The following is a 138,978-nucleotide window of genomic DNA, read 5'->3' on the forward strand; positions in this document are numbered from 1 at the left end:
TTTCAAAGAGAAGTTCCTGCCTTTATTGGCAGACACCTGTCCCTCAAACCAGGACAGTGTCCCAGGCTCAGCCCCAGGGATCCATCCCAGAATCAATGCCCAGGTGGGTGGTTGGGGGATCCTGCAGGAGGGACACCCCAGGTGTGCCAGGATCAGCCCCACCCCTTGGGCACAGCAGGAGCAGCTGCTCCTCCAGGCTCAGAACCTGGATTTGCAAACAGGACAGGGAATTTGGGGCAGCATTCCCAGGGCAGTTTGTGACCCAGGCACTCTGCAGTGGGAGAGAAGCTGAGAGAAGGGGCCCTTGCAGGCACTCCCAGATTATTCTCTCTTTAATCACTTCCATCCTTTCTAACTGAGTTCTCCAGCAGAGCTGGAAACAATCAGAGTGACCAGTCAGAGAGAGGGGAGGGAGGAGAAGCTTCCCTGAAGACAGTGGGGTTTCAGTGAAGCAATGCAGAGAGCTCTGAACAGAGCAGCCATTGGGGGTTTATTACCATATTATATCACCGTGCAGATCCTGCCAAATTAGCTGGGCAGAAAATGAAGCTCTTGGAGCATTAAAGTGCCTGGGATGAGGTGGGGAGCAGCACATCCTCTCATGGTATGTGCAGCAGGTTCCAGCTTCCTTTCCCCTGGCCTCCCTCTGAGCAGGAATGCTGCATCCTTCCAATAAATTCTCTGTTGTCCTTGGCTCTAGAAGATGATCTTCCTGATCTCAGCTCAGCTTGACAGATGGTTTGTGTTTGCACCACCCCCAGCTGAAGGCATCTGATAACCACTGAGACACCTTCCTGTGGCTTCACCTGGACCAGCCAGTGACAGGGAAGCACAAATAATAAACATGGACCTGGCTAAAGGAAATGTGTTTGAGTGTCTTCTGAGGTGCCTCAGAACCAGGTCAGTGCTGTGGCTCTGAGTGTGGAGGGGAAATAAATCCATGCACAGTTAACTTCAAAAAAAAAAAAATAAAGAAACAAAACAGTTAAAATAAATTTCTTTCTGTCCTCCCTGCTGTGCTCTGGGCTGGTTTGGGAGCTGCCAGGACAAAGCCCTGCCTGTGGGAACAAAGAGCAGGCAGAGCCAGGGATCCCCCACATCTGTGGGCACAGTCCCTTCCTGGCACAGGAGCCCTGCACAGCTGCCCAGGCCCTGATCCAAGGCTCAGGACATGGCTCTGTGCTCCCTACAGGAAATTTTGGATCAAGCCAGCTTCACCTCAGAGCTCCAGCACTCCTGGGAATGCCCAGGACACCCTGAGGAGCTGCCTGACATCTCAGGTAAATTCATTTCCCCTTTGTTATTGAAATACTCTGTGAAGTGAAATACCAAATGAAATAAATTCTGCTTTATTGGGGAGGCTGTAGCAAACAAATCTGGGTTTTTTTACAGGGATGGCTCATTACAATCCTTGCAGCCCTGCCAGGCTGAAGAATGCTTTCCTTGTAAAAGCAGTTGGATTAAACCACAGGTGAGCAAAAAGAGCAGCAGCTCCTATCAAATATCTGTACCCAGTGAGCAGACACTGCCCTCAGGCAAACCCCTGTTATCCTGTAGCAGATCTGCCTTGCCTGGAACAGAACTTTCCTGTTTTACTTCAGTCTTGTCAGAAAATATCAACTCATTTTCCTCATTTTTTTTTTTTTTTTCCTCTCCAGTTCACTTTCCCCTGTAGCCACCCCTGGTTGATCCTCTGGGTGGCCTCAGGGCAAACAGCAGGAAAAACCAATCCTCAGAAAGAAAATAAAAATTACATTTTCCCTTCCAGTGCTACCAAAGTGGTTCTGGCTGCAGCCAGGGCTTTGAGACAGAACAAATTCCTCCAAGGGGGAAATTGGGCACAAACTTTATTTCTACAGAAAACTGGGAATGGGGACCAAGGGGACAGCAAAACACAGACAAGAACAACACCAGCAAACACCACCAGAGAGGATTTGGAAGGATGGAGCTGCTCTGCCCTCCCCACACCTGCATTTGCACTCTGCTGCAGTTTTTTTGGGAGGATAATTGATAAAAGATTCGTGTTAACCATAGAAGTTTTGGAGTTTGTGTAAACCAGAATACTTAGGGGGAAAAAAATCACCCATGGACCTAGACAAAGGGAAATATATAATTAAACCCACTCTGTTTAAATCCCCCTGTTATGAATATTGTGTATACCAGGTTGTAAAAAGGTTTTCCACAGCCTGAAAGGTTTTTGCAGAATCAGATTTCCTGCCTTTGTGTGATCAATTGCAACCTGAAAGAGTTTGCAAAATCAGATTTCCTGCCTTTGTGTGATCAATTGCAGCCTATCTGTTAAGACCAGAATTCCCACTTTTCCTATTTTTTATCTACCAGACCAGATGGTTCCATGACCAATTCTCCCAAGAGCTGTCCCACAGTTTGGAAGTTTCTTTGCCCACCACTGCTTACCTTGCAGAATTACTCCAACAAAACAATAACAATTATTGATTACTACAAGGAAAACCAGACTATAAAAAGGGAGCTGCACACCAAGTGACCCCTCACGTTTCTGTCTATATAAAATAAACCAATCTGAATTTTGCTGAATATCAAGACTCTCACTTCCAAGAGGGTTTAACCATGGGCTGGGATGAGGATGGAGCACAGGGAGGGGACAGTGCTGCAGTGTCACACCCAAGCCTTGAGCTGCTGGCCCCTGGCACAGCACAGAGCAGCTCTGGGGTGGCAGCAGTGTCCCCCCTTGTAGAGGGCCAGGCTGCAGGGCTGGAAACACAGCAGGAGCTGCAGGCGCCTGGCCAGGCTGCAGTAGATGGCCATGGCCACCACCAGCAGTGGGGACATGATGACAAAGCCCAGGATGATGAGGGCAGAGGAGCTGTTGTCATCCAAGATGCTCTTGCAGTAGCGGGCGGAGGAGTGCAGCACCTGTGGGGAGGGGGAGGCAGAAGCAGGGTGGTTAAATCAGGAAATTCCCAAAGCCCCTCACCTGGTGGTGACAGCAGCCAAAATACCTCAAAGTATTTCGTTTTGAGAGGAATTTTGGATACGTCTTTACAAAACAACTGTGGATCTGCTGGTACATCAATCAAGCACGGAGAGATAAAAACAACAATGGGATGGATTCCACTGACTGAGGAATGGAAAAAAGGATATTTGCCTTTACAAACAAACTGCAGGTTTGGTGGTGAGTGAAATTGGATATTGGAAGGTGAAAGAAGCAATGGGGAAAATATGAATTCTGTAAGAATTAAAAATTTAAAGAGAAGGTTGGACATTAGAGGGGAATCTCAGGTGTTTGGGCAGTCTGTGCCTGTCTGTGCCCATGGGGACAGAGAGAGGGAAATTGGGATAAAAAGGGAGGAGAGTCCTCCAAAAATTGGAGAGACCCCAGGGGAATGGCCCATGGCCTCTCCCTTTATTGCAATAAAGCAAAAGGACTCCTCTGTCTCTTTTATGGACACAAACCTCTGGTGTTTGTGGATTAATTTTCCTGACAATTTCCAATGTTTTCATTGAAAAAGGCATCTCTTCCCTCTCTCAGAGCTGACAAAATTCAGGCACACTCTGTGACTGATACCACATCTTAATCAAGCTCTCAATTATCCCAGCACCCCTGTGAGACAAGAGCACACTGATCCTGGAGCAGGAAATTCTCATCTTTATTAAACTATCCTATAGCATTTGATGGGCACAAACCAAATCAAAAATCCTCCTGGTGCCACAACAAAAAAATAAACAAAAATACAGAAATCTGTTCAATTCTGCAGACAGGCTTTGGTCATTTCATGGCTCTCCAGACCTCTTTGTGCTCTGCTCTCTGTGCACACTCATTCCTGCCTGAAAAAAAAAAAACCCATTTGCAAAGAAAGCCTCTCTGGGCTGGCTGAGTGGTGTTTAAAGCTCTCCTTTCATGCTGGCAGCAGCAGAGCTGAGCCCTCATTTGCTCTAACAAATCCTGCAGACAGCCCCCACATCCCCAGATTTTATTCTTCTTCCCTTTCAGCAGTGAAAGGAACACAACCCATCATCCAAAAAACCAACAATAAATCCATCTAATGGAGCTGCAGTGCAGAAATCAGCCTCTGGCTGCTGGGGAGGCACTGAAAAACCAAAATTGTGGCTGTGCTGAAGCCACAATCCCTGGCTGTGATTGCATTCTGTTTAAAAGACTCCTCAGAGCTTCCAGCAGCACAGGGGCTTTCACTCCTGGTCCACTTGGCTGCACTCAAAAACATTTTACATCTCCTCAAAGCCTTTGAGTGTGCAGAGAACTCGAGGTTTTCCAAGGTGAGGGAAGCTGGAAGGGGCAGTTCTGGGAGGGTTTTATTCCCATTTTCAGCTCAGTTTGCAGCCCCTGTTTCTGACTTATGAAACAGCCACATTGAGCTGGTCTGACAGCCCATGCCTGCAAGGAAAACAGGTTAGTGCTTTTTCACAAAAAAATGGTCCCAAAAATGCTTTAAGGGGTACAGCAAGAGGAGATTCGTAAATAAGGAAATAATGCAATGCAGAGGCAGCAAACAGAGCCTGGGTGGGCCAAGGAGGCTCATTTTTGGTGTGAGGAATGCACATTTTGGGAACAGGAATGCTAGATTGGCATGAGAAGGGGATTATATATTCTGTCAGATTTTACTAATCCTATATCATTAAGCAGAGCTTAAATTTACTTGAACAGAAAGAGCCCAGGCAGGACTGTGAGCTCTGGAGGTTGGCAGCTCTCAGTGTCAGAAACCCCAGGGAAGAATATTGTGAAATTAAAATGCAAACAGCAATCCCACGAGGGCAGGGAGTGTGTTCACCTCACCTGGCACCTCTGCTTGGCACCTGCATGGGCATTGCCCAATTCCCCACCATACCTGTTCTCGTCACAGGGGGGAAAAAAATAAAAATAAATTTAAAAAACTGGGGGAGTGTTGCCTGGCCTCTGGAGGGGCTCAGAGAAACCCTCAGGTGTGGCACTGGAGGAGTGGCACTTACCTGGGAGTGGCACTGGAAGCCAAAGTAAACCACCACGATGGTGGGAAGCAGCACGAGGGTGAAAATAACAATCATGAGGAGCAGGTGGAGGAGGAAGAGGAGGCAGTTGATGGTGGCCAGCAGCAGGGCCCAGGCCAGGCAGCAGCAGGGGCTGCGGGGCTCCCGGGGCAGCAGCTGCTGCTCCATCTCATAGGGGGGCAGCCCTGACAGCATCCCAGACTTTTCTGGCAGGATTCCTGCTCCAAACTCCTCAGGCTCCTGGCCAGACATCCCTCAAGAAGGAGCTCTGATCCAAAAGGGTTTTGGTCTGGCAGACCTGGGCAGGGATTTGTAAAGGTTTCTTCTGCTCGTGGTCAGGAGCTCTCAAGCAGAGATCATGGTGGGGCCAGTAAGGAAAAAGCTCTCTGGGGCCACCAGAAGCTGCTCAGAACAGTTTGCTGGTGCTTTTCCAGCAGTGTCCCAGCCTCAGTCCCAAATGAGATCAGCTGGAAGCTTGGCAGTAGTTTTTATTTTGGTGTAGAATCCAGAGTCCTACTGAATCTGCTGTTGGCTTTTTCCCCAGGATTATGATGCCAAGAGGTCCCAGAGGGTTGCTGTGGTAGCTGTGATGAGCTGCTCAGGGGGGGCTTTAGGATCCCCTTCCACCTCTGAGATCAGCTGGGTGTTCAGGATATCAGGCTCAGGTGTTCAGGATGTCAGGTTTAGGTGCTCAGGATGTCAGGTTTAGATGATCAGGATGTCAGGCTGAGATATTCAGGATATCAGGCTCAGATATTCAGGATATCAGGCTCAGATATTCAGGATATCAGGCTCAGGTGTTCAGGATGTCAGGTTCAGATATTCAGGATCAGGATGCCAGGTTCAGATATTCAGGATGTCAGGTTCAGATATTCAGGATATCAGGCTCAGGTGTTCAGGATGTCAGGCTCAGGTATTCAGGATCAGGATGCCAGGTTCAGATATTCAGGATGTCAGGTTCAGTTATTCAGGATATCAGGCTCAGGTGTTCAGGATGCCAGGCTCAGGTGCTCAGGATGTCAGGTTTAGATGATCAGGATGTCAGGCTGAGATATTCAGGATATCAGACCCAGATATTCAGGATATCAGGCTCAGGTGCTCAGGATGTCAGGTTTAGGTGTTCAGGATATCAGGCTCAGATATTCAGGATGCCAGGCTCAAGTGCTCAGGATATCAGGCTCAGGTGCTCAGGATATCAGGCTCAGGTGCTCAGGATGTCAGGTTTAGGTGTTCAGGATATCAGGCTCAGATATTCAGGATATCAGGCTCAGGTGCTCAGGATGTCAGGTTTAGGTGTTCAGGATATCAGGCTCAGGTGCTCAGGATATCAGGCTCAGGTGCTCAGGATGTCAGGTTTAGGTGTTCAGGATATCAGGCTCAGATATTCAGGATGCCAGGCTCAGGTGTTCAGGATGCCAGGCTCAGATATTCAGGATGCCAGGCTCAGATGTTCAGGATGCCAGGTTTGGGTGTTGAGGATGTCAGCCTCTGGCACCCACAGGCAGCACCTTCTCTTCAAATCACCTTTCCACACTCTTCACCCTGCAGCCAATTCCTCAGGTCCCCATCCAGTGAGGTGAGCAGTGAAGATAAAGGCAGGAGCTGCTTGCCAGTGCTGGGGCAGAGTGTGGCAGTGTCACTGCTCCCAGAGCCAGCAGTGTGTCCCTTCTGAGGCAGCTCAGCTCTGCAAGGCTCTGTTGTGTTTACAGAGCAGCCTCAGAGCTGCTCTCTGTGCTGGCCAATCCTTCACATCTGTCTCCTCATGGATGGGATTTAACACTCAGCACTCGAGCTCCAACCACCCATCCCCAGGTCAAGATGGTCCCTCTTCAACTTTAATTATTCTGCCTCTGATTCATTTTCTAAAATTCCTCTCTAGATTAAAAAAAACCCCTAAAAAACCAACCTTAGAGAAATTGGTAATAATCACTGCAGTCCTCAGAAATCATCTGTCCCCTGCAGTCATCTGTTATTGTTTGCAGAACATATTGATACTCTCGTAGAGGAGGCACAGCAATTATCAACTATTTCATCATAAGATCAATATTATTTAAGAATTTCAGTGACATCCCCGTGCCTGTGTAGCCTCCAAGATACAGTGGCAGTAATAAGGGAGAGATATTAAAAAACACAGAGAGGAACAAGCTCCAAAGCAGACAGCAGAGTGTGACAAGTCCATTTCCATCATGTTCCTTCCCTGCACTCTTGGGCTAGATGGCTCCCAAGGGAGTTTGCAGGGCAGCAGTCTCCACTCAGGCTGCAAAATGTGAAATCTCTGCTCAAATCTGTCCAGACATCCCAGGGGAAATAACTGCTGCATCCATCCTGTTTTCAGTGCTGCACAGGCCAGAGACAGTGTTAATAATAAAGGCTGAGGCTGTGCAGGAAACCATAAATGTGACAAGTGGCAGGGAGCTCTGGGAGTCCCAGTGTTTACTCTGCCTGTCTAAATTCTGTACGGTTTTAAAGACACAATGTTTTTCTAGCTTGATTTATGCCTTTGAGTCACATAAACAGAACCCAACCCAAAGCTATAGGAAGAGGGACCAATTTTAGGCTTAAATCATGGAAAGATGGACTTGGTGCTGGGCAAGTAAAAATCCTACAGCTGCTTTTAGCATCTGCTGGTGATGGCACAGGGGTGTGGTGAAAAACAATTTAAGCATTCATAAAAGTGCCATAAATTCTAAGAAGTTTTGCTAAATCCAGTGAAACTTCCCAAAGTTCTTTTGCTATAATGAAAATGTATTTTTGACCTTTTCAGGGAGGTGTAAAAATCGTGTTCTGTGCATTTATTTTCTACACATTCTACTGGTTCTTGTAATAACCAAGTGAACTTTGTGTCAGACAAACCTCAGTGGTATGAAGACAGATTCCTCTCTAGTTCTGTGAAATTTCCACATTCTGAACAAGGACTTTCCCAGAACTGGGGAGATCTTGATGATGAACAGGAGAATCATTGCTTTGAGATGCTGAAACTGGTGATGATTAAAGAACATCAGAAAAATCCATCAGTTCTCTGAAGGTGCTGCTCCCAAGGAATCATTTTCTGGCAGCACCATCTTGTGGTTTGCTGCAGTTCATAAATTCTCAATTTATGTCTCCCATTCTCTAATCCTAACCTTTAGAGGATGCTGTAAGACTTGTTATCCACTATGGAATCCTTCCAGACTCTGAAAACACCACCAGATCTTCTCACATCACTGTTTGGAGCACAAAGTCTGCTCCAAACCTTTCACTCTGCACACTCCCAGCAGCCCAGCTCCTTTTTCCAGGGAATTTTGGCTGCAGCTCCGTGGTACACCCCCAGCACACCGTGTGTGGCTGCTCCCAGCTGAGCTGTGGGTTTGGGATGGTTTGGGTCACACTTTCTGGAGGAGATGAGGACTGGGATCAGGTAAAGGTTCTTCACCCAGAGGGTGAAGGTTTCTGGTGACCACAGAGCTGAGGAAATGGCTGGAGCTGGGCCAGGGGAGGTTTAGGTTGGATTTTGGGAAAGGTTCATCCCTCACAGGGTGCTGGGCACAGCCCCAAAAGCTCCAGGAGGGTTTGGACACCACTCCCAGGGATGCACGGGATGGGATTTTGGGGTGTCTGTGCAGGGACAGGAGCTGGGATCCTGTGGGTCCTTTCCAACTCGGGATTTTCCATGATTCCATGGCTGGGGCAGAGGATTCCCAGCATGCAGAAAAACCACTGAGCTGCGGGAGAGGAGCTGGGGCAGGCAGAAAGGCGGGGAAAAGGGAAAATGTAAAAGGGAAAAGGGGAAAAGGGCCGGGGAAGGACCGGGAAAAGGGTTGAGGAAGGACTGGAGGAAGGGCAAGGGGAGGATCGGGAGAAGAACTGGAGGAAGGGCCGGGAAGGATCGGGGGAAAAATCGGGGGAAGAAAAGGAAGGACCCGGGAAAGGATCAGAGAAAGAACCAGGGGAAGAACCGGACGAAGAACCGGACGAAGAACTGGGGGAAGAAAAGGAAGGATCCAGGGAAGGATCAGAGGAAGAACCGGGGGAAGAAAAGGAAGGATCCAGGGAAGGATCAGAGGAAGAACCGGGGCAAGAGAAGGAAGGATCCAGGGAAGGATCAGAGCAAGAACCAGGGGAAGAAAAGGAAGGATCCGGGGAAGGATCAGAGGAAGAACCGGGGGAAGAGAAGGAAGGATCCGGGGAAGGATCAGAGCAAGAACCAGGGGAAGAACCGGGCCAAGGACCGAAGTAAGAACCGGGGGAAGGGCCAGGGGAAGAACCGGAGAAAGGACGGGGGCAAAGGCTGGAGGAAGGACCGGAGGAAGGACTAAAGGAAGGACCAGGGAGGCTCGGGGGAAGGATTAGAGGAATAACCTGGGGAAGAACCGGAGGAAGGACCAGGAGAAGAACCAGGAAGGCTCAGGGGAAGGAACAGAGGAAGAACCAGGGGAAGGACCGGAGGAAGAACCGGAGGAAAGACCAGGAAGGCTCGGGGGAAGGATCAGAAGAAGGTCCGAAGGAAGCACCGGGAAGTTCAGGGGCAAGACCGGAGGAAGCAGCGGGGGAAGGACGGGGACAGGACCGGAGGAGGCAGAAGGGGCAGGATTGCAGGAAGCACCGGGAAGCTCAGGGGCAGGACCGGAGGAGGCAGAAGGGGCAGGATTGCAGGAAGCACCGGGAAGCTCAGGGGCAGGACCGGAGGAGGCGGCCGCAGCCCGGAGCCGCCCCGGAAGGCGCCGTGCGGTGCCGTGCCGTGTGGTGCTCTGCCGTGCCGTGCCGTGCCGTGCCGTGCCGTGCCGTGCCGTGCCGTGCCGTGCCGCAGCCATGGTGGTGCTGAGCGCGGCGCGCTGGGTGCGCAGCCGGCTCTCGGATCGCTTCTGGAGGGTGCAGGAGGTGCTCAAGTACGCTCGGGTGAGTGCTGGTCACCCCCGGGACACCCCTGGTCACCCCCGGGACACCCCTGGCCACCCCCGGGACACCCCTGGTCACCCTCGGGTCACCCCTGGTCACCCCCGGGTCACTCTGTCCCCGCAGCCCCGGCACTGCCCTGCCTGGTGCGCTGCAGGGTCCCCAAGCCGGGGATGCTCCCGGATCCCTGCATGTGCCCCGGGCCCTCCATCCCTGGATGTGCCCCAGCTCCCGGATCCCTGCATGTGCCCCGGGCCCTCCATCCCTGGATGTGCCCCAGCTCCCGGATCCCTGCATGTGCCCCGGGCCCTCCATCCCTGGAGGTTCCCCAGCTCCTGGACGCCTGGATGTGTCCCGGACTCCCCCATCCCTGGATGTGCCTCAACTCCCGGATCCCTGAGGGTTCCCCATCTCCTGGATCCCTGGATGTTCCCCAGCTCCCAGATCCGTGGATGTGCCCCGGGTTCCCAGATCCCTGGAGATTCCCCAGTTCCTGGATCCCTGGATGTTTCCCAATTCCTGGATCCCTGGATGTTCCCCAGCTCCTGGATCCCTGGATGTTTCCCAATTCCTGGATCCCTGAATGTTCCCCAGCTCCTGGATCCCTGGAGGTTCCCCAGCTCCTGGATCCCTGGATCTTTCCCAGTTCCTGGATCCCTGGATGTTTCCCAATTCCTGGATCCCTGGGGGTTCCCCAGCTCCTGGATCCCTGGATGTTTCCCAATTCCTGGATCCCTGGAGGTTCCCCAGCTCCTGGATCCCTGGATGTTTCCCAATTCCTGGATCCCTGGATGTTTCCCAATTCCTGGATCCCTGGAGGTTCCCCAGCTCCTGGATCCCTGGATGTTTCCCAGTTCCTGGATCCCTGGATGTTCCCCAGCTCCTGGATCCCTGGATGCTCCCCAGGAACCTCTGCTGATCGTGTTTCCTTCTTGCTTTTTCTTTTTCTTTCTTGACCTTGTTCTCAAGTGCATTTTGAAATAGGATTTCTGCTGAAGTTCGAGCTCCTGTGCATGGCTAGGGAAGAATCTTTCTCAAGGGCATCCTAGGTTGTACATATTGCTGGAATACTGAGATAGAAAAAGTTGAAAGAAGTGAGAATATTTTGGTTTTGTAGCACCTAAGCTGCCCCACAGTGCCAGTTATTTCTGGATGCTTTTTCCTCTGGTGTGTTAGGTGGATATCAGAAAACAACAACAAAAAAAATCCCGTTTTTTTGTTGTTTTTTTGGGGTTTTTTCAGCATTTTCGTGGCAGGAAGAACCGCTGCTACAAGCTGGCAGTGAAGAGTGTCCGCAGGGCTTTTGTGAGATCCACCAAGGCCAGGAGGGAGAAGAAGAGATTCCTCAGAGCAGTAAGGAGCAAAATGTTGGGTGGAAACATCAAAATGGGAGCAAGGCAGAAGTGAAACAGCTGCTTTGCTTACTGGGGGGGTTGAAAAGTGGGTGAAAAGTAGGAAAAAGTGGGTGAGAAGTGGGTTAAAAAGTGGGAAAAAGTTGGTGAGAATTGGGTTAAAAAGTGGGAAAAAGTGGGTGAGAAGTGGGTTGAAAAGTAGGAAAAAGTGGGTGAGAAGTGGGTTGAAAAGTGGGTTGAAAAGTAGGAAAAAGTGGGTGAGAAGTGGGTTAAAAAGTGGGTGAAAAGTGGGTGAGAAGTAGGTTGAAAAGTGGGAAAAAGTTGGTGAGAATTGGGTTAAAAAGTGGGAAAAAGTGGGTAAGAAGTGGGTTGAAAAGTGGGTGAAAAGTAGGAAAAAGTGGGTGAGAAGTAGGTTAAAAAGTGGGAAAAAGTGGGTGAGAAGTGGGTTGAAAAGTGGGTGAAAAGTGGGGAAAAGTGGGTGAGAAGTGGGTTGAAAAGTGGGTTGAAAAGTAGGAAAAAGTGCGTGAGAAGTGGGGAAAAGTGGGTCAAAAGTAGGTTGAAAAGTGGGTGAAAAGTAGGAAAAAGTGTGTGAAAAATAGGACTTTAGGGCAGCATTTTCCTGGCTCATTTTCCCATGGTCCATTCCATCTCAGGATATTCCATGATCCTATGAAAATGTTATATTTAGCAAGTGTGAACAGACCAGCGTGGCAAAATCTTTGCTTTTTAAAGTATTTTGTTGTGCAGTATATTAATTTTTGCACCTTCAGCTCTGGATCACAAGGATTGAAGCAGCTTCCCTTGAACATGGTTTGAAGTACCCAGCCTTCATCAGCAACCTGCTCAAGGTGAGGATGTGGCTGGGAGGATAATTAGTTACTAATTAGAGTGATGAAAGGCCTTCTGCTTGTGAAAGCAGCTTTGTCCAATTCAGGGACTCAATTCTGCCCTAAATTTATGGATTATTCCCTTTTAATCATGGTGAATATTGTGGTTCTACTTCGTGTTCTGTTCCCAAAACTTAGGAATGAGATTTAGAAAATGCTTTTTTGAGGGGATTCAGTGATAGCTGCTTTTCCTTTTACTACAAGAAATTTAAAAATACAAAGCTTGGATTAGCAAAAAGCCCAAAAACCTAAGAAATCCTTATTATTTTCACTATAAGTGTAATTTGGTGAAGGTGGAGAGTGCAGAGATTTGGTGCCATTGTCCCTTGTTTTTAAAACACGCTGGAAATTTATTTCAATTTGTTGATTTAATTTGTTCAAGCTGAAACAGATACCATGGATTCAGAGATTTTTCTTCAGTTCTTGGTTTCTACCAGAAAAATATTTAGAGAAAGTCAATTAATAATTTTTATATGGTGTGTTAATGAGACATCCATGACCAGGGAGTGTCTGTGAGTCTTTAACAGCTCCAAATTACACAGGGGAAAAAAAAAAAAAGTTAATCTGCTTTAAGACCTCAGGTCTTAAGAGTATTTAATGACACTTAATGAAGAGTGTTTACATAAACAGTGAAGAATGTTCATTATATTTAATAAAAAGAGATTAAACATAGCAGTGTTATTCCTAAAAATCCTTAACCAGTATTTTTTTTTTTTTGCATTTAGTCCCAGGTGGAGCTGAACAGGAAAGTTTTGGCTGATTTGGCTATTTATGAACCAAAGACATTCAAATCCTTGGCAGCTTTAGCCCAGAGGAGGAGGCAGGAAGGATTCCTGGCTGCCCTGGGAGATGGAAAAGAGCCAGAGGGAATATTTTCACGAATTGTGCATCACAATTATTGATCTCAAAGTTTGGGGGATGTGTTTTAAAATCAGGGGTTGGATTGGGAGGCAAACCTGCCTTGGGAGTGCTGCTGAAATGGAAATTGTGGTGTGGGTGTGAAGTTTCTCCTTGTTGGATTTTTAATTTTTTTTTCCCCTGTGTTGTTGTCGTTGAAAGCTGTGAAATTAAAAGTACATTTCAAGGTTAGCAGTCAGCCATAAATAAAGGCTTAATAAAGGTGTTTTTTTGGTAATTGTTACTAGAAAAAAAAAAACCAATTTGTGTGGTGAATTCTGCTGGGGTGGGGAGGAGATGCTGAGCCTCACACATTGACTCTGTTAAAAACACATAGTTTGTACTTTTAAGGACAATAAAGACATTTTTATTGCTAACTGCTATGAGGAAACAATTTGTGTTAATTTTGGCACTTTATTGGGAAAATGCAGGATGTCAACCCTCACATAGTCCCTCTGTTAAGGACACACATAAAAACTTAATAAATGCAATTTTTTATATAATTTATGTGGAGAAACAAATTTTTGTGGTGAGTTCTGTGTGAAGGACATTCATAGCCTGAAATTGATAATAAATTTATTTTTGTTGATAACTGCTAAGGGGGAAACCATTTGTCTGGTGAAATTCTAGCCAGGTTGGGTTTAATATATAAATTATAAATGAGAAAGTCTTGATATTCAGCAAAATTTAGATTGGTTTATTTTATATAGACAGAGCAATCCTCTAGGTCCATGTTCTTTTCTTATTTTAAGCATTCTAGTTTATACAAACTCCAAAACTTCTATGATTAACACGGATCATTTATCAATTATCACAACCCCAAGTTAAGCACGCACATTATTTTTACGGAGTTAATGAATAATTTAAGTGGGTAAATTCTGCGTTCCGCCCCCCTCACGCAGAGATGGGGAGCGGTACCTCAGCCCTCAGACACGAACGTGGGTGAGCCCCAAATTAGAACACACATAGTTTGTTTTTTTACGGATTTAATTAATATATTTAACAGGTTAAACTCAGCGAGAGATGGGGAGGGGTATGTCAGCCTCAGACACGAACGTCGCTGGGCCCCAAATTAGAACACACATAGTCTGTTCCCAAGTTAAGCACACACAGAGTCTGGTTTTTTACGGATTTAACGAATATATTTAACAGATTAAACTCGGCGTTCCGCCCCACTCACACCGAGATGGGGAGGGGTATGTCAGCCCTCAGACACGAATGTCGGTAAGCCCCAAATAAGAACATACATAGTTTGTTTTTTTACGGATTTAATGAATATATTTAACAGGTTAAACTCGGCGTTCCGCCCCCCTCACGCCGTGTCCCAGGTCAGCCCCGCTCTGAGGGCGCCGCGGCCCCGCCCTGTGCGCATTCCCGGCCGATGCGTCACCGCGCGCGCGGCCCGGGTGGCGTCCTACGTCACGTCCTCTCAGCCAATCAGCGGGCGCGCCCCGGCCGCTCTCCACCAATCAGCGGCGGGCGGATGCGGTGTAGGGGGGAAGGAGAAGGAGCGCGCAGCCAGCGAGGCGGCGGCACAAAATGGCGGCGGCGGCGGGAGGCGGCGGCCCCGCGGGCCCTCAGGCGGCCGGCGCGGCTCCCGCTCCGGTACCGGGTCCCGGCGCGGTGCTGATCGGTGACCGGCTCTACTCGGGCGTGCTGATTACCTTAGAGAACTGCCTGCTGCCCGAGCACACGCTGCGCTTCACGCCGTCCATGAGCAGCGGCCTGGACCCCGACACCGAGACCGAGCTGCGCGTCACGGGCTGCGAGCTGATCCAGGCGGCCGGGATCCTGCTGCGGCTGCCGCAGGTGGGGACTCAGCGGGGTTTAACCGCGGTTTAACCGGGATTTTTCTTTGTGCTGGCCCGGTCACGGGCTCGGGGCTCGTTCCGCCCCCGCGCCAGGATCGGCGATTTTGCCAAGGCGGATTTGTCAGGGCCGGGTTTTGTTTCCTGGAGAAACAACCAAACAAAAACAACCTCGTTGCTCTCTGAGCGTAAAAGTTTCCACGCTAACGAGGTTTAACATATGCAAAGTTTCTACGCTAGCGAGGTTTAACATATGCAAAGTTTCCACGCTAACGAGGTTTAACATATGCAAATCGTGGCGCTATTAGATTTCCCCTCCCCTTTCTTATTTTTTTTTTTTCTGGCCTACTTTCATAACTTTCCATTTTATTTCGTTCTTTTTTGTTTTTCCTTTTATTTTCTATAGTTTAATCAACTGGGTACGTATTTTCGCATTTTTTATGTAAAAGAAAAATTATGTCAAATAAAATTAATTGAAAAGAAAAATTATGTAAAAGAAAAGAAAATTTGCTGCCTGTATTTGACTTGTGGCAGTATTTAAAGTATTGATAATTTAATTACTTAATTAGCAATTCCAGTTTTTTTAGATACCATCGAACTTCCTCCCATGCTTAATTAATCTTCTGGGTCTTAAATCTATTAAAATTTCTTTTTGGAATTAGTAGTTTTATTCATGCCTGTTTTGATTTTCTCTATTTTTTTAGGTGGCTATGGCTACAGGACAGGTGCTATTCCAGAGGTTTTTTTATACCAAGTCTTTTGTGAAGCATTCCATGGAGGTAAGAAGGCATTAAATGACATTTGTTGCCATTTTTATCCTCTGATCACTCTTGTGATCAGTGTTAGGAACTAGTTTAAAGATCACAGTTATAAAGAGGTGCTATTTAATAATGATTTTAATCAGATATTTTGAATTTTTTTGTTTTACCAATTTATTTTTTTCCTTGTTATCTTTCCTTAAGCTGTTGGAGGAGCTCAATTCTTGAAGTGGAGCTGATGTATTATATAAAATAATGGATTTTGTGGTTGTTTTTCAGCATGTATCCATGGCCTGTGTCCATCTGGCATCCAAAATTGAGGAGGCTCCCAGACGGATTCGGGACGTGATCAACGTGTTCCATCGCCTCAGACACCTGAGGGAGAAAAAGTGAGCTGCAAATTCAGAATAATCTCAATTATCTGTTGATAATAATCTCAATTATCCGTTATATTTTAATTTTTAAACTTCACAACAGCATCATTCCCTGTTTCATAAATCAGGAAATGTTTCAAACCTCGTCAAGTGACGTGTTGTGTTTTTAATAAATAAATATTTTTGATGGTGTAAAGAATGATATATATTTTTTTTAATTTGTACACAATTCAACCTGAGTTTCCTTCAAGATGATCACCTTGTGGGTTTGACCTTGTCTTTGCAGAAAACCTGTGCCTCTAATATTGGATCAAGAATATGTGAACTTGAAGAATCAAATAATAAAGGCAGAAAGAAGAGTGTTGAAGGAGTTGGGATTTTGTGTTCATGTGAAGCACCCTCATAAGGTTTGTACTTTATAAATTCACTCTCTGACCAATGTTCCTGTCAAGCTTTGAGGAGCCTGCCTGGAAGCTCTGTGGACTGCACATTAATCAGTGAATTCACTGAGATTAGTTTCTTACCATCCTGATGTTTTCTTTCTCATTTAAGAGACTCTTACTAATTGTTCTGGTATCAACGCAGAGGTGGCTGCAGGTGCTCTGTATTCCTGGAAGGCAAATTGGATCAGTAGGTGGCTTTGGTGGTGGAAAAACATCACCTGGACTAAAATCCCCAAGCAGGGAGGAGTTTGGAGGCCTGGGGATGTGCTGATCACTCCTGGTGGGAAAAACTCTTGCTTGGAGTGTGTTAAAACCAGGCTCAGGCTTGGCTAGAGATGAGACAAGGCTCAGTATTAACAAGTGTCAGAGTGGATGATACTTGAAAGATGCAATTATCTCAAATGTTTAAATTGTGCCTTAACTGGTGAAAGAACTTCTGTTTGTGGGCCAACACAATTGGGGATCTTGCTCTTTTCTCCTCTAAAAATCTCCTGTTCAGAGCCTTCTTTTTGAGCTTCTTGACATCCAGAATTTCCTTTTGTCATCCACCCCTGAGGGCAGCTGTAGTTTGTTAATTGGGGTGAATTTTGCCATTATTCTTCCTCTCTGCAGCCTTGTTTTCCTTCCAAACCCAAGGAAAAAACCCTCAGAACTGAACAAACCATGGCACAGTGTTAGGTCTGTTCTCTGCAAGCACTGCCAACTTCCCTCACTGCTGATTGCTGTGAGCAGCTTTTTCCTCCTGGGCTGCAGCTAAAAAAGGAATTGTGAGATGTGTAGGAGAACAAAACCAATCCACCAAATTCCTAAATCAAAACCAATCCACCAAATCCCTAAATCAAAACCAATCCATCAAATCCCTAAATCAAAACCAATCCATCAAATCCCTAAATCAAAACCAATCCATCAAATCCCTAAATCAAAACCAATCCACCAAATCCCTAAATCAAAACCAATCCACCGAATCCCTAAATCAAAACCAATCCACCGAATCCCTAAATCAAAACCAATCCACCGAATCCCTAAATCAAAACCAATCCACCGAATCCCTAAATCAAAACCAATCCACAGAATCCCTAAATCAAAACCAATCCACAGAATCCCTAAATCAAAACCAATCCACAGAATCCCTAAATCAAAACCAATCCACAGAATCCCTAAATCAAAACCAATCCACAGAATCCCTAAATCAAAACCAATCCACAGAATCCCTAAATCAAAACCAATCCACAGAATCCCTAAATCAAAACCAATCCACAGAATCCCTAAATCAAAACCAATCCACAGAATCCCTAAATCAAAACCAACCCACACAATCCCTAAATCAAAACCAATCCACACAATCCCTAAATCAAAACCAATCCACCAAATCCCTAAATCAAAACCAATCCACACAATCCCTAAATCAAAACCAATCCACACAATCCCTAAATCAAAACCAATCCACAGAATCCCTAAATCAAAGCCAGGTGAAGACAAGGCCTGGCTAAGTAGCAGGACAGGAGTTCAGAGCTGGAGTGGATGGTGCAAACACTCCATGTGGAGTGTTGTAGGATCACAGGAGCCTCATGGATGTCCCTCTGAAATAAGCAGGTGGCTCTCCAGATGCTTGTTAATAACTCAATAACCCATATCTTCCAGATAATCGTTATGTACCTTCAGGTATTAGAATGTGAACGTAACCAACACCTGGTCCAGACCTCATGGTAAGTTGATTTTCTTTGTTCTAAGAGACCAGAAGGGGCAGTAGCAGAAATATGTCACTTGAGGCACTGGGCAGCATTGCTCAGCAGTGCTTGGGGTCACCCCAGACAGCCCCAAACTGCTCCCCAAATGTTGAGTGGCCTCTTAAGTTGGAGGCAGTGTTTTAATGGTAAGGTAGCTTTCCACCCTGACTTCTCACTTCCCTCCTCTCTGCTCTCACTTTCCAGCTGAAGGGAAAAGGTTGGGTGGGTTTAGAGTTGTTCCCTTGGGTTCTTCTTCAGGGAAAAGTTGGGTGTAATTCAAGTTTGTTCCCAGTGCTGGGAAATGGCTTTTCCCAGGGCCTGAGCTTGATTCCAGGTGGATCAAAACCTCAGCACAGATAAATTTCTTTTATCTATGTGGAAAATGCAAGATGTCAGCTTCTAAGACTGGATAGATGGATAGCCTGGATTCATATATGCCAAGAAATGTTTTCTGCCTTATTACTCTCATTTAATAAATATTCACTCAGGGGTGGGAAGCTTCTGTAAAATCCCACACCTTAAACTTTTACCAAATGCTGCTTTTTAATGGTCTTAAAAAAAAAAAACCAAAAAAAACCAACACCTTTAGTAAATCCAAAGACCATATTTCTGCTGACTGAACTGTCTGGTACTGTGAGCTGTGTGTAGAGAACCAGTTTTGACTTTTCTTTTCTGTACTCTTTTGATCAAAGGGTAGCCTCTGAGGGTAAGTGACTAAGACTTCTCCTCTGCTGCCCATGGTGCAGGGATAGCTGCCATCTTCAGTCAACCCAAAGCTCTCCCAAGAGAAGGCTGGCTCTAGACAGGTGGTATATACATGATAGTAGAGTAACTGGCCAACTGCTTCTTGTGCTTTTATTTTATTTATTTTTTTATTTTTTTTACTCTGCGTTTTTTGATTGTTTGGATTGTTTGATAACCTGAGCGTTGTTCTGAAATGTTATTTTTTTTTTTTTTAATCTTTTCTCTTTAATTGTTATAATGTGATGTGGTTCTTATATGATAAAGGTGGGGTGTTTTAATCTTAAAAAGGGATGAATTAACAACAACAAAAATGAATAGTTTCTATTTGTAAACTGTGAAGCTTGGAGACAAAATGTGATCTTTAGAGGCACTTCCCAGAAGCATTGCATGGAGCAGTGGAAGGGAGTTCTGCACTGCCAGGAATGTGCTGGTTATGGAAGGAGGGGAGGGAGGGAATTCTCTCACTTGAGAAAGGGGTCAGATGTTACAATAACACATCTGTGTGCTGTTTGTTGCTTCCAGTACCCAAAAACTGGTGGGTGTCCAGTATAATTGGTTTTTGAAATGTGCATTTTTACAACGTGACCTTTTTTTAAACTATTGTGACAAGGATTCACTTCCTCCTGTGTCTGGCTGAGCCCACAGGGAAGATGAGCAGAGGCCAGTTTGGAAGCTGGCATGATCCTCAATTGGGCAAATCAGAAAATAAAAAAAACCTTTGTAGCTTCCAGTTGTTCAAATTCCCCCTTTTCTTTATCACTTCTTTAACCAAAAGATTTGTGCTCCCTTTGTAAAAGGACAAGAACAGGTTTGGAAATTCCTTTCTCCCAAAAAGATGAACTGATGGTCAGTGTTGCTTTTTTGGGGCAGCAGTTGCTGTTTGTGTAAACAATAATTGAGGAGAGTTGGGAATTCCTGGAATTCCAATTCCTCCTCTCTGTTCTGTGGTCTCTGCTTTGGATATCTTGGGGGTCAGTGAATCCTTGTATACTGGGTACCCACATGGTTTAGTTATCACTTCAAAGTATTCTTTTAAGGACTTTTATTATGTTTGGTTTTAGTTTTTCTCCATCCTGATATTTTATTGCCATATGTGCTCCAAGTCTAGATCTTCTAAAGCACATCAGCTGACAGATTCACAGGAATTTACTTTGTATATTTAAGATTTAACAACATAATGTTTAACTGTACTGACTGGAATATGTGCAATATTTTACAGTTTTCTCATTCTGTGAATATTCATTTTAAGCAACCTTACTGAAATGGGACAATTTGGAAACCTTATTTCATGTGCCAAAGAGGAGATCTGCCTGAATACTGACTTTTCTCCAGAACTGCTCTTCCCAAACACCCTGATTTCTCCCATGGCTGACTTTTTGCATCAAAAAGAATTCTGTTCTGGATGGAAATGGACCCTTGAATCCCACTGGGAGTTGACCTGTGCTGAAGAGGACTCTGCATTTCATGGGAGAACTGCTCCAGGAGCTGCAGCTTTTGCCAGAAACCTGGTTCTGCCCTATTGCAGGGGAATTTGTCAACCTAAAATTCTCTAACTGAGTATTTCTGAGCACACTGTATGTTGTCTTGATGAAAAGAACTTGTTTATTGCATGAGAGCAGGCCAGTAGAGATCCAGCAGCAAAAGTGAAGTTAAAATTGGTTCTCTTCTCACCACTGAATTTTCAGCAGTCAGACTTTTTCTGTCACACCTCCCTCCCCTTGAGGGATTTATTTTAATTATTTCTTTTAGTAAAATCATTCAGCTTCTCTTTAGATTTCCAGGAATATAGTGTTGAAGCCTAGTAACTGAATGCAGAAAGAAATAGGCATAGTAGAAATAAAACCAAATCAAAAACCCCAAAAAAAAAGAATCCCAGAGAACTTTGAGAACTTTGCAGTCCTTGCAACCTCCTGCTCTCCTGTTTTTCAGGAACTACATGAACGACAGCCTGAGAACAGATGTCTTTGTGAGGTTCCAGCCAGAAAGCATTGCCTGTGCCTGCATTTACCTGGCAGCCAGGACACTGGAGGTGAGCCACACTTCATGGATTTGGAGTTTTTTCAAAGGGTTTTAACAGCAGGAGAAATCTGAGCTTTGTCTCTCTCTCCTTTTTAGATCCCACTTCCAAATCGCCCACATTGGTTTTTACTGTTTGGAGCGACTGAGGAAGAAATTCAAGAAATCTGCTTAAAAATCTTACAGCTCTACACAAGGAAAAAGGTTTGTTGGTTTCTTTTTTTTTTTTTTTTCATGTTGGGAGCTCTCAGTAAAAGCTGCAGCTCAGAGCAGAATTGGTTTGAAACCACAGCTGCAAGCCTGGAAGTGAACAAAGAGCAGTCACTGTCTGGAACTCCTGGATTTTCATTCCCCTCCCTGAGAGTGAGTAACCAGGAAATTCAGTTCTCACAAGCAGTGCTCCTGTGTTCACAGGTGGATTTATCTGATCTGGAAAGTAAAATAGAAAAGAAGAAATTGGCTATTGAAGAGGCAAAAGCACAAGCTAAAGGTCTGGTACCTGAGGGAGTTCAGAGTTTGGATAACACATCGGGATTTTCCCCCATCCCAAAAAATGGTAAATAGTGGATAACTAATTTTTAATAACTCTTTCACATCTTTCATGTATATTTACCCTTTTGGGAAGGATTTACAAGTGTGGTTTGGGGTTTGTTGGGGATTTTTTTTTTAAGATGGCTTCTAGCACTACTCAACTGGCAGGTTTTAAATAGCATTGTAACTTTGTGATTCCTTGAATCAGATAAAAGCTAAAATCAAATTAGTCTGAAATTAAGACTAGTTTAAACCCATATAGGCCAGAGACCTGCTTTTATGTGGGTTTGGCAGTAAACTCAAATCCTTGCCACTGGCATGTTGTGCTGAAGTAATATTGAAGCAGAGATGCTCTGGCAGGGGTGGAAACATTTTGGGATGCTGGGTGTGGAATTAGTTGGTTGAAAGTTTCCAGTCTGGTGCAGGTCTCACCTAGAAGACAACATTCACCATCTTCTTGCCCAGTTTACCTTTCAAACAATGCTGAATAATTGGCAAGGAAAGGAGGGAGGTTTTCTGCCTTTTCTTGCAGTTACTTCAATACTTTGGCAGAAATGTTTCAGATGAATTTCTGCCTCCTGTGAACTTGTTGAGATCTGCACAGCTCTGCAGCTCTGCTTGGTGCAGGCATGGGGTGAGGAGAGGCTCCAGTCCTGGCAGGTACTTTCCAAAGAGGTAACAAAAGCTTCTTCTTGCAGAGTCTCCAAAAGAGGTTAAAGGAAATAAACCTTCCCCACTACCTGTGCAGGCCATGAAGAATGCTAAGAGGAAAACAGAGGGAGCCAAGAGAACCAGCTCCAACAGCCCAGTAAATGGGTAAGATTTGAGAAACAAGCAGCTGATTTTTCTCCCATGATTACCTGAAACAACATAACTGAGTGTTCATTGTCTGTGGCAGTGTCCAGAAAGGGAGAGAGAGCAGAAGTCGAAGTGGAAGCAGAGATCAGAGTTACTCGAGGTCTGCATCGAGGTCTGCATCCCCTAAGCACAGGTAGGGTGAGCTCCCAGCAGCCCTCTGGGGCTTTTTTTCCCCCCCCCCCAGGAGCCAAGTGGGGTTTTTCCCCCCCCCAGGAGCCAAGTGGGGTTTTTTTTTTCCCCCCAGGAGCCAAGTGAGGTTTTTTTTCCCCCCAGGAGCCGAGTGGGTTTTTTTCCCCCCTCAGGAGCCAAGTAGGGTTTTTTCCCCCCAGGAGCCAAGTGGGGTTTTTTTTTTGCCCCCAGGAGCCAAGTGGGGTTTTTTTTTTTGCCCCCAGGAGCCAAGTGGGTTTTTTTTTTTTTCCCCCCAGGAGCCAAGTGGGTTTTTTTTTTTCCCCCCAGGAGCTGAGTGGGTTTTTCTCCCCCCCACAAGAGCCGAGTGGGTTTTTTTTTCCCCCTCAGGAGCCAAGTGGGGTTTTTCCCCCCCAGGAGCCAAGTGGGGTTTTTCCCCTCCAGGAGCCGAGTGAGTTTGCCCCCTGCAGTTTCCCCTTTCCCAGTGCCAGCTTTGCTGGTTGCTCCCCAGGAGGCTGAGGAGCCCCAGCAGTGTGTGCTGTTGAACTCCAGAGTAACTCCAAGTGTGAGTACTCACCATAACCAAAGCTGAAGAACGGGATAAAAGCTCCTAAAACCCAATACTTTGACAGCAGCCAGATGGAAGTTTAGGACACGAGCTCAGTTTCCACAAGGCACTGAGCAGCAGAGTGAGGTTGCTAAGATCGTTCTGTGTCCTTTGCTCGCAGGAAGAGCGAGAGCTGCTCCACGTCCAGCGGCTCCAAGTCTCCGAGCCGCTCGCGCAGCCGCAGCGACTCTCCCCCGCGGCAGCTGCACCGCGGCGCCGCCTGCAAGGGCTCCAAGGCGCGGGGCTGCAGGAAGCCCCGGGACTGCAAGTACCCGGCGCACAGGGTGCGCAGATCGCGCTCCCGCAGCTCCTCGCGCTCCCGCAGCCGCTCCCGCGAGCGCTCCGGCAAGTACAAGAAGAAGAGTCACTACTACAGGAACCACCGGCACGAGCGCTCGCGCTCCTACGAGCGCGGAGGGCACCGCTACGAGAGGGACAGGGACAGAGAGAGGGACAGGGAGCACGCGGGGCACAGCCGGCACCGCCGCTGAGAGCTGGGCACGGCCACGGAGAGAGCACCTGAGCATGGCCATGGAGAGAGCTGGGCACAGAGAGAGCACCTGGGCACGGCCATGGAGAGAGCACCTGGGCACAGAGAGCACCTGGGCACACCTGGGCACGGCCATGGAGAGCACCTGGGCACGGCCATGGAGAGCACCTGGGCACGGCCATGGAGAGAGCTGGGCACAGAGAGAGCACATGGGCATACCTGGGCACGGCCACGGAGAGCACCTGAGCATGGCCATGGAGAGAGCTGGGCACAGAGAGAGCACCTGGGCATGGCCATGGAGAGAGCACCTGGGCACGGCCATGGAGAGAGCTGGGCACAGAGAGAGCTCCTGGGCACACCTGGGCATGACCACGGAGAGCACCTGGGCACAGAGAGCACCTGGGCACGGCCACAGAGAGAGCTGGGCACACAGAGAGCACCTGGGCACACCTGGGCACGGCCACAGAGAGAGCTGGGCACAGAGAGCACCTGGGCACGGCCATGGAGAGCACGGAGGGCACAGCCAGCACAGCCACTGAGGGCACCTGGGCACTGGCACTGAAAGAGCTGTGCAGAGAGAGCACCTGGGCACAGCCACTGACAGCTCCTGGGTACAGCTGGCACAGCCCCAGAGAGCACTGGGCACAGCTGGCACAGCCCCAGAGAGCACCTGGGCACAGCCCCAGAGAGCACTGGGCACAGCCCCAGAGAGCACTGGGCACAGCCCCAGAGAGCACTGGGCACAGCCCCAGAGAGCACTGGGCACAGCTGGCACTGCCACTGAGAGACCCAGGCACTGCCAGCACCATGGGCACAGCTGGCACTGCCGCTGAGCTGGGCTGCTGCAGCGGGGAGAATTCCTGCTGTGAGCCTCAGGTTGCTCCCAGGGGGAATTCCTGCTGGTGAGCTCCCCTCAGGGCTGCTTCCCTCAGGAATTCCTGCCTCTGGCACCACTGGTGAAACCAATTCTGCTTCACTCAGGATTCTCTCTGCCAGCAGAGCTCCCTCCCCATGGCTTGTGCAGTACCAGGGCTCATCCTGGCTGGAGCCATGTTCTGCCAGCAGTTTGTACTCTCCATTAATCCAGAGGAAAGGCTGGCAGGGTGGGAGGTGGTGTCAGGAGTGTCCTGTGCTGTGCTGGCACTGTCACTGTCACCCTCACCTGGTGCTCCTGTCCTGCTCTTCAGTGGTTTCCATCCCCCAGAGCAGTGCAGTGTTGGGGACTCCAGTCCTGCAGGCAGCAGCTCTGTGCCCAGTCCCCCCTGGGGATGCTGTGCCCAGTCCCTGGGGATGGTGTGCCCAGTCCCTTGGGATGCTGTGCCCAGTCCCTGGGGATGCTGTGCCCAGTCCCTGGGGATGCTGTGCCCAGTCCCCGGGGATGGTGTGCCCAGTCCCCCCTGGGATGCTGTGCCCAGTCCCCCCTGGGATGCTGTGCCCAGTCCCCCCTGGGGATGCTGTGCCCAGTCCCCGGGGATGCTGTGCCCAGTCCCCGGGGATGCTGTGCCCAGTCCCCCCTGGGGATGCTGTGCCCAGTCCCCCTGGGGATGCTGTGCCCAGTCCCTTGGGATGCTGTGCCCAGTCCCTGGGGATGCTGTGCCCAGTCCCCGGGGATGGTGTGCCCAGTCCCCCCTGGGATGCTGTGCCCAGTCCCCCCTGGGATGCTGTGCCCAGTCCCCCCTGGGGATGCTGTGCCCAGTCCCCGGGGATGCTGTGCCCAGTCCCCGGGGATGCTGTGCCCAGTCCCCCCTGGGGATGCTGTGCCCAGTCCCCCTGGGGATGCTGTGCCCAGTCCCTGGGGATGCTGTGCCCTGTCCCCCCTGGGATGCTGTGCCCAGTCCCCCCTGGGGATGCTGTGCCCAGTCCCCCTGGGGATGCTGTGCCCAGTCCCCCCTGGGATGCTGTGCCCAGTCCCTGGGGATGCTGTGCCCAGTCCCCGGGGATGCTGTGCCCAGTCCCCCCTGGGGATGCTGTGCCCAGTCCCCCTGGGGATGCTGTGCCCAGTCCCCCTGGGGATGCTGTGCCCAGTCCCCCCTGGGATGCTGTGCCCAGTCCCTTGGGATGCTGTGCCCAGTCCCCCCTGGGATGCTGTGCCCAGTCCCCCCTGGGATGCTGTGCCCAGTCCCCCCTGGGATGCTGTGCCCAGTCCCCCCCTGGGATGCTGTGCCCAGTCCCTTGGGATGCTGTGCCCAGTCCCCCCTGGGATGCTGTGCCCAGTCCCTTGGGATGCTGTGCCCAGTCCCCCCCTGGGATGCTGTGCCCAGTCCCTTGGGATGCTGTGCCCAGTCCCTGGGGATGCTGTGCCCAGTCCCCCCTGGGATGCTGTGCCCAGTCCCTGGGAAGCTGTGCCCAGTCCCTTGGGATGCTGTGCCCAGTCCCTGGGGATGCTGTGCCCAGTCCCTTGGGATGCTGTGCCCAGCAGTTCTTCCCTGTGGAACTGGAAAGCTCCTCAGCCCCCTGGGAGTGCTTTGGTGCTAACAACACCCTCTTTTCATACTGGCTCAATGATGTTGTACAGGTGGGAGGTGACTTTTTTTAGACCTGTTGCCTATATTAGGTTCTCTGTGTATATATATATTTTGCAGTGTTACAGTACAGTATGGGAAAATGGCCTTCCCAGCCTTTACACTTTACCCACAATGTAAATAAGCATTGTTTAATACAGGTGAAGATATATACAGAAAATTCAAAACTTGAATTCTATCAAAAAAAAAAAAAAAGGACTTGTGTAGAAAATTCTGATAAATGTGAAAGTATTTAGCTCTGTGCATTGAGAGTAGTATATTTTTATCTGTGCAATGCTGTGTGCAGGCCACCAGCTCAGAAGACTTTTCCTTTATATCCATTTGAAGTGGTTGAAAATTCTTTACTCAGGATCTTTGACAGAAGAACTGGTAGTTTGTCAGTCTGCATGCTTGATGAACAGAGCATTTAAAAACCAATTAGCAGAGCCCCACAGCCCAGTAGTATCAGTTCTAGTGGTATATCTGAGCTGTTACTCTCATGCTCCCTCATTTCATTAAAGTATTTGATTTTCTATTACATTCACTTGAGAGTAATTTCTTATGAGCCTTCACCACTTGTGCCTACTCATAAAGAAGAAAATTGGTGCAAAATGAAGAGATTTTCAAACTGTAGTAGATGCAAGACTTGGTTTTCAATCCCCATTCCCTTAAAGGCAGGAATCAAACAGCAAATCCCCCAATCCATAAAGATTTGAGGTGGGAAGTGCATTTCTCTGACTTCAGGAGCTGAGTTTGAGCTGGGATTGAAATCTGGAGGTTGCAGAGCTCAGGAAAATCCCATCCCTTGGGGGGTGGGAATATTGGAATGGCTGAACATCTGTGGTGGTTGGTGGAAATCAGTGCTGGAGCTGGAACTGGCAGAAATTCACCTGAAATCCAAAGCCCCACGTGCAGCTGTGTGTAAAAACAGCTCTGGCTGTTTTCTGGCTTTGTTTTCTCAACCTCTGGTGGCTCCACAGTGGCTCTCAGAACCTCTGATCTGTTCTGGTGTTCACCTGCAGTTCCTTCTGCTTTGAAGGGACAGCACTGAAACCTGAGTGGTGGAGGACACTGAAAGCTTGGCCACCTGCTCTTTCCTCAGATAAAACCTTCCCATCCTTGGCAAATAATCCTCCAGGCTTCACATTTTCCCAAAAATGGCTCACCCAGCAGTAAATTCACTGTGCCACAGCTGCATTTGTGGCAGCAGAGGCTCCACCACCAAAGCTTTCCCAGGTGAGACCCCAAAGGATTATTGCCCAGAAGTTGCCAATCCAGCTGTGCAAAATTCCAGCTGTGCCAACATCCCAAGCACAGGGAGGTCACTAAGCAGTTTTAGGCTTAATGGGGATTTTTAAAAATATTTTCCAACCTCACCAGTATGGTGGTAATGCACAAAGGGAATGTGAAATGCACCCAGCACGTGGGAAGGTGAAGGATTAAAGCACCTGGGAAACAGCAGAGTTGCTGGAATGGAGCTTTATTTGGAAGAAAAGAGAAAAAACAGGTATCAATATCCAGGCAGGCTTGCTGCTGGCTGCCTGCCACAGCTGCTGTGTGCACAGGGATGAGCTTCCCCCAGCCCTGGGGAACAGGAATCCAGGCTCTGCTCACAGCCAGTGCGAGGAGAAATGGATTTTGTCATCTGGAAGGATTTTGTCATCTTCATCCCCCCTGGGGATGTGATGGGAACATCAAACCTGAGCTATCCACCAGCAATACTTTAATACGTATAAATCCTGCACGTTTTTGGAGCTGTTGCAGGTATTTAGAATTAAACCATGAAAAGGGAAACAAAGGAAACAGCTGTTTAAGGCTTTTCCACAGAATTTTACCAAATTACCAGATCTTTGTTCTTCAGTTTCCCAAGTACAAGGGGAGAATCTTGTCCTGTAGCAGGACAAAATTAGTTTTAAAAAAGGGAAGAGCACTATGAAATTAAAGCCTTTTAAACTTCCATCTACCAGTTTCTGCAGGAGTGTGCAGCTCAGACCTGGGAATGCCATGCCGGTGCTGGGGATGGGGTGGGGATGAGCCAAGGGCAGGATCCCGTGGTGATTTCCAGGACCAGGTCATGCAGTGAGGAAGGGGAAGGACCCTGAAAATCTCCTGGCATGAAGGTGGGGAGTCCAGAATCGGGGGTTCCTTCCTGGGTGCTTCACCCCCCATTCAGGAGCGATCCCACCCGCGGCACCAGAGCCGCTCTGCGGCCGGAGCAGAACGGTTTCGGTACCGGGACAGCGGCCGGGCTCGGGTCGCTGTCGGGAGGGCGAGGAGCCGGGCTCGGGTCGCTGTCGGGAGGGCGAGGAGCCGGGCTCGGGTCGCTGTCGGGAGGGCGTGGAGCCGGGCTCGGGTCGCTGTCGGGAGGGCGAGGAGCCGGGCTCGGGTCGCTGTCGGGAGGGCGTGGAGCGGGGCTCGGGTCGCTGTCGGGAGGGCGAGGAGCCGGGCTCGGGTCGCTGTCGGGAGGGCGTGGAGCGGGGCCCGGGTCGCTGTCGGGAGGGCGTGGAGCCGGTTCCCCTTCCCCGGCCGCTCTCGGAGCCCGGGGGGAGGCGCCGCGGCGGGGGCGGGCCCGGGGCCGCTGCTGCCCCGCGCAGGTTGGGAACCGCGTGGGCTCCAGGAGCGAACCGAGCCGAGCCGAGCCGGGCCGAGGCAGCAGCGGCAGCAGCAGCAGCAGCAGCAGCACCATGGCCCAGCCGCGCTGCCGCTCCGTGCTCATCACCGGCTGCAGCCGCGGTATCGGCCTGGGGCTGGTGCGGGGGCTCGCAGCCGCCAGCCCCTCCCCGGATTTGGTCTTTGCGACCTGCCGCTACCCCGAGAAGGCGCAGGTGAGCGGGGTGCGGGCGCCGGGGGTCCCGGAGCGGGGTAAAGGGGTAGGGAGGGAGGAGAAGGCACTTTGGAAACGCGGGACATCTCGAGCATCATCCCTGTGCCGGCAGCGAGAGCCCGGGCTGGGATGGAGCCGGGACCGGGATGAAGCCAGGACCGGGAGCACACCGGGACTGGGATAGAGCCGGGACCGGGACCTCTCCGGGGCTGGGATGGAGTCGGGACCGGGAGCTCTCCGGGATTGGGATGGAGCCGGGACCGGGAGCTCTCTGGGGCTGGGATGGAGCCGGTACCGGGAGCTCTCCGGGACTGGGATGGAGCCGGGACCGGGAGCTCTCCGGGACTGGGATGGAGCCGGGACCGGGAGCTCTCTGGGGCTGAGATGGAGCCGGGACCGGGAGCTCTCCGGGGCTAGAGTGGAGCCGGTACCGGGAGCTCTCCGGGACTGGGATGGAGTCGGTACCGGGCGCTCTCCGGGGCTGGGATGGAGCCGGTACCGGGACCTCTCCGGAGCTGGGATGGAATCGGTACCGGGATGGAGCCCGTACCAGGAGCTCTCCGGAGCTGGGATGGAGCCGGTACCGGGAGCTCTCCGGGGCTGGGATGGAGCCGGTACCGGGACCTCTCCGGGGCAGCAGCCGGGGCTGGGATGGAGCCCGTACCTGGAGCTCTCCGGGCTGGGATGGAGCCCGTACCTGGAGCTCTCCGGGCTGGGATGGAGCCCGTACCTGGAGCTCTCCGGGCTGGGATGGAGCCCGTACCTGGAGCTCTCCGGGGCTGGGATGGAGCTGGTACCGGGAGCTCTCCGGGGCTGGGATGGAGCCGGTACCGTGATGGAGCCGGTACCTGGAGCTCTCCGGGGCTGGGATGGAGCCGGTACCGGGAGCTCTCCGGGCTGGGATGGAGCCGGTACCGGGAGCTCTCCGGGGTTTATCGATGAAGGGAGCGCTCCCGGGAGGAGGAGAGCGAGCGGGACGCGGCCGGGCAGCTGCAGCATCTCCAATCTCCTGCCATCCCCTTCCCTCCATCCCCGAGTTTCTCGCTGGATTTGCTGCCGGAGGTCTCTGTCCTGTCCTGGGGCAGCCCATCATCCCTCGAATCCTTTCCCCTGGGACCTGCCACCGCTTTCCTTGTCCCTGTCCACGGCGTGTCTGTGTCCCCAGCAGGAGCCGTGCCCCGGCTGCCTCTGCTGCACTTGCAACAAGTGAGGAAGCCCAAATGAATTTAACCCTTATTTCAGTTCCCCCCTCTGCTGGAATCGGGAGCTTTTGTTACCTGCTGCTCCTGGCTCCACTCGCAGCTCCTCTCTCCCATTTCAGCCCAAATCTCTGCTGCTGCAGCATCGCAGTAATTCGGGGACGCCTGCCTCTATAAAACTCTCATGAAAGACTGCCAGAGAATTTCACACACACCTTAAACTTTTGAGAGGCAATTGGCTGAGGGTGATCAGTCACTCTGTGAGCAGCAGTGTCACCTGTTGTGTGTCCAGGCTCTCCTCGGTGAAAGGGAATTTGGGCAGCACAGAAACATACACAGGTATCCCTGCCCTGCAGGAATCTCAAACCCCTCTGCTCAAACTCAAATTCTCAGAGGAGATTTGATACCCACAGCCCCATTCTTGCATCTCCCCTATTTCAAGCAAGGTAAAAAGCAAATTACTGGCATGTGCAGAGGGAAACAGAGCCCCTGTGCCTGCTCCTTTTGGGGGATTTTATTCCTTTTGGGGGGTTTGGTTCCTATCACACAGATTGTGATCACACAGCCCCTGTGCCTGCTCCTTTTGGGGGATTTTATTCCTTTTGGGGAATTTGGTTCCTATCACACAGATTGTGATCACACAGCCCCTGTGCCTGTTCCTTTTGGGGGATTTGGTTCCTTTCACACAGATTGTGATCACACAGACCCTGAGTCTGTTCCTTTTGGGGGATTTGGTTCCTATCATAGATTGTGATCACTGAGCCCCTGTGCCTGTTCCTTTTGGGGGATTTTATTCCTTTTGGGGGATTTGGTTCCTTTCACACAGATTGTGATCACACCCTCCCAGCAATAAACCAAACACAAGAACTTTGTTTACTGCTTAGCTACAAAGAAACCCCTAAAAGGTGTTGCTCAGGATGCGGGACAGGGTTGGGCAGGTAACAGCTGCAGTCTGACCTCTGTTTCTCCAGAACTACCTCCATAGATCCCTATGAAACTAAAGGAAAATAATCTCAATTAAAAAACCTCCAGCACCAAGGTACATTTAGGATATTTCTGAATGGAAGTGCAGAGAAACAGCCCAGCAAGGCTGGGATCAGGTGCACAGCTCCTTTCAGCTCTTCCCCCTCTCCAGCCCCTCCTGGCACCACCTGAGCAGGAATTCTCTCCATTCTGTTCCCTTTTAACTCGTGTTACCCGAGCTGGCTCCGCTCCCAGCCCGATTTCCTCCAGTGATTGCACAAGAGCCGCTGTAGTAGTGGCACAGGAAAGCAGCAGAGACATCTGACCCGTGTTAGATCGAAATCTCCCTTGGCTCTTTGTCCCGAAGCTGCTTCAGCCCGTGCTGAGGGAGGTTCTTTTTCTCTTTTTTCACCAAATGTTTATTTTAATCATAATGGTCTCGGATCTATTACATGGAGAAGTGAAATGTTCTTCAACAAGAAGAGATTACCAGGAAACATGACACAGGCAAATCTCAGCACAACTCATCAGTTTTTGGGGAGTTTTTCTTGTGGTGGTCAGCATCTAAAACAGGAAGTGCTTCCTAGGAACATCACACAGGCAAATCTCAGAACAACTCATCACTTTTAGGTTGTTGGGTTGATTTTTTTTTTTTTTTTTTTTTTTTTTTTTTTTTTGTGTGTGTGGTCAGTATTTAAAAATCTTAAACCTGCACAGGAAGATGAAACAACCTCCAGACAGTGCAGTGTGTCTGGGAAGAGTCTGGGTCAGTCCTGCAGAAACCTGGAGAGCCTCTGGCAGGTCTGGTGGAGGCAGGAAACTGGCCAGGAGCCACATTCCAGCAGCCCCCGTGCTGATCCTGCTGGCCACATGGGGTGCATCCTGAGCTTTCTCTTTTTTTTTTTTTTTTTTTTTTTTTTAGGGGGGCAAGTTTTGTCCTTGGTGGATCAGGGTGGGTTTTTGTTCTTTGTAAGGACCTCTAGGCCATGTGCTGTGCTTTGGCAGGACATCAATGGAAACCTCTGCAGTCAGCTGGAAGCAGATTTCTAACAGATGGGTTTGGAAACTCCACAAGGAAGAGAAATCTTTACTCAAGGTATTGTAGTGGTTTCAGCAGCATTATCTGCCCCATCTGCAGTGCATGGAGCTGGCACAAAACCTTCTGACCCTCTGAGAGTGCTGCTGCTCCCTGGGGCTGCCAGAGGGCAGGAACAGACCTGCTCCAGCCTCCAGCACTGGGAATTTGGGTCATGGCAGCACCAAACTCAGCTCCAGCCTGGCAGTGCTGCTGAGGGTGGTAAAAAAAGCCAAAGGTTCAGTCATTTTCTTGTCTTTTTATTTTTATTTTTTTTCTTTCTCAGAGAGGAACCTTTGCTGTCACTGAATTTTCAGGCAAGTTTTGAATTCCCAGAGGAGGCTCAACTTAGGGCACATGAAATGGGCTTGGCCCATCTCGGGTCTGTTTGTTGGCCACCCTGGGCTGTGAAGTTGAGGGAGTTTTTCTTTCTCTGCACACCTGGTGGTCTAATTTTGGGTTTTCCCCTTGGTTTTTTGTTGACCATATGAAAAATCCTCATTGATACAAGTGAATTGTCCCCCTGCATGAGAGGATGAACATGGAAAACAACAACTTTGCACAGTTCCTTTAAATTCTGCTTTGGCAGAGCAGCATTTTCCCATTGCAGAATGGAGATGGGCAGAGCTTAAACCAAAAGGCTTTTAAAAAATAACCTTCAGGTTTTCAGAGGAAAAGTGATTAAATACACTTAGCTGCTGGCTAATACAGTTCCACCTTGGGCAAGCATCTCTCAGCAGAGTGATGAGTGAATATTTTGGATATATACTGGAATATTTAGGATATTTTGGAGTGGACAGAGAGGAGCCCCTAAGGACCTGCCTTTCTAGGGAAACCTGATTTTACTTCCTTCTCTTTACCAGGAAAAGCAGCACATCTCCTGTAACTGCCTAACCTTGAGCTAATGCTGAACATCTGCAGCCTTTTGCATGTGAGTCTGTGCTGGCAGAAGTTGTGAAAACTCCGGTTCTGGGGCTGAGGAGCTCCTAGGTGGCCTCCCCAGAACATTTGCCTAACAAATGGGCTGCAGATCACACGATAACGTGCAGCAGGCCCGCAGGCAGCCAGATAACCACTGGCCCTCCTGGAAAACAGGGAGACTCCTCCAGCCACGCTCTGATCCCAATCTCTGCCTTTTCTCCGGCTGCTCCAGCGGCAGCAGCTACAAATCACCCCGGGGAATAATCCTGATGGGTTTGCTGTCCAGATGGGCACAGCCCCAGTGCTCCGTGACCAGGGAGGCAGCACAGGCTCAGAATTCCAGCTGGAATTCTCTTTTCCTTCTCTGCTCCTTCCTCCCCCATCCTGCTTTCCCGTAAAAGGGAAAATCTCTGCCCTAAAGGACCGCACTTCACAATGGTGGGGGAAGGAGGAGATGGCCAGGGGGTGAATGGATCTGAGGGATCTCTGTTTCTCCCAGGTGAACAGATTCCTCCCTGCCCCAGTCCCTGCAGAGCTCTGGGAAGCTTCCAGGGCTCAGTGTGCATCTTCCCCAGGAGATTCTGTTCCAAGCTGTGCCTGTTCCCTTGTCAGACACGGAGCTCTCTCTGCTCGCTGTCTCTGTCAGGTTCGGGGCTTGTTTTTCCCTTTAACACATATTTCAGCCATGTGGTTTGCAACTGGGAAGAGCAGCTGAGTCATCTGTGCACCAGATTTTTCAGGCAGAGGGGGTATTTCTGAATATCTAGCAGGCAGAGAGGGCATTCTTGAAGTCTTTCTAATTTTGGGTTATTGCAGAGCTGTTTTCTTTGATTATTCTTTTTTTTTTCTTTTCTTTTCTGGAAGTGTTTTACACTTCCTACAGCAGTGAGGTCTGGTTTTTGTGGAGTCAGGGAGGGTTGTGGGTCAGGGCAGTGCTGTGGAAGCTGTTCCAGGGTGGAACAGTGAGCTGGCTGTACATTGTGATACTGAAAAGCTGTCTCAGAGGGACACAGAAAAATAGGATACACCTCTGCCTTTGTCCCCAGTGCGAGCAGGATGAGGTGAAGGATACCCAAGCACCTTTATCCTGCCCCAGGCTGTGTTTGTTTGCCTTGATTGCTTCCAACTGGCTGAGCGGGGCCAGGTCCTTTCCAAGAGCTGTAACTGAAGTGGATAATGCTTTCAAAGTAAATCTTGCTAAATGACAAAGACAACAAAACATTCCTGCTTGAAATCTAGCAATAAATACTCTGTTTGCTGATGAGTCTGTGTCTGGAGCGCTGAGTGCCAGAGGATCTTGTTTAAATCAGAATAGGCTGACTCTTTGTTAATCGTAATTAAAAATCAGCCGAGCAGGAAACAACAGATGCTAATCAGAGTTTAATTCTTATCTTGGATTCCCTTGGGAGTTGATTCTCAGGGGTGATTGTTCAGGTGCAGAGCAGCTCTACAGCTACTAAGCTGAATAAACACAGTGTTAGGGGTTGTGCTGTGGCTTTTTGCTGGGTTTTTGTTTGTCTTGTTTGTTTTTCAATTATCTGTCACAGCACACTAATTAAAAATGGCTTAGCTGGGATATGTTGGCTGTACCTACTTGTCTCAATCCTCCTTCTAGTCTCAGGAGGGAAAAAAAAAAAGGCTTTCCTGCAATTTTTAGATGTTCTAACTGGATTTTTCAGCTTGTATCAGGTGTAACATTCTTGAAGACCAAAGCTGTCTGGATCAGCTTTGTGCCTGGGAGCTGCTTCTGAGAAATTTAAACCCCTGAAGTGGGAGTCACTCGTTAACTAAGTAATTAACTGGAAAACCCATTGAATTTTAAACCTAATTTGCATGCAGCTATTGTAATTTTATGCTGTCTATGTGCTTCAGCTCTTAATTGAAAATATTGCTTCCTCACTTAGAAGCCTCCAAGCAGCTCTGGCCTCTCAGCAGGAGCTGGTAGCTGGTTTCTGTTAGAGTAAAACATATAAATAAATGAACTATAAATAAATGGACAAACCTTGAGAAGCCAGAGTGCTGCTGGAGTTTGTTATGCACTGATAGTGTCAAACTGAAATCCAGTGACAGTTCACAGAATTACTGCAGGCCTTGACATGGCAGAGCTGTTTCATCCTGGACTATCAATAAACAAGACAGTGTGTTCTGGGCCTTTAATTTATGGAAATCTGTCCCACCAAGCCTTGTCCAAAGCAAGGAATGTCTTCTGGTTTTGTGCTTCTGATTTGTTTTTCCTTCCCCCTCCCCTTAATTGCCTTAGCTGCAGTTGTAGATTGGCCCTGGTGGGAGAACAAACCTCCCAAACAAGCCTGGAGAGAGCCCTGCAGGGTCTGAAGTGAGATAAAAGATGTGATCCATTATGGTTTGTCAGAGGACATGGAGTCCCTAAAGTGTCTCCAAGGGGCAGAGAAGGATTCTTTCCAAAGCTGCCCTGCTGACCCCTATTCCCAAAGGGCTCCTAAAGAAAGGGATTTGCTGGGGCTGGAATGTTTGGCCAGGTTGCTGTGTCTCCTGAACATGACTGGGAATATGGAATCCATCTGTTGTCTTTGGCCACGCTTCCCACTTGGCTTCATGGCACAGAAACCTGAGTATTCCAGCTGGGCCCATAAATCCAGTTTGGACACACTGTGTGCAGGGGAGAGCAGGGATTTCTGCAGGAGCAGCAGCCTGCTGTGCTGACAGGCACAGGAGGGACTCCAGCAGGGAGGGAATTCTTCTGCTGGGCAGTGGCACTGCTCTCAGGGTGGGCTTCAGCTCAGCTTACAAGAACTGACACCAGCAAGGGTTGGGAAATGGAGTTCCCATGGGGAAACTTCTACAAGCAGGAATTTCAAATTTCCAAACCCATTCCTGGTTGCCCTGATGTGCAGCCCCAGCTGAGCTTCAGCAGAATTATGCTTTTCTTACAGAACTGGGGAGGCACTGGATTTTTACTGGAATGCTGAGAACTGAGCTCTAAACCTGAGAAATATCCCATTAAAAATCCAGCACACTGGAGTCTGGACTGAGCAGGGGAAGAGTCCAATTTCTTGATCTGGCTTTTAGAAAAGCTGCTCAGCAGGCTGGAAAACAAAGGAGAATTGCTGTGTTCAGTCCAATCATAAAAATATTTCAGTTGCAATTCTGGAGGTGCAGAATTCAAAGTGATTTATGTAATAGCCATGGAGATATATATATATATATATATATAAAATAAAATAAAACTTTTCTTCCTAGGAGCTGCAGCAGCTTAGCAAGCAATACAGCAACATCAAGCTCCTGCAACTGGGTGAGTGAAGGGCTTTGTGTCTGTGTGCTGAAATTTGTTCAGCTTAGGTGAGTGTATAGTAAAAAATTGGTCTCTTAAGTGAAATGTGGGAAATGTGATTCTGCAAAATCTGTGTGCTGCCCAAACACCCCCCCCTGAGCCTCAGCTTGGCTTTGGGTTGTTTCACTGGAGCTCTCCCTGTGTGCAGATGTGGTCTGTGAGAGCAGCATCAAGAAAGTGGTGAAGGAAGTGGAAGAAATAGTGGGGGACAAAGGGCTGAACTGCCTGATCAACAACGCTGGCATCAACGTGCTGGCCTCGCTGGAGGAGGTGACAGCAGAGACCATGCTCACCATCTATGAAACCAACACTGTGGCCCAGCTGATGGTCACCAAGGTCAGCACTGGGAGGGGTGGGCTGGAACTGGAGCTTCTCCACACCTGAGCTGGGCTTATCCAGGTGTTTGTCCCCTTGGAGCTGCACAGGGACAGTTCTGGAGAGCAGCTGCTGTGGGATCACCTCGTGGCAGAATCTGCTGGAGGAGGGTTTCATGTTGGAGTTAGTGAGTTAGGGGTCTCTCTGAATTTTTCTGAGAGAATTTAGAGTGCAGAGATTAAATTCAAGCTTTTAAATCAGCTATATAGTATATTAAGTATATTAATATATAGTATATTAAGTATATTAAGTATGTTAAGTATATTAAGTATATTAATATATATTAAGCTTTTAAATCAGTTATATAGTATATTACATATATTAATATATAGTATATTACATATATTAATATATAGTATATTAAGCATATTAAGTATATTAATATATTAATACATATTAAGCTATACATTAAGTATATTAATATGTATATTAAGTATATTAAGCTACTAACACATAAAGTAAATGTTCAAAAGTTAGTAAGTTTTTAAGTAAGCTTTAATGGTTTTAGTAAGTGGAAAGTTTCAAAGCTGCAGTGTGAGTTCTAGTGCAAGTTAAAAAACCAGATTGATGTTTTCAGTACAGGCTCCAAAACCATAGTGGTAAATGGTGCTTAAACATAATAGAACCATAGTACAAATATTGCTTGCATTTTTCAAAAAAAACAGAATAAGTTGTATACATAATTTATATGTAACCTAACGTACTAAAAAACTAGAATTCTAATGGGTTAAAAAGTAGTAATCCAAGTTTGTATCTTAACTTGTTAAAAAAATCCTATATAAAAATATATATTTAAAAAATTAGTACTTTTTAGCCATTCACTTATTGCCACTGCTTTTTGCCATTTACTTTTTTTTTTGCTTTTGCCATCACTTTTTTTGCTATTACTTTCACCATCACTTTTCACCCTTTGAAAACTAATGTACTTTGTAACAAATAACCTTTTTAATAACTATTAACTCCTGGCTCATTGAAAATAACCCGATAAACGAAAGCCAAACCCCTGAGTTTCCATTCCCCTGGGTGTGAGGAGCCATCAGCACCTTGGATTCCTGTTTGGAAGGAGCCAGCCCAAACCAGCTGTGCTTTTTTGCAGGCGTTCCTGCCCCTGCTGAGGAGGGCAGCACAGCTGGGCACTGGCATGGGCTGTCACAGAGCTGCCATCATCAACATGTCCTCGCTGGCTGCCTCCATGCAGCTGGTCCAGGCCAACGAGATGTTCCTCAAGGTCTATCCCTACAGGATAGCAAAGGTTTGTGGGTTCCTCTGGGCTGGGCTGAGCACGCCGAGCTCTGTGAACGCCAAAACGTGTTCTTGTTCTTCAGCTGGGTGGGAATGGCAGCTGGGGAGGACAAATCGCCCCAATCTCTGCTGCAGATCCACTCCCCGGGGGGTTTGGCGTTCAGGGAAGAGCTGATGCCATCGAGTGTGGGTTCCATCAGCTCCTCTCCCATCCCAGGCAGGGAGCTCAGCCAAAGGGGTGCTGACCTCTACGTGCTGATGGCAGCCAGTGACAAGTGGGATTGCAATTTTCTCACATCCAGAGATGGAGTTTGTACAGATAGTCAGGATCACACATACAGTTTCTCCTACACCACCTACTCATAAGCTGTTGAATGCTTGTTTTCCCTGTTCAGAAGTAAATGAATGTTTGTGTAGTGATTAGTGCAGAAAAACACAGTCCTTATGTCAATATTATTCTCCTCACAGCTCCTGAGGCGTTTCAAATGCTACTTTATCTTCTATTATTCGTCTTTGGGCAGTAAGTTGGTGGCGGTAGAGCTTCCAGAGTTCCCAGAAAGTCTGGATGGGTTACAGAGAGCTTTTCCCTGCATTTTGCTGTGCCAGGAGACTGCAGGGTGAAAGGGAGCTCAGGGCTCATAAACAGCACATTAACAGGCGATTTCCACTCCTGCAGACTGCACTCAACATGATCACCCGGTGTCTGGCTGCGGACTTGAAATCCGATGGAATTCTCTGCATTTCCTTGCACCCAGGCTGGCTTCAAACAGACATGGGTGGAAACATGGTGAGTGCCAATGGAAATGTGACAGTGGGGCTCCCTTCTGTCCCAACCTCCGTGTGCTGTGGCACACAAAAATACATCCCCCTTCATCCTAGAACCTTTAAAAATGCATTTAACTCTCTTCTGCAGGGTATTGCCAGTAATGACCTAAGTTTGATTCATTCCAGGCTCCCATGCAGGTGCAGGAGGCAATCCCAGGAATTCTCTCTGTTCTGGATCGTCTCGGTGAAAAAGAAAATGGTTCTTTCCTGGACTGGCAAGGGGAAACTCTGCCGTGGTAGAAGTGCACAGAACTCTACAGGAACAGCTCATCAGTCACAATTTAACCCCGCCACTCCTGTCTGTGTCTCTTTTACACGCTTGTTGAAACAGCCAGCCCGACACCCAGCCTCTCTCTAGGTGTATCTGGAAAGCAAAGTGGCTGAGTCTTTCACTTGGTCTTGCTACTGCTCTGCTCTAATGCTTCCTGTAAACACTACTGTGCTCTCGGGGATGGGCGTCTCCTGAACGGGAACCCTCTGCAATGGATTCACACCTGCAAGCTAAATCCAGGGGCTGCTGCTTCCTTCTCACTTCCAAACCCAAAGTGGGCTTCTGGCTCTTGGCAGAATTAAATGACCTGACCTCAGAGTAAGGCCAGTGGGCTCAGTTATCTCCAGAAAAAAAAAACAAAAAAACCAAAAAATCTCCTTTGATTTCCTTTGTTCCTAACTGAGCCAAGGCTGAAACTGGCCAGCTCCAAACCAAGGGAATTTGGTACTTCTGTGAATTCCGTGGCAAACTCTGAGTGTCCCAGGTTGCCAGTGTACACCAGGCACTTGCTTTGTTCCTCGTGGGTGACTAACAGCCTGATATGGGGGTGGGAATGTTGTTTTGTACATAAACTTCTGAAGTGTCTTCAATAAAGTCTTGATTAAACAAACAGTCTGTTTACCGAACTGTTTACTTCATTTAATTTCTCTTCATAGGTTTCTCTTTGCTGACAAGGGAACTTTATTCCTAATTTTCAGGAAGAAACTCTAACCCATGCTAACCTTCTAAGGTAGTTGGGTTGGACACCCATTTAGTAGTGGGGTGGACCTAAAACAGAGACAGACCCTTGTTTTGGTCTGAAATGCTAAAAGCAGCTGGTGAATAAATCTCTTGTGTTCTGGCTGAGGTAGGTATAAAAGCAAAAAGCCCTTTGAAGTCTGGGATTGGCTTCAACATCCCTCCCTCATGCCAGCTGATTAGGCACTTTCATGCTGTGCCAAGATGGTGGGTTCCTGTTCCCAGCAAGAGGAGACAAACAACAGCCAGGTAAGGGGAGAGGACAGGTGTGGCTGTCCCTGGATAGCAGCCACAGGGACCTGCCCCCGGATGCAGACAGGGAGAGGTGTCTGTGTGCCTTCCATGATCCCTGCACCCACAGGACAGGCTCACTGGAACAGCTTCACAGAGTCACAGAATCCTTCAGAGAATCCTCCACAGCATCATGGAACCCATCACAGCATCATGGAATCCTTCACAGCATCATGGAATCCATCACAGCATCATGGAATCCTTCACAGCATCACAGAAACATTCATAGAATCTTTCACAGAATCACAGAATCCTTCACAGCATCACAGAATCCTTCACAGAATCCATCACGGAATCCTTCACAGCATCATGGAATCCTTCACAGCATCATGGAATCCTTCACAGAATCTTTCACAGCATCACAGAATCCTTCACAGAATCCTTCACAGCATCACAGAATTGTTTAGGTAGGAAAAGCCCAAAATGTGTGATCAGTCCCCACCTCGTCACCCAGCTGAGACACTGGGAGCCCTTTCCTTAGGCACCTCCAGGGATGGTGTTTCCACCACATTCCCATACTTAACAACCCTTTCCATACAGAAATCCCTCCTGATGCCCCAAATCCCTCCTGATGTGGCTCTTTGTGCCACATTTCCCTTCTCAGACTGCTTTTAGGTGACTCAGCAGGTGAACACATCCCAGCCACTGTTTTTCCATGTGTGGCTGAGGTCTCTGTGCAAACACACCTGGGTTGAACTGGTTGAAGAATTTAATTTGGAGCAAAGTTGGAGAAGTGTTGGGAGCAGCACCAGGAGAGGCTGAGGGAGCTGGGAATGGGCTCAGCCTGCAGAAAAGGGGGATCAGAGGGGAATTTGTGGCTCCTGTCAGGAGGGGACAGCCCCAGGCTGGGCTCTGCTCCAGGGAACAGGGACAGGAGGAGAGGGAACAGCCTCAGGCTGGGCAGGGGAGGTTTAGGTTGGATATTAAAAAAAAAAAATTCCCTCATGGAAAGGTTGGAAAGCATTGGAATGGGCTGTGAGGGACCAGGAAGGATTGTGAGGGACCATGAGGGAACCTGAAGGATAAGAAGGGGTTGTGAGTGATCATGAGGGATTGTGAGGGACTGAGAAGAACCAGGAAAGATTGAGAAGGACCAGGAAGGATTGAGAAGGGCATGAGGGGTTGTGAAGGACCAGGAAGGATTGAGAAGGACATGAGGGGTTGTGAAGGACCATCAAGGATCTTGAAGCATCATGAAGCATCTTGAGGCATCATGCAGGACTGTGCGCAGCCAGGAAAGATCATGAGGGGCCATGAGGGACAATGAAAGACTGTGAGGGGCTAAGAAGGACCAGGAGGGATTGTGAGTGACCACGAGAGCTCATGAAGGACAGTGAGGGGTTTGGAAATATCGTGAAGGACCATGAAGGGGCTGTGATGGACTGTGAAGGATCACGGACCGTGAGGGACTGAGAAGGGCCAGGAAGGGCCGTGAATGACTGAGACCGGCACCTTGAGGGATCATGAGGGGCTGTGAGGGACCATGAAGTCCCGTGAGTGACTGAAACCGGCACTTGGAAGGTCCCTGAGGGTTAGTGCGTGACCGAGACCGGCACCTTCAACGACCCCGAGCGCCCGTGAGGCGCCGTTACCCGCGCGCCGCCAGGGGGCGCTGCGGGCGGCCGGAAGTTCCGGTGGCGGCGGGGCCGGTGGGTGATGGCGGCGGGGCCGTGAGGGGCCGTGAGGGGCGGGCGATGGCGGCGGGGCCTGTGGGGCCGGTGGGACCGGTGGGTGATGGCGGTGATGGCAGCGGGGCCGTGAGGGGAGGGCGATGGCGGCGGCGGCGCGGGGGCTCCGTGCGAGCCCTGCCCGGGGCAGTGGCGGCAGTACCGGGAGGGATGAGGGGACGGAGGCGGCCCCTCGGTGACTGCGCCGTCTTAGGCCGCGCTGCTGCTCCTCAGGGCTGTACCGGGGAGCTCGGCTGCAGTTACCGTGTTTTTAATATTAAAACATCCCAAGCTTTATTAATAAATCGCCGCCGCCGCTCAGCTGCCCCCCCACAGCAGAGCCCGACAGATTGAGGGTAAAACCAGGAGGATGTTCAGGGTCTCAGCCCGTCTTTTGGGGATGTGGGGTTGTTTTTTAAAGCTGCGTGTTTCCATTATTGAATAAATGTTCTTGTTTGAACAGTCATTGCCGGCTCTGCTAGTGAACAAAGCGAAACAAAATGTTAATATCACGGCTGAGTTCCCAGTTGCTGAAAGCTTCGAGAATTGCAGGTAAATTTGTATTGTGTGAGCGAGTTTGCTGTTTGTTTGGGTTTATTTTCCTGGGGTAATTTGACTCCCAGAAATTTATTTCTTCACAAGCAGTGCAGGAGAGAGAAGTTGTCACATGTTTTCATGTCCCTGATTTACTTTGTATACATTGACTATGATTCTTCATCAGCAAACACAAGAACTTAATGGAATAATAGAAAGGTTTGGAAGGGACCTTAAAGACCATGGAGTTCCAATCCTTCCCAGTAAAGGGGAACCTTAAAGACCATGGAATTCCAATCCCTCCTAGGGAAGGGGAATCTTAAAAACCACAGAATTCCAATCCTTCCCAGTGAAGGGGAACCTTAAAAACTACAGAATTCCAATCCTTCCCAGTAAAGGGGAACCTTAAAGACCTTGGAATTCCAGTCCTTCCCAGTAAAGGGAAACCTTAAAAACTACAGAATTCCAATCCTTCCCAGTAAAGGGGAGCCTTAAAAACCACAGAATTCCAATCCCTCCTAGTGAAGGGAACCTTAAAAACCACAGAATTCCAATCCTTCCCAGTAAAGGGGAACCTTAAAAACCACAGAATTCCAGTCCTTCCCAGTAAAGGGGAACCTCCACCCTGCTCTGTCTGGGTGACCTGGGCATCTCACCTAGTAAATGATATTTTTAACATCACAGCATTGTAGTTAAAAAACTGAAAATCTTTCCTTGCTTTTGTGATGACGTCACAGCTCGTGTGAGTGTTTCCTTTTATTAGCTTGCCTGGTGGTTTGAGAGCTTGGCAGAGCTTTTCTCATTCTGCTGCTGGAACATTCTTTTCTAAGTGCAGCTCCTTTCTCCCCAAGGCCACCTCCTGCCCAGGTCAGTGTCCTCCTTCCTCTGCTGCCGTTCTCCATCTGCCTGCTACAGCACCCAGCCCCCCAACACCAGCGGGGCCCAGCCCCAGCAGTGGCACACGCTGGACCCTGAGCTGGAGGAGATCCTGATCCCCAGGAAACTCTCCATCAGCCCCTTGGAGAGCTGGCTGACAGTCAGGTACTCCCTCCCCAGAGCTGAGGGGGCTCAGGAAGAAGTGAGCCATGAAAACCCCCAGCCCTCAGAGTGTCCCCCTCCTGCTGGGCAGGGGGGTGTGGGGGAAGGAGAGGGGGGCAAAGTGCAGTGCAGGAGTGTGCTGAAGATCCGCAGGAGGAAAATGAACAGGCACAAGTACAGGAAGCTGCTGAAGAGGAGGAAGTTCATCCGCAGGAGGATCAAGGAGGGGCGCAAGAAAAAACGTCAGGTGAGTTCAGGGGAGAAACAGAAATGTGCCCACACATCAAACTGACAGCAGAGGGTTCAAATGTTCCTCACACATGGGATTGTGTGCAATAGATTCAGGGGGTTGGGTATGGTAGGCTTGGGAAAGGGAATCAGGCCCTGGGAATGAGCACTGAGCTTTGCACCTGCACAGTCATGGTATGATTAATAATAGGATTGATTGGTTGGTAATTGAATAGAATTATTGTTTAATCGTAATAAGAATCATGAGAAGTGATGTAATCATAACAAGAATCATGAGGAAGGATGTTTGGGGGGTTCTGATGGAAATTACAATATATGCTTGGATAAGATCAGTGTATACAATAGAATAATATGGGTTTAATAATTAATATGTAACAAAAAGGGAATAAAAACATGTCCAACTCTAATCTGTGTCAGAGTCAGATTTGGGTTTGTACCCCTGATTCCCAGAGCTCTTCAATAAAAGCACCTCCATCTAATCCTCCTGTGATCATGTGTTCCTACACCAATTGAATAGAATTATTGTTTAATTGCAATAAGAATCATGAGAAATGATATAATTCTAGTAAGAATCATGAGAAAGGATGTTTGGAGGGTCCTGATGAAAATTACAAGAATACACATGGAATCCCCATCCCTGGAGGTGTCCAGGGAATGTCTGGATGTGACATCAGTCACAGCTGGACTCTGTGATCTTGGAGATCTTTCCCAGCCTCAGTGATTCCAACATAAATTCCAAACATTTATGTAGTAATTTACAGATATGGGTGATTAATGGAGAGGAATTTTAGCATTTGTGTGAAGGATGAATTCATGTGTTTGCTGTAATCTGAATTTCTCCCCTGCCTTGTCACCATCCTCAGGTGTTTTTTCTCTATTTTTTTATATAGAAGCCTTTTACTTCCTTTCCTGGAAGGGCTGAGGGAAGACATGGGGGTTTCTTCCAGCTGGGGAAGTTTTTCAGCACTGCCTTTCATGGGATATAATTTAATTCATTCTCTAGGAATTCTCATCTTGCCCAGCTACAAATTGAGGTTAATTGTAATTCCACTGCTTCAGATTTGCATTGAACTCTGTAAAATCCTCTTTATTTTCCTCACCATTTCATTCCACCTTCTCAGTTTGCCTTGCACAGGACTTTAAAAACAATACTACCAAAATCCTTTTAATGTCTTCTGAATTTTCTACAGTAAAATTCAATATTTTTACACTTAAAACCTTTGTTTCCTTTGTGTGTGTTACACCTACACTACCCTTGGGACACATTTTTACTTCTAAGCTGTGTCACCTTTTTTTTAATTATTTTTTTTCTCTTTTAGGTAAAATTTGAGAAAGATTTGGAACGTGTCTGGAAAAAAGCTGGCTTGAAAACTGCTCCTGCAGGGTGGCAAACCCCCAAGATCTACCTGAGGAGTTCCAAGCGATAAAAAACCAACACCTGTCACAAATTTGAACCTGCAATTGTAATTAAAAAAAATATTTAAGTATGTCCATGACATGTAACTTTTTTTTTTCTGATTGTGATGAAAAGAACAGGAAGGAGTTTTGGAAGTTTTTCCTTCCCAAAGGAGAGTTGTGAGTTCTTTTCTCTGTCCTGTGGTCATTGCTGAATTTCTGAAATTCCTCTTTGGGATAAAACTGAAGCTAAAAAAAAATAAAAATCAGATGTGAGAGGTGGGATCAGGGAAAGAATTCCTGTTGTTTATATGGCACAAAAATTTGGAAAAGTTCTTTTTTAAATTGCATTCTTTCACAGCCTTACTGCAGGAAGGTTGGAGTTTTCCTGAGAGTTGTGGTGGGATGGGAATTGGATCAGAATTAATTCATTAACTAATTAATCAGGATTTACCTGCAGGACTTTTTGTTGTCTCTTACCTGGAGCTTTGGTGTGCCTTGGACATTGTGTGAGCATCCTTAAAAGGCACTTTTATTTTTGTGTTCTATTTTTGTGCTAATAAAAAATGGTTATTTTTGTCTTTGCCTGATCCCTGTCGTGTAGAACATGCAGATATTGGACAAAGTAGAAGCTCAGAGCTAATTATTAATTAACTACACAAACTTTTGTGCCTGAGGCAAGGCTGATACAATCAGCTGCTTTTGCATGGTTGGAGAGAGTTGTGAAAGCTGTGAAAAATAAACCCTCAGGACTTTTTAGCTGGGTTCTGCTTTGGGTTCTGCTTTTCTTTTTGGGGTTTGAGGCAGTTTTGGGTGGTTTAGTGTGATATTTTATATTTTAAAAGACATGGGGTGGGCTGAGAAGGAAAAGAATGAAAAAAAAAGCTTTTTCAAGCTTGGAAACTCCCTGAAAATAATTCTCTTTTTTTTTTCCTAGGAAAGAATAAACTGAAAGGGAGGAAAATAACCTGCAAAAATCATTGCTACAAGGTGCAGTTTAGGACAAGCTTTCCACAAGGAAATCACAAATCCTGACATCCTAAATCTCCCAGGATTTATGATTTCCTTGTGGAAAAATTCTTTTACAAGGCACTTCTCAGATTTTACACCCCCAGGGCTGTGTCAACTTCAGGATTTGAAATTCACTTTATTGAACAAGCAGAGAGATGAAAAAATGCTCCTGATTTTCTGTAGAGGGAGCCTGAGTCCAGGATATCCTCAAAAAACTTTTGTAGGAGCTGCTCTTCCTCTCCAAAATTATCTGCATCCCACTGAATCTGCACACTTCAAAGTTTATGTGCAGGTGTGGTAACAAAAAAAAAGGCTGCAATCAGGAAAACTTTGATTTAAAATATTGAAGATTTCCATGATTTTGTTGTTCTAAGAGGAAATGGTTGAAAACCAAATTTCTGGCGTTCGTTAATTGGGGGTAACTGGTGGGGTGGTGATTTTATGTCACTCACTGGGCTGGAAAAGTGCCTCAAAAATGGAAAATAAATGAAATTTCTCTCATTTTTGTCATAATTTCTTGGATTTCATGCACTTGAATACAGGCAGCAAGCTCAGCTGGACAGAACAAGTTCAGTTTTCTCTCTGATCAGGTTTGTGCTGGGATTGTTATAAAATTGCAAATCAGCTGACATGGAGGGGATGAAAACTGAAATTTTGTGAATTTTTAAAAAAATTTTTCTCTGAACCAAATCCCATTGCAAATGTGAAGAGTGTTGCCCCATGTGCTGGCAAAAATACAATTTTCTTTTTAATGTTAGCAAGTAATACTTGTGGCAAACAGGATTTTGGTTCATCTGGAAAACAATAATTCTTAGCAGAAAATTACATTTTTAAGAGTTTTCTCTACAAAATGTATTCAATGACATCAGCATGGATTTTTGAAGTTTTTTTGGAAAGGTTATTTGAAGTTTTTTAGAGGCTTCTGGCCATAAAATAATTTAATTTATATCAATTCCCAGTTTATATCAAACTGGAAAATTGCTTGCTGCTCCATGGTGGGAGGTGTTGGAAATATCAGGAGACTTTTAAGATTAAAGCAGATTTATGATACTACTGGTAGTACAAAATTAATTTTAATTTTTTACAGAATAGCAACCTGTTTATTCCAGTGTTTTTCATTTGTTAATTTGAATTTTTTTTTTCCTCTTGTGAGATAGGATTAGGAGGAAGGTAAAATAGGTTTAATGAGAGAAAGAGAAACTTTAGTACTAGAAACTATAAGAATAAAACCAGGAGAAAAAAAAAAAAAGAGAAATAAAGAGAAATAATCTTCCTGTTGTATTGGCTTCTGATAGCTGGTGTGCCCAAAACCTGATTTTTGTTTTGTTTTGTTTTGTTTTTTTGGGGTTTATTTTGGTTTTTTGGGTTTTTGTGTGTGTGTGTGTAATTTATTTTTATTTGGGGTTTTGTTGTTGTTTGTGGGGTTTTTGTTTCCTTTGGGTTTGTTTTTTTTTAAGTTGGTTGGTTGGTTTTGTTTTGGGGTTTTTTGACATCACAGGCAGAGGACAGGGGTGATGCCTCCTGGAGGATTTCTCTGCTAAAAAACCCAGAGTTATTCTGATATTTTTTTATTGTGAGAACTGTTCTTTCTTCCATGAATAAACTCCAGTCTCAAAATAGAATAAATCAGCCAATATCAGGGGATGTTTATGAACATTTGGTGTAGAAAACACCTTTCAGGGCATTAATAATTAATATATTTAATAATTGCTGAGCAGGAACAGTGACCACCTTTACTCTGGTGAGCTCATGCCCTTTCAATGAGGCACTTTGATGTGAAAAATCAAAATATTGGTGTACATTTGGAGCTCTGAGCTGCTCCTTCTCAAATCCCTGATGCAGAAATTCCAAATTGAACAAACCAGGTTTGTCCTCAGCAGCTGAAATCCTGGCTGAGGTGAAAGTCCTGATGTGACAAAAATGTCATTTTTTTCTTTTCACCATTCATGCTGTTCTCTGTTTTCCAGGAAAACATCCTGACTTGGGGTCATTTGGGCTGAACCTCTCCAAAAATAACAGAACTCTGTACCCAGCCTGGAGCTTTTGCAGAGCTGAAATGGGTTGGAAAAGTGTTTTTTTGTTTTTTTTCTTCCATGCTGCTTTTAAAATAAATAAAAATATCAATAACTGCTGTAAACATCTCAGGTAGTTTGGAGCAAACACATGGTGCTGGTTTTCCTGTGGAAGAATCCATTCTTGCTTGATTTTCCCTGACAAAACTTGAGGAATAAAACTGGAACAAGGAATTCTGTGAGTCAGAGAATTAAAGAAAACCATCTGATTCATCACTTTTGGGTCAAATCCCTGATTTAGGGATTTTTTTTCTCTTTAAGAACTAAAACTGAGACTTGTCCCCCTTGAATATAACTGAATTTTTCTGCAAAATAATGGGAAAAGGAGGAGGAATTTGAATTTCCACACATGATGCCATCCTCAAAGTGGAATGGGAACTCTCACTTTATTTCTAAAGGAGGCAGAGCAAGCAGCACCTTGGGGTTTTTTACTAAAATTATATTTGCCAGAGTCCTCTTGACTTAATCCTGAGCAAATAACACTTTTCACACAGCCCACCCTCAAAAAGCTGAGCAGGCTCCATATTTATGTGTCTAAATTTGGCTGCAGGATTATATTGCATTATGAAAAACAACCTTTCACCCAGAATATTTTTATTTTTAATGCACCAGCCTGCAAAGCTGAGGTAAATAACACAACTGGCACAGGCACCTTTGAGCACCCAACCCATTAATTTTTCCACTCTTTTCCCCAGTCATTTCTGATCTCAAAATAAACTAGAATCCCACTGCTGAATTATTTTAGGTGGGTGCAATGGATGGGCTGCAATTAGTGTCAGATCAGCAGAGCTCTGTTCCCACGGGCACACAGGTCACAAAATGTGGTTTGAGGCACAGTGGCCACAAAGGGAACACAAAATTTCAGCTCTCAAATCCTGAGGACTCCCAGAATTTTTTTTTTTTTTTTTTTCAGGGAGAAATGTGATTTAATCACTTCTATCTGTGTCAGGAATGAAATTCAGTTTGAGCAGTGCTGGGTGTTGTGGCTTGAGCTTTTTTTAGGTGGGAAAAATCTGATTTAGTGGTACCTGTAGGAGAAGTGAAATTCAGGTTGAGCAGTGCTGGTGCTTGTGGCTTGAGCTTTTTTTTTCAGGGAGAAATCTGATTTAATCACTCCTATCTGTGGCAGGAATGAAATTCAGTTTGAGTAGTGCTGGGTACTTGTGGCTTGAGCTTTTTTTTTTCAGGGAGAAATCTGATTTAGTGTTACCTGTTGGAGCAGTAAAATTCAGGTTGAGCAGTGCTGGGTGTTTGTGGCTTGAGTTTTGTTTTTTTTTTAGGGAGAAATCTGATTTAGTGTTACCTGTTCAAACAATAAAATTCAGTTTGAACAGTGCTGGGTGCTTGTGACTGAGCTTTCCCCAGGTTGGAAAAATCTGATTTAATGTGACCTGTAGGAGAAGTTAAATTCAGTTTGAACAGTGCTGGGTGCTTGTGACTGAGCTTTCCCCAGGTTGGAAAAATCTGATTTAATGCTATCTGTAGGAGAAGTTAAATTCAGTTTGAGCTGTGCTGGGTGCTTGTGGCATGAACTTTTCCCAGGTTGGAAAAATCTGATTTAATGCTATCTGTAGGAGAAGTTAAATTCAGTTTGAGCAGTGCTGGGTGCTTGTGGCATGAACTTTTCCCAGGTTGGAAAAATCTGATTTAATGCTATCTGTAGGAGAAGTTAAATTCAGTTTGAGCAGTGCTGGGTACTTGTGGCATGAACTTTTCCCAGGTTGGAAAAACCTGATTTTGTGCTGCCTGTGGGAGGAGTGAAATTCAATTTGTGCTCAGGATTTGTGGTGTCCCTGCTCCAGGGGCTTGGGAGTGGAATTCTGGACAATGATTTTTGGACACTTTTTCAGCTCACTTGCTTCTCCCCTATTTTTCCCAGAAAAAAAAAAAAAATTAAAATACCTCAAAATTTTGAATGGCAGATAATACAAAATTCCTGCTCCTTTTCAGATTGGATTTGGGGCTTTTCCTTGGAATCCAGCAGGTGGGTGAGGAGCTTTATCCCACATTTCTGGAGACAAACCCCAGGGCTGAGCAGAGTTCCAGGGGATGATTTGAGCCTCAACCATTTCCCCCTGAGCTGCCAAACTGGAGCAGGACTGGGGATCTGCCCCCAGAAATTCTTTGTGGATTTGGGAAAGCCTGAGATGCTCCAGAACCACATGGCAATGACTCAGTGCCATGTCATGGATGGAAACTCTTCACTCTCAGCCACTGCAGGTTCCAAAGTTCATTTTGGGGGGATATTTTGTATAAATTGAAAAGGTTTAGTTGTAAATAACCCCTGATAAAATTCCTGCTGCTGTGGACCTTAAGGAAGGATTAATAAATGCAGATAAATGAGCAGAGCCACTCCTGGAGTTCTGGTTGCTCCAACTCAGAGCTGCACATTTTTCCATCCCCTCATCCTTCATGCAGAGATTTTGAGCTCATACCTGTTTTTCCTTTAATATTTAATGTTGAAGGCACCCCTGGCTCTCAGAATACACTGGGGGATGAGTACTTAATAATTTAAACAAAATAAAAGGTAGAAAAAATATCATTTCACTGGGGTAAAGAAGCAGCATGTAAAAATGGCTCCTGGTTTTATGGGAATATTGGGAAAATCTCAGAGGCAAGAGGGATGAAATGGGAAGTTTAAAATGAGGATTTTTCTTAAAATCTGCCCAGGCTGGAGTGCAGGCTCTGCTCCCAGTTCTGCCACTGCTCTGCTCTGTCAGTTTGGGTGACTCATTTCCTTTTTTGCTCCCTCCTGCTCCTGTCTGTTTAGATTCCAAATTTTTCCTGCCTGTGCTGTGTGGGACAGACCCAAGAGAGAGCCTTGCACACAAGAGTGAGGGACCAGAAAACACATTTAATGTGATTTTAGTTCTTTTTAAACAGCATTTGAATTGAAAAAAATCATAGCAAGTACTTAAAATTAATATATTTTTAAACTAAAATAATTTTTAAAGAGAACTGATTTTTCAGATTTACTTGCTTACAGTTTGATCATGCCAAAAAATACTAAACTTCACAGAAAACTATAATTTGCACCTGCTCTGTGGGTGTCAGTGAGGTGCTGCTTTGTGTCTCTTTTTCCATCCCTGATTTATTTGCTGCCTGTTTTTTTCCCATTTCTCCTTGGTCAGTTGGTTTTTTTTGGGGATAGTTTCTGTCTAGAATAAAAAAAAAAAAAAAGAAAGAAAAAAAATCAGTGTTGGTTTCCTGGGCAATTTCTCTGTTTTTGTAGCTGGTTTCTATTAATGGTTTTGAGATGAATGTCAGGAATCTGAAGCTTTCCAGCCAAAGGAGGTGTTTAAATATTGTGCCATCCCAGGGTGCTGGAATGCAGGGAGATTTTGGAGATGCTGGGTGCAGACAGAGCTCTTGTGAGCTGCTCCAAAAACACACCAAGTGCATGGATTAATGGGAATAACCCACACAGCTGGAAAATTCTGCACTTGGGCACATCCAGGTCTGTCCCAGCACAGCTCAGATCAAAACCCTCTCAGCATTTCCAGCTGAATCAATTCCTGCATTCCTGCACATGCACATTAATTCATTTCTGCTCCTTGGGTTATGGGGAAGTGGAACTTCCAGCTGCAGATTCAAGGCAGCAAGAAATTGAGGAATTATCCCCAAAATCAAGCTCTGCTTTTGCTTCAAAGTGAAGCCTGCAGCTGGCCCAGGGAAGATTCAGGCTGGATATTATTATTAATTTTTTTTTTTTTTTGGTTAAAAACATAGGAATTGCTGCTCATTGATCCTGGAGGGATTTTCCAGCCTCAGCAATGCTGGGATTGAGGAGTGCTTGGGCATTTCTGTGAACTTCACCTGTCCTGGCTGTCCCAGGGCTGGTATTTAATGACATTTAATGGTATTTATTGATATTTTTTTTTTCTCCAGCCCATCTGAAGGTGTCAGAGCTCTGCCCTGCTCATCCCCCAGCCCTTTTTTCTCAGCTGCTTTGGTGGCTGCATCTCAAGCTGCTGATTACAGTGGAACAAAAAAACATCTGGTGAGGCCATCACCTTGTCATTGTGGATGAGCCCTTCAGAGAAGGAAAATCAGGGTTTTTTTGTGTTTGTGGCTGGGGAACAAGCAGGGTAATGCTGGGCTGAGAGGGACCTGCCTTGTTCCAGCCCTGCAGTAATGACAGACTCTGCTGGGCAGCCTCTCATTGTGGTTCTCTTTCAGTTTTGTCCTTTCAGTTCACAGCTCCTGCCCTAAACTGGATTATTTCAGGCTTGCTGAAGATTTGGCAGCTGGGAGATTTGGTTTAAAGAGAAAAGTGTTGGTGTAAATTAACCCTGAACTGTGGTGTTCTTTTCCAAGTTATTTTTTTTCCATGTTTTATTTTGAAGAATCCTTTGGCACTGCCAATTAGCTGCACTTTTCATTCCTAAATTACAACATTCCCTACTACTTTTCTGTTCCAGGAATTTTATCCTTTCTTCTTCCCATGAGTAGGTATTTTCTCCTTTGATCCTGGTGGAACACTGGGCCCTGTATTTAAAGGAGCTGTTGATGATAAGCCTGGAGTGTTGACAAATCCTGCACACAAGGTCTTGTGCTGTAATTTGTGTCAACAGATCATTAATGCTGCCATTCCTTTTTAATTAATGTATTTATGGCTGTGAAGATGGGGGGAAGGGGCCATCCTGTTTGCCAGGGTTAGTGACTCTCAAAAATTGCAATAAAGGATGGAGGGTTCCCCTTGGCATCAGGCATTTTTCCTGATCTGATATTTAATCCGTTTTTCTGTCTGTGATCTCCAATTTGGATTTATTGAGAAGTCTCTCAGTGCAGCCTGAAAACCAAAATGGTGTAAAAAAAAACCCCAAAAAACGGAAGAGATGGGGAGGAAGAAACTTCCTGACAAGCCAATTACCCTTGTGACCCCCTTATCCACCCGGGTCAGTGCTTTAGATCTGAATTAGGTGTGAAATGCCGATTTTTCTTTTGCCACAATGAATAAAAGGTGACTGGGAGCCCGGGATCCTTTCTGCTGCTGCTGACCTGATCTGCTGGCAGGTGCAGAGCCTGCAAAAACCACTCCAGTTGCTGCAGGAAAGTCCCTTTTTCTTGCCTGGATGAAGTTGTTTTCTGTGGTCAGGATTTGTGGCCAGCTGGAGATGAGCAATGGGGATGTTTGGAATTGGGGGAACCAATCCCAATTCCCCTGGGAGTGGGGAGGGGAGCACTGCTCAGCCCAGAATGGAGAAGCTGCTTAAAAATTCAGCTCCTAGAGCAGGAAAAATGTTGACACAGCTGCTGTTTCAGGATGTCTCTGGAATAGCAAAGCCCCAGGAAGCAGGGCTGGCTGTGCAGGATTAGAGAGGGGACAAGGCACAGATCTGCAAACCCCTCTGTGAACCCCAGAGAAGCTGCTGCTCTTCCCCTGGGTGATTTTAGGAGACTTCAGCCTGGACTTGGCTCCTTGCAGTCAGGAAATATCCAGCCCATGACAGCAGCAACCACAGCAAATCTGCTCCCTCCCAAAATCCCTGCCAGCAGCAGGCAGTAACCTCTGCAGTGCCACAGCTGGGAGGCAGAAAAGTGGGAAAAAAAACCCCTGGAATTGCAGCCTGGAAGGGGCTGTGTGTGACTGGCAGGGATCAGGGGAAGGAGGCAGTGCTGGATTTGCTCTCTGATCAGTGGGAGCAGCTTTTGGCCTCCCAGCCAGGTGTTTTCCAGGCTGCTCTGAGCACAGCTCCCTGATGGAGACAGCAGGAAAGGCTCCTTCTTCCAGGGGAATCCATGGATTCCATGAGATTCCATGAAAATCCAAGAGATTCCATGAGATTCATGGGGATTCCATGAGATTCCATGGGGATTCCATGACATTCCGTGGGAATCCATGAGATTCCATGGGATTCCATGAAAATCCTTGAGATTCCATGGGGATTCCATGAGATTCCATGAGATTCCATGAGATTCCATGAGATTCCATGAAAATCCTTGAGATTCCATGAGATTCCATGAGATTCCATGAAAATCCATGAGAATCCATGAGATTCCATGGGATTCCATGAGTTGCATAAGAATCCATGTGATTCCATGGGAATTCCATGAGATTCCATGAGATTCCATGAAAATCCATGAGAATCCATGAGATTCCATTAAATTCTCATGAGATTCCATGAAAATCCATGGGGAATCCATGAGATTCCATGAAATTCCAGAGAATCTGCTGGGGATTAGGGTTGTCACTGGGATTGTGAATTCAGGGGCTGAAGGTGGGAATGTGGAGGGAGGGGCTGTTCCTATCCCATGATCCCCAAACCTTCTCACTTGACAGAAATGTCAGAGTTGGAGTTTCCAGGGAAATTTTGTCAAGTTCTTATCTGAAGATTATTTTAGGATTTTTCCCTAGAAACAAACCAGTTCTCTGGATTTGTCTTGGGCAGTGTGGAGTTAACAGCAGGATTTCTTTTTTTTTTTTTTTTTTTTCTCTCATGGTCATATTATCTAATAATAATAATAGCTGCAGTTTCTTGGAATTTGTTTGGAAGTGTCTGGTTCTGTCTGATGCTGGAGACAGGACCCAGGACTGGGTGAAATTCTGATCTGGATGCTCCCAAAGTTTCCCTTGGTGTAGTGTGTAATTATTTAAATGTTTCTTTAGGGGGAATGTTATAATTATAATTATAATACTCTCCTCTTTCCTGAAACTCTTCCCCCTCTGGCATTGAGGGAATTTATTTTCTGGTAGAGTAGAGACAGAAAAATGTCAGAAGGAAAAATTCAAGTGTGGCAATTAAGTTTATCCTCGTGGATCCCATGGGAAGGCTCCTGACTTTTATTTTTAAGTTCTCTTGCGGAATCCCACAGACATTTAAGGACAGTCAATTTAATTCCCTTTCTTCACTTGATGACTTATTTGATTTAATTGTAAAATCCATTAAATCCAATTCATTGAAGGTTGTTAACCCTAAATAACAAATAACCTGACAACAGAATGCAAGAAAACAGATAAAATTGCTATATTTAAATTTTCCTATAATATGCAATTTTACTTTTAATATCCTAGCAGCAGCTACTCTATTTCCTGACTTTATACTCGTTGTAATTTTCCAGCCCTTGCTTACAAATCACAGGACAGGGTAAATATTGTTCTCTAGGTTGTCTTTGGAGACTGGAGCTGGAAGTAAAACCAGATGAGGAGACCAAGATCAAAACCCCATTGAAGGCAGCAGAAGAAATCCAGTCTGGAGGAGTGTCAGACAAAGGGAGCAACAGCTGGATCAAGTAAAACACGAGGAAAATTGCTTCCATCCCTAGGGGGAGGGAGAAAGATTTGTTTTTGTCAGCCCAGAGCTGTGTGGAACCAACTTGAGGCGTTGAAACTTTTGATGTCAGAGTCAGGGAGGGCTCAGAAGGGAGGGAAGGAGGAGAAGGATCTGCAGAAAGTGAGGGAAGGAGGTGGGGAGCTGGAGGTGGAGTAATCCTGCAGAATCTGAGCTGCTGTGCTCAGCTCTGGGGATGTAAATTGATGAGCTCATAGCGTTTGCCAGATACAGAAAAGAAAGTTTTAAAGGGGGGAAAAAAAAAATAAAAAAATAAAAAGCCTTCAAGTTGTTTTTCGAGAGAGGCGAAAACTCGGAGCAGCGAAGGGATGGAGCGACTCGTGAAACTCCTCCTGTGGCAGATCCTGCTTCAGCAAAGTAAGCTCTGACTGCTGGGTGCTGTTTCTTCTTTGTATTTCAGCTGCACCATGGGGCTGGGGGCTGCCTGAGAGATTTTTGAGCTGTTATCTTTGTGTTTTGTTCAGATCCCCAAACTTGCTCTGTTTCCATCTCGGAGGGGAGGGAGGGTTTCCTCTGCTTTTTGGGCAGAGAATGGAAACATGTTTGAGGTTTTTGGAGCTCTGTTCAGCATGTTTGTGCAATTAATTTTTTTTTTTCTATGAGCAAATTAAAAAACAATAAGCTTGGGTGTGAGTACAGCAAAGGTTTCACAGTCAGATTTGCAGGATTTAAGGTTATTTTTTTATGTTTGAAGAAGCAGAAACAGCTGGGGCTGCGTGTCTGTGAGGGTTCAGATGGAGGGGGAAAAAGGATGTGTGGTTTTGGGGTTTCTTTTCCTCTTGTCAGCAGAAAGACCAACACAGAATTCACTTTTGAGTAGCAAGGTGCAAGAAGGGAGTAGGAAGTGAGGAGCAGAAGTTTTTTTGGGGCTGGTGACTCTTCCCAGCCCTTTCAAAAAGCTGTGGCTGATACCTGAGCCCCTCACTGCTCAGCACTGGGGTGGGATGAGGTGAGGAGCTCTCCCTTTGCTCCCTGATTATCCCACTTTCTGTGTCACCACAGCATTTTTGCAATGCCCCAAGGCTGGGGTTAGGAACTGGGAATTGATGGGATCAGTCATAGGGACAGCAGGGTTCAAGGGGCTCAGAAATTTGGGCTGTGGGGTGGGTTAAGGAGGAGGAGAAGAGTTCACAGCTCTGTTCTGCAGAGGCACCAACCAGTCCAGTGACTCCCAGTGATGTCTGGCAGGAATAGCAGGTTGGGCTGCTGCAGAACCAAAGAAAAAAAAACAAAAATAAAGCTCCTACCTGAGCATGGATGAGCTCTGCCAGAATTTCAGGTGCATTTTGGATTTACCTGCATGCAGCCCTGATGTTTGAGCCCACCCAGATGAGGTTTTAACTCACTAGTGAGGAGGAGAAGGGGAGAAATCTGTGACCCTTCCTGGAGGAACCTCTCCCCCAAGTGTTAATGTCTCAGGGAGGAAGAGCCCCGAGTTTGGAGCAGCTCTGAGAACCATTCCTGGGGCTGCAGCCAAGCTCAGAGGCAGGGGAGGCTCTAAAGCTCAGCTCAAACCCCAAAAAAGCTGGGGCAGATCTCTGAGGGATCCTGGCTGTGCCCCAGGTGGGGATTGGTACAGACACAGAGTTTTTTCCCTTTCTGCAGAGGCAGCACATTCCTGCTCTCTGCCTGTTCCTGCCTGCAGGGACAGCTGGAATTGTTGGTGCTGGGTGGTTGTTTCAGGGCTCTCACATCCTTTTTGGAAGTGGGAGACTCTGCTGGGAAAGGGGAAGGAAGACTTTAAAAATAAACAAACACAGAGATTTAGAGAAAATCCCAGTTCAAAGCCCATCAGTGGGCTTGGAAGGGAAATTCACTTTTAGTGAGAAGCAGACAGGAGCTGGGTGGGAGAAGTTTGGGAGGAGCTGTTTTCTCACCTTATCCCTGTTCCAGATGTTTCTCCTGGTTACTCTCTGTGGGTTTAAAATCCCAGAGGAGAGCTGGGCTCATCCATGTCACTGTCACCCTGCTGCTGCTGCCTCAAAAGCCATCAGGGCCTCTCAGCCCCCTAAATTCAGGATGGAGCCACTGCCACTCCCCAGAGGGTTTGGGGACAGTGGTGGCTACTGCTTTTCCCATAATTGTGAAATGACCCTACAGACCCCATTAAATCCCCTCTAAACAAAGGGATTCATGGCAGAAATGAGGAATGTGGCACACACAGATCTGGGAAGAAAATTCCTGCAGGACTTTTCTGCTAGTTTGCCCACAGTTGTTTTTCTTTTTGGGGGTGGTGGTGGGATTTTTTGTTTGGTTTTTTTTGTGGCTTAATTCTTCTCATGAAACATGGATGGGATTCAAGAAGTGAGAGCTGGTTCTGCCTTTTGCAAGGGATTAAGAAATCGTTTTCCAGGCTGCTTTTCTCTTCCTCTACTGTGGGACCACAGAGTGCCTCTGGGATCCTGCTGAGTCAGCCAGAATGTGTCAGGGGACAGCACAGAATTGTCTTTTATTGGGGTTTTTTGGTTGGGTTTTTTTTTTTTTTTTTTGGTTACATCACCCAGAGAAGATGAAGTGATTCTCCATCCCATGGAACTTGAAATTTTAAAACAAAAGCCCCAGCTGAGTTCTGTGCTGGCAGCTCTGGGATTTGGGAATCTGCAGGTCCTGTGATGACAGAGGTCAGAGCTGTCACCAGGTGCATGAAGACTCTCTGCTTTGACAATTGACTCACCAAAATCTTCTTCCAGCTGCCCCCAGTGCTGCCCACGAGCTGGGCTGTGGCTTTATCTCTGCTCAGAAGCTGCTGGGTCACAAAATCCCTTTTTAAAGCAGGGTTGGGTTGCTCTGCTTGTCTCACACAGCACAGGGAGGACTGGAAAGAGAAAAAGGCTCATTCCTCCTCCTGCTCTCTGCTCAGGGTATTGAAGGTCAGTTCTTCTAAATCCCATTTTTTTCCAGGCATGCAAAAGATCAGAGACATCCCAGATTCCTCAGATTTCTGAGTGATCTCATTCACAGCTCTGTCAAATAAATTTGAGCCTTTCCCACTGATGGATGTGTGCAGGTTTCCAGCATGGCTGAGGAATCAGAACAATCAGTTCTTCCTTCTTTGTCTGCTGCAGTTCCTGTGCCACTTGTAAAGAGTTATCTGTTTTTTTCCTGCTTCTAGAATTTTGCTGCTTGGCTGAAATGTCACTTTTTTTTTTTTTTTTTTTTTTTTTAAATATTTGCACCATTTTGTCAAACTGTGGATGATATCCTAAATTCAGGCCCAGAGTTTCTGTGCAGACTCTGTGTGTGCACAAAGTGAGAAACTTTTTATCTTCCACCTCTCTATGCTGAACTCCAATAGTTAAATTCTAAATTCCCCTTTTCTAGGTGGATTTTGTTCCAGATTTTTGTTTTGTTCTAGATTTTGTTGTGATGTTCAGTGTCAACCCAGCTTTGTGTTGTGCTGGGAATCTGTGTTGGGAATCAAAGCCTGATGCCAGGAGACCTCCCAGAGCCCTCCCACACAAGGATCAGGAGGGATTGGAGCAGAGAAATGCAGAATTAAGGGAATTGGTGCAGCTCTGGCAAAGTCCTTCTGTGTGGATGTGAGTCATGTGAGATGCAGAGAGCTGATGCATCCAGAGAATTGACTGTGCACAGAGTGTGGCAGAGCAGCCAGACAGAAACACCAGAGTTAAAAAACATCAGGGAAAGGGGGATAGATGGAGCAACACAGAGGTGGCTGCTGACCTGGAGTGTATTTGTAGCTTTTTTATCCTTTTGTTGTCAGTAACACTCTTTATTTTCTGCTTTGACAGGTTCTGTGTGCTCATATTCAGGTGAGTAAACCTGCCAGGTTTTGTGATCATGAGGAGGAGTGGGAGGGACCCTGATTCCATGGCACAGGGGCTTTCATTCCTAATTTCCAGGGATTATTCATTCTTAATTTCCATGGATTATTAATTCCTAATTACCATGGATTATTCATTCCCAATTTCCATGGATTATTAATTCCTAATTTCCATGGATTATTAATTCCTAATTTCCATGGATTATGCATCTCATGCACTGGCGTCTCTAAGCCTGGATCACCCTGATAACAGACATGAATGAAACCTGTGTGTTAAAGTTTTATTTATTAGGAAAAGGTTCTTCCCCTTGAGGGGGGCACTGCCCAGGCTCCCCAGGGAATGGTCCCAGCCCAAAGAGCTCCAGGAGGGTTTGGACACCACCCCCAGGGGTGCACAGGGTGGGATTCTTCAGGTGTCTGGATCAGGGATTCTCTGGATCCCTTCCAGCTCAGATTCTTTGACTTTCCCTAGCAGCACCCTATGCTGGTCTTGAAACCAGAACCAAAAACCTGCAGAGATTCCAGCACCTCCTTCACACACCATTAGCTCTGCAACCCAAACTTTTTTTTTTTTTGCTGTCTGCTCCTCATTTCCCAGTGCCAGCCTCTGCCTCCAACCCCTCCAGTGTGGTGGTGTCAACAGGGTCCCCAGGGAATTATCCCAACCCCAAGAGCTCCAGGAGGTTTTAGACACCAGTCCCAGGGATGAACAGAGTGGGATTGTTGGGATATCTGGAACAGGGATTCTCTGGATCCCTTCCAGCTCAGGATTTGAATCCCCACAGTACCCCAGCACCAAAACCACGCAGAGATTCCATCACCTCCTTCACACTCCATGAACCCCACCACCCCTTTCTTTGCTGTCTGCTCCTCATTTCCCAGTGCCAGCCTCTGCCTCCAACCCCTCCAGCGTGGTGGTGTCGGTGCTGAACATCAGTGCAGCCCTGGGCTCCCAGGCCGTGCTGCCCTGCCAGAGCCACCGCATGGTGTGGACGCAGGACCGGCTCAAGGACCGGCAGCGTGTGGTGCACTGGGACCTGCTGGGCTCCCAGCCCGGGGACAGCAGGATGGAGAGACTCTGTGACATGTACTCGGCTGGGGAGCAGCGAGTCTACAGCTCCTACAACCGTGGCAGGATCCTCATGCCCCACAACGCCTTTGCAGATGGCAATTTCTCGTTGGTGATTAAAGGTTTGGAGGTTTTGTTGTTCTGCAGAGGGTTTGGGGCTCGGCGAGGTTGGGAGGTGGAAATGGTTGGTTCAAAGAATGTGTTTGGTGAATGTGTTTAATATCAGGTTTGTTTTCAGGAGGAGTTTTGGGGAGTTTGCAAGGGGCTGCCCGAGGTGGTGGGGGAGTTCCCATCCTTGGTGTGGGAGCAATTTTAAGTGCCTGCTTGTCCCTGACACCTGGGATTCAGGATTCCAGGATCTGCGAACAATCTCAAGTGTGTCCTTAGCACTTGGAATTCAGGATTCCAGGGTTTGGAAGCAAACTCAGTTATGTCCTTAACACCTGGAATTCAAGATTCCAGCGTTTGGGAGCAAACTCAGGAGTGTCCTTGGCACTTGAAATTCAGGATTCCAGCGTTTGGGAGCAATCTCAGGTGTTTTTTTGATACTTGGAATTCAGGATTCCAGGCTCTGAGGGCAATCTCAGTGCCCTGGTGACATTCAGTGTCCTGGTTACTTGTGCACCTCCAAGTCTATCCCAGAAAACCTGCACAGCTCAGAGTGTCCAGCAGATCAAAACCCTCTCAGCATTTCCAGCTGACTAAATTCCTGCATTCCTGGACATGCACATTAATTAATTTCTGCTCCTTGGGCACTTGGGGAAGTGGAGCTTCCAGCTGGAGATTCAAGACAGGAAGAAGCTGAGGAATTTTCCCCAAAATCAAGCTCTGCTTTTGCTTCAAAGTGAAACCTCCAGCTGGCCCAGGGGAGGTTCAGGCTGGATATAGGAGGATGTTTTCCCTGGAAAGGTTTGTTAAAAACATGGGAATTGCTGCTCAGGGAGGGGGTGCAGTCCCCACCCCTGGAGGTGCTCAGTGCTCTGGGCTGGGGGACAAGGTGGGGAATTGAGGTTGGACTCAACCCTGGAGTTCTTTTCCAGCCTCAGAGATTTTGTGAGGTTCTCTGAAGCACTGAGTCTTTCATTTGCCTTTGATACAGACCTGTTTTGAAAGAGAGTTTGGAACAACCTGAAAGCCACCTGGGCTTTTTGTGGCCTTTTGGTTGTGATTCAGTTCCTGCACTGTGAACACTCCATGGTCATTGTTCCTCTGCCTGCTCTCAGTTTCCTCTTCCTATCTGTTAACAGAGAGCAAATAACCTGAACAAATGATTTTATTAGGTGACCAAATCATTCTACTGGGTGAGATTTGTCTCTTCTCAACCCACCCTATTGTTGGATGGCATAAGGATGGCTTAGAACAAAGTTATTTACATCCAGATAAGGATTTGAGAAACTGCAAATGACACAAATCATCAATGTCTCAGGAGAAAACGGAGTTCCCAGTATAAAACACTGAGTTTTGTTTCTTCCCTGCTCTCCAGGTGTTGCAGAGAGTGATGAAGGCACATATTCCTGTAATCTGCACCACCACTACTGCCACTTGTACGAAACAGTGAAAGTCCAGCTGATCATTGCCAAGACAGGTGGGTGTGGGGACAGCTCCAGCTTTTCCAGGTGCCACAGGAGCCTTGGCCAGCAGCACCTCCTGGTGACAATCCCAACCCTCTGGTGACAATCCCTCCACTTGGGGCTCTCAGGCAAAGATATGGGAATTAGGAATAACAGTTCTTTACCGGGAAAATTAAAATAGAAATGCAATATTACAAAGAACAATCCCAAACACTGCCAGTCAGAATCCAAGCTGGCACAGTCAGTCAGTCAGGGTGGTGGCACAGTCCCATTCCATGGTGCTGCATCCTCCTGCAGGGGCAGATGTGGCTCAGCTGGAGCAGTGCTCCTGGAGAAGGTGCAGTTTCCTCTGAAGCTCCAGGGATGATGTGGAAAGGTCTGGCTTTCCTCTGGAATCCAGTGGAAAGAAGGTGCCTTGGTGTCCAAAATCTCAGTTTTTCTCTGGGTAGGAAAGGCTTGGCTCCTGCCCTGGCTGGAGCATTTCCCAGTGGGATGATGGAATTTTATCAGCCATGCACTGGGACTCACTGGCCATGAACAGGAGATATCTCCTGGAGGGAGGATGAGCTGTGGGAAGATAAAGATGATTGCCCAGCTGGTTTAAAGATGGCCCATTAGCAGAGAATGTGTGCCAGGAGATAAAGATCACTGCCACACCCAGTTTGTAACAATGGCCCATTAACAGGTGATACCTCCCACAGGGATAAGAATCTCTGCCACACCCAGTTTGTAACAATGGCCCATTAACAGGTGATACCTCCTGGATGAAGGGTGGGTCATGGGGAAGATAAAGATGATTGCCCAGCTGGTTTAAAGGTGGCCCATGAGCAGATAATGTGTGCCAGGAGATCAGGGTCACTGCCCCACCTGGTTTAACAGCTGGGGACAGAATCCACATTTCTGGCCACATCAACCCAACACACCCACCCAGTAAAACCCATTTAACCCTCTGGAGAGCAGCAGTGGAGCTGCTGGGGTGAGGCTTCATCTCCTCTGCTGCTCTCCCAGTGCAACAAAAACACCCTGAGAGCCCCAGGCTGTTCTTTGGGCTCAGCCTTTTCTGGTTTTGCTTCTCTAGAGCCAAACAGAGCAGTGCTGCTCCAGCTCCTCCAGCAATTAGGGCCTTTGTGGGTAGGAAAGCATTTCCTGCTCAGAGCACTGGGATGAAGATCCTCATTCCATTCTTAGCCTGTGCAGGGAATTCGCTTCCTGCTTTCTGCAGCAGGAGATTAACTCTCAGTTAGGAGGAGGAGAAAGTGGCCTTGCTTCATGAAATGACCAAGGATATAGAGGATAAAGGGTTTTTTTTGTTTTTGTTTTTTTTTTTTTTTTTTTGTTTTGTTTTGTTTTGTTTTTTTGTTTTTAACTAACTGATGAAATAAGTGTGGAAAAGCCAGGGCTGTTCATGTATGTTCAAGCTGTGCCACGTGGCACTTTTAACATATTGGGAGGGGGTGTGTTACAGGATTCCATTGTGTGGAGCTTTAGGGTTCCAAGAGAGCCATCTCAGGTGTCTCTGGGTGTCCTTGACACCTGGAATTCAGGACTCCAGAGTCTGGGAATAATCTCAGGTGTGTCCTTGACATTTGGAATTCAAGATTCCAGGATATCAGAATAATCTCAGGTGTGTCCTTGACACCTGGAATTCAAGATTCCAGGCTCTGGGAGCAATCTCAGATGTTTTCTTCATACTTGGAATTCAGAATTCCAGGTTCTGGGAACAATCTCAGGTATGTCCTTGACACTTGGAATTCAAGATTCCAGGCTTTGGGAGCAAACTCAGGTGTGTCCTTGACACCTGGAATTCAAGATTCCAGGCTCTGGGAGCAAACTCAGGTGTGTCCTTGACACCTGGAATTCAAGATTCCAGACTCTGGGAAAAATCTCAGGTGTGTCCTTGACACCTGGAATTCAAATTCCAGGCTTTGGGAGCAAACTCAGGTGTGTCCTTGACACCTGGAATTCAAATTCCAGGCTCTGGCAGCAATCTCAGGTGTTCTTGGGTATCCTTGACCCTTGTCCTTGAGTGGGAATTTCCCATCAGCTGCCTCCACAAAATCACAGCGCGCGACAACAAATTGTCCTAAAATTTTGCTGATTTTCCAGCAACCCCGGAAAAGAAACTTAAATCCATTATAAGTGAAAAACCAGGGCAGGAAAAACAGAAGAGATGAGGAAAACCCCTCACCCCAAAGCTGCGTTTCCCCGCAGGCGAGCCGGGCAGCGAGTACTGGGACGGCGAGAAGCCGGTGCTGGTTGCGCCGAGGGGCAGCACGGTGACCCTGCCGTGCGTGAACCGGCAGCACATCTGGACGGAGCGGCACAGCGAGGAGGAGCAGCAGGTGGTGCACTGGGACCGGCAGGCGCCCGGGGTGCCGCAGGACCGGGCGGACCGGCTGGTGGATCTGTACGCGTCCGGCGAGCGCCGCTCCTACGGGCCGCAGTTCGTGCGGCAGAAGATGAACGTGAGCCGCAGGGCGTTCGCCCTCGGGGATTTCTCGCTGCGCATCTCACAGCTGGACAGAGCCGATGAAGGCACCTACTCGTGCCACCTGCACCATCACTACTGCGGGCTGCACGAGCGCAGGATCTACCGGGTCACCGTCACCGAACCGCGCGGCGACGGCAGGGCGGGCAACGGCACCGGCAGCCCGGCCCCGGCCGCGGGTGAGCGGGGTGGGCTTGGGGAATCCCGCTGGGAAGAGCCAGGTTGTTTCATTTTCGTGGGATAAATTTCTCTGTCAGAACAAGGCGGGGAACGGCACCGGCAGCTCGGTCCCGGCCGCGGGTGAGCGGGGTGGGCTTGGGGAATCCCGCTGGGAAGAGCCAGGTTGTTTCATTTTAGTGGGATAAATTTCTCTGTCAGAACAAGGGGGGGAACATCACCACCAACAGCCTGGTGCTGGCGGCAGGTGAGCGGGATGGCCGGTTTGTAGGAAATCCCGCTGGGAAAAGACAGATTATTTCTTTTTAGTGGGATAATTTCCTCTGCCATAGAGGAAGGTGGTGAACATCACTGCCAACAGCCCGGCACCGGCTGCAGGTGAGTGGTCCTGGGTTTGTAGGAAATCCCGCTAGGAAAAACCAGATTATTTCTTTTTAGTGGGATAATTTCCTCTGCCATAGAGGAAGGTGGTGAACACCACGAACAGCCTGGCACCGGTGGCAGGTGAGCGGGATGGGCTTGGGGAATCCTGCTGGGAAGAGCCAGGTTGTTTCATTTTAGTGGGATAATTTCCTCTGCCATAGAGGAAGGTGGTGAACATCACTGCCAACAGCCTGGCACCGGCTGCAGGTGAGTGGTCCTGGGTTTGTAGGAAATCCCGCTGGGAAAAGCCAGATTATTTCATTTTAGTGGGATAAATTTCTCTGTCAGAACAAGCGGGGGAACTTCACCACGAACAGCCCGGTCCCGGCGGCAGGTGAGCGGGATGGGCTTGCGGGAAAACCCAGATTATTTCCTTTCAGTTGGATAAAATTGTGGGATTCCTCTGTCACAGAGGGAGAGGAAGGTGGTGAACATCACCACCAACAGCCTGGCCCCAGCTGCAGGTGAGTGGGATGGGTTTGCAGGAATCCCTCTGGGAAGAGCCAGATTATTTCATTTTAGTTGGATAAAATAATGGGATTGCTCTGTCTCAGAGGGAGAGGAAGATGGTGAACCTGTGGCCCCAACTGCAGGTGAGCGGTCCTGGGTTTGCAAGAAATCCCACTGGGAAGAGCCAGATTATTTCCTTTTATTTGGATAAATTCCTCTGCCATAGAGGAATATGGTGAAAATCACCACCAACAGCCTGGCCCCAGCTGCACGTGAGCTGTCTGTCCTGTTTGCAGGAAATCCCTCTGGGAAAATCCAGATTGTTTCATTTTATTTAGATGAAATTGTGGGATTTCTTTGTCACAGAGGAAGGTGGTGAAAAGCATCACCAACAGCCTGGCCCCAGCTGCAGGTGAGTGGTCCTGGGTTTGCAGGAAATCCCTCTGGGAAGAGCCAGATTATTTCCTTTTAGTTGGATAAAATAATGGGATTCCTCTGCCACAGTGGAATATATGGAAAATATATGTCATGGTTGGATCTTAAAGGTCTTTCCTGGTTCATTCTGTGGGTTTTCACAGAGGTTTCCACATTGTGAGAAGGATCCTTGTGGCTCTGGAGAGCTCAGCCCCAGCTCACCCTGAGCTGTTCCATCAGCTGCAGCTGCACTGAGGATGCTCTGGCCTTGATACCTCAGGATTTTAACTTTCATTTTTTTCATATATATTTATTTTATATTTTTTCTATTTTATTTTTTATTTTTGTGTTTTATATTTTTGTGCAGCTTCTCCCCCCTTTGCACGAATGTTTAGGCTGTGCAAGGTGCCAGACCATGCAGAATCAACCACCAGGAATTTTCCTCCACCCTTCAGAATTTTTTTTTTTTTGTGTGTGTGTGTGTGCCATAAACCAATTTTCATATTTTCCACTGCACTGAGTATCATCTGTCAGCCTGTCCAAACTCAAAACTATCACCCTCCATTCAGGCAGAAAAAGAAAACAAAAATCCCAAGTTGAATTTAAATTTTTTTTTTTTAAAGTCTTTTGGGTATAGTTCTTTATTAACACTTTAAAATATTCATTGTGTTTTAATATTTATTGGCTGTTGAATATAGAATTTTGATTTGCTTCATACATTCTTAAATAGGTTTATTCTCCTGTTGAAATTGCCTTTCTCAAGTTATTAAGACCTAACCTTTTTCCCTGGGGCTAAAGTTGGTGTCCAGAAAATCCAGGCAGTGCTGAGGAGAGATGGGTGGAGATCAGAAATTCCAAATATCAGAATTCCTGCACACAACCCTTGAGCTTCATCCCCAGATTGATGTTTCCAGAGTAAATCACTCAGAAATTGATTCCTCTCTTTCTGTAATACAGAATTCATGTTCTAAATACAATGGTTTTGAAATTAAATATAGAAATTTGAGCCTTAAAAATTGAACTTACAGAGAAATACTGTTTTTCCAATAGATATAAAGGAAATTTTGGCTCAAATTCAATTTTACAATTGAAATGATGGTCCTAGAAATGGTCCTGATTGATAATTTGAGAAATGTAAAGTAGAAATCCACTCCAATTTGGTTTGCAGGGAAAGCTCAAATACTGATAATAAATCTGCCAGGCATAAACTTGCAAGATTCTTCTTTAAAGGAATTTAAAGCTTATTTATTCATCTTGAGGGCATTGCAAATACTTAGAAGCTGTTTTTTTTTTTTTTTAGTAATTAACTATAGGAAAATTAAAATTCAGAGATTTTTTTTACTCTTTTTTTTTTTTACTTTTTTTTTTTTTTTTTTTTTTACTCTTTTTGTTTACTCTTTTTTTACTCATTTTTACTCAGGGTTTGCTCTGCAGCTGAACAAAATCTGTTGTCTCACATGATGAGTGCTAAAATTTTAGCAAACCTTTGGTGGGTTTGTGGAGAATTCTCTTTGATTTTTCCCAGCAGAAGGATTTGGTCCTTGACACTTGGGGAAAGTCATATTAATACACCTTTGGTTTAGTTGTTTTTTGGGGTTTTTTTGTTTGTTTGGGTTTTGTTTTGGGGTTTTTTTTGGGTTTTGCTTTTGTTTTTTTGTTTTTTTGTTTGGGTTTTTTTGTTTGTTTGTTTGTTTTTTGGTTTTTGGGGTTTTTTTTGTTTTTTCCTAAAGTTTAACCAGCTCTGTCCTGCAGCACTGTAGGAAAGCAAAAATCCAGGAATAAAATTCCCTTTTTGCTGTGGCACCATCTCATCCTACTGTCACCAGTGCTGTTTGCAGCTTTGCAAGTGGTTTTCTGGGTTGGAATTGAGAATTTTCAGCTTGGCAGGGCTGAAATCCCGTGGTTTTTCCAGCACTGGGCATCTGGAAATGCCAGAAAAGCAGAATTCTGCTGGGATGGAGCGTGGGGCCACCAGAACTGAGCATCTTCCTCCAAATTCTTTATTTTTTAAATGCCTGTTGGGATTAGCAAACAGCCAGCTCTGGTTTCAGAGTGTTTATTTCAATCCACTCTGGCCTGATTTGATTTTCTTTTTGCTGTGTTGGTGTTTTTCAACCAAACTGCCCCAAAATCTGAAAATCTGAGAGAAATGTCAGAGCACATCTGCTGAAGGGCACTGTGGTTTTTGAGGTTTTTCCCCCTGGGGATGCTCCCAGGGGATGGGAGTGGGGGGCTCCATCCTGCTCCTGCCTGGTGCTCTCTAAAAATTCCCTGGGAGGGCTGAAATTGCCATTTCAGATTTGTTTTGAAAGAAAAAAAAACCAAATTTGTCCCAGCAGAGTCTTGAGGGATTCCATCCATGCCTGGGCTGCCTTTCTCCATTCCTCTGCAAGCAGAGAACTCATTTCCTCTTTACATGTGTAAAACATTGACCTATTTATTTAAGATCTATAGAAAAAAAAAAAAAATTCCACTTAAAAGTTTTTGAGTTGAGCTCAAAAATGTTCCAGCTAAAAGTTTTGAATTGAGCTCAAAAATGTTCCAGCTAAAAATTGAATTCAATTGAGTTTAATACTCTTCAATTCTCTCCTTCCCTGTGCTGTGGAACAGAACTCTTGCTGCACTCACAAAAAGAATGGAATTTTGGCTTTCTCTGTGTTTTTCTTTTAGTTTTTCATTTTATAGATTTTTTTTTACTTCATTTCAAAGGAAGCTCTTTTTTTTTTTTTTTTTTTTTTTTTTTTTTTTTTTTTTTTTGGCATTGAAAACTCTTCCCACTCCATAAATTAGAACCCTTGGCAAGGAGGGGATGCTGCCTGGAGCCACCTTGAAATCCAGAATTTCTTCCTGAGCACTTCCACCTTGCAATCCAGAATTTCTCCTGATCATTCCCCTTGGAATTCAGAATTTCCCCTGACCATTCCCCTTTCAATCCAGAATTTCTCCTGACCATTTTCCCCTTTCAATCCAGAATTTCTCCTGACCATTCCTCCCCTTTCAATCCAGAATTTCTCCTGACCATTCCCCTTTCAATCCAGAATTTCTCCTGACCATTTTCCCCTTTCAATCCAGAATTTCTCCTGACCATTCCCCTTTCAATCCAGAATTTCTCCTGACCATTCCTCCCCTTTCAATCCAGAATTTCTCCTGACCATTCCCCTTTCAATTCAGAATTTCCCCTGACCATTCCCCTTTCAATCCAGAATTTCTCCTGACCATTCCTCCCCTTTCAATCCAGAATTTCCCCTGACCATTCCTCCCCTTTCAATCCAGAATTTCTCCTGACCATTCCTCCCCTTTCAATCCAGAATTTCCCCTGACCATTCCCCTTTCAATCCAGAATTTTTCCGACCATTCCCCTTTTAATTCAGAATTTCTCTGCAGTGATTCCTTCTTTTCCTTCCCTCAGATCCCACCGTGGTCAGGGGCCACAATGTCATCAATGTCATCATTCCTGAGAGCAGGCTGCACTTTTTCCAGCAGCTGGGATACATCCTGGCCACTCTGCTGCTCTTCCTCATCCTCCTCATCATCGTGGTGCTGCTCACACGCAGGCGCCGCCAGAGGGGTGAGTGCAGGGCAGAGCTGCAGAAAAAATCCTGCAGGGATCCTGGAAAAAATTCCTGTAGGGAAAAGGGATCCCTTCCTGGGACATTTATCCTGCAAAATATTCCTGCAAGGACCAGAGATGTTGTTAAAAATTGCTGCAGGGAGCAGGGATCCTGCAAAAAATTCCTGTAGGGAAAAGGGATCCCCTCCTGGGACATTTATCCTGGAAAAAATTGCTGCAGGGAGCAGGGACCCTGCAAAAAATTCCTGGATCTCCTCCTGGGACATTTATCCTGGAAAAAAATTCATGTAAGGAACAGGGCTCCTGCAAAAAAATTCCTGCCAGGAGCAGGGATCCTGCAAAAATTCCTGGATCCCCTCCTGAGACATTTATCCTGCAAAAAATTCCTGCCAGGAACAGGGAACCCCTCCTGAGACATTTATCCTGCAAAAAATTGCTTCAGGAACAGGGATCCTGCTAAAAATTCCTGCAAGGAACAGGGATCCCCTCCTGGAAAACCAGGAACTCACCTAGTGAGGCTGGAGTGGTATAAAAATGTCCAGGCATTGATTTCATGGAATTTTTGGGTTTGGGAAAGAGCTCCAAAGTCATCAAGTCCAGGATTTGCTGAGTTGCTGTGTAGAAGGGAGAAGAAAAATGGGATTTATCCTTTGGGAACAAGGAAAATGGGATTTATCCCTTGGGAACAAGGAAAATGGGATTGATTCTTTGGGAATAAGGAAAATTGGATTTATCCTTTGGGAACAAGGAAAATGGGATTTATCCCTTGGGAATAAGAAAAATGGGATTGATTCTTTGGGAATAAGGAAAATTGGATTTATCCTTTGGCAACAAAGAAAATGGGATTTATCCTTTGGGAATAAGAAAAATGGGATTTATCCCTTGGGAGCTCCTTGCTGTGCTGGGGGTTCTGTGGGATCCCATAAAGGGATCACAGCACACAAAAATTCCCCAGGAATGGATCTGTGACTGCTCATTCTGCTTTTTCCTCCTCTTTAGGTTATGAGTACAATGTGAAGAAATATGGAGAGTAAGTATGATTAATTATCATAGAATTAATATTATTAATTAGGTTTAGAATGCATTCAGATTAACTCATGGCCCCCCTCCTCTGCTAAGAGCCTAAACCAGCTGAAAATCTGGTTAGGAGGAGGGAGTGGAAGGAGAAAATGCTTTATGGAGCTGATTTGGCAATTGAATTTCTTCTTGTTATTCTCTGGGAAGTGATTCAGGGGTGAATTTTCTGTGAGATGTCCTTGGGAGTTGGTGGGGAAGGAATAATGCAAAATCATGGACCTGGGCTCCTCCAGAACTTATTTTATATGATTAAAGTGGGAAAGACAAAGAAATTCAGGATTGGCTGCCCATTGATCTAAGAGGTGGGAAAACATGTGAGGGGAAAAAATTAAAATTAAATAAATTCTCTAAAAAAGGATTAGAAAAGCTATTGGGGAAAAGTGTGAATTATTAAAGATGGGAAAATACCATTTTCCAGCATTATTCCCTTTTCAGGAAGGATGTGAATCTCAAAGAATTTACAGTGGACACAACAGATCTGAGCCCACCCAAGAGTGAAGACATCAGGCTGGGTAGGTAAACCAGGTGAAAATCCTTGAAAATCTCACATTTCTAATGACACCTGAATATTTGGAAGTGACTCAACCCATTTTTTTACCTCTGGAAGTGGGTGTGGATTTTTATTTGAAGTCCAGAGTTAGTGGAGTTCATTGTCTCCTCTTTCTGTTGAAGCCAGGTTGGTTTAACTTTCTGATTTTCTCCTCCCTGGATGTTGAATCATCCAGTGAATATTTGAGCCTCCTGTCAAGATCTGTGGCAGATAAACAGAGAATGAGAGGGGAAAAAAATTTGCAACAGAGGCCCTGAGATAGAAAAGAGAAAATAGAAATCCTGGAAGTCATGGTTAAGTGGAAGACACTGGGGAGAGGGGAAGGAAGCTCAGCTCACACTGGAAAAGTGATTTTTGGGATTTATAGAATTGATTTGGGGAATTTTCAACATTCCTGAAGGTAGGAGCTGCTCCTTGCTGGGGTTGGAAGGTGCAGCCTTGAGTTTATTGTGTCAATAATTGATCTGGGGTTGGCTCTTGCTGGGGTTTGGGGTGAATCCATTTCACAGAGCTGCAGCACCCTGAGATTCCTGATAAACCAGGAAATAATTGTCCCTTTGATTTTTTTATTTGCATCCCCAATAAAGATTAAAACCTTTAAAAGAAGAATCTGACAAACCTCAGGTTACCTTGCTGTAAAGGAAACAAGAGAGACAAAATTGGAAGTAAAGAATAGACTTGCAGAGGGTGGGTTGCTAAAATCCTTTTCTGTCCCAGGAGAGCAAAATCTCTGGATAATTCTCCTCCAGGTGAGCTTGGAGGAGATAATGAGAGCTGGAGGGATCTGTGGTGCCTGGGAGGAGCTGGAGTTTGCACAACTCATTCATGCCAGGGGCTAAAATGAAGTCAGAGCTGTTTTCCTGCTGAGTAACTGCACAAATAATTCCTAGAAATCAGAGGTGCCAGAGCTGGAGCACATCGAGGAAGGACTGATCACCTCTGTCTTGCTCACCAAATTCTTGTTTTCTTTTAATATCCTAATGCCTGTGTGAACTCTGCTCCTCCCAGATTACAAAAACAACATCCTGAAGGAGAAGGCTGAGCAAGCCAGAAGCTTCCCAGCAAAGAACATTGATTTAGACAAAGGTAATCATCACTTTCTTCCCTTCAATTGGTGGCTGCAGGAGGGAGGAACAGCCCATCAGTGAGTGACCAAGGCACAGCCAGAGAGGAATGAGAAACATCATGGCAAAAGCAGGAATGAGAAACCAGCTCCCTTCCCATCCTTTCATCACAGAGCCACAAGATGCAAGCAGTGATTAGGCTTTTAAAAGCCTTGGGCATGGCATAAATTGGGATTTTTTCTGATTTTAAAGGCTTTGGGCATGGCATAAATTGGGATTTTTTTTCTGATTTTAAAAGCTTTGGGCATGGCATAAATTGGGATTTTTTCTGATTTTAAAGGCTTTGGGCATGGCATAAATTGGGGTTTTTCTGATTTTACAGGCTTTGGGCATGGCATAAATTGGGATTTTTTCTGATTTTAAAGGCTTTGGGCATGGCATAAATTGGGATTTTTTCTGATTTTACAGGCTTTGGGCATGGCATAAATTGGGATTTTTTCTGATTTTAAAGGCTTTGGGCATGGCATAAATTGGGGTTTTTCTGATTTTAAAAGCTTTGGGCATGGCATAAATTGGGATTTTTTCTGATTTTAAAGGCTTTGGGCATGGCATAAATTGGGATTTTTTCTGATTTTAAAAGCTTTGGGCATGGCATAAATTGGGATTTTTTCTGATTTTAAAAGCTTTGGGCATGGCATAAATTGGGATTTTTTTCTGATTTTAAAGGCTTTGGGCATGGCATAAATTGGGATTTTTTCTGATTTTAAAGGCTTTGGGCATGGCATAAATTGGGGTTTTTCTGATTTTAAAGGCTTTGGGCATGGCATAAATTGGGGTTTTTCTTAATTGGAGAAAGCCTGGCAGGGCTGGAGCTGTGCCTGCTCTGCTGTGACCTCAGAGGGAGAGAGACAGAGCCCAGAAATGTCCTGGTGTGGTGTTTGGGCAGAAAATACAGTGCAGAGAGAGAGTGTTTGAATTAATTTGTGGGTGATGGGCAGTTCCTTCATCCAAGAAAAGCAAACAAATGTCCCTCCCAGCTGCTCCAGGGCTGATCCCCAGGGCTGTGCCTGTTTGTAGCACAGCACTTCTGTCAGCAGGGCTTGTGAGCAGCTCTGAGATTCATCCCAGGGGAACTGGGATTTAATTAATGGGGCTGAAATGACACCAAGGAGGGAATGGAGAGCCCAGGAACTGGAATTCTCAGAGCATTTTCTCCTGCAGGGTGGATCTGGGCAATAATTTACCCACAATAATTGAAATTCACTGAGAGGACTTTTAGATATCAGGGTTGTGGGTGACTGCAAATGGCCACTCTAGACATTAATCCAGATTTTTCTGCTGCTTTGAATGGTTTGGAATCTCTCTCCAGGTGCTGACCCCAGTTTCCATTTTTACTTTCAGATTTCAGGAAGGAATATTGTAAATGAAGACACTCCCAAGCTGCTGGCTGGACCAGAAGCTTCCATCAGAGATGCTTTTTCTTAATTCCATCTCCCTCCAGTTCCCATAGAATTTTTTCCACACCCACTTTTCCCCCACACAAAGGTGCAAATGCTTCATGAAAGAGTTAAACTGTCTTGTGTGCATTTATGGGGTTGGGTTGCCTTTTCTTCCTCTGTTCTCCCAACCCTTCCCTTCCCCTTTTCTTTCTTGACAATTATTGTTGGATTTTATGCATCATTGATTTTTATGAGCTGAATCAGCAGAGGTTTTGCTTTGATGTTATTGCTTTCAATAAAACCACCTGCATCACTAATCCTGAGCCATCATTCCACCAGGCATTTTGTCCATGTGGTGAATCCATCAGGGTAACAATGGCAAAAGCTGATCCTTGTCTTAGGCTGGCCTAAATCATTTCCCACAGGTGAAGCACAAAGAGCTCAGCCCTCCCAAGTGGCAGTGCAAAACCTCATTTTATTTGGGGGAAATGGAATAAATTCAGGAAATGAATGAATTCCTCATTCTGCAGACAAAGGGAAGCACCCCCATGGCTGAGGGCTCAGCTCAGAGCTGAACTCTGCATTTCTCACCCTGTGTTTGTTGATTTGTTTGTGTTTCACACAGAGCAGGTCAGATCTGGCAGGAGTGACAGTGACAAAGCCAGGCTCAGTTAGGTCAGCCCCAGGAATGCTCTGAGCTCCCAGGATGGGATTTTCCTGCACCTGGGGTGGCTCCAGGTCACACAGAGCACATCAAATCACAGGTAGGAGATGGTGAAAATGAGGAACAGGAGGAATTTTCATGGAGCAGGGGCTCCAGGAGGGGGTGAGCCCATTCCCATGGATTTGGGGTGGATTCCTGAGGGGGGTTCCAGTTATGGACAGTGTCAGGTGGGGCTGCCAGAAAACTGGGAGTGATTCAGTGTTGTCACCCCAACAAATCAGAATCCAGGAAAAATGCAGAATATGATCAGCTCTTGGGGCATGGAAGGAAAATCACTGCTGTGGGGTGAGGGTGGATTGTCACCCCTCTGTTTGGTGGCCTGGAGGGGTGACAGAGGAGGATTTGTGTGGATGGAGCTGGGGCAGGACCCTTTTCTTGCCAATTTGGGTTTTTTGACTGATGTCAACATTCTCAGGAATCTAAATCCCCCTCCTGCCCCTGTCCCTCCTGCCTGGTCTGTGCTGGGTGTGACAGGGCTCTGAGGGTGACCTGGCTCCTCAAAAGCTCAGCCCAAAATCCTGGTGGGTGAAGCCTCCAGAGGGGCTGTGCTGCCTCTTCCCAAGGTGGGATGTCACCTCAATGCACTGTGAATGACAAACACACCATGGACATTTTTACAGCTATTAATATTTCTGTTACTGGGGCTGTTTTAAAGAATTATTATATTGGGGGCATTATTTTCAATGCATTAAAGCAGTAAAAATATTAATAACAGAACAGAACCAGAGATAGAGATGAGTCTTCCTAAACTACAGCTGAGCAAATCCTCATTTTTTAATTTCTTAGCCCCTCCACTGCTCTCCACAGGTTCTTTTGTGATTTATAATTCATTTTCTTTATCCTCACTGAAGATCCACCCCCAAAAATGCCCAGGATTAGTGCAGAAGAAGGTCTGGGGTTGATCCCAAGCCCATTTTTGCCCTCCCTGAAGCAGAGAGGGATTTTTACCCCAGGCTGCATCCTGCAGGAGGCTGAGCTGGTTATTCCATCAGGGTGCCAGAGTCTCAAACAATTGTCATTAATTTCATGTCTGTGAGTCAAAGGTTGGAGGTTTTTCCTTGCACAGCTCAACAGACACAGCTGAGTGGGATTACTCACAAACTCCAGAGGCATCTCAGTATTTTATCTGACTCCTGGGCTGCACAATGGCTTTAGGGGGGGAAAAATGAATATATGGGGTGGGATAAGTGGGGTGGGATGGGGTAAATGGGATGGAATAAATGGGATAAATGGGATGGGATTGGATCATGGTCCAGAATAACCCTTCCTGGTGAGGGTGGGATGGGATAGATGGGATGGAATCCATGGGATGGGATGGGATAAATGGGATGGAATAAATGGGATGGAATAAATGGGATGGGATGTGATGAGTGGGATGGGAGGGATGGGATAAATGAGATGGGATGGAATAAATGAGATCCATGGGATGGGATGGGGTTCATGGGATGGGATTGGATCATGGTCCAGAATAACCCTTCCTGGTGAGGGTGGGATGGGATGGGATAAATGGGATGGATGGGATAAATGGGATCCATGGGATGGGATCCATGGGATGGGATCAATGGGATGGGATAAATGGGATCCATTGGATAAATGGGATCCATGGGATAAATGGGATCCATGGGATGGGATGGGATAAATGGGATCCATGGGATGGGATAAATGGGATCCATTGGATAAATGGGATCCATTGGATAAATGGGATCCATGGGATAAAGGGGATCCATGGGATAAATGGGATCCATGGGATAAATGGGATCCATGGGATGGGATAAATGGGATCCATTGGATAAATGGGATCCATGGGATGGGATAAATGGGATCCACGGGATGGGATGGGATCCATGGGATGGGATGGGATAAATGGGATCCATGGGATAAATGGGATCCATGGGATGGGATAAATGGGATCCATGGGATAAATGGGATCCATGGGATTCTGGCCTTTCCCTCAGGAGAACAATGTTGTCTCATTGTCCTGGACATCACCACCGTGCCTGTCACCAGCAGCCACTCTGCCATACAGCAAATTAAAATTCTGGCTGAGGAAGAGACAAGTGCTGGGCAACCAAGAGAAAAACAAACAACTGAAGAGATTTATTTTATTTTATTTCTTAATGCAGAGGAATTAGTGGAGGCTGTTTGCCCTGAAATCCTGTGAGAAGCCACTGAGCCCCTTCCCATTGCCCTCTGCACTCCCAGGCTCTTGTGGAGAAACTTTTTATTTTTTTTTTTTTCATGTGGGTAGCACTTGGCCTGAGTTATTCAAAATAATTTTTTCTCTGTGTCAATGAATTGCTGCAATTTGATAAATTTCTTTAATTTCCTTTGCAGGCTTTGCTCCCATCCCAGTCTCCCTGGTTTCCTGAGACATAGATTTGATATTCAATTAGTTAAAATAATAATAATAATAATAATAATAATAATAATAATAATAATAATAATAATAATGATCCCCAGTATTTTTACAGTTGCTCCTCAGTGAGAACTTTATCTTGATGAGGGCAGAGAAATCAAAGTTTTTTAGGGCAAAAGGGGTTGTGAGTTTTTGGAAAAGGGGGTTTGGCAGTGACTTTAAAGGGGTTAAAACTGAGACTAGAATTAGAACTAGAACTAGGACTAGAACCTTCTCTTTTCAGCTCTGTGCTCACTCTCCAGACTAAGAACTTCCTCCAAAAATCTTGTTTTTCTCTTGGTTGTAACAGAATTAATTCTCATTATTATTGTTACTTAACTTTTCCCATTTGTCTGTTAACTCTCCAAACATTTCAGAAATAAAGGAGAATAAAATGGACTTTCCAGCTCAGGTTGATGTTATTTCTTGCCCTTTTGGAGGTGTTCTCTCAGCCAGCATTAGCTAATTCTTCCCAATGACTGTGCTTCTCCCAGGGACAGGATGGAACAGCCTGGACACTGCAGGGCTTGAAGGATCAAGGCAGGAAATGGAACTAAAAAGTGGCCAAAAAACCAAAATAAATTGTATTTAGCAAGGTAGGATTATTGAGCAGCTGGTGGAAGTGTCATCTTCATTTTGCCTGGTGGAAATCCCACTGTCATTCCCAGCACCTCTTTTCTGGGTGATTAATAACAATAATAATAATAATAACAATAGTAACAAAACCAACAACAACAATAATAAAATAATTATAATAATAACAATAATAATATGGAGCTGCTGTGGGGCTTTGCTGGTCTCTGCTGGCAAACTCCAGCTCTTTTTGGTTTTTTATTCCTTTACTTTTTTCTCTGTTCATGGATCTGATTTTCCAGGAGAGCAGCTGGGAAGGAAAAGCTCATTTAGAACACCAGCAGACCAATGAAATGAAATATTTTTATTGTCTTCCACTTATCTAAAGTCCAGTTTGTCCCAGCTGCTAAGAAAAAGCAGAGGGAATAAAAGAGATGGAATCATGATGAGGAAGAGCTGGGATCAATCAAAATAATTTATCATAAATAATTTATCATTACACATCCCATGGAAGTGTTTGAGAACCCACAGGAGTGTTTCCCTCTGTCCTCTTTTCCCCTCCCTGTGGGACAATATCTCTCCTTAACACATATTTCTAAATTAAGAGGGGTTTGAAGAATGCAAACTCCTGTTATTTCTCATTTTTCCCTTCTGGTTTATTTGTGTTTAGGTCCAGGGGAGGTTTTTGCAAAGTCTTTGCTTCCCTCTAGTGTTTAATGTCTCCATTTCCTTCTCAGTGACTGCTCAACAGGGAGAATAAATAGAAAAAAAACAAAACAAAACCCCAAACCTTGCAGATCTTCCAGAGCAGATGCAGAAGTTTAAATTGTGAAATGTTTTTTTTTTGCAGATAAATCCACCCAGGGAATCTCAGAGCTTTGGTTTCCCTTTTGTCCCATCTCTTCACACAAACACTTATTGTGTGAAATATTGTTGTAAAATTTTTTTGCCCAAGAATGGAGGTTTCATTTGTTTAATATTCCCATGGAATATTAAAGTCTTGTGTTCTACCTGAAACAAATATTGTTTTAGACATTCTCCACTAAAAATTTACAAATCCCTAAAACAAAAACCTCTTGGTAGTTCAGGTCAGAATTTTTTTACAAACTCTGCTGATCACCCAGAGCTTTCAGAATTCCCCGAGACAAGCAACAAGCATTGCTGTAATTCAAAAAAATGACTTTTTAAAAAGGATTTGCTTATTTTCTGTGTGCTAACTGCTGTGCAAATGAAGGAAAGGGTGAGCAGCTTTTATGCCTCAGGACATTTCTCTGCTCCCTGCAGGGCTCAGCAAGACCATTCCCACTATCACAGAGAGCACAGCACTATTAGCAAGAGATTTGGAGCCTCACATTTATTTTATTTTTTGCTGAAGTGTTAAGGCCTGAGCTCTGTGAGACAGGAGTTCTGATGGGCCAGGGGTGTATCCTGAATTTCTGACTCCTGTCTTTAATTGGATTAGCTGCTGCTTTGGCTGCAGCATGAAAGTTATCTGCTCTCTTCTGTGCTTTCTGGGGAGCTTTTGTGGCTCCAAAAAAAAAATCAAAGCTTAAAAGTGGTTTGTAAACTCTGCTCCTTTCCCCATTTTTTGCCTTTTTACCTTTTCTTTTTGCCATTTTTCCCCCCCATTTTTCCTTTTTTTTGGCCATTTCTGCTGAGCATCCTGAGAGGTGAATGTGCCCTGGCCTTGCAAGGATGAAACACAACATCATTAGCTTGGGGTTTAACTGAAAAAGGGTTGTTGTTTTTTTTTAAATAAGCAGGAGATGCTTCAGGATCTAAGGACACTGCTCTGCAGTCTTCATGTTCTGGTGGTCATTTGCAGGGAATTTCTAGAAATAAAGGTGAATTCTTTCCAAACACATCATGTGCATGATGTATGTAAAACCCTAAAGAGTTGTTTTCTGATTCTGTGGTCCCCACCTGCTTCCTATCTCCATTCCCACTCCCATCCCCATCACCTTTCCTTTCTCCCACCCCTTTCCTGTCCCCATTTCCATCCCCTTCCTTTTCCTCATCCTCAGTTCCATCCCATTCCAATCCCCATCCCCTTTCCATCTCTTTTCCTCATCTCCTTACTCTTATTCTCGTTTACCCCTTCCCCATCCCCATTCTTATTCTCACCCCCTTATCTCATCCCCTTTTCCTCTCCATCCCTAATCCTATTCCTTCCCCATCCCCTTTCCCATCCCATCCTCTCCCCTTTCCTCATCCCCATCCCATCCCATCCCAGTTCTTATTCCCATCCCCTTTTCCACTCCATCCTCTTCCCCTTCCTTATCTCCATCCCCTTTCCCATCCCATCCTCTCCCCTTTCTTCATCCCCATCTCATCCTGCTCTTCCTCCCACCCCCTTTCCCTTCCTCATCCCATCCCTGTCCTTATTCCCATCCCCTTTCCCTTTTCCACTCCATCCTCTTCCCTTTCCCCATTCCATCCCCTTTCCCTACCTCATTCCCATCCCATCCCCGTCCTTTTTCTTTCCTTTTTCTTTCCCTTCCGACCCCGCGCACCTCCCTCAGCGGCGCTGCCGCCGGCCCGTGCGGGGCTGTGAGGGCTGAGGGCGCTGCCCGGCCCCGCTCTCTGCCCTCATCCCGGGCTCCCTCATCCCGGGCTCCCTCATCCCGGGCTCCCTCAGCCCGGCCCCGCTCTCTCCCCTCATCCCGGGCTCCCTCAGCCCGGCCCCACCGCTCTCCCCTCATCCCGGGCTCCCTCAGCCCGGCCCCGCTCTCTCCCCTCATCCCGGGCTCCCTCAGCCCGGTCCCGCTCTCTCCCCTCATCCCGGGCTCCCCTCAGCCCGGCCCCGCTCTCTGCCCTCATCCCGGGCTCCCCTCAGCCCGGCCCCGCTCTCTCCCCTCATCCCGGGCTCCCTCATCCCGGCCCCGCTCTCTCCCCTCATCCCGGGCTCCCTCAGCCCGGTCCCGCTCTCTCCCCTCATCCCGGGCTCCCCTCAGCCCGGCCCCGCTCTCTGCCCTCATCCCGGGCTCCCTCAGCCCGGCCCCGCTCTCTCCCCTCATCCCGGGCTCCCCTCATCCCGGCCCCGCCGCTCTCTCCCCCAGCCCGGCCCTCTCGTTCTCCCCTCAGCCCGGCCCTCTCGCTCTCTCCCCCAGCCCGGCCCCGCCGCCCCCGGCCCGGGCAGCGCTGCAGCAGCAGCAGCAGCAGCGGCGGCGGCGCTGGCGCAGCGAGGCCGGCGGGCGGCCGGAGGATGCGGGCGGGGCGGGCGCGCTGCCGTTCCCGGGTCGGGCAGCTAGAGAGCAGTGCAGGGAGCCCGAGCGAGCTCCCTTCCTGTGGGCAAGGCCGACAGCGGAGCCGAGCGCCGGCCGAGGCCCGGGCCGGCCGCCCCCGCTCCGCTCGCCCATGGCGGAGACCAAGATCATCTACCACATCGACGAGGAGGAGACGCCGTACCTGGTGAAGCTGCCCGTGCCGCCGGAGAAAGTCACGCTGGCCGATTTCAAAAATGTCCTCAGCAACCGGCCCGTGCACAGCTACAAGTTCTTCTTCAAGTCCATGGACCAGGATTTCGGGTGAGCGGCCGCCGGCGCTCGGTACCGTCCCCGGGCCCGGGCAGGGCTCGCCGCATCCCCGGGCACCTGCCGGGCTCGGCCGGGCCGGCCCCGCTCGGCACCGGCAGCGCCGCGAACATGGCGGGCGCGCCGGGCCGGCCCCGCCGCGGGCTCGGGGCTGCCGCGATCGCCGCCCCGGATCCCTCCGTGCCCCCGGTGCAGCCCCCCGGGCCCGCCCGCGGCTGGCGCGGGGGACCCCCGGGCCGGGCCCGGGCGGTGGGGACGGGCGGCCGCAGCTGTCACCGCGCCCGGAGAGGCCGCGGCAGAGCCGGGCAGGGCGGGCGGGCCCCGGGGCGCTGGGCCGGGGAGGGGAGCGGGCAGCGCTGGGACGGCGGCGCCGGAGCTCGGGGGGCGAACGGGTGCGGAATGGTCACTGCTGAAAGAAGGGACGGCCGTCAGTGGGCAAGCGGGCGTGAAATGGTCAAAGAGGTGATAAGTGGTCGGTGATCAAATGAGTGACATGGCCAGTCGGTAAATGGGTGACGAATGTCAAATGAGGGACAAGCGGTCAGCGCTCCAACGGTGGGCAATGGTCAGTGTCAAAAGGGTGACAAGTGGTCAGGGGTCAAACGAGTGTGGAGTGGTCAGTGTCAAAAGGGTGACAAGTGGTCAGGGGTCAGACGAGTGTGCAATGGTCAGTGTCAAAAGGGTGACAAGTGGTCAGGGGTCAGACGGTGCCAGGGGCTGTGCTCAGACCACAGCTGTCAAATCCTCCTGGTCACACAGGTGTTGGACAGTTCCTGGTCAAACGGGTGTGAAATGGTCCAGCAGGTAACAGTGGTCAGTGGTCAGAGGGTCCAAGGGCTGCACTCAGGTAGCGACTGTCAAATGCACGGGGGTCAAACAGATGTCAGACAATCCAAGGTCAGACCAAGGGAAGTGGTCAGGGGTCAAATGGGTGTCACCTGTTTGAACAGGTGACAAACACTTGGTGGTCAAACAGCTCCAGGGGCTGTGCTGGGCCAGCAGGTGTCAAACCCAGATGGTCAGTGGCCAAACGGGACACGGTCAGTGGCCAAACAGGACACGGTCAGTGGCCAAACGTCCAAGGGCACACATGGAGCTGGCACTTTGCAGTGACTCTGTGTGGGCAGAGCTGGGGCTGCTGACCCCGTTCTGCTCCCTGCACACCACTGTGGTTTGCGTGCCACCGGGCTTAGCGACAGCCAGAGCAAAATAAACCAATAAAAGTCCCTCTGACAGTTTGCCAGACAGTAACTTTCAAAATGTATTAATCCTTTTGTAGCAAATCACTTCTCTTTGTACTCGCATCTGTCGCTGGCAAGGCAATTTTGCACAGTTAAATGCCTTGCCAGGGGAAAAAAAAAAATAAAAAAAGGGAGCAGGTTTGTGGGAAACTCGTGTGGACCTGACTCTGAAATAACACCGTGGCTGAGGTGCAGGTTTTGTGTTTGGTGAGATGGATCACCCCAAGAATTCTTGGACGTGTTGTGCAGCCTCTTTCTTACCCCTGAGACCCGAAGCTTTTCATGCTGATTGTGTTTTTATCCCTGGTGGAATGTGGATATTGTTTGTTGACACGTATTTCTGATGTGGTGAGTTGTTAGTGTTGGCATGTAACCATAGGAGTGTTGGTGGATTGACTTCTTGTTTTTCTCAGTTGTGGAAATGTTTTTATTGGGGGGGTGGGGGAACAACCGTACAAAATGTTTATTTCAAAATAAATGTCTTTGAAATCGACTGTTGGTAAATTTTCCTCCTTCACCTCTGAGTGACAGGGACACGTTGTTGTCGTAGAAATTCAAGTTGTATTTGTGGTTTGAATTGTTCAGGCAGCATCTGCATCATTCCCACTGCCACAGACATTTAGGGTTAGGAAATATAAACTGTGCTCATCCTGTACACACAGGGATGTTTTGGTCTTTGACCAGGAAACAGAGTTAGTAACAAACCCTAGGGTGGATTTTCTTATTAGTCTGAAAATTGGGATGAAACTTTGCTGTTACTAATGGAGATGAAGGGCTGCAAGGATCAATACCTGGAAATTCTGTTTTTATTATTTAATCAGCAGCATTTGGGTGACAATTCACTGCTCTGAGACAGCTCAGAGTGACTCTGCTGCACGTGGGACTCCTGAGCTGTCAGCCAGATCTTTGCATTTATTTTCAGTGTCTTGTTCTTTCTGTGTTTGTGCCTCTCTGAATCAGAAATATTTGGGAAAATTGCAAGATGAAATTTAGCTGGCTTAGTGTTAATAATAAATATGGGTTTTGTTTTTATCATCTCATCTGCAAACTGATTTTTTGTGGAATATCCTGAGCTGGAAGGGATTATCCAGCCCAGCTCCTGGCCCTGCACAGACACCCCAAAATCCCACCCTGTGCATCTTTGGGAGTGTTTTCCAAACCCTCCTGGAGCTCTTGGAGTGCCCAGCCCCCTCTGGGGGATGAACTTCCCCAAAATCCAACCTAAACCTCCCCTGGCACAGCTCCATCCTTTTAATTGTTGCAAACAGGCAATTCTAGCTGCTGTTACCACAAACCAGAACAGAACTGTGTATCTCTAATTTCTCCCTTATGTGAAAACCTCATGTCCTGGAAGTGACACTTGGGCTGGAGCTGCAGTGACTTTTTGGGTGTCCCTGTGGTGTCCTGGTGTCCTTCCCTCTAGTGCCAAGCTGGGATTGGCTTCATCACTTGCTAAATCCTTACATTTTCCACTTGGAAATGTGAAAAGCACTCCTTGTGTGAGGACAGCAAATGTTTTCTTGGAGAAAACATTTGGGAAGCCAAGGCTGGGGAACTGAGTCCTTGCAATTCTGCACATGCTGTTGTAATTAAGGCACAGCCTTTCCTGGATCCTGAACTGCTGGAATAAATAACGTGCTCCCAAACACTGGATGTGTTTCCAAGTGTGAAGGATGCAGTGGCTGAGGGCTGGAGCTGTTTCATGCACGTGGCATGGAATTCAAGCCCCTGTTTGCTGTTTGGAAGGTGCAGGAGGTGTGGCAGTGTCACATTCTCTTTTCTGAGCTTGGAATTTTCTGCTCTGTCACTTTCCCCTGTGCCACTTCATCCCCTGACTCATGGAGGGATGGCTCTGCCTTCCCTCTGCTTTTCCATCTGGATTTTTGAGATGCAGGATGTCCAACTGTGCCCTGGCATTAACACTCAACCCTTGGAAATGCTTTGTAGCTTCTATTTTTATTTTAGTTGGTGGGAAACCAAGCAGGGCCATGACAAGATCATTAATGTGAAATTTAGGAGAGGTGATGTTTGAGGTGTGTTTTTACAAACAAGGAGCTGTGTCATCAGTTGATTTCATTAATTCCAGCCACTGATTCTTTCCTCAGGGCAAAGCTCAGAGGTCACTTCCCATCACTGACATTGTTGCTTCTCAGGTTCCAGCCCCACAAATCCTTGCAGGAAGGCAGAATTCTGTTAATTTGAATGTTTGATGATTAAAAAAAAAATAGGACAGTTAATGACTACATCTAAAAATAAAGCAGTAGCTTGTGATGCCTGGGCTCTCATGACTGAAATGCTGACAGCTGTGTGGGATCCAAGTGATTCATAATGAATCTGTGTGACAGATCCTACAAGAGGAATTCCTATCTGTCTGCTTTTAAATATTGGGTATTTCCAGAGCTTTGCTTGTAAAACACAAACAGTAACTTCCAGAAGCACAAAATGCTGAATCCTGGCATTGCCATCAGTTTCATCTGCTGTGCAATATGTGATGCTGTGGCAGGAGAGTTTCAGTGAACAACTGAAACATCCTACAGAGGTGATCTGGCCAAAATGGGATAAATATTCCTTCTGTGAATTGTTCTGGTTCTTTTATTCCATTTCCCCAGTGATCCTAAAGAGGTGATCTGGCCAAAATGAGATTAATATTCCTTCTGTGAATTGTTGTGGTTCTTTTATTCCATTTCCCCAGTGATCCTAAAAGGTGATCTTGCCAAAATGATATAAATATCACTTCTTTGCATTGCTGTGGTTCCTTTGCTCTCTTCTCCCAGTGATCCTAAAGAGGTGATGTGGCCAAAATGGGATAAATATTCCTTCTGTGAATTGTTGTGGCTCTTCTCTGTTCTCCCAGTGATCCCAAAAAAGTGATCTGGCCAAAATGAGATTAATATTCTTTCTATGCATTGTTGTGACTCCTGTGCTCTGTTCTCCCTGTGATCCTAAAGAGGTGATATGACCAAAATGGGATAAATATTCCTTCTGTGAATTGTTTGTGATCCTACAGAGGTGATTTGGCCAAAATGAAATAAATATTCCTTCTGTGAATTGTTTGTGATCCTACAGAGGTGATTTGGCCAAAATGAAATAACTATTATTTCTGTGAATTATTGATTCCTCTGCTCCATTCCCCCTGTGATCCTAAAGAGGTGATCTGGCCAAAAAATGGGATAAATATTCCTTCTGTGAATTGTTGTGGCTCTTCTCTGTTCTCCCAGTGATCCCAAAAAAAGTGATGTGGCCAAAGATAAATATTCCTTCTGTGAATTGTTGTGGCTCTTCTGCTCCATTCCCTGAGAGTTGGGCAGGAAAAATCAGTGCAATAGCAGAGTGTGTGTGCTCTGCCACCCTTTGGGTGAGGTTCAAATCTTCATTTTTTCCATTGTGTGAGCTGAGACTCCTGTGATTCTCCTTCTCTGAGGAGTGGCTTTTCAAGCATTCCTTTAGTATCAGCCAAAGAGCTTCCTTGCAAACTGCAAAATTACTTTTCTGGGTTGAAAACTGATGAGAAAATAGGATTTAAAGCAGTAGGAATGTGGTTTGGGATTGGGATTTTTGAGCTGAATGGGGTGATTTTTTAATAAGAGAGGAATTTTGTGCCTTTTCTGGTGGCAGTGCAGCATCCCTGGTTCAGAGGAGTTAGAAAAGGGATCCTGACTGCCAAATGTCCTGCTGTGCTATAATTTCATAATTAGAGCTTTTTTAAAAACACACAGAACAAATTTATGAGGAGAAATAAAAGCAGAAATTATTTATTTATCCAGTTCAGAGAGACTGCTGGGACAGAAGGGAATGGCTGCAGGGTGACACAGGGCAGGAGGAGATGGGAAATTAGGAAAAAATTCTGCCCTGGGAGGGTGGGGAGGCCCTGATAGAGATTAAAAAAAAAAAAAAAAAGTGATTTTTTCATCCCTGGAGGTGTCCAAGGTCAGGCTGGAACTCCCTGGGACAGTGGGAATTTCCTGATATTTAACACTGATCAGATTTAATTAATAACCAATATCAATTCTGGACAGAAATAGTTTGGAAAACTCCAAATAATAGATTTGGGTGTTACACCCACAAAATTCCACAGTCACTGAGGGAAATCTGTTCTAAAAACCCAACAAGCAAAGGAATGGCAGACAAAAAACTGGAATTTCCATTTTTCCTCTTTGTTCTGAGGACTCACAGAGTTCTAGACTGAGCAAATAAAGATTTTTTTTTAGCTGAATTTTGTGCTTGGAAAACTTTTGATGCTAATTCAAGGATATGCAGCAGATTGGACAGAAAATTCTGAATTTTTGCTGAACTCTGCTCTGGAGTTGTGAGGCCACAATTTTGGGTTGGTTTTTATTTCTTTTTATATTTTTTAATTTTTTTTTTTTTTTTTTTGTGAGGGGATAGTTATTAACACAGATTTTAATGAGGTATTTTGGTGTTTTTAAGGAAACCCTCTCAAGACTAAAGAGGAAAGGATGCCTCCCTCCATCCTTGTTTGAAAACTGAGCAAGCAGGTGACAAAGGCTGATATAGGTCAGTTACAGGTAGGAGTTTGTCTTTTTTGAAACAGAATAAAAAAATCAAAAAAATCAAAAAAATAAAATAAAAAATAAGATACAACCAAAGCAAGTGGTTCTTCTTTGCCAGGGAATTCCAGGTGATGTGCAGGTTCCAGGCAGGGAGATTTACCTGGAATTTATTTTATTTTATTTTTTGGGAAAATATAGAACTTTTGGGACTGAAATAGGAGCAGGGTCATGGAGAATTTCCTGCTCCTGTTTTCCCTTTCTCCTCCTCATTTTCTCTTTTATCTTCAAAATCATGGTGAATTTAGAAGTAGTTCCATGAGGGCACAATTAATAAAAACAGCTTTTCTGAAAATTCATCTCCTCTCAGTATTTACCTGCTGTGTTTTCCTTGTTCTCTCATCACTCAGTTCAAAAACTGAGAAAAATACAATTTATTTGGACACAACTTGGGCCTTCAGCTGTTTATTCAGCCTCACAATTTACCATGCAGACCTTTGCAAATGCAGAATTACTGAAAATATAAATACACATTGACTGAAAAGATAAATACACATTGACTGAAAATATAAATGCAGAATTATTGAAAATATGAATGCACATTTACTGAAAATATAAATACACATTGACTGAAAAGATAAATACACATTGACTGAAAATATAAATACATATTGACTGAAAATATAAATACATATTGACTGAAAATATAAATACATATTGACTGAAAATATGAATGCAGAATTGCTAAAAATATGAATGCAGAATTACTGAAGAGATAAATGCACATTTACTGAAAATATGAATGCACATTGACTGAAAATATGAATGCAGAATTACTGAAAATATGAATGCACATTTACTGAAAAGATAAATACACATTTACTGAAAATATAAATGGAGATTTACTGAAAATATAAATACAAATTTACTGAAAATATAAATACAGATTTACTGAAAATATAAATACACATTGACTGAAAACATAAATACACATTTCCTATGGCCAGTAGCAGATGGAGCAACAAGTGGGTTTCTTGTGAAAGGTTTTTTTTCTTTTTTCCCCTTGTTTCTGGCCAGGTTTGCCTGGCTGGAGCTGCAGGAAAATTATGGGATGTGTGAGAGCCCAGGTCAGGCTGGGGCAGCTCTCAGGGGTGACACCAGCACCTGCTGCACTCACTGAGAGCCTTTTTCTCCTCAAATATATTGAATTTTCAGCCATTTTCTACCTCATGTTCTGTCACTCCCTTGCAGTGAGTGCAGTGGGAGGAAAAAACTTTTTAAGGAAAAAAAACCCCAACTTTTATTTGTCTCAAAACCTCACAGATGATTGAGTAGATTTAGTTGGGAAATGTTTAATTTTTGTTTTTTGAGACAGCTCCTAAAGCTGGTGGCTCTGGCTGTGCAGTTCAGTGATTTTTCCAGATTTTATTTTACACACTTGCTCAGCTTGGAAAAAATCCTTAAAATCATGAACCAGCACTGCCAAATCCATCATGTCCCAAAATGACCTTAAATCCCCAGCTTGATTCAATCCAAAAAATCTGCAATAACAGCCTGAAAATTGGGATTTTTAAAGGCAGGTCCTAGGACTGAAAATTGGGATTATTAAGGGCAGGTCCTGAGTACCTGGATTATCAGCAGTCAAAAATTTCAGGCTCCAAGGGAAAGTTTAATACCTGCAGAAAGTTGGGGAATTTTTATTGTGGAAAAAAAAATAAATATTATGGATGGTGGTGTAATTAAAGCACTGAAATGAGAGTTGGAAATCCAAAATAAATTGTGTTTGCACTCAGCAAAATACTTGGGTACAATTGAGGTTTGTGCCTGTTCCTAATAGCAAGCACAGCTAAATATAAATATAAATATAAATATAAATATAAATATAAATATAAATATAAATATAAATATAAATATAAATATAAATATAAATATAAATATAAATATAAATATAAATATAAATATAAATGTAAGTATATACACACATATATATATACATGTATGTGTGTATATATATATATATATATACATGTATGTGTATATATATATATATATATACACACACATATAAAAGATGGAGATAAATAAATTTCTCTTTTCTTTATTTCTCCTTTCTTTTTGCCATTTTCTCCCTGAAGTTTATAAACTTTAAATTCTGTTTATGCAACAACCACCCCCAAGTACAGGTTTGGATGGTCTCTGTTCATTTTGCACTCCTGAAAACCCAAAAATCCTGGAGAAGGAGGCTCAGAAAAAGGACACAAATTTATCTTAGTTTATATTAATTTATCTTTACTTTAATTTATTTTTTTTTCCCTTGAAATCCAGAGAAATCTGCAGCCACACCAGGTTGATTCTGATATCTGTCTGCAATCCCAGCCACTGCTTATTTTCATGTTTTAATGTCCCACTCTAATGTAATCTAAATATTTAAAAGGAACCTTTTATTTTATTTTATTTTATTTTATTTTTTCCTGCTGGAACCTGAGCCCTGCTCTGAGGGTGGAGTGTGTTAATTTATTAAAAGCTGAGGTTGTGAAAACAAGCTCAAGGGAATCCATCAGGTTTGGTTTGCTTCCTGTTCCTGCTGATCTGCAAGGTAGAAAAAAACAAGTTTACAAGAAAAACAAGTTGTTCATTTAATGAGCACCTCCTCAGAGTGGATGCAGGTTTATTTATTTATTAATTTTATTTTATATTATATTATTTTATTTTATTTTATTTTATTTTATTTTATTTTATTTTATTTTATTTTATTTTATTTTATTTTATTTTTTAATGTTATTTTATGATTTTTATTTTATTTTACTTCACTTCTATTCTATTCTATTCTATTCTATTCTATTCTATTCTATTCTATTCTATTCTATTCTATTCTATTCTATTCTATTCTATTCTATTCTATTTTATTCTTTTTTTTTTTTTTCCTTTCCCAATACTCTCTTTGGGTTTAATTCCATTCCATTCCATTCCATTCCATTCCATTCCATTCCATTCCATTCCATTCCATTCCATTCCATTCCATTCCATTTTATTTTTTTTTTTCCTTTCCCAATAGTCTATTTGGGTTTAATTCCATTCCATTCCATTATATTTTTTTTTTTTCCTTTCCCAATTCTCTCTTTGGGTTTAAGAATCCCCCCCCCAGCACCTGGAAACATGAAAAATTCCAATTCAGCAATTTTATCTATAGGCTGGCTATATCTCTAATTCAAATTTGCCTGTGAATTAAGTGGGATTTATTTAATAATAATTTTTTGAAGGATTATCTCCATCCCAGAGAACAAGCAGGAGGAGATTCAGCTGCTCCAGGACATCCCCAAGCTTTGAACTCCACCCTAAACAGCAGAAAATATTGAATTTAGGAATTATTTCCATGAGTCCCTGCACTCACCTCTGAGCAGGTTCCTTTCAAAAATATTGAAAATTTTTGGGGTCAATTCTCACTCTGATTTTAAGGAATTTATTAATTTATTTCAGGTGGTGTTTGGACAACACTTTTTTTTTTTATTCCATTCACAGATTCCTCTTTATTCCTCTGCTTTTCATCTCCTTCAGCAGTCCTGGCATGGTTCAATTTTATTAAATTCAATAAAATTAAATTCAAATTTCTCCTTTTTCCCCACTGAGGGATGTTTTCCTGTATGTTTGACTGATTTCCCTGTCTTTATGTGAGAAATTCCTCAATTTCTGGCTCATTCTCACTTTTTTTTCTGTGTTTCTGTTTTCATTCCAAAGATTAAAATCCAAAATTAATTAATTAAGAATCAGCTGATTATTCCAATTAATGATGCTGACTCAACACATTATGTAATTATATAATACAATATAATTATATAATACATATATTTATTAATATAATATAATATAATATAATATAATATAATATAATATAATATAATATAATATAATATAATATAATATAATATAATATAATATAATATAATATAATATAATATAGTATATTTATACAATTCTATAAGAATGAATTATGTAATTTATATATAATATATTTATACAATTCTATAAGAATTGTGTAATTTATATAAACCCCACTTTTTGCTGTTTATTCTGCAATAATAAAAAATGAAGGTTTAAATTAAAGATTTGTGCTGAGATTTCTGAGTTTCACTTGGGAAATAAAAAACAAGAGAGAGGAAGTAAAGGGTAAAGGCAATTTTTAAAAACTTTAAAAAATTTTTAAAAAAAGAAGTAAATTCTGAAAAAAACGAAGTAAATTCTTTAAAAAAATGAAGGGAATTCTTTTAAAAAAATGAAGTTAATTCTTTAAAAAAAGCAAATTATTTAAAAAAAAAGAGTAAATTCTTAAAAAAAAGCAAATTCTTTTAAAAAAAAGTAAATTCTTAAAAAAAAAGTAAATGCTTTCTAAAAAGTACATTCTAAAAAAGAAAAGTAAATTCATTTTAAGTGCAGTTATTTCTTAAGAATTTGGCAAAATTCACAACCCCAGTTCCAAAGAATTATTTACAGACAAGATCCACTGAAAAATTCAGCTGGGAAAATGCAAATGGGGAATTCCTGGCTAATCCCAGTTTTTACTTTAATCTCTGCTTTTATTAATTATTTATTATTTTATTCATTTATTTATTCTTTTTTAAAATTAATTTTCATTTTTTGTTTCATTTTTTCATTATTTATTCATTATTTATTATTTTATTCATTTGTTTATTCATTTTTTAATTCTTTTTCTATTTTCATTTTTTATTTCATGTTTTTATTTCTTTTTTTTTTTCATTATTTATTCATTATTTATTGGTTGGGGTGCTGGAGTTGGGCTGATGATTAAACTCATCTGTTTTTCTTTTCTCACCAATTATTTATTTATCAGCATTTAGGGCAGATCTGTAATTCCAGTGAATTTAGAGGAAAATCACTCCTAAAAATCTCATTCCTAATTTTACCTCTCCAACACTTCAAATTGGTTTTTTTCCTTTTTTTTTCAAAGATTTATCAGTGAATATAAACAATTATTCTGCCTTGTTACTTTAACTCACAAATCTGCTGGAAATGGAATTTGAATTAAATCCAAATATCTGTTTAAGGAGATGTTGCTGACAGGGAAATGATGAAAATTGTAATTATATGTTCCAATACCATGACACAGATTTTTCCAAGTTTATTTTAGAACATGCTGACACATCCTACATGGACAAACTATTTTAGATAAAATCCCTAAATACCCACTGAAACTAATCTGGGAAATACTTTTACACCTCATAATTTTAATCAGCCTAAAAATCAAAGTTTTAAAGCAAATTTTTGAGGAAGCAGCATCTGTTAACAGTTAAAATCTCATTTTTATTTCCCTTCTCTGAGTTCTGGCAGCTCCCAAAAGTTCCTGAACCTCTTTTTTGCTTGGTGAGAACACAGAAATTAAAAATTTCCCTTCCACACCCTCCCAGAACTGGCAGGGAGAGGAAAACATGGAGAGGTCACAGAGCTGCTCCCACCCTGCTCCTTTCACATTCTGAATTTTGGGCTGGTTTTGTTTGCCCAAAACTGGTCGTGACCTTGAGTTGAAAATTTGGATTGAAATCCAAATATTTGGGGACTGGGCAGTTGTTGGTTCCAGCAGAAATACAAAAAATGCAAATGTAGAAATGTGAAGAGCAGAAATACAAATGCAGAAATACAAAAAATACAAGTGCAGAAATACAAAAAAATATAAATACAGAAATACAAATACAGAAATGCAGAAATAGAAATGCAGAAATGCAAATACAGAAATGCAGAAATACAAATGCAGAAATGCAGAAATACAAATACAGAAATGCAAATACAGAAATGCAGAAATACAAATGCAGAAATACAAAAATACAAGTGCAGAAATACAAAAAAATATAAATACAGAAATACAAATACAGAAATGCAGAAATAGAAATGCAGAAATGCAGAAACACAAATGCAGAAATACAAATACAGAAATGCAGAAATACAAATGCAGAAATGCAGAAATACAAATATGCAGAAATACAAATGCAGAAATACAAAAATACAAGTGCAGAAAATACAAAAAATATAAATACAGAAATACAAATACAGAAATGCAGAAATAGAAATGCAGAAATGCAGAAACACAAATGCAGAAATACAAATACAGAAATGCAGAAATAGAAATGCAGAAATGCAGAAATACAAATACAGAAATGCAGAAATACAAATGCAGAAATACAAATACAGAAATGCAGAAATAGAAATGCAGAAATGCAGAAATACAAATGCAGAAATGCAGAAACACAAATATGCAGAAATACAAATACAGAAATACAAGAACATAAATACAGAAATACAAATAGCAGAAATACAGAAATACAAAAACCACAAATACAAAAAATACAAATGCAGAAATGCAGAAATACAAATAAATAACAGAAATACAAATACAAAAAAAAATTACAAATGCAGCAATTGCTGATTTCAACCTCCAGGAATCCTGGCAGAGCTGCCAAGATTTGGGGGAGAGGCAAATTCAGAGCTGAACCTGCCACCTGCAGAGGTTTTTTTTTTAGGTACTGGATGTTTTCACAATTTCTCAGGTGTGTCCTGAGCAAAGAGAAATGGAAATTCTCCAGCCAAGTTTTCAATGCAGGTGAATTTTTTTATTTTTTTGTGCTGTTTGAGTTTCCTGACTGGTGCAAATCACCTGGAGGGAATGTGGGAGTGCTGTGCTATCAGCTGGGTGCATCTGAAGCAAAGCAATCAAATAGTTAATATTAAAAAAAAAATTCCATTTCTGCCTTTCAATATGAAAAAAATTACATTTCTGCCTTTCAGATTGGCACAGCAGGGGTTGCATTTCATGGTTGACATTAACCAGGCTCTTCTTTCACATCCCTCCTCCCTCCTCAAGGGTTTTTTTAATGCAGCTCACACTCACTGTGGCTAATAAGCAAATTTATCATCTGCTTATTTTTGTCTTTGCTCCCAGCCCTCCCTCCTGCTCAGCCCAAATTACCAGGAATTGCAGATAATGCTCCTGTGAATTATCCTTTGCTGCAGGGCTGCTCTGCAGTGCCTGGGCCAAGCTGACTTCTCTTGTGTGACTAACAACAACAAAAAAAATAAAAAATAAAATTGGGATGTTGGAAAATACAAGCTGAGGTTTAAGAGGCATCTCCTTGACAGGGAGTTTGGTGGTAAAAATGAAATAAAAATGAAATAAATGCAACAGGTTTGCTCAGTGCAGGTGTCATGTTTTATAAGAAAATAATCCTTGATCTGGAGGATTCACACTGAACCTAAATAAAAAGAAAACAACATAAAGACAGACAAAAATGGAGAATTGTTCAATGAGAAGATGATGGAACAACCAATAATGAGTTTAAAACTTGGTGAAAATAAAGAGGTTTGATGCCCCCCCCCCCTTTACACATTTGCATCTTTCTTGTCCTGAAATAAAAGTGAAAGTAATAGAAAATGGGTGAGTAGAAGTTGGAAGTGGGATACAAGAACAAATTCATGATAAAATTCTTTAGCCAAGCCTGGCAAACTGACTCAAGGCTTCTTGCAGTGATTGCCCCTGGATGGAATTGGTTTTGACAACCTTGAGGCTATCACTGTCACACCAATAAAATCTGCTGCTTCAAATGAAGCAAAAATAAAACTCTTCTTCTTTTTTTTTATTTATTTTTATAATCCTAGAAACTTTGGGATCTTATTGTTCCCTTCTCCCTTTCTCCCCAGGGTTTCTTGCAGTGCTGATTTGTCCTTGGCTCCCAGAGTGAGGAGATGTCAGTTCAGAATTGGGGCACTCAGAGCAGCCTGAATAATCATCATCAGCCTCTCTGGCTTTTGATTTCTTGGCAGTAATGTCATCCAAAGCAGGAAATGGATTCAGAACTGGGCACAAGTGGGATGTGCTTGGCAGCTTTCCTGACTCTGGGGACTCTGGCAGGTTAAATTCTGGTGGAGCAGCACTAAATGGTGTCAGCCTGGCTTTTAAAAACACCATTTGCTTCAAAATTCATTTAAAGCATCCTAGAATTAGCTGGATTTTTCCCTTGCAGATTTCTCACCTTCACACATTCCTGGTTTTTAAGATATTTTCATTTCAGCTGCAGCAGCCAAATAAAAGAAATGAAACCAACAGAAATGTGCACATCTGGCAGCTCTTGGGCATCCTTTTCTCTAAGGGTGGCAGGTAACAGGAATTGAAATGCAAAACAAAAAAATGCTCTTGACAATGTTTTCTTCCTCTCAAAATGTGATTTACTCTCCCAGGTGTTCAACTGTAAGGGCAGATGTCAGATGCCATCACACAGGGTGTTCTGTGAAGCAGGATACAAAATTTGAACTTTTATTAAACCTGAATTTTCTTCGGGACTGATTTATTTGGGAAAACAGTGGCTCAGGACATGGTCAGGAGGTGATGCCTAGAAAATTACATAGAAAATTCAGAGATACTGAAGTTGGCTTAAACTCTTCAAGATCTGTGAGACAGAGTTGCTTGATTTGTGATTTCCCCACCAGATTGACTTTTTAAAGGGATTTTTGGTGCCTTTTTGAATGCTGGCTCTAAACAGAGAGACCTTTGCCTGAGGATGAGGCACTCAGGATGTCTTTAGTTTCATTTTCACAGTTGTTCTGTTGAAATTCCCTCCCTGCCCTCCTTCTCATCCCTGCTGTCTCCCTTTAATAGCTTCTGTTGCTCTCTTCAGCCTCCAGGGATCAGTAATTAAGAAATCAGCCCTTGGAAAACCACTGCTGGTAAAGCTGCCCAGCCTGTGCCAGAAAATGAGCAAAGACAGGAGCAGAGCTGGAATAAAGAATGGCCAGATTACAAAACCACTGGGATTGGAGCTCTCCTTATCTGCCTGTGCCAAGGAGCAGGATGAATGTGTCAATAAATTCAGAATTAGGAGGTGATAAAGTGGAGTTCTACTCTTGAGAGGTGCTATTGGTGTCCCCCCTGCAAAAAGCAGGATTTGGGAAGCTTTGGGGGGATTAAGGGGTGGATTGGCTGAGTTGAGATGCTCTGCATTGTGTTTGGGAGAAAAAAGCAGCAAGAAAATCAAACTTTGGGGTTTATCTGTTCCAGTGTTGGCTCAGCTTGAGTCAGTTCAGAGCCTGAGTCCTGAAAAACTGCTGTGACTCCTTAAAAAACTGCTGTCATTCCTTAAAAAACTGCTGTCATTCCTGAAAAAACTGCTCTGATTCCTTAAAAAACTGCTGTGATTCCTTAAAAAACTGCTGTCATTCCTGAAAAAACTGCTCTGATTCCTAAAAAATTGCTCTGATTCCAAAAAAACCCTGTGATTCCTAAAAAAAAAACTGCTCTGAGTCTGAATTGTTGCTTTTCAGATTTTGCTGCTTGTCAGCACAATGAGTTTGGGATCTTCTCATTGTTTTGAACTTGATGTGACAAATGGATTTTACTTCTCTGATAGGATTTGGGAGAAATGTTTTGCAGCCCTGCCGTGTGTCCCAGGCTGAGTATGACACAGAAATATACAAAGAAATGCAGCAAATATCCAGAAATGCAGCAGATGTCCAGAAATAAAACAGATATCCAGAAATCCAGCCTGAAATACAGAAATACAACCTAGGACACAGAACTATAGCCCTGAATTGCAGCTCTAAAAACTCCACTAATAAGGAAAATTCACAATTTCTTCCCCAGCCTTCTTGGGGTGAATATGTGCATTAAAAATAAGAAATGGTCACTGTGTTTCCCCACTTTCTTTCACATTAATGAACCAGAAAATTTAAGTTCTGTTGGATTATGTATTTTAAAGTTCCAAATAACAGATTTACAAAAATTTGTGAGAGCAGGTAGTGACAGGGTGTGAGGAAATGGCTTCAGAGTGACAGAGGGGAGGGTTAAATTGATTTTTTGGGGATTTTTAGATGGGTTTTTTTTTCCCTGGGAGGGTGGGGAGATTCTAGGATGGAATTCCCAGAGAAGCTGAGGCTGCTCCTGGATCCCTGGGAGTGTCCAAGGCACCCTGGGACAGTGGAATTTCCCAGCCCATGGAACTGGGTGAGTTTTCAAATTCTTCCCAACCCAAACCCTTCTGGGATTCCAGGAAATACTCATTTAGAAGTCAAATGCAGTTGGGCTGGAGTGAAATTTTGCATTTTCCTCTCCCTTTGCATATGGAAAAGGTTCATTTCTCTCCCTGTGATGCACAAAATCCCAGCCCCTTTTATCCGAGCAGTTTCTCTCAGGTGGCTGAAATGACTTTTTGAGAAGAGTGGGAGGTGGGAAAGCAAACAGGCAGAGCTGGGCAGGTGAAGATTTCCATGGGGCCCCTCCCAGAAGAAGCTCCCTGTGTATTTTTCCAGCTCCTGGATAATGTTTTCATGAGGAATATTTGGAGGAGAACCATTTCTTAGTGCATTTATGGCAGTTTTTAAAAGTCTTAGCTGAATGATTTGATGGTTTAGATCTATATAATTTTTATTTCCTTTAAATGACTTTAAGGGCTGTCTTGGATGAGGGATAAAGAGTTGGTGGGAAAAGCTTGTGATCCACCTGGAATACAGAATTCTAGATCTTGTCAGGATGCACTGAACAGGAATAATTTGGACAAATTAAAAAAAAAACAACAAAGATTTGTGTCAGGTGGCCAAGTGAATCCCTGAGCACTGCAGTTTTCTTTGTGCTCATGTTCTCAAGAGCACAGAAATAAATGAAATAATATCTCTGCCTTTTTCTTACTATTTTACACTGAAGGGGCCACTCCTGGAATTAGGGGGTTGGCTTGTCCATGTTTATATGGACTCTGAATCCACCAGCCCTGCAGTCTGTGCTGGAACTGCAATTTTTCTAAGTGAAATAATAGATATTGTTTGAAAATGTGTTGCAGTTTAGCTTGGAATAGCAAATCCCTGCCTAAACATGAATGTGGGGCTGGGGGATTGCATTTATTACCATTTAATTATTGTTTGATTTCTCTGCTGGAAAACCTTTCCCATGGTGGAAACAGAGATTTTTCACTCTGTGCAAACCTTTAAAGAGACACCACAGTCCCAAAGGGACATGGATCCAAAACCTCCCTGTTCCCTAATTTGTACCTGACTTGGGATTTTGTGACGAGCTGGGAATCTCTTTTAATGCCTAAACAAACTTGTAGGTCCAGTTGTACTTTTCAGTTGCAGTGTGGGTGGAATTTATTACCTGCTCAGAAGGCAGGAGGTGTGAACCCAGTTTTTCATGATGTGAGGAGTGTCCTGCACTTCTGCTGTCCCAGGGAATGCAGCAGGGCCCTGGCTGTGCCTGGAGCTGGGTTTCCTTGTGGAAAAAACCCAACTTCCAAGGGTGTGCTGGGTTGATGTGGCCAGAAATGTGGATTCTGTCCCCATCTGCTGCAGCCAGGTGTGGCAGTGACCCTGATCTCCTGGCACACATTATCTGCTCATGGGCCACCTTTAAACCAGCTGGGCAATCATCTTTATCTTCCCCATGACCCACCCTTCACCCAGGAGGTATCACCTGTTAATGGGCCATTGTTACAAACTGGGTGTGGCAGAGATTCTTATCCCTGTGGGAGATATCTCCTGTTAATGGGCCATTGTTACAAACTGGGTGTGGCAGTGATCTTTATCTCCTGGCACACATTCTCTGCTAATGGGCCATCTTTAAACCAGCTGGGCAATCATCTTTATCTTCCCACAGCCCATCCTCCCTCCAGGAGATATCTCCTGTTCATGGCTCAATGAAATGAGTTCTGTGTTCACTCTCCTGGGCTGCCTTTGAGGCTCACTGGAAATTCTGGGAATTCTGGGTTGCACTTCCTAAGTTTGTACAAAGAGCTGAGCAAGGCTCTGAACAAAGGGATGTGGAGAATTTCTGTTTTTTAGGGAAGGATTGGTTGGAGCTCCTTTAGCCTTCAGCTCATCCAGCACCAAGAGAAAAGATTTCCATCTCCATTGTTTTAATCCATGGAAAGCTTTGATATCCAACCTCTGCTTTTCCCATCTTTTCACTCCTTGATTTTAGCAAAAAAACTGCCAGTGGAATGCCATTTTTTAGAGTAATTAATGAAGCACCAGCTCTGATTTAATGAGTGTGTTGAGGTGAATTTTGCTGGTTTGGGGTCTCACAAAATGAAGGATCTTTTAGGGTGTTCTGTGTAATTCTGGGTGTGCCTGGAAGGTACCAGAGGTGTTTGTGCTGTCACATCCCCTGCCCCACTCACCTGCTCTGACAGAAACCTTGTTAAACTAAACTAAATCATCCTCACCACATCAGTGCCCAGAATTATCCCACTTCATTAAAATCTGTCTAGACAAATAACCCAGAGGCAGAATGACAGAGATTATCTGGAAGAAGTGTTGGATAAATACTTACTAAATAAATTTATTAAACAGCTTTTCTCTCCCAGGTATCTGGATAATGTGGTTATTCCTGGTGTAGTTCATCTCTTTGTTAGCAATTACTTTAACCTGGCTGTAAATAATATTTCTGTGAGATATTGATTAAATTTGTGGCTGGTTTTTGACCCAGCTTTATTATTCTAATAAGATTTTTTTAAGAGAGCACAAAAAGAGTTTTTGACAGGAGTAAGAGCTGATCTTATCTTGCCCCATCTCAAGTGTGTTTAACATTTCTTGGTTTGTCTGGCTGTGTGATACCTTTATTGAAAAGGGGCTGAACAGCTGGAATAAGGAGCTGAACAGCTGGAATAAGGAGCTGGACAGCTGGAATAAGGAATTAACAGCTGGAATAAAGAATTGAACAGCTGGAATAAAGACGTGAAATGTTGGAATAAAGAATTGAACAGCTGGAATAAGGAATTGAACAGTTGGAATAAAGAATTCAACATTTGGAAAAATGAATTGAACAGTTGGAATAAGGAATAAGGAATTGAACAGCTGGAATAAAGAACAGCTGGAATAAGGAATTGAACAGCTGGAATAATGAATTGAACAGCTGGAATAAGGAATTGAACAGCTGGGTGTAGCACCCTGAAATGTTTGGATGTTGAGCAGATGAATTCCAGGCTCAGGCTGAGGTATCCACACTCTTCTGGCTGGGGCTGAATTCAAGTTTTTCCCTTGACATTTTGGGAATTCATGGAGCTCTTCGTGCTTCCCAAATAACTTCCAAAGGACTGGAAACACAACTGAAAGGATGTCCTGGTCAAGTCTGTGCTGAGGGAGGCTCTGCTGCCAAAATCTGAGTTCTCTTGCACAGAAATTGAGATTTTGTTTGGAATATTTATTTGGGAATTTTATTGGGAATTTTATTGGGAATATTTGCTTCAACACAATCAGAAATTGTGCAGCATCCCCTGCTGGGTACCAGTGGGTCTGGAAGCTGCTGCTGAGCCCCTAAAACCATCCTGAACTTTCCTTTTCAATTCCCAGCTCCCAGACTGGTTGGGGAGATGCCCTTGTGTGTTTTTGGGGCCAGGAGCAGCTCTCAGGGTGAGCTCATTCCATCATCATCCCCCTGTGCTCTTCTGAGTCTCCTGCCCTGGGTTTGGAGGATAATTGCACCCTGGGGAAAGCCCAATCCCAGCTGCTTGAAATGGCCATTCCACAAAAAATGTTTTTTGGTTTGTTTTTTCCTAAGCTGTTTTCAAGAGCTGCTTAATTTTATAGGGGCTTGTTAATATTTATTGTTTTGTAACTCGTTGGAAATCTGGGTTTGGGTCAGGACCTGTCCCTTTGTACTGTGACTTCTTGTTTTTCTGGCAGAGATGTGTCTGTCCCTTGGGCCAGCTGCAGGAATAAATTCATTAACACCTGTGAGATTGAAATAGAGGCACATCAATAATTTACTAAATATTACAGGGAGCAGAGGAAAGAGGGAGCTAAGAGAAAAAAAAAAAACCAGGAGACTCAGTGTGGCTAAAATGCTTTGCTTGATTTGCTCAGTTCTGTTCCAAACCCATTCTGAGGAAACTGAGGAAAAGAAGTTGAGGAAAAGAATTGAGGAAAAGGAGTTGAGGAAAGGAAGTTGAGGAAAAAAAGGTGAAGAAAAGGATTGAGGAAAAGAAATTGAGGAAAGGAAGTTGAGTAAAAGAACTGAGGAAAAGAAATTAAGGACAAGAAGATGAGGAAAAGAAAATGAGGAAAAGAAATGGAGGAAAAGAAGGTGAGGAAAAGAAATTCAGGAAAATAATTGAGGAAAAGAAATTGTAAGGTCTTAGGACTCTAAAAATCACCCATTTCCTTGGCTTGTCTGCCATAATTAAGAGGAATGTATTTTCTGGGTTAGCTGGGCATGGAGTGGGATGTAACACCATGCACAGTTGTGTCTAGCAGTGCTACAATCAAACCAGACTCATTTCTGGAAATCTCAATTTATATGCCACAAATATCTGGATTTTGGTGAGATTTTCACACCTCAGGCACTGCACAGCTACTGAAATATTGTTAATTAAGGAGCAGAGAAGCAAATCATATTCCCTGCATGCCCCTGCTCTTGGACAGCCAGTTATAAATATTTTAAAATAATGAATGAGAAGCTGTTCTGGAGGGAATGGGGCAGAATTTGTGGCTTGGGGCTGGCAGCCCAAGCAGCAGCTGGCTCAGAACACCTGGAGGTTTTTGGAAGGAGTGACTGTGGCTCTGCTGAGTGCCTGGGGTGTGATGCAGAGGGAAAAATGGGATTGCTGCACATCCAGATTCCCTTTGCACACTCACACGAGGAATCTCTGCTTCCCTCCCTCCAAAAATCATCCTTTTAGGATTCCTGTTCCCAAGCAGAGCTCCTGAGCAAGCCAGGAACTTTCTGTGAAACATTCCAAGGAAATTTTCAGCACAGAGATTCTGTAGGTAAAGAGGTTTTCTGCTGCTCCAAATGTCTGTGAAATATTCCAGGGAATTTTTCAGCATGGAGATTCTTTTGTGCTGCTCCAAATGTCTGTGAAACATTCCAAGGAAATTTTCAGCACAGAGATTCTGTAGGTAAAGAGATTTTGTGCTGCTTCAAATGTCTGTGAAATATTCCAGGGAATTTTTCAGCATGGAGATTCTTTTGTACTGCTCCAAATGTCTGTAAAGTATTCCAAGGAATTCTTCAGCATGAAGATTCCATATTTTTCATGCAGTGGAATGTTTCAGCTGACCTCCTCAAGCTCATGCAGAGCCTAAACAAATGGAATTGCCCTTGAACAACCAGAAAAAAAAAAAAAAACGAAGTTTGGAATCAGTTTGATGTTTGAAATCAGTGCAGATTTGGGCTGATTCTCTCCTGGGGAACACAATAATTCTTGCATCATTCCAGCACCTGGTGCCAGCACCAAAACCTCTCCATCATCTCCTGAAAGATGATGAATTATCCCTGGCATGGCAAAGTGCTGGATGTGCCTGCAGGAATAAAGGTGGGGTGGAAAAAGCAGGGAAGAGGAATCCTGTGGGCACAAGTGCTCAGGGTGATGCTGCAGATCAGATGTGGCCCAGGATAACTGGGGTGTAAACACATGGATGTTTCTATTAATATTCATTAATTAACATCAGCTGTTAATTGCAGGCAGAACCACTGAGAGTGGGGGTTTAGATTTTCCAAAGGGTGAAGAATAACATGAGACAGAGCAGCAGCAAGGAGGAAAAAGTGATTTTTTTAAATTTTTTTTTTGTCACCTGGGTGGGAAGAGGTGACTTCCCCACGCAGCTTCTTGCTATAGAAATTGCTACAAAATTTCTATAGAAACGCCAAGAAAAAGCTGGTGTGCATTGAAGCTGCTTCTCTTGGTTTTGAAGAGGGTTTTTCTCCACACTTGTGTCACTCACACAAATCTGGGTGTGTCCTTTCTGTTCATCCCCGTTTGTGACAGGTTTGTGTGGTGGAAAGGCAAAGCACTGACAGTCCTGAAAAAAATGAGAATATTGGTTCTGCTCTGTGGGGTTTGGAGGAGAGGGAATGATGCCCCACAATTCCTGCAGCAGCTCTGCAGGGTGCACACACATCTGAGCTTCTGCTTCTCTCTCATCAAAGGCATTTCTCTCCTCCCTTCTTCCTTATTTCAAAAAAAAAAAAAAAATATATATATATATATATATATATATATTCCAATGTATCCCTGTAAATCCAGTGTGGATTTATTTCCATTTATTTCCATCCCTTTCCCTGCATTGGGAAAGGTGGCTGAAGGATCTCTCTGTGCTGTGGCCTCAGCTGTAAAATCCCTGAAGTTTGAATTCTTCATTAAAATTCACACTGAAGTGTTAATCAGCTTCAGCCAGACTATTTTTAGAGCTGCAGCCTTCGATGCCAGTTGAGTAATTGCTATTATGTGATTATTTATGATTTTGCTAATTGGAACAGCTTTTTTTTTTGGAAAAGTGCTGCTTCATAAAGTAAAATCAAATTGTCCAAACAGGTTGTGGAACATCCATCCTTGGAAATGCTCAAACATTGCCCTGAACAACCTAAACCCTCTCTGAAGGGAAAAAATCCAGGATTTATTTTCCAACCAACCTGATTCTATGAATGAAAACTAAAATCTGAATCATCTCTTACCTGCCTTTGAGGAATAAACAAAGATATTTTAGCACAAAGAGCTTCATTCCTTTGGCTTCTCCCTAAGGATCTCCAAGTTCATCATGAATGAAGCTTTTCCCCTTTTCCCATCAGTAAAGGACAATTAAGGAGAGACTTGATGATGATCCCAGTGATAAAATTGGATTAATCTGCTGCTAAAGGACAATTAAGGAGAGACTTGATGATGATCCCAGTGATAAAATGGAATTAATCTGCTGCTAAAGGACAATTAAGGAGAGACTTGATGATGATCCCAGTGATAAAATGGGATTAATCTGGGGCTAAAGGACATTCAGATGCTCTGTTTGTGTCATGGCACACATTAACCTGGAATAAATCTGTCTCAACCCTACATTTCCCATCAACATGGTGCTGGAGGGAAAAGAGAATTTCCTTGTTCACCTCATTTTTCTGAGTGGAATGAAAAATCAGCCAGCTAATTGTGGGGAGTGGAGTCTCCATGATGCAATCAGGATTTATCAGCCAATTATCTCAGTGCTAATGAACCAGAACCATTCCAGGTTTTGGGGTTCACCTGGAACCAGGTAAATCCCAGTTCAGGGATGTTCTGAGGCAGCTTGGCAAGAGGACAGGCTGAGCCTCAACAATTTTTAGGTTTTCTGGCTAAAATCCTCTCAGGAAAAAAACAAAACTTAAAGATGCTGGAGGGTCACCTGTCCAAAAAACAGGTGAGGTGTGAGGGTGAGCAGGGCCAGGTTTGGGAAAGGCACAAAAAGGGGAAAACACAAAAAACCAGAGGATCCAGCCACAATTCCAGGAAGCCAGAGGGAGGAGGGGCTGCTCCCAGCACTGATTGTTTCATTTAGTAATTAGTGCTTCAATCTCCTGGAAGGCAAATAAAGCAGAGGATGTGAGCTCGTGGAGCCCTTCCCCACACTTCCTCACCCTTTATTTTTATTTTCTTTTTTCAGATATTCATGGGTGTGGGGGTGTTTGGGGTAAAGATTTTGGGGTAATTCTCATTATGTGACTTTCCTGGGATTTTTCACCTCCCTTCCACCTGCTGTGTGCATTTGAAGGGTGAATTAAAGGATGTTTTGTGCAGTAAACAGGAGGATGATCTGTGAATATTGAAGAAAAATCTCTAAGTTGTTTAGTCCCCATGGATTTTAGTCCCCATCAGATTTTTAAAGGCTCTGAGGAGACTCCAGAATGGGAAAATTCTTGAATTTCCTTTTGTGCCTCCCACACTGGGGTGGTTGTGTGGAAAGCTGCTGTTCCACCCTTTATTTGGATTTATTCCCTCTATTCTCACACTCACATTTTCTTTAAACACAGAGCACCTGCTGATACCAACATTTTAATGGGGAAAAAATAAAAAATTCCTGGAAAATTTGAGAGAATTTTGATTGTGATCTGATTTTGTTGTTGTTGTTTTCCAGGGTGGTGAAGGAAGAGATCTCAGATGACAATGCAAAGCTCCCTTGTTTCAATGGAAGAGTTGTGTCCTGGGTAGGTTGGATTTTGTGTCTAAATCTCTGTTTGATACTGGATACTGATTTTTACAAGTATCTTGAATCTCAAAATTAAAGGTAAAAATGTTAATTATCCTGTTCTTAAGTAATAACTTTTAAAAATCAGAGTGACGTCCACAGTTTTTTTTAGGATGTGGGTGGGGGATCCCTCCACTGAGGGGTTTGAATTGGTTTTTTTTTTGCTGAATTGGGTTTTTAATAGATTTTTTTTTGCTGAATTGGGTTTTTAATGTTTTTTTTTTTGCTGCTCTCAGGATGCTGCTGAGCTCTGGCTGCTGCTGGTGCTGGTTTTGTCTCCAGCCCAAGGATTAGAGAGGGGCTGGAGCCTGGGGCTGTGGCAGGGATGGACAAAAAGGGAATTCATGTGTGAGAAACGAGAGGAAGAAAAGCAGGGCTGGAAATGGAGATGGGGTTTGGCTGTGGGAATTGTCAGCAGGGAAAATCCATCCCAAAATTCCCTTTTCCTCCTCCTGCTGTGCAGCTCCTGCCCTGTGTTTGCTCCAGGCTGCTGAGCTGCTAAATGGCCATTAAATACCCCATCATTAATTGCATATTAATACCCAATGTCCATTAAATATCCAATAATTAATTACACATTAATACCCAATGTCCATTAAATACCCAAGAATTAATTACATATTAATACCCAATGTTCATCGAATACCCAAGAATTAATTACATATTAATACCCAATGTCCATTAAATACCCAATCATTAATTATACATTAGTACCCAATAATTAATTGCATGTTAATACCCAATATTCATCGAATACCCAATAATTAATCACGTATTAATACCCAATAATCAATTACATATTAATACCCAATGTTCATTAAATACCCAATAATTAATTACACATTAATACCCAATAATTAATAATGTATTAATACCCAATAGCCATGAAATACCCAATAATTGCACATTAATACCCAATATTCATTAAATACCCAATATCCATTAAATACCCGATAATTAATTACACATTAATACTCAATATCCATTAAATACCTAATAATTACACATTAATACCCAATATTCATTAAATACCCAATTATTACACATTAATACCCAATATCCATTAAATACCCAATAATTAATTACACATTAATACCCAATATCCATTAACTACCCAATCCTTAACTTCCCTCTCCTTTTTCCTGATGGATTTTGTTTTGGTTTTGGGTTTTGTTGTTGATATGTTTGGGGTTTTTTTGTTTGTGGGTTTGTTTTTTGTTTTGTTTTTCCTTTTTTTGTTTGGGGTTATTTTTGTTTTTTGTGGGTTTTTTGTTTGGTTGGCTTCTTGTGTTTTGTTGTTTTTTATATCATTGGGTTCTGGTTTTGTTTTTTTGGGTTTTATTTTGTTTTTTTATTTGTGAGTCTTTTGGTTTTGTTTTGTTTTTTTTTTAATGCTGTTTTTTTTTGTTGGTTTTTTTTTGTGAGTTTTTTTTTTGTTTTCTTTTGTTTTTTCTAACTAGAGCTTAGCCTTTCAAGTTTTTTGCTTTGTTTTTTTTTTTTTTTTTCTTTATTTTTTCCTCCTTGATTTAATTTTTCCCAGTGAAATCACCCAGAGATTCCTCAGGAAACCTTCAGGCTCAGAGACATCCTTGAATCTCCAGAGCACCAAGACACTTCCTCAACACCTCCCTTTAACTTCCCCACCTGGAAAAAAACCCTTTAATTACTTATTAATTAATTATTAGCAAAGCTGGTGTTATTTTCCCCTTCATTATTTTGCTCCTTTTGCTGATAATTTAAAAATGCTGATTCCATGTGGAGCTGGTTCCTCTCCAGGCAGTTCCTTTTGTGTGTTTTCCTCCTCATATTTATAATTTTTGCTCCAAGGATTCATTCCCTGCATCCTGAATTCCAATTCCCTCCTTTTAAAAATCATCCCTCTGATCATTTTATTCTAATTAATCCTTCACAAATGAACCAGGCAAGAGCTGGAATCTCTCCTGCTCTGCTTCTTCCACAGCTAAAAATACAGAGAAGCTGAGAACTTGTTGCCTCTTAGTGAAAGTTATTAATCTGTATCATTAATTAAGGATTTCTTTAATTAATTAAAGAGCCTCATCCAGGTGATAAAATCACCTGGTCACCTCCAGGTCAAATCTGATTTCTGTGTGTGCTCAGTGGGTTGTTTAAATTCATTTTTTTGCATTTTGTAATCTTCATGGCAGAATAATCTCTGTAGAGTCATTGAAAATATTAATTAAGTCCTTCAGCTCACAAAATTCTCATTTCATTTTACACAAAATTGGGCATTTGCCTTCCTGTTTGTAAATCACAAGTCTGGGTTAAGTGGTCTATTTATTTTATTTTACTTTTCTCCACTGTCAAGCTTTTTAATAAAAAAAAAACCAAACACTTAATCTAACAGGTGAAGTTAAATTAAAAGTGGAATTTCTAATTGAGGATCACCTTGTTCTGTTTGCAGAGATAAATGCAAGGGAGTTTTGGATCAATGAATATTTGTTTTTCTGCAGTGCTGCTTTACCCAGAGCAGGGTTCTCCCCCCTGGGCTTTAGGTGGAGTTTAAATATCTTTGATTATTTTCCTCTCCCTGGTGCAAAATTGGCACTGCTCTGCTAGAAAATTGAGGTTAAAATGTTGATTTCATGATAAAATAATAAAATTAAGCTTTTGCTTTTCATTTTTGTGCTGGCAAAGCCAGGCTGGGAGCACAACCTTAAACTGGGGGATTCTGACAATTCTGGGAATGCTGCAGGATCCCCAAAATTCTGATTTTGCAGGAGGAGCTGCAGGATCCCCAAAATCTGATTTTGCAGGAGGAGCTGCAGGATCCCCAAAATCCTGATTTTCCAGGAGGAGCTGCAGGGTCCCCAAAATCCTGATTTTGCAGGAGGAGCTGCAGGATCCCCAAAATCTGATTTTTTAGGAGGAGCTGCAGGATCCTCAAAATCCTGATTTTCCAGGAGGAGCTGCAGGATCCCCAAAATCCTGATTTTCCAGGAGGAGCTGCAGGATCCCCAAAATCCTGATTTTCCAGGAGGAGCTGCAGGGTCCCCAAAATCTGATTTTGCAGGAGGAGCTGCAGGATCCCCAAAATCCTGAGTTTCCAGGAGGAGCTGCAGGGTCCCCAAAATCTGATTTTGCAGGAGGAGCAGAATTCTGCTGCTTGCAGCCATTCTCTGCACATGCAGTCTGATGTTTTCAGTAGAACCTGAATTTAATCTGATTTTCTGTGATTTTTGGCAGGGATCCCTGTGCTCCCCCTCCTCAGATCTGGGGATTTTGGTTGAACACCTCCATCCAGGGTGGTGGGGATTTTGTTTTTGTTGTGTAATTTTGGTTTTTTTTTCTGTTGGCAGCTGGTCCTGGCTGAAAGCTCCCACTCTGACACGGGTTCCCAGTGCACTGAGAGCCACCCTGAGCTCCCTCCCCCCCTGGAGAGAACAGGAGGCATTGGAGATTCCAGACCCCCATCCTTCCAGTAAGACCCAATTCTCCCATTTATTTACCCATTTCTAACTCCTTTCCACTCCTCACCCTCATTTCCCTGCCAGCTGTTTGTTGTTGTGGTTGTAAAATTAAATATTGAGGAATTAAAAGGGAGATGGGATATGAAAAACCCCTGGCATTGCTAGAGTGAAATATTTATCCAAAATATCTCATTTCCAAGCCTGCTGTGGATGAGTTAAGTAGGGAGGGAGCACAAAATGCTTTTTGTTGTGTGGCTGATAAGTAATTAGTGTGTTCTGTGTAATTAGGGAGGGTGCAGAGCCAGCTGAATGCTGGCAGGAGGGGAAATTTCCATCAGGAATAATTCCTGCTCCATCTGTGTGTGGCCAGCCTGGGAATATCTGCTTTGGTTTTGTTATTTCCTCTTCCTGATCCAAGGGGAATCCTTGGGATCCCTTCATTTCCAGCAGCAGGATTTAAAGCAGAGCTTTGTGCTCTTGGGTTTTATTTGGAGAAGGAAATGTGGCCTGGATTTGCCTGTTTTCCATTTTTAATTTATTTTTTTTTAAATTTATTTTTGCCTGGAAGAGCCCTCATTGTTACGTGTGAGTTTTTTTACAGATAAAAACCTTTCAGAGAGGAAATCCTGGGAAATCCTGACCTTGTTCCTGGCAAGGGCTGTGCTGCCCTCCTGTGTTCTGACCTGGGCAGGAAATAAAACCAACCTTTTGTCTTTCCTGCCTAAACCTGCCTGGAGCAGCTGCAAGCTTTGTTTGAAAAGATAATTAACTGGGAATTAAACACCAGGTTTGTGCTCATTGTCCAATGCCCTGCTGCTGCTTCCAGAGTATCCTCAAATATTGCAGAGGAAATTTGGGAATTCAGAGAGCTCAGGTTGTGTTTTCTGCCTCTCTTCCCATTCCCAGATAAATCACCTTCCTGCTCTCCCTCTCCTCCACCCCTTTTTCTTTCTTTTTTTTTGAACTCCAGTAGAGAATCTAGGGGATTTTCCTAGATTAAAACTTGTTTTCCCGCAATGCCTTTTTGGATTTTTCTGCTCACAATTTCCTACAACATCTCAACATTCAACACTGGATTTTTCTGTTGTGTTTCATTTTTTCAATGCAGAAGAGAATGAAACAATGACCTGAGTTTAGTCCATCACCCAAGGGAGAATATCTCAGTTATTCTACATGAATAACTAAATTCTGTCACTTAGAATTTCATTTTAAAGCACACCCACTGTAGATTTAAAGTGATCAAGAATAATTTGAAATGATATTTTAAAATTATATGTTTTTCTCTTGAGTTAACAAATCTTTCATTGCAAAATGAACCTAAATCATGACTGTAGCTAATTTCTGGAGATGGAAAATTGCATTTTTTGGGATTTTTTTCTGGTGGTTGTGCAATAAGAGTGACTTGTACCTCCCTGACATTTTATTTAAATGCTCCTCAAGGATCTGTCATCCCCTTCAGTGTGGACTGAGCTTTAACTGAGCTGGGTGTTGCAGTTTCCCAAACAAAAATGCAGCTGGACAACAAAAGAACCCAAGGAATGGGTGAAGCAGGCAGGGCCATCAAAGGAACCAGATCTTTATCAGTGCTGATATTTTCCTTCACCGTTGATGAAATCCAAATAAAACTTTATGTTTTTTTTTTTTTCCCCCTCCCTGCTGTGAGTTTTGAAGCTCACCCTGCATTTCATGCCCCACTGATGGTTTTTGGGGGTTGTTAAATTCACTTTGAGCTGAGTTTGGTGGTGAGAGCTGTGAGCTCTGAGTTTCCTTTTTCTGCATTTAATGGGCTCAGCACTGGGGAGGGAACGAGGCAGCTGGGAGTTATTTTTGCACCCTTGGCAATGGTTTAAATCAGCTTTTGGAGGCAGTTTTGGCTCCTGAGGTGATTCAGGGTGGGAATTGTGAGCAGGAGTCAGCAGATGGTGCTGCTGGGATTGCTGAGCTGCACTGAAGAAAAAGTGCAAAAAAATAAACAAAAAAAAGAAAAATTGTGACAGCACAGAAACACACCCTGGCTTTTAGGTAGGGATTAAAATGTGCACTCAAATCAACAACCTCCATTTCCAAATTTCTGTGGTGGGCAGGTCAGCACATTTCATTGCTGCACAGGGAGTGGGGCTGTGCAGGAGGCTCTGAAATGTGGGAATGGGACATGAAATGTGATTTCACCCAGGCAGCTCTGGGTGGTTTTGGGGTTCTTTTCACCCTTCAGGTGTTTTCTGGGTTCTCTTTTAACCCCTCAGGTGGTTTTGGGGTTCTCTTCTTACCCCTAAGGTGGTTTAGACATTCTCTTTTCAGCCCTCAGGTGGTTTTGGGTTCTCTTTTTCCCCCCTCAGGTGGTTTTGGGTTCTCTTTTTCCCCCCTCAGGTGGTTTTGGGTTCTCTTTTCACCTCTCAGATGATTTTGGGGTCTATTTTTACCATTCAGGTATTTTTTGGGTTCTCTTTTCACCCCTCAGGTGGTTTTGGGGTCTCTTTTTACCATTCAGGTATTTTTTGGGTTCTCTTTTCACCCTGACATGGTTTTGGGTTCTCTTTTCTCCCCTCAGATGTTTTCTTGGTTCTCTTTTCCCCCCCTCAGGTGGTTTTGGGGTCTATTTTTACCATTCAGGTATTTTTTGTGGTCTATTTCCCCCCCTCAGGTGGTTTTGGGTTTTCTTTTCACCCCTCAGGTGGTTTTGGGTTTTCTTTTCACCCCTCAGGTGGTTTTGGGGTCTCTTTTTACCATTCAGGTATTTTTTGGGTTCCATTTTCACCCTGACATGGTTTTGGGTTCCATTTTCACCCTGACACGGTTTTGGGTTCTCTGTTTTTGGGCTGCCCCAGCATCCTGGGACATTTTCCAGCACTGTCTTTCCCAGTTTTACACCTCCATCCCCAAACGCTGCCAGTGCCACAGCCCATGTGAGCAGTGGCCAAAGCCCCAAATGCAGCGAGTGTCGCTGTTTGTGTGTGGCAGCCCCAACGCCGGCAGCAGCAGGGACGGGCTGGACAACGAGACGGGAGCGGAGTCGGTGCTGAGCCACCGGCGGGAGCGGCACCGGCGCAGGACCCGCGAGGGACACGAGGAGGGTGAGCGGGGATGGGACAGGGATGGGACAGGGATGGGGACAGGGATGGGGACAGGGATGGGGCAGGGATGGGACAGGGATGGGGCAGGGATGGGGCAGGGATGGGACAGGGATGGGGACAGGGATGGGGCAGGGATGGGGACAGGGATGGGGCAGGGATGGGGCAGGGATGGGGCGGGGATGGGGCAGGGATGGGGCAGGGATGGGGGCAGGGATGGGGGCAGGGATGGGGACAGGGATGGGGCAGGGATGGGGACAGGGATGGGACAGGGATGGGGGGCAGGGATGGGGCAGGGATGGGGGGCAGGGATGGGGCAGGGATGGGGACAGGGATGGGGCAGGGATGGGGGCAGGGATGGGGACAGGGATGGGGACAGGGATGGGGCAGGGATGGGGCAGGGATGGGGCAGGGATGGGGCGGGGATGGGACGGGGATGGGGGCAGGGATGGGGGCAGGGATGGGGACAGGGATGGGGCAGGGATGGGACAGGGATGGGGACAGGGATGGGGACAGGGATGGGGCAGGGATGGGGACAGGGATGGGGACAGGGATGGGGCAGGGATGGGACGGGGATGGGGACAGGGATGGGGGGGACACTGCTGGGGGACACTGCCTGGGGTGTCACTGCCTGGGGTACAGGGATGGGAGACAGGGATGGGGCATTGCTGGGGGGTGTCACTGCCTGGGGGACAGGGATGGGATGGGGACAGGGATGGGGCACTGCTGGGGAGGCACTGCTGGGGGGACAGGGATGGGGGTCACTGCCTGGGGTGTCACTGCCTGGGGTGTCACTGCTGGGGGGCAGGGATGGGGGACAGGGATGGGGGGACACTGCTGGGGGGTGTCACTGCTGAGGGGACAGGGCTGGGGACATGGATGGGGGCACACTGCCTGGGGTGTCACAACCTGGGGTGTCCCCTTAGCTTGGAATTGTGGGGTGTCACTGCCGGGGACAGGGCTGGGGGGACAGGGATGGGGTGTCCCCTAGCCTTGGAATTGTGGGGGTGTCACAACCTGGGGTGTCCCCTTAGCTTGGAATTGTGGGGTGTCACTGCTGGGTTGTCCCTTAGGTTTGGGATTGTGGGGGTGGCACTGCTGGGGTGTCACTGCCTGGGATGCCCCTTAGGCTCTTTAAAATGTTTATTGTGTCCAGCTGTGTGCTGGTTTGGAAGAAAAACCAGTGAGAGACTACAAGTCAGAAATACAATTTAATAGGAAAAAAGAGAAAAAAATAAAATACATGCAATAGCAGAAAAGAAAACTGCTGCCACCTGGGAGGGTGAATTCCTTCCCCTCCCTGCAGGGGAGGCCCTGGAATGGATTTTTTACCCAATGAGAGTAAAATGGACAATTAACAATCAGCTGAAAATACCAACCTGAGCTATTTCTTAATATTAAAATTTTAGCTTCTTAGCCCTCTAGTTTATGTATAAACTCCATGTATGGTTTATTTTGTTTAATCTAAAAAATGTCAGCAATATTTTTACTGTAGTTATATTCTTAAAGCCTTAATAGAGATCTATTCTCCACACTGATATCTAAAACTTTTGCCTGTTTTTAAGTGTTTTTGAGCTCTCACTGACACTCCCTGATCTCTCTGAGGAACTCAGAGTCTCAGTTTCAGACTCCAGCATGTGAATCCCCCTCCCCTCTCCCCATTTCCCTCCCACCTCTCAGAGCAGCAGCTCCAGAGACTCCAGGCTGCATTCCTGCCTGCTTCCAGGGACTCTTTCTTATTTTAATGGAATAATTTAATAATTGCTCTGAAACTCTTTGAAGCTCTTTGAGAGTTCTGCACAACGCACAGTCAAGTGGCAGAGATTGATTTTTTTTTTTTTAATTATTTTTTTGGCAATGTGCATGAGGAGAGGACAGGCTGTTGGTTTCTCAAGGCTTGGATCAGCTGTGGTGTTTTCTGCTGGTGTAACAGAGGCTCTGAAGATCTTTTTTTAGACCTAAATGCACCTATAAAATGCACAGCTCCATCTCTTGCCTCTGGTCTGTACATCAAAGGAAGCTTGGGTTTTTTCATTCATTGCCAGACAAGAATTTCCAGGCTTAATTAAGAATTAATAGGTGCCACCCATTGTGTTTAAAATGGTGCACAATTTGGAATTCTCCTGCCCAAGAAATGCCATCACAGCCTTTATTCACAGCTCCACCCACCCAAGTATGTGCCTCCAGTGAGAACAGCAGAAATCAGATTTATACTGAGGGATTCTGTTCATTTCACCCTTCCAAAGTGAATGAAATCCCTCATGGGAGGAGCAGGGAGCTGTCTGTGCTTGATCCTGACTGCAAATTCCTTTGGGAGCTGAGAGAAAGAGGCAGAATCCTCTCATTGTGTGGATGAAAAACTTGTTGAGGGAAGAAAGTGAGAAGGGGAGTTGTTTTAAACATGAAATCAGTGCCAGTGCAATTTTTGCTCTGGGTGTTTCTGAATTGTGTGAGCACAGGAGTTTCTGCTTGGAGTGGACTGAAACCAATTCTTGCATTTCCCCTGAGAAAGAAATGGGATGAAATTTTCATCCTTTTGTCAAAGCCCAGGCAAGAATGTCACAAACATGACCTGCTTTCTGAATTTAGGCTTCTGCCTGCAGCAGGTGACTTCTGTTAATGTGCATAAAGTGAGGAGAGCTCCTTTAAAAGACATCATTTAATGCCCATAGTGTTTCTGTGGTCATAACAATATTTCATTATTAATAACAACATCCAGTACCCATAATAACACCATGAGTGTGTTGTTTTCAGTAGAAAGCAAATGTGAAATGCACAGCTCTGTGTCCTGAACTGAATAATACTAAAAGAAGTGAAATGCCCTAATCCTGGGAAGGATTTTAAGGCATTTTCATAACAGAATCACTTTTCTTGCACCTTCAAGTCTTATCTGGAGCACAGCTGGATGGAAAACAGGGATGGGGAAAGGGCTGTGACAGCTGGATGCCAGGGCCAGCAGCTGTGTCCTCTCCCCTCATTGTGAAAGAGGAAAATCCTCTCCCTGCAGAGAGCAGGGAAAGCAGTGAGAGTGTTTGAAGTGCTCCTGCAGAGACTCGTTTGGATAATGCCCAAATTACAGCCCTGGTGCCTGGCACAGGGGCAGGATGAGGCTCTCCTGGGTTACTCCCAGGTTTTATTCCAGAGGCACAGGAGCAGCTGCACAATTCCCTGTGCTTGTAACTGAATCACCCACCCTGGCAAAGAGGATTTCCCTGCATTCCCTCAAGGGAAAAGTGGTTTTTGTTCCACAAGGAAACAGGAGCAGGGTGTTCCAGCCTTTATTTCACACAGGTGAAGGGAGAAAAAGTGTGAAGGAGCCATTTGGGAGCAGAGAAACACTGAGCTAAAACCTGAGCAGGTCAAACACTGAGCTCTGGGATTGAGAGGTTTCACAGAATTAATGTTGGGAAAACCCCAGGAAGGAAAGGGACACTAAACAAAGATTTAGTGCTACTCTCCATTTTAATTTACAAAAATTCTTTCCTAATTTTACTGGAAAACGTTTCAGCCTGGGCTTGAGCTGCAGTAAGATCATTCCAGAGGTTTGGTTTGGAGTCGTGGTGCTGGTGAATTCCAGAGGGGGATAATGGGCAGGGTGGATTGTTCACCACAGCCTGTGTGTTTTCCTTCATTGCTGCAGGATTACTCACCCCAGAAAATGCTGCTGAATTGCTACTGGGCACTTCCACACACACAGGCTGTGATAAATACTGATGGCAAGTGATGCTGGGACACAGCTGGGTGATCTGACAGCGTTTTCACACCTCTCCCCATTGAAAATGCAGAAGGGTTTGGGGTATCCCTAAATTCTTCCACTGTTTCCCTTAAATTCCTACTGGAATTTAAGTGCACAGACAATGAATCTCCATCTGTGCTTGTACATTCTCTGATTTCCAAATAATCCCCACAAAGAGAGTGTGGTGGCTTTAGGAACATAATAAAACTCTTTTTTTTTTTTTTTTTTTTTTTGGAGCTGTGTGACACTGCAGATACAAACACCAAGAAAATTATGAGGAAAACTGCTCTGGAAAAAAAAAATCAAGAAGTCAGAGTTCCCCTTTTCTCTCTTTAATCAAACAAAAGTCCTTGTTGCTTTGGGAAGTTACATGGGAATATTTTTTATGAGTAAACCCCTTATAATCATGTTTTCTCCATTGTAATAATGGTTCATTGTCCCCACACAATGCTGGCTAACATCAGAAAAGCTTGGAAAAGGGAATTTTACTTGGGCAGGGAAATCGCAAAAAAATCTTTATGGATTGAAATTCACACCTTAATTACACAGGAAACCTTTCCTGTGAGCTTAAGGCTTGGGAGGTACAAACCAGATTTATTCCATGCCTTGGTTCCTCTAGTCCTGCTTGTTCTCCTGGAGCTGGAATTGGACAATTAATTCAATATGGAAATGGGTCAAAACTTATAAAAGTGTGAAGATTTGTGACTTTGCATCAATTTTGGGTCCATCTTGGGTGGAGCCATGTCTGGTCTCTAGGGTGAATCCTTGAAACCCTTTTAATAAATCTACCTAAATATCTTTTTAATACCGAAACACCTTTTTAATACCGAAATACCCTTTTTTAATAAACATATTTTAATAAATCCCTGCTTTATTCCTCTCACCTCTGTTGCAGGCAGCCTCTTTGTGCATCACTCAGCTGCCTGTGCTGTAACCTGCCCTTGCTGTTGTTTTGCAGCCCCCAGGATCAATGGGCACCCCAAGCACCGTGAGCACCCCCCTGGCTATGACAGCTCCTCCACCATGCTGAGCAGTGAGCTGGAGTCCAGCAGCTTCATCGACTCTGAGGAGGAGGACAACACCAGCAGGTACAGCCCTGCAGCACACACTCCTCTGCTCTCATTTCATCTGCTTTTTGTTAGGAAAATGAGTCCACAAACATCAGGGGTTTGGGTCCTAAAAGGAGGCAGAGGAGTCATTTTTGCTTTGTTGTAATAAAGGGAGAGGCCATGGGGGATTGCCCTGGAATCTCAGATTTTTGGGGGACTCTGCTCCCTTTTTATCCAAATTTCCCTCTCTCTGTCCCCATGGGCACAGAGAGGCACAGACTGCCCAAACACCTGAGATTCCCCTCTAATGTCACAACCCTCCCTTTTCATTTTTAATTCTTATAGAATTCATGGTTTTCCCCCATTGCTTCTTTCATCTTCCAATATCCAATTTAATTTACCAGCAAACCTACAGTTTGTTTGTAAAGGCAAATATCTCTTTTCCCATTCATCAATCAGTGGAATCCATCCCATTGTTCCTTTTCCCTCTCAGTGCTGGTTTGATCCACCAGCAGACCCACATCTCATTTGTAAAGACAAATGCAACATTCCTCTCCTTTTCTTCCCCTCCTCTCTTTTTTGTTTTATTTTTATTTTTAATTTTCCTTTTCATTTCTTCTCATTCATCAGTGACACCATTGTGTGGGATCACTCCTCAGTTATTAGCTCCATGTAGTCCAAACCTTTGTTCCAGCTGAAAGAAAAGCTCTGTTCCTCTCCTTTTCATAGCAAGAGTGGCCACATTTCAAGATCAAAGCACTGTGCAACTGCCTACCTATTTATAAAGTAATGGTGTGAATATTAAACAAAATACTGTCATTGTAGGTTGCTAATAAGTGTGCACTTCATGGAGCTCAATTATGAAGGAATTCCTGGATAATTGCATAGTCTGAGACCTATGAGCAGTTCAGGAATTCATCAAATTAATGCTGTTGTATTTATGGCTTCTTCATTATTTCTTCCTTTTTGTGCAGGCAGAGTGTGTTGAATTATTCCCCACTTGAAAAATATCTCTCATTTCAAGACATTTTTGTTATATCTAAAGATATTTTTATTTTTCTTTATAAGTCTTTAAGACAATGCATTTCATGGATTCAAAATATTTATTTTCATGGATGTAAAACCAATCAAAACTATTTTTCTTCCTTTTCCTGGCCACATTCTTTAGAATATTCTTCCTTTTCCTGGCTCTAGAGCTGTTGATCATCCCAATGGACTCTGAAAATCCACTATGGATTTGTCAGAAAACAACAGGGTGACAGATTTCTGCTGGGTCACAGGGATCTGCAACTGAAACAAATTAGGCAGAACATGGAAATTTTAATAAAAACAGCAAAGAGCAGCTGCTCCTGGAGATCCTGAAATGCCTTTTGTGTTTACAAACATCATCAGCTTCTGGATCCTGGTGGAGCTTGGAGTTGGTCAGGGCTTAAAGACCTCACAATTCTGATTAAAGGCTGAGTATTTCCAAAGGGCTGAAAGGGTAATTAAATGCACTTGGGAGATTTAGTCCTGAATTAGTTTCAAGAATTTATTTTGCAGTCCAGTGAAGTGCAAGGTGTCCCTGCAGGGATTGGAATGAGATGAGTTTAAGGTCCTTTCCAACCCAAACCATTCCATGATGAAGTTGACAACACCTGGAGATAACAAAAAAATCACCTTTGTGGATATTCACATGCAGGGAGGGCTGGCAAGATCAATCTTTAGCCCTAAAAATTCCAGCCCACAACAACAACAAAAGCCTGCAGCTGATTTGGGTTTCTTGTAAATCAATGAATAATTTCATGGCAGCAAGTGGGGCAGGATTAGCTCATTGGGGCACATTAGAGCAGAACCAGTGAAACTTTTCTGTATTAATAAAATAATAAAACTTCCTGAGCTTGACCTGAGAAGAAAGAGATTCTTGGAAGCTGCTGTGCCTGCCTTTCCCTCTGGAGGCTGGGGCAGGAGTTTTTTGGCACAGGGAAGAGCTGCCAGGCCAGCTAGTCAGGAAGAACCACTCAGAGGAATGCTCCAAGGTATGTGCTGTGTTCCAGGGATGTTCTCAGAACAGAGACTTTGTGCTGCCAGGGAGAAGTTTTCTGGAGAGGCAAATCAGGCAAAGAGCAAATGGAGAAGGTTCCAGAGCTGCTGGAGGCACCAGGCTGGGCACAGAGGGGGCAGAGGGGTGAGTTTGGTTCCTGATGGACACACCAGGGTGGGCACAGAGGGGTCAGTTTGGTTATGGACACACCAGGGTGGGCACAGAGGGGTCAGTTTGGTTATGGACACACCAGGGTGGGCACAGAGGGGTCAGTTTGGTTATGGACACACCAGGACAGGCACTGAGGGGTCAGTTTGATTATGGACACACCAGGATCAGCACAGAAGGGTCAGTTTGGTTATGGACACACCAGGGTGGGCACAGAGGGGTCAGTTTGGTTATGGACACACCAGGGTGGGCACAGAGGGGTCAGTTTGGTTATGGACACACCAGGGTGGGCACAGAGGGGTCAGTTTGGTTATGGAAACACCAGGACAGGCACAGAAGGGTCAGTTTGGTTATAGACACACCAGGACAGGCACAGAGGGGTCAGTTTGGTTATGGACACACCAGGACAGGCACAGAGGGGTCAGTTTGGTTATGGACACACCAGGGTGGGCACTGAGGGGTCAGTTTGGTTATGGACACACCAGGGTGGGCACTGAGGGGTCAGTTTGGTTATGGACACACCAGGGTGAGCACAGAGGGGTCAGTTTGGTTATGGACACACCAGGACAGGCACAGAGGGGTCAGTTTGGTTATGGACACACCAGGACAAGCACAGAGGGGTCAGTTTGGTTATGGACACACCAGGGTGGGCACAGAGGGGTCAGTTTGGTTATGGAAACACCAGGATGGGCACAGAGGGGTCAGTTTGGTTATGGACACACCAGGGTGGGCACAGAGGGGTCAGTTTGGTGATGGGCACTGAGGGGTCAGTTTGGTTATGGACACACCAGGACAGGCACTGAGGGGTCAGTTTGGTTATGGACACACCAGGACAGGCACAGAGGGGTCAGTTTGGTTATGGACACACCAGGACAGGCACTGAGGGGTCAGTTTGGTTATGGACACACCAGGACAGGCACAGAGGGGTCAGTTTGGTTATGGACACACCAGGACGGGCACAGAGGGGTCAGTTTGGTTATGGACACACCAGGGTGGGCACAGAGGGGTCAGTTTGGTTATGGACACACCAGGACGGGCACAGAGGGGTCAGTTTGGTTATGGACACACCAGGACGGGCACAGAGGGGTCAGTTTGGTTATGGACACACCAGGACGGGCACAGAGGGGTCAGTTTGGTTATGGACACACCAGGTGGGCACAGAGGGGTCAGTTTGGTTATGGACACACCAGGACGGGCACAGAGGGGTCAGTTTGGTTATGGACACACCAGGACGGGCACAGAGGGGTCAGTTTGGTTATGGACACACCAGGACAGGCACAGAGGGGTCAGTTTGGTTATGGACACACCAGGACGGGCACAGAGGGGTCAGTTTGGTTATGGACACACCAGGACGGGCACAGAGGGGTCAGTTTGGTTATGGACACCAGAGGGGTCAGTTTGGTTATGGACACACCAGGACGGGCACAGAGGGGTCAGTTTGGTTATGGACACACCAGGACGGGCACAGAGGGGTCAGTTTGGTTATGGACACACCAGGGTGGGCACAGAGGGGTCAGTTTGGTTATGGACACACCAGGATGAGCACAGAGGGGTCAGTTTGGGTCCTGGCAGCTGCTGGTCCTGGTGGCAGGAGCTGCTTTGTGAGGGAGGAAATCAGGTGGGAAGGGTGTTGCTGTCCTGGAAGGGAAGAGCTGCTGAGGCTGAGGATGCTTTTCTGACTCTCTCTGGTTTTATTTTATTTGAACTCAGAGCAGTGGAGCAGAGCTGGGCAATTCCCAGCCCAAGGAACTTCTGTTGCATAAATTCAAGAATAATGTGATGTTTTGGTGAATTAACTGTTCTCAGGTATTCCAGGACAGTGACAGTGGGAGCACAATCATTTATTTCCTTTTTTCTCCAGAGTGTGATATAATTGAATGTTGGTGCTGTTTGCAGGATGGATTTGGAGCACAGGTTGATGTAGGGAACTTCACAGTAAAAGCTTTTTTCTGTCTCCTCTAAAGTAAAGGTCTAACAAATCTGACATCTGTAGCTGCAGGATTATTGTCAGCAATTGCTGCTGTTCAATTGTTGAATGCAACTAAAAACTCACTGCAAAAAAAATTATTTCTAATTTAAGAAATCACCATTTCTTTTTACGCCATGTGGATAAGCTTTCTTTAACAAATGTTGCCTTTTTTTCCCTGTCTTTTGGGAATTGTAGACTGGTGAAAAAAATTATTATTATTATTGGAATATTTAAAAAAATCTGTGGTATTTATTTGCCTTTGTGTTAGAAGTGCTGTCAGGGTTTTGGGCAGTAACTGGTGCAGGAAATTGATTGATAGTGATGATTCCAGATATGTTTTTCATCTTTCCACTTTTATTTGTCTCAAAAGTTCAAATTTACCATCTTGTCTTGCTCATCAGATTGTAATAACAACAACTTTTACCAGCATTTCTGGAGATGCTTCAGAGAACAAAATATTCCTCATTAAAATAGGCTTGAGCTGCTTTTTAGCATCCAGATGCTCCCAGAATATTAAGAATTCAGCCAGGATGCATTAAGGCTGTGGATTGAGAGGCTGGTTCAGCTCCAATTTTTCCCCTGCAATGTTTCTGTCCCCTTGAACCAAACCTGAGCTGGTTCTTCCTAATCCTAATATTGAGCAGAATGGCAAAAACACAACAAAGAACAAACTTCACTTCTCCCCTGTTATCACCTGCTAAGAGAAGCTCAGATTTGCCAAGAAACTCTGGTTTTACTGAGATTAGAGAGAAAAATGTCCTTTCAGTGCCTTGGCTTTGCTCAGATTCTCTAAACTGGGAGGTTTTACCTCAATCCTCTGGTGAGATGTGCTGGGAGGGGAAGGAAATGGGAGATGCAGCAGGAAGGGAGAGAATATTGAAAATAAAATAAAAGAGGAGGTTTTTGTGTCAATCTTTGGATGTTGAACAAACCCAGTTTTGGGAGCTCTGGGTTTGACACCTCATTTTTCATGTTGGAAGGTAAAACCTCCCATCCCCAGGTGCTGTGTGAGCTGTTCCACACACCAGGAATTATCACATTTTAGATCAATTTTTGAAAAATCCACCTCTTGGCTCTTCAGTTCCCCTTGCTGGGAGGAGAAAAGGAGTGTGTGAGGTTAACGTGCCTGAAATAGTTGTGTGAGCTGGGAGGGAATGTCAGGAGATTCACACCCTCTCTGCAGCTCCAGCATCTCCAGGGGTGATACTTGACAAAAATATTTCAGGCCAGAGGGTTTTCCTGTGCTCTCAGGACACCAAACTCCTTTTTGGAATTGCTGGCATCAAGTTTTGGAGGTGTTTTCACATTCCTGCATGTGGCTGGAATGTGGAAATTGGGGGAAAAGCCTGGCACTGTTTCTTTTGTGTTGTTAAGGTTGGGTTTTTAAATCTTGGTTAATGATGGAGTATTGCTTTGTCTTTTTTTTTTTTCATTCTTAACATATTAAATAGAGGAGAGGTGTCTCTCTGGTGTTATAGTGGTATCTTAATCATCTAGGCTTTGTTCCAGGCTCCTGAAATTAATTTGGGCAAATCCATTTCTGTCTCATTCTACTCTCTGTAAAATGAAGATGGTTAATGCTCCAAACTCTTGAAGCCTTTTAAGATTTTTATGTAAAATGTGGCACATTTAGGTTTTACAAGCTGGAAAAAACCAACAACAAAATAAAACTGGGTGGGTGACAAGAGCTTAGTTTGCAGTTTTTTTAGCTATAGTTGTGAGTTTGTTTGAAAGCTTTTTTTTAGTCTTAGTTACAGTGCTTTATATACTTTTTATTGTAGAGCATTTTAAAACATGACAATTAATATTTTTAGTATTACTATTAATTAATGCTCTTACTATTAATACTTTTACTAATATTACTTTACTATTACTACTGTTACTATTAACATTATTATATTCATGTTACTATTTTCCAGTCACTAAGAGTTAGTATGTTACAGTTTAAGCTAAAAGTTGTTTATTAGTTTTTTGGCAGTAGAAAATTTTGAAATATTTTCTCTACTTGCAACAGGGCATTTTTGTTTGTCTGTAATAGTAAAAACATCTTTTATTTGAAGCGAATTCATCCTTTGCTTTAAGTAATAAAGCAATATAAAAAATAAAACTCATTTTGCTCTTTGCTTTCTTAGTTACCCAATGAAACTCACTCAGAAATAATTCCAGGGGAAGTTCAGTTGAGAAACCTCAATACAGGAGCAAGCTTTGTGTGGTTTATACTCAGACCTTTGGAGAAAGTACAGATTTCTTTCCTTAAATCTTCTAAATGAAGCATATTGAGGAAACCTCAATAACTTCTATTCTCGCTCTCATTTCTATTCCTCCTTCAACTTCTACGTTCACAAATCTATCCTGCACGCATACCTGTGAGATTTTCCTGCCACCTCCCTGTCCTTTGCTGCGAGGTGACATCTGCTGTGCTTGTCCCCAGGCTGAGCAGCTCCACGGAGCAGAGCACGTCCTCACGGCTCATCCGCAAGCACAAGCGCCGCCGGAGGAAACAGAGGATGCGGCAGATTGACAGGGTGAGGCTGCCCCTGCCCATCCCACCCTGCTCCAGGGACGCGTGTGTCAGAGAGGCAGCAGCTGCTCTTTGAAATGGGCACTGGAAACACCCTCCCTCCAAATTATTGTGGTTTGAAATGAAGGGGTTTTCAGGCAAAGATAAGGGAATTTGGAGTAACAGTTCTTTGCTAGGAGAATTAAAATAGAAATGCAGTATTACAAAGAACAATCCCAAACCCTGCCCTCCCTCCAAATTATTATAGGTTTGAAATTAAGGGGCTCTCAGGAAAAGATATGGGAATTAGGAATAACAGTTCTTTGCTAGGAAAATTAAAATAGCAATGCAGTATTACACAGGGCAATCCCAAACCCTGCCAGAGTCAGAATCCAAGCTGACACAGTCAGTCAGTCAGGGTGGTGGCACAGTCCCATTCCATGGTGCTGCATCCTCCTGCAGGGGCAGATGTGGTTCAGCTGGAGCAGTGCTCCTTTCCTCTGAAGGTCCAGGGATGATGTGGAAAGGTCTGGCTTTCCTCTGGAATCCAGTGGAAAGAAGGTGCCTTTATCTGGGTAGGAAAGTTTTTCTCTGGGTAGGAAAGGCTTGGCTCCTGCCCTGGCTGGAGCATCTCCCAGTGGGATGATGGAATTTTATCAGTCATGCACTGGGACTCAGTGGCCCACTAGTTCAGTTGTGAAATCTCAATACAAGAACATGCTTTGTGTGTTTTGTGCTCAGACCTTTGGAGAAAGTGCAGCCTCTGCTCAGATTTCTTTCCTTAAAGTTTCTAAATGAAGCATATTGAGGAAACCTCAGTAATTTCTGAATGTCTTTCAATTGGAAACCTATTAATCAATTCCTGATGAGTTAATCCTCAGCAGTTCTTACTCTGAGCCATTTAAAACCTTGATAATTTCCTGTTGTGTTTTGCAGTCATCCTCGTTCAGCAGCATCACAGACTCCACCATGTCCCTAAACATCATCACTGTCACACTCAACATGGGTAAGAGACAAGCCACGTTTTTTGTGATGATTTTCAAGTGGTAGAAATGTATTTTGTGATGGGGAGGGAGCTTTGGGGCCAGGAGGGAGCTCCTTGGTTTGAAAGGGTGCCAGGTGAATAAAGGGAATGGCAGCTGAGACTGTGCCTGGATTCCTAATCCAGAGCTGAGCCATTTTCACAGCAGATCAGTGTTCCTTCCATGGAAGGAGCTGCACTCCAGGATGTGGAGTTAATGGTGAGGGATTAGGGTAGAATGGCACTGGAGGTTTGCATTTCTGCTGCTCATGTGTTCCATTTGTCAGCCAGACAGAAAATCCAACGAATTCAGCACCTTTCAGCAGCACCAAACCCTTCCTGCCTCTCTGACATGTGGAACAAACATTGCTTAATGTGATAATGTGCTAATTTCCAGGTGTGGACAAGTCTTTTCAGTGCTCTTGCTGTTTTGGTTTTTTTAATTTAACACTGTCTTGGATGAAAAAATCCTGTCTTTAGCAACCTTACCCTGAAGGTGCCAGGCAAATATTCACCATCAGAGCAGCCTGAGATCATTGCAAATCAAACCTTGCCCCGCCGATGCATTGAGTTGTTTCAAAGCTGAAGCAGCCTCACTATTTGTTATCATTCCACTCACTTTGCTTTTATTTTTCCCCTTTCCCCACCCTCTGCTTTGTGTCCATCTAGAAAAGTACAACTTCCTGGGCATCAGCATTGTGGGACAGAGCAATGACCGGGGCGACGGCGGCATCTACATCGGCTCCATCATGAAAGGAGGGGCGGTGGCGGCGGACGGGCGCATCGAGCCGGGGGACATGCTGCTGCAGGTGGGTCCCTGTCCCCAAATCTGTGCTGTGCTGTGCTCACACACCCCCCTCAGCTCTGTGCATGGTTCAGATACCCCTTTGGAGCCCCCTTGATAAGAAATCCTTCTTTAGGATGAATGGTGTTAGAGAAATGTTCAGCCCCCTGTTATCTTTTATAGTTTCTGTTGGTCTTTATCTTCTCTAGGTGATTGGTTACTTCTTTACCTAAAACCTTAAAGTAATTGAATAGTTTTCAGTTTATAATTTCACTGGTTACTTTTCGAATCATCTCAACCCTATAAAACCTCCTTGATACTCTGTGTATTCAGATTTGCTGTCTGTCCTGGTTTGAGGGACAGGTGTTTGCCAATAAAGGCAGCAGCTTCTCTTTGAAATGGAGAATGTAAACATCCTCCCTCCCAATTGTTATAATTTTGAAATTAAGGGGCTCTCAGGCAAAGATATGGGAAATAGGAGTAACAGTTATTTACTAGGAAAATTAAAATAGAAATGCAGCATTACACAGAACAATCCCAAACCCTGCCAGAGTCAGAATCCAAGCTGGCACAGTCAGTCAGTCAGGGTGGTGGCACAGTCCCATTCCATGGTGCTGCATCCTCCTGCAGTGGCAGATGTGGTTCAGCTGGAGCAGTGCTCCTGGAGAAGGTGCAGTTTCCTCTGAAGGTCCAGGGATGATGTGGAAGGGTCTGGCTTTCCTCTGGAATCCAGTGGAAAGAAGGTGCCTTGGTGTCCAAAATCTGAGTTTTATCAGGGTAGGAAAGGCTTGGCTCCTGCCCTGGCTGGAGCATCTCCCAGTGGGATGATGGAATTTTATCAGTCATGCCCTGGGACTCACTGGCCATGAACAGGAGATATCTCCTGGAGGGAGGATGGGCTGTGGGAAGATAAAGATGATTGCCCAGCTGGTTTAAAGATGGCCCATTAGCATAGAATGTGTGCCAGGAGATAAAGATCTCTGCCACACCCAGTTTGTAACAATGGCCCATTAACAGGAGATATTTCCCACAGGGATAAGAATCTGCCACACCCAGTTTTTAACAATGGCCCATTAACAGGAGATATCTCCCACAGGGATAAGAATCTGCCACACCCAGTTTTTAACAATGGCCCATTAACAGGTGATACCTCCTGGGTGAAGGGTGGGTCATGGGAAAGATAAAGATGATTGCCCAGCTGGTTTAAAGGTGGCCCATGAGCAGATAATGTGTGCCAGGAGATCAGGGTCACTGCCCCACCTGGCTGCAGCAGATGGGGACAGAATTCACATTTCTGGCCACATCAACCCATCACACAGGAGTTCTCTTCAGAATGACTACACAGCCCCAGGGGCTCTAGTGAGCAGGGAACAGCATTTATTCATCGTCAGAGAAATGTGGCACAAAGTGAGAAAAACGACATTTCAAAGGAGTGGAAGCAGTCACCAGGCAGATAAATTGGGGGATTTAATGAAGTAATTACAACACCTTTAACTTAGTTTAACTTTAAAACACCTTTAACACTCTGACTTTATCAAAGCCTGACCTCTGCTTTCTGCCCTGTTGCAGGTGAATGATGTCAATTTTGAGAACATGAGCAATGACGATGCCGTTCGGGTTTTACGGGAAATAGTCTCCAAACCAGGGTGAGCACATCACAAAACCTCTTCCTATTTATCCTCCATCCTCTGGGAAAACCACAGAGAAATCAACATTTTGATGTCCATCAGCATGACTGATCTCAGCTGTGAATTTGTCAGTGAGAATGATAAATAGGTGAGGTTGGTTCTGGCCAAAACCAACACGAATGAGGAGTTGCCTGGTTTCAGCAGCAATGTTTGTTTGTGTGATGAGCATTTTCATATCTCAGGAGATGATCATCCAACAGATTTCACCACCAGTGCTCATTATCTGTGCCAATCCAGGAACATCCTGATGTGCTTCATACTGAAAATATTACAAAGCTTCTCAAAACCATTCTCAGAATATACCTGTCAACTGCTGGATAGCGATAAATTTATTTCAAATATTTCTTGTGGCATTTCCAGCTCTGTAGGAAAGTTAAAGTCATCCTTACCTGTTTTTTTTTTCTCCCTAGACCTATCAGCCTAACAGTAGCCAAATGCTGGGACCCTACTCCCAGGAGTTATTTCACCATCCCCAGGGGTGAGTACACATTTGGGCTCTTTGCTGGGTTCCTGGGAAGCCCCCAAAATCTGGAATATTTTCACCTATTTTGGCATCCAACAGATTCCACCCTTTCAGTTCTTTTATTTGTTTACTTTTTTATTGGGAGCTTGAGGTTCAAGATACTTTTTTTTTTCTGCGATTCCACTGCCCATTGAATTTCAGAGAGTTTTTTCTCTTGGTTCACATCTTTGGATCAAGCTCCTGATCTTTTGGGAGGGGATCTTAAACCTTTCAATTCTGAAAACATTTGGAAATAATTATGCCAAGTGTTAAAAATCCTCATTTTCTCACTGTGAACATACAGAAAAAAAATTTAGAAACTGAGTATTTTGAAGATGTGATGGAATCAGCATAAAATAACTTGAAAAATATCTTGTTTTCAGTAGCAGTAAAAGATTTGTGCAGATGTGACAAACAAAGCTGCCTCCTGCTGGTGAGGGCTGTGCTGGAATCAGTTGGTTCCCAGTGCACAGAAAATGAGGTGGCATTGAAATTGAGGGTGGAAAAAGAAGTGCAATAGACTGGTGCAGAACTGTGGGAGCTCCCTTGAAACCCTTAGGAAAACCAGAGAAACAACAAGAAAACCTGAGGAAACCCCTCAGATCTTTGAAAATTTTGCAATTTTCTGCAAGTCCGAGCCCATTTTCTGTCCCTTTGTGATGGTACAATCTGTGGGACTTCACTCATGCGATACCCTCAGAAAACCAAAGAAACAACAAGAAAACCCCAGAAAACCCCTCAGATCTTTGCAAATATTGGTATTTCCTGCAAATCTGACCCCGTTTTCTGTCCCTGTGTGGTGGTGCAGACTATGAGATGTCCCTCATGGGAAACCCTCAGAAAATCAGAGAAACACCAAGAAAACCTGAGGAAACCCCTCAGATCTTTGAAAATCTTGGTGTTTTCTGCAAGTCTGACCCCATTTTCTGTCCCTTTGTGGTGGTACAGTCTGTGAGACTTCACTCATGCGATACCCTCAGAAAACCAAAGAAACAACAAGAAAACCTGAGGAAACCCCTCAGATCTTTGAAAGTCTTGGTGTTTTCTGCAAGGCTGACCCCGTTTTCTGTCCCTTTGTGGTGGTGCAGTCACATTGTGGTGGTACACCACAATGGGGCAGAAAACAGGGTCAGATTTGCAGAAAATACTAACCCATGGCCAAACCCATGTGAAACCCTCAGAAAATCAGAGAAACACCAAGAAAACCTGAGGAAACCCCTCAGATCTTTGAAAATCTTGGTGTTTTCTGCAAGTCTGACCCCATTTTCTGTCCCTTTGTGATGGTACAATCTGTGAGACTTCACTCATGCGAAACCCTCAGAAAACCAAAGAAACAACAAGAAAACATGAGGAAACTCCTTAGATCTTTAAAAATTTTGCGATTTTCTGCAAGTCTGACCCCGTTTTCTGTCCCTTTGTGGTGGTGCAGACTATGAGAACCCCCTCATGAGAATCCCTCAGAAAACCAAAGCAGCACCAAGAAAAAGTGAGAAAACCCCTCATACCTTTTCCAACCGTGCTGTTTCCTGCAATGCTGACCCTTTTCCGTGTGCCTCTGCCCCCAGCTGAGCCGGTGCGGCCGATCGACCCCGCGGCGTGGATCTCTCATACCACGGCCATGACGGGAGCGTACCCCCGTTACGGTATGAGCCCCTCCATGAGCATCACCACATCTACCAGCTCCTCACTAACAAGCTCAATTCCCGAGTCGGAAAGTAAGTCACCCCCTGGCCAGCCCCCAGGGCAGGGGGCTGCTCTGGGCCACCAGGACCTGGCATCAGGGCTAGCACAACCAGGACCTGGTATCAGGGCTAGCACAACCAGGACCTGGTATCAGGGCTAGCAGAACCAGGACCTGGCATCAGGGTTAGCAGAACCAGGACCTGGCACAACCAGGACCTGGCATCAGGGTTAGCACAACCAGGACCTGGCATCAGGGTTAGCACAACCAGGACCTGGCATCAGGGTTAGCACAACCAGGACCTGGTATCAGGGTTAGCACAACCAGGACCTGGCATCAGGGCTAGCAGAACCAGGACCTGGCACAACCAGGACCTGGCATCAGGGCTAGCGCAACCAGGACCTGGCATCAGGGTTAGCAGAACCAGGACCTGGCACAACCATGACCTGGCATCGGGGCTAGCAGAACCAGGACCTGGCATCAGGGTTAGCAGAACCAGGACCTGGCACAACCAGGACCTGGCATCAGGGCTAGCACAACCAGGACCTGGCATCAGGGTTAGCACAACCAGGACCTGGCATCAGGGTTAGCACAACCAGGACCTGGCATCGGGGCTAGCAGAACCAGGACCTGGTATCAGGGCTAGCACAACCAGGACCTGGCATCAGGGCTAGCAGAACCAGGACCTGGCATCAGGGCTAGCACAACCAGGACCTGGCATCAGGGCTAGCAGAACCAGGACCTGGTATCAGGGCTAGCAGAACCAGGACCTGGTATCAGGGCTAGCACAACCAGGACCTGGCACAACCAGGACCTGGCATCGGGGTTAGCACAACCAGGACCTGGCATCGGGGCTAGCACAACCAGGACCTGGCATCAGGGCTAGCAGAACCAGGACCTGGCATCAGGGTTAGCAGAACCAGGACCTGGCATCGGGGCTAGCAGAACCAGCCTCTTGGCCAGCTCTGTTACTGTGTATGGGTATTAATGAGTGGTGAAAGGACAGCACGGTGTAAAAACCAGCAATTTGTTGGAAGATGTTGCTTTAAATAACTGTTTTTTACAAAATGTCTTGATTAGAGGAGATATTTCTTGTCCCAGCTTCTCATGGATCCAGCAGTTTATTTTTTGTTATAATTCTTTCTCTCGTGTTTACAGTAGAGAAAGAGGGTCTAGCTTGGAAAAAAAAAAACCCAGCCAGACTGGAGTGCAAGAGAAAAAAGGGTATCCTCTGATTTTTATTTGTATCTTCCTTCAGCTCAGCCCTGTTCCCTGCCCTAGGGTTGGGTGAATTTTCCACAGCTGGCTGAATTCAGACCAAAATTAGAGCATTTCAGGTGCATCTCAGAATTGGTCATATCTGTACAGCAACCTAGAAACTTAGAAAATGTCAATTTTCTGTTCATATGCAGGTCACAGATCTCCAAGAAAATGCAATTTATTGCTCCCCATGTACTTGAATTAGTTTGTTGGTGTATTTTTTTCCCCCAGACACGTTGCTTTTTGCCACTAACCAAACTAACTTAAAGCAAAAGCAAAGTTTTAGTGTTTTATTTGAGGTTTGTAAGTATTGAAGCTGCATGCAGAGCTGGTCTGGGATGTTTTCATGCATATTGGCAGTGCATGTATGGAAAGAAGCATTTCCAGTTTTCATTGTTTCATGCTTGCTGTACCTTTTCTTTTGTTTTTAATCCAAAATTGTGGGTGGCTTGAAAAGGACAAAAGTGCTTTTGAAAGGTGGGTGATGTGGGGAACTGGAAGGGAAGGAGGATTTTGGAATTCCAGCTGGAGAAGGGTCTGGGCTACAAAAATATAAAAATGGATTTCCTAGGGCTAGAAGATGGGACAGGAAGGAGAATTTGACATGTTCAACCTTAACCCTGTTCTGATTTTATTGTAAAAAATTGGTCAGGGGAGTGTGAAACCTCTGGGGATCCAGTCCTGCCCTTAATGGTGTGAACTGGGAATGGCTCTGGAGGCATTTGGGAGCTTTTTTTAAAATGTTCCACAAGGAAGATGGAGAGCAAAGAAATTCTGGGAGGAATGGATTGTGAGGCTGCCATCCCTGGGACTCTGGGAAGGGTTTTTATATGGAAATCACTGGTTTCTTCTGATAAGGGAAATTTAAAAAATATCTAAATTCTCCACAAGAATGTCCAGATCTTTAAATAAAAAACTGGACATGGATTGAGCCATGGCCATCCTCTTTCTCCATGGAGATGTTACTCCTGACAATGAACCCCAAACCAAAAGAACAAACCCCAAAAACTTGTCCCAAAAACAGAGTTCACACAGTGAACTGATCCCAGGGTGAAAAGGGAAATTGAAATGGGAAATGATGGATCACAAAAATCCTTGGAGATTGAAATGGGAAATGATGGATCACAAAAATCCATGGAAACTGAAATGGGAAATGATGGATCACAAAAATCCTTGGATTTCCTTTCCTGCCAATCCTGGATTCTGTAGCTGCTCTGGGAAGCCAAGACATGGGAACTCAGCATTTCTGTCACTAAATTTGGGATCCTGATCCCAAAATCTGAAGAATTGCTGCAAATGCCGTAATTCACTCCATGGATGAGGGTGCATTTGGAAACCTTTGAGTTTTTTTTGGGGCTTTTTTTTGTCCTTTTTTTTTTTGCATCTGGAGGTAAAACTGTATTTTTGTTTCATCCAAACTGGGAGCTGAGAAATCCCTTCAGCCTCAGTTCATTTCTGTGGCCTCTCTTCCTTTTAGAATTAGAAGAATCTCCTTTAACTGTGAAGAGTGACATGGCTACTATTGTCAAGGTCATGCAGCTGCCAGACTCAGGCCTTGAAATTCGGGACAGGATGTGGTTAAAAATCACCATCTCCAATGCAGTGATAGGTAAGCAGATCCCAGCAATGCTGAGGGGGAAGAAAATAGTGATTTAATGGAAACACGTTCAAGAAACCTTTTAATGAGCTTTTTTTTACATGTTTATGACCTCTTATATTCCATTTATAGGTAGCTCTAAGTGTGGCAGGAATATTATTTGTTTTTATATCTCGGGTGGCTTTAGAGATCTGCCCAAGCAACTGGAATTCAACCACACAACCTTAATAAAGGTTCTTAATTGGATTTAAAATCACCACAGCCAATCTCCTGCGACCTGAGCTGTGCTAATGTTTAACCAGTCCAGGCTGTAGTTGTTTTTTTTTTTTTTTGAATACAGGAATTTTGGCAGCCTAACTTGTGCCTCTGGAGGAAGGTGACTCTCAGAGAAGAGTCACTTTCTCTGGTGCAATCCAGAGAAAAATTCATTTGCAGTCCTGCAGCTCAAAGGGGTTGCACAGTGTGTGGAAATAAGATTTTTTTTATGTGTGTGTTTTGTGCCAGTGTCCATGTAGGTGTTAAACTGGCATGGTTTGGCACAGATAATCCTGTTCTAGGTGTTGAGATAGCACAATTTGGCACAGATAATTCTGTTCTAGGTCTTCAGATGGCACAGCTTGACCAGATAATCTCATTGTGGATATTCAGCTAGCACAATTTGGCACAGATAATTCTCTTCTAGGTCTTCAGATGGCACAGTTTGGCTCAAATATTCTCATTGTAGGTGTTCAGCTGGCATGGTTTAGCAGAGATAATGCTGTTCTAGGTGTTCAGATAGCACTTTTTGGCTCAGATAATCCCACTGTAAGTGTTCAAATGGCACAATTTTACTCAAATGATCCCATTGTAGATGTTCAGCTGACACAATTTGGCACAGATAATCTCACTGTAAGTGTTCAGATAGCACAGTTTGGCACAGATAATTCTATTCTAGGTGTTCAACTGACACAATTTGGCACAGATAATCCCATTGCAGATGTTCAGCTGGCACAATTTGGCACAGATAATCCTGTTCTAGGTGTTCAGATAGCACAGTTTGGCACAGACAATCCCATTGTAGATGCTCAAATGGCACAATTTGGCTCAGTAATCCTGTTCTAGGTGTTCAGCTGACACAATTTAGCACAGATAATCCTGTTCTAGGTGTTCAGCTGGCACAATCTTGCACAGACAATCCTGTTCTAGGTGTTGAGATAGCACAATTTAACACAGACAATCCTGTTCTAGGTGTTCAGCTGACACAGTTTGGCTCACACAATCCTGCTCTAGGAGTTCAGCTGCACAATTTAGCACAGACAATCCTGTTCTAGGTGTTCATCTGACACAGTCTGGCTCAGACAATCCTGTTCTAGGTGTTCAGCTGCACAATTTAGCACAGACAATCCTGTTCTAGGTGTTCAGCTGGCACAATCAGACACAGACAATCCTGTTCTAGGTGTTCAGCTGGCACAGTCTGGCACAGACAATCCTGTTCTAGGTGTTCAGCTGACAGAGTTTGGCTCACACAATCCTGTTCTAGGTGTTCAGCTGCACAATTTAGCACAGACAATCCTGTTCTAGGTGTTCATCTGACACAGTCTGGCACAGACAATCCTGTTCTAGGTGTTCAGCTGCACAATTTAGCACAGACAATCCTGTTCTAGGTGTTCAGCTGGCACAGTCTGGCACAGACAATCCCAGTGTCCTCTTGCTGTCCCCATTTCAGGAGCAGATGTGGTGGACTGGCTCTACACCCACGTGGAAGGTTTCAAGGACCGGCGGGAGGCCAGGAAATACGCCAGCAGCATGCTGAAACACGGCTACCTCAGGCACACTGTCAACAAAATCACCTTCTCAGAGCAGTGCTACTATGTCTTTGGAGACCTCTGTGGCAGTGAGTCCCCAGCAGAGTCCCCTGTGTCACTTCTGTCCCCTTGAGGATGCTCAGAGAGTCCCCTCGTGCAGCCTCAGGGTGAAGAATTTCAGGAGGAATTGCCATGAGGGTGGAGCAGCTGCCCAGGGAGGGGTTGGAGTCTCTCTGGAGATATTCCAAATCCAGCTGGACACATTCCTGTGTCATCTGCTCCAGGGTTGGGCAGGGGGATCTCCAGAGCTCCCAGCTCTCCTGGGGTTTCACAAGAGCTGTCCCAGGACAGGGAAATTACCCTGAAATTGTGGGACAGGCTGATGCTCCCTGGTAGCCCAGGCAAGGAGAGCACGTGGAGGAGGATGAAGCCATCACTGAGCACAGCAGGATTTATCTCTGGTGTGCCACACATCCCCTGCTTGTCAGTCCCACTCAGTTTCCACCCTGGAAATGGGGGATGTCCTCACCCTTTTCTCACCTTGTTCTCACTTGTGAGTGACAAGCTGATTCCAGGGGGTTCCTAAACTTCAGATCCATAAATGAATCCACAGTGATCATTTCAATTGCTGGGTAAGAAATTTTCACTTTTTTTTTTTTTTTTTTTTTAAATTTTCTCTCCCCAGATCTGGCTGCACTGAACCTGAACAACGGCTCCAGTGGTGCCTCAGACCAGGACACCTTGGCTCCTCTGCCACATCCTGCTGCTCCCTGGCCCTTGGCTCAGGGATATCCCTACCAGTACCCTCTGCCCCCTCCTTGCTTCCCACCAGCCTACCAAGACCCAGGCTTCAGCTATGGCAGTGGCAGTGCAGGCAGCCAGCAGAGTGAAGGTGAGATGGGATCAGTTTTGAATTCCTCTCATTATCCCCCCAGCATCTGCTTGAGTTTCCTTGGTGCTGTCTGTGCTTGTCTCGTGGTTTTGGTTGCTCCCTGCATGGATTGTGTGCACCAGCACTGGAATCAAAGGTGTTTGTGTCTCTGGAGGAGTGGGTTTGGCTTTCAGCTCTCTGTGGAAACTGCCAGGTTTAATCCAGTCAGGAATTGCCAGCACTGGGCTTGGTGTTGCTGGAAAGGAGGCAAGTTCTGTGCTGATGGGATTAGAACCAAGGTCAGCACAAAAGGAAAATCACTTTTTATTTTTTGCAAATGGGAGGTGGCCAGCCAGGGTTTTCCAGGGCTGAAACTCTGCTCCCAGGGAGGAGAGTCTCTGCTGGCATGTGACAGGGACAGGAGAGAATTCTGCATGGATTAAAGACCTGCCCTCCTCCTTTTCTGCAAAACACTAGGATTCATTTTTAAACCTTAGCAAATTACAATTATGTCATTTTTGGCTGTACAGATATTATTTTTAATTTTTTTTAATCACTCCCAGAGTGAGTTTGCTTTTGGAAATGCTGCCAGTAAAGAAGGGGTGAGGATTCCTTGTGTTTTTACAGTGAGCATCCAATAACTTGGATATCACTCATCCCTGTTTACCACAGCCAGTCAGATTTTACAAAATTGCACAAAAACAGGAGTTTAACAGGATTTTAGCCCAGCTGCCTCTCACCTTATCCCAAAACAAGAAATATCCACGAGGAATCTCCCAGAGGTTTTAGAACTAGAAACTGATTTCCCTGGACAGAACATGGGGGTGGTTTTTTGGCAGCTGCTTCTGTGAGCAGTAGGAATAGGAAAGGAATGGTGTTTTATCCATGCTATGGAGAGCCTCCCAAAAAAAATGCCAAGCTGTTCAGCTCTGAAATTTTTCCACATTTTTTCCTCGTGGAAAACAACTTCTGTGCTGTTTCTTTTGTAACTGTTCTTCCCTTGTTTTGTCCTGAGCAAGCATTAGACTGAAGGATTCCTAGAGGAATGGCTGACTCTAGGGGATTGGTAAGCTTCAAATGCCTCCATGATGAATTCACAGCATGATCATTTTTAGATCCTTGTGACCCAAATGTTTAGCTGTATTTTTTTTTTGTAATTATTATTTTAGTTTTATTTTGATTTTGAATTGTCTTGGACCTGTCTCAGTGCACATTGACATAACAACCTGCAGCAGCTCAGAGGGGAGGGAGTCAGGGGGGAAAACCCCATCCCCAGGAAATAAATAGTCCAAATTTATTATTTGTCACCCCTCTGGGTTGGATTTCTCCAACCCAAGTGCCCTTGCACTGCCCATTAATTGATGGTCAGGTGGCTCAGGCAGGTTTTTGGGAGTGCTGGAACACAAGGCTGCACTGGGCACTCTCAAAATAGAGTTAAAATTGGGGTTTTGTCTCATTTCTCTCATTTATCTGCAGTATTAAATCATAACAATCAGCAACTACCACTTCAGAGGCCCAAGTTTAGAAAATGAGCTTAAAATCCAGTGGTTTTGTGGTCTGCTTTCCATCTGTCTGGCACTCTGCAGGGAATGCAGCCTTTCCCCAAAATCCAGTCTGGTTTCCCATCTCTCCAATCAGCTGCAGCAGCAGAAAGTGATGAATATTTGTGGCTCAAGAAGGAGCAGCCCAAAAGAATTTTGTTTTCCCCTTTTCTGTGGCTCATTTAGACTCAAAAGCTGGTCCCTTATTGTGCTGGCTAGAGGTCTTTTTTGGGAAATCCATCTTGCACTAAGGTGCATTAATTTAATGGGATATTCCTTGAGTTGATTAGATGGATTAAAAAAAAAAAGAATAATTAAATTGGAACTGTCTCCTAATCTGTCTCTCATGGGAACAGAGCAAGACCTTCAGCTGCCATAAAAAGTCAGTTCTTGAAGTGTAGTGAAGCTTGTTTGGAATAACAACTCAGCTGATACTCAGTGGTTTTCCAAGGTGATTTATTGGCCTGTTTTGGGAACAGTGTTCTGGGTGTTACTGATTTGTGCTAGAGCAGTTCAGGGAATTCTCCAGCAGCACAAGAGTGAGGAATTTTAAAAATATCTCCCCACTGAAGCCAACAAAACCTCAGGGATTTAAGGTGACAGAGAATTTAAAGGAGTTTCTTTTGGAAAGGGTACAAAATACCAAAGCAGAAACAACTAGAATTAACCCTTGTTTGCTTGAGTCAAACCCCAATTCCTGCTTTTCCCTCCTGTTGCTGCTCTTCCCTTCTCCTGCCAGGCTGGATTTGTTCAGGAGCTGCAGTTTGTGTCCCCATGCATGGCACAACCTCACTGCTGAGCCACCACCAGAACAGAACTGAGCTCACCCTGCTTTTCTCTCCTGTTTCCCCCCTTTTTTTGGGTGTTTCAGGGAGCAAAAGCAGCAGTTTGAGTCAAACTCCTGTTTTTTCCTCCTGCTCCTGCTTCTCCCTTCTCCTGCCAGGCTGGATTTGATCCAGGAGTTGTAATTTGTGTCCCCATGCATGGCACAACCTCACTGCTGAGCCACCACCAGAACAGAACCAAGCTCATCCTGGTTTTCTCTCCTGTTTTCCCCCTTTTTGGGGAGCAAAAGCAGCAACTCCAACCAGAGCAGCAGCTTTAGTCAAACCCCAAATTCCTGCTTTTTTCTTCCCAATCGTGCCAGGCTGGATTTGGTTCAGGAGCTGAACTCTGCTCTGAGCTGTGTCTGTGTCCCCATGCATGGCACACCCTCCTTGCCGAGCCACCAGCAGAACAGAACCGAGCTCATCCTGCTTTTCTCTCCTTTTTTTCCCCTTCTTTGGGGTTTTCAGGGAGCCCCAGCTTGAGTCAAACCCCAAATTCCTGCTTTTTCCTCCCTCCTCCTGCCAGGCTGGATTTGTTCAGGAGCTGAACTCTGCTCTGAGCTGTGTCTGTGTGTCCCCATGCATGGCACACCCTCCTTGCCGAGCCACCAGCAGAACAGAACCGAGCTCACCCTGCTTTTCTCTCCTGTTTTTTCCCATTTTTTGGGTGTTTCAGGGAGCAAAAGCAGCGGCTCCAACCGCAGCACCAGCGAGACCAGCAGGAGAGCAGCGGGCAGGGAGAAGGAGCGCAAATCGGGCGGCAGCGGCAGCGAGTCGGAGCCGGGAGCGCGGCGGGAGCGGCCGCTCAGCCAGCTCAGCCACAGCGACAGGAGCCACCAGAGCCACCAAAGCCACCACTCCTACGGCCCCCCGGGGGTGCCCCCTTTGTACAGCCTGCCAAAATTGGGCTCCAAAGCGCTGGGCGGCGGCAGCAGCGGCCCCCCCGGCGCGCCCCCGGTGCGGGAGCTGAGCGCGGTGCCGCCCGAGCTCACCGGGAGCCGCCAGTCCTTCCAGAAGGCCATGGGCAACCCTTGCGAATTCTTCGTGGACATCATGTGAGAGAGCAAGTGCCTTCAAAAGACTCGCCACAGGTTGTTTGTTTGTTTTTTTTTTTTTTGGGGGGGGTTTTGGAGGGGCTTGGTTGTTTTTTTTGCATGTCGCACCTTCCCGTTCGCACGCGTGTCGCGGAGAGGGAAAAAAAGAATTGATGAAAGTGGGCAGAAAAAAAAAATGCAACGAAAAGGAAACAAGTACAGAAAAGAAAAAAATACAAAAAAGAAAAAATATACAAAAAAAAAAGAAAAGAAAAAAATACAAAAAAAAAGAAAAGAAAAAATAAAACAGAAATCTCACCCCCCCCCCCCGCGCCTACAAAATGAACAACAAAATCTCCTGGGATTGTTAAATATCTGCAAATCGACGGCATCTTTTTGTTGTTTTATTTTTTCCCCCCCTGTCTCGTTTTGGATTGTGAATGGCTGGTGTATATTCACATCTTAATGAGCTTTGGTCATTGTGGCACCTACTTCAGTGGAATTAGTGTCTCTCTTTGGGCTGACTGGAGGACTGCTGTTTCACACTGACTTGTAAATTCCTGACAATGCATAGGAGCACTTTGATTTTATTTTTTTTTTTCCCCTGCTTTTTTTCTCTTGCAAGGATAAAAGGACTGCTGGCTGGTATCTGGGATACTGCCCTGGGATGCATCCATAGCTCTGAGCAGACATGGCACCCACAGGTGCTTGGAAAGGAGTAGGATCCAACCAATTCCTAGAGGAAAACAAAGTTGTGGCTACTTTCTGCTGACTAGGAAGTAAAAATCAATCTTTTTTGGGTTCTTTGAGGGCTGTTGTTTTTTTTTAAAGATGCTCTATCAAGGTGGTGCTGGAGTCTTGCTACTGTATGTGTTCATTGTGCAGAACTTGCCAAGTTCTTTCCTTCAGTTATTTCCTTATTTCCCAAGAGGGATTTTCCAGCTGCACTCAGTTCCTGGGCATTCAGTCCCATCCCTGCTGCCAGGTGTGGCTGTTCCCTCTGGATGTGCACTTGCAGGCTGGAAGAGTTAATCCCATAAAAACAGGAAAACTGCTGCAGTTCTGTCAGCTTTTCCCTTCTGAAGGGGCTGCTTATCCCATCCCAGCAGAGACCCTGGGAAATCCTGGCTCCCACTGGGATGTGGCTCTTCACTGTGATCCCTCCTTCCTTCCTGAGCAGAATCTTTCTCTTTTTTGTTGTTGAAACAGAGACCTGGAGATGTTTGATCCCCCAGGACAGAGGTGTGAGGGTGTCTGAGAACAGATCAGAAATGGTACAAAAAGAAATCCTTACCCTGACACTGAGTGAGATCCATCCTGGAACTCCTCAAAAATAAATCCTTATCCTGACATTGAGTAAAACCCACCCTGGAGCTCCTCAAAAATAAATCCTTATCCTGACATTGAGTAAAACCCATCCTGGAGCTCCTCAAAATAAATCCTTACCCTGACACTGAGAGAGATCCACCCTGGAACTCCTCAAAAATAAATCCTTATCCTGACATTGAGAGAGATCCACCCTGGAGCTCCTCAAAATTAATCCTTATCCTGACATTGAGTAAAACCCACCCTAGAGCTCCTCAAAAATAAATTCCTGACATTGAGTAAAACCCATCCTGGAGCTCCTCAAAATAAATTCTTACCCTGACACTGAGTGAGATCCACCCTGGAACTCCTCAAAAAACAAAACAAAAAAATCCTTCCCCTGACTCTTCCTCCTACTGAGGAGCTCTGACTGAAGCAATTGCTGTTGAATATCCCCAAGATTTAATTTCTGGCTGTTTTCTGCTCTGAGGCTCTGGAAATTAAGTTCAGCAAGTGTCAGTGATGTTTAGGAAGGTTTTTTAAGGTATGGTGGCACCCTGTGCCACAGTGGCTGATGTGATGAGACACAAGCTGCAGCCACTCAGTGGCACCTGACCCTTCCTCAGTTAAAACTTCTTTTGTGAGATCCCTGCTGCTGGCAGGATTCAGCAAAATCAGCCTTTAAATCAGCATTTTCTTCACTGGGAAGGAGCTTCTGTTGGTCTGTTTTGTGCTTTTTGGGTGAGTACCCAAGGTGGATGTGAAGAGAGAACATCTCTATCCACATACACAGTTCATTTCTCACCCTGAAATCTGATTCTTCAAAATGTCCATTTCATTCTGAGTTTTCACTTCTTCCCTTTTCCCCACCTCTGTGTG

General features: G+C 45.1%; 7 protein-coding genes and 1 long non-coding RNA gene across 13 annotated transcripts in view; 6 read left to right on the plus strand and 2 right to left on the minus strand.

Moving 5' to 3' along the window:
- Positions 1-2,634: 2,634 nt before the first annotated feature.
- TMEM278 (transmembrane protein 278) lies at positions 2,635-5,263 on the minus strand (the record flags this gene model as incomplete). Its single annotated transcript, XM_079326180.1, has 2 exons — positions 4,945-5,263; positions 2,635-2,892 (listed from the first exon to the last, which is right to left on the minus strand). The coding sequence occupies exons 1-2, from the start codon at positions 5,212-5,214 to the stop codon at positions 2,635-2,637; spliced, it is 528 nt and encodes a 175-aa protein (XP_079182306.1). The 5' UTR covers positions 5,215-5,263.
- Positions 5,264-9,654: 4,391 nt separating this feature from the next.
- Positions 9,655-13,064, plus strand: MRPL20 (mitochondrial ribosomal protein L20). Its single transcript, XM_079326360.1, has 4 exons — positions 9,655-9,837; positions 11,077-11,187; positions 11,957-12,034; positions 12,799-13,064. The coding sequence occupies exons 1-4, from the start codon at positions 9,751-9,753 to the stop codon at positions 12,973-12,975; spliced, it is 453 nt and encodes a 150-aa protein (XP_079182486.1). The 5' UTR covers positions 9,655-9,750; the 3' UTR covers positions 12,976-13,064.
- A 1,389-nt stretch (positions 13,065-14,453) lies between these two features.
- On the plus strand, positions 14,454-23,456 carry CCNL2 (cyclin L2). 3 transcript variants are annotated; one of them, XM_079326278.1, is made up of 11 exons: positions 14,454-14,779; positions 15,483-15,557; positions 15,816-15,925; positions 16,197-16,317; positions 17,995-18,059; positions 20,754-20,853; positions 20,940-21,044; positions 21,255-21,396; positions 22,070-22,187; positions 22,270-22,362; positions 23,084-23,456. In XM_079326278.1, exons 1-11 carry the CDS (start codon positions 14,510-14,512, stop codon positions 23,451-23,453), a joined length of 1,569 nt encoding a protein of 522 aa, XP_079182404.1. In that variant the 5' UTR covers positions 14,454-14,509; the 3' UTR covers positions 23,454-23,456. The 3 variants fall into 3 exon arrangements, with proteins under 3 accessions (XP_079182404.1, XP_079182406.1, XP_079182405.1); XM_079326280.1 differs by lacking the exons at positions 14,454-14,779; positions 15,483-15,557; positions 15,816-15,925; positions 16,197-16,317; positions 17,995-18,059 and adding an exon at positions 18,784-18,886; XM_079326279.1 differs by lacking the exons at positions 14,454-14,779; positions 15,483-15,557; positions 15,816-15,925; positions 16,197-16,317; positions 17,995-18,059 and adding an exon at positions 19,761-20,398.
- Positions 23,457-28,454: 4,998 nt separating this feature from the next.
- LOC306812120 (C-signal-like) lies at positions 28,455-39,568 on the plus strand. The gene is made up of 6 exons (XM_079326397.1): positions 28,455-28,778; positions 36,155-36,206; positions 36,394-36,581; positions 37,717-37,872; positions 38,539-38,649; positions 38,814-39,568. Exons 1-6 carry the CDS (start codon positions 28,638-28,640, stop codon positions 38,925-38,927), a joined length of 762 nt encoding a protein of 253 aa, XP_079182523.1. The 5' UTR covers positions 28,455-28,637; the 3' UTR covers positions 38,928-39,568.
- A 2,014-nt stretch (positions 39,569-41,582) lies between these two features.
- Positions 41,583-45,634, plus strand: AURKAIP1 (aurora kinase A interacting protein 1). Of its 2 annotated transcripts, none has more exons than XM_079326298.1 (4): positions 41,583-41,636; positions 42,118-42,206; positions 43,040-43,473; positions 44,795-45,634. In XM_079326298.1, the coding sequence occupies exons 2-4, from the start codon at positions 42,155-42,157 to the stop codon at positions 44,900-44,902; spliced, it is 594 nt and encodes a 197-aa protein (XP_079182424.1). In that variant the 5' UTR covers positions 41,583-41,636; positions 42,118-42,154; the 3' UTR covers positions 44,903-45,634. The 2 variants fall into 2 exon arrangements, with proteins under 2 accessions (XP_079182424.1, XP_079182425.1); XM_079326299.1 differs by lacking the exon at positions 41,583-41,636 and adding an exon at positions 41,780-42,010.
- A 9,701-nt stretch (positions 45,635-55,335) lies between these two features.
- On the plus strand, positions 55,336-73,639 carry MXRA8 (matrix remodeling associated 8). Of its 2 annotated transcripts, none has more exons than XM_079326289.1 (10): positions 55,336-55,602; positions 58,998-59,018; positions 59,903-60,220; positions 61,582-61,683; positions 63,881-64,336; positions 69,031-69,189; positions 70,192-70,222; positions 70,705-70,781; positions 71,828-71,905; positions 73,285-73,639. In XM_079326289.1, exons 1-10 carry the CDS (start codon positions 55,554-55,556, stop codon positions 73,308-73,310), a joined length of 1,317 nt encoding a protein of 438 aa, XP_079182415.1. In that variant the 5' UTR covers positions 55,336-55,553; the 3' UTR covers positions 73,311-73,639. The 2 variants fall into 2 exon arrangements, with proteins under 2 accessions (XP_079182415.1, XP_079182416.1); XM_079326290.1 differs by having other exon boundaries at positions 59,912-60,220.
- A 6,570-nt stretch (positions 73,640-80,209) lies between these two features.
- Positions 80,210-136,950, plus strand: DVL1 (dishevelled segment polarity protein 1). Of its 2 annotated transcripts, none has more exons than XM_079326270.1 (15): positions 80,210-80,541; positions 104,153-104,222; positions 107,581-107,702; positions 110,650-110,762; positions 115,454-115,583; positions 122,136-122,229; positions 123,141-123,210; positions 123,895-124,034; positions 125,579-125,655; positions 126,108-126,175; positions 127,765-127,914; positions 130,618-130,749; positions 132,443-132,610; positions 133,207-133,413; positions 136,437-136,950. In XM_079326270.1, exons 1-15 carry the CDS (start codon positions 80,372-80,374, stop codon positions 136,817-136,819), a joined length of 2,094 nt encoding a protein of 697 aa, XP_079182396.1. In that variant the 5' UTR covers positions 80,210-80,371; the 3' UTR covers positions 136,820-136,950. The 2 variants fall into 2 exon arrangements, with proteins under 2 accessions (XP_079182396.1, XP_079182397.1); XM_079326271.1 differs by having other exon boundaries at positions 80,214-80,541; positions 127,765-127,842.
- A 260-nt stretch (positions 136,951-137,210) lies between these two features.
- The window catches only part of LOC306812083, a 1,964-nt gene continuing 196 nt past the window's right edge, over positions 137,211-138,978 (minus strand). The window contains exons 1-2 of the long non-coding RNA XR_013776792.1: positions 138,438-138,978; positions 137,211-138,342 (exon numbers count right to left, since the gene is read on the minus strand). The exon at positions 138,438-138,978 is cut by the window's right edge and continues 196 nt beyond it. This is a non-coding gene — a long non-coding RNA (uncharacterized lncRNA). The remainder of the gene's footprint in view (positions 138,343-138,437) is intronic.

This window comes from Erithacus rubecula, assembly GCF_903797595.1.
Source record: "Erithacus rubecula genome assembly, chromosome: 24".
NCBI classification, from domain to species: domain Eukaryota; kingdom Metazoa; phylum Chordata; class Aves; order Passeriformes; family Muscicapidae; genus Erithacus; species Erithacus rubecula.

Bases quoted from the DNA above. Each gene is read 5' to 3' on its own strand.
- CCNL2 (XM_079326278.1), top strand. From the start codon at position 14,510: ATGGCGGCGGCGGCGGGAGGCGGCGGCCCCGCGGGCCCTCAGGCGGCC. The intron at 14,780-15,482 runs GTGGGGACTCAG...CTATTTTTTTAG, and splicing joins TCCTGCTGCGGCTGCCGCAG to GTGGCTATGGCTACAGGACA. The intron at 22,188-22,269 runs GTAAGATTTGAG...TGTCTGTGGCAG, and splicing joins TCCAACAGCCCAGTAAATGG to TGTCCAGAAAGGGAGAGAGA.
- LOC306812120 (XM_079326397.1), top strand. From the start codon at position 28,638: ATGGCCCAGCCGCGCTGCCGCTCCGTGCTCATCACCGGCTGCAGCCGC. The intron at 36,582-37,716 runs GTCAGCACTGGG...GCTTTTTTGCAG, and splicing joins CCCAGCTGATGGTCACCAAG to GCGTTCCTGCCCCTGCTGAG. The intron at 37,873-38,538 runs GTTTGTGGGTTC...CCACTCCTGCAG, and splicing joins ATCCCTACAGGATAGCAAAG to ACTGCACTCAACATGATCAC.
- MRPL20 (XM_079326360.1), top strand. From the start codon at position 9,751: ATGGTGGTGCTGAGCGCGGCGCGCTGGGTGCGCAGCCGGCTCTCGGAT. The intron at 9,838-11,076 runs GTGAGTGCTGGT...GGGTTTTTTCAG, and splicing joins AGGTGCTCAAGTACGCTCGG to CATTTTCGTGGCAGGAAGAA. The intron at 12,035-12,798 runs GTGAGGATGTGG...TTTTGCATTTAG, and splicing joins TCATCAGCAACCTGCTCAAG to TCCCAGGTGGAGCTGAACAG.
- AURKAIP1 (XM_079326298.1), top strand. From the start codon at position 42,155: ATGTTAATATCACGGCTGAGTTCCCAGTTGCTGAAAGCTTCGAGAATT. The intron at 42,207-43,039 runs GTAAATTTGTAT...TTTCTCCCCAAG, and splicing joins GAAAGCTTCGAGAATTGCAG to GCCACCTCCTGCCCAGGTCA. The intron at 43,474-44,794 runs GTGAGTTCAGGG...TTTCTCTTTTAG, and splicing joins GGCGCAAGAAAAAACGTCAG to GTAAAATTTGAGAAAGATTT.
- MXRA8 (XM_079326289.1), top strand. From the start codon at position 55,554: ATGGAGCGACTCGTGAAACTCCTCCTGTGGCAGATCCTGCTTCAGCAA. The intron at 61,684-63,880 runs GTGGGTGTGGGG...GTTTCCCCGCAG, and splicing joins GCTGATCATTGCCAAGACAG to GCGAGCCGGGCAGCGAGTAC. The intron at 71,906-73,284 runs GTAATCATCACT...TTTTACTTTCAG, and splicing joins GAACATTGATTTAGACAAAG to ATTTCAGGAAGGAATATTGT.
- DVL1 (XM_079326270.1), top strand. From the start codon at position 80,372: ATGGCGGAGACCAAGATCATCTACCACATCGACGAGGAGGAGACGCCG. The intron at 130,750-132,442 runs GTAAGCAGATCC...TCCCCATTTCAG, and splicing joins CATCTCCAATGCAGTGATAG to GAGCAGATGTGGTGGACTGG. The intron at 133,414-136,436 runs GTGAGATGGGAT...TGGGTGTTTCAG, and splicing joins AGGCAGCCAGCAGAGTGAAG to GGAGCAAAAGCAGCGGCTCC.